General features: G+C 36.0%; 2 protein-coding genes and 1 long non-coding RNA gene across 3 annotated transcripts; 2 read left to right on the top strand and 1 right to left on the bottom strand.

The window, feature by feature from the left end:
• Window positions 1-14305: 14305 nt before the first annotated feature.
• LOC308559914 lies at window positions 14306-18667 on the bottom strand. The gene is made up of 3 exons (XR_013999216.1): window positions 18513-18667; window positions 15276-15512; window positions 14306-14560 (listed from the first exon to the last, which is right to left on the bottom strand). It is a non-coding gene; the product is annotated as an uncharacterized lncRNA (long non-coding RNA).
• Window positions 18668-19516: 849 nt separating this feature from the next.
• On the top strand, window positions 19517-95650 carry NCKAP1 (NCK associated protein 1). Its single transcript, XM_081142728.1, has 31 exons — window positions 19517-19942; window positions 27752-27862; window positions 43569-43661; window positions 43863-43919; window positions 44773-44915; window positions 44999-45089; window positions 47385-47522; window positions 48336-48384; window positions 52440-52596; window positions 54830-54886; window positions 57442-57538; window positions 57784-57890; window positions 58554-58686; window positions 61514-61595; window positions 64034-64092; window positions 67694-67839; window positions 69685-69817; window positions 73415-73534; window positions 74415-74554; window positions 75401-75532; window positions 78007-78225; window positions 78411-78541; window positions 78799-78896; window positions 83544-83637; window positions 88026-88108; window positions 88646-88726; window positions 90008-90101; window positions 91819-91935; window positions 92554-92663; window positions 93751-93840; window positions 94734-95650. The coding sequence occupies exons 1-31, from the start codon at window positions 19835-19837 to the stop codon at window positions 94848-94850; spliced, it is 3387 nt and encodes a 1128-aa protein (XP_080998854.1). The 5' UTR covers window positions 19517-19834; the 3' UTR covers window positions 94851-95650.
• Window positions 95651-100018: 4368 nt separating this feature from the next.
• On the top strand, window positions 100019-108363 carry CUZD1 (CUB and zona pellucida like domains 1; the record flags this gene model as incomplete). The annotated part of the gene is given in 7 exon segments (XM_081142874.1): window positions 100019-100051; window positions 100170-100238; window positions 107862-107951; window positions 107955-108127; window positions 108129-108256; window positions 108259-108322; window positions 108324-108363. Coding segments are annotated over 7 exon segments (597 nt in total).
• Window positions 108364-120556: the final 12193 nt, after the last annotated feature.

Genomic DNA, 120556 nt, shown 5'->3' on the forward strand with positions numbered 1-120556 from the left:
ACACTGAAAAGAAACGAACTTTTCTCATGATTATAGCACTGCTCCCGTGGGAACTGTTTAAAGACATTTTCAAAAAAAATTAGTTCAATTAAAGCAAATTTTCTTTATGAATACAGTGCCCTCATATGAATTTGTTACTGGAACATTTTGATTACACAATATTTTTTGCTTATTATATGCATGGCTATAGTAAAAACACACAAAAAGAAGCAATAAAAACAGAAGCACAAGCTTTCTCTATTTCCTTTCAAATATTAATTACTTGCATGTCTGTGGTGATAGTTAAGGATCTCACATGGCCCAAAACAAGTGAGATCTTTTCAAAGCCTGGAGAAAGAGAGCTTAGGGCATAATTCAGAAATTTAGAGTTCAATCCTTCATGATATACATTTTTAAAAATGAGCAGGCTCCACATATTTGTCTAATTTTTTCATCTTTTCTACCTCCCCTCAAGAAGCAAATCATTTTTGTTTTAATTTTTGAAATTAGTAATGTGCCAGATAAGTGGCTTACCTTTATTGCAGCCACTCTGGGGTTCAAACCCATATAACTAGGAAATAAATCAGCCAACAAGCATTTATGGAGTGTTGGCAATGAACATCCTCCACCAAAGGCCATAAAGCTATGTATAAATCCAAGATGGTATTTTATTGAATTTAAGGTTATAAGACACACCGTTATTTTATGTACCACCAAGAAAGAAGAAATACTGCCAATTAAATAATTACCGTGTTTAAGACATCATTTATTATAAGATGCATCTTGATTTCAAGGAAGTTAATAATATTGAAAAATGTGCATTTCAGAATGAAACACAATCCAACAACAACTAAAAATAGATTTCCAAGAGCTTACAGTTCCATTTAGGAGTGGGGAAAACCAACCAAGAAAAAGTAAATCAGAGAATAAGGAAAACAGTATTATTAGCAAAAACATAAAAGTAAAAAAAATAATTCATATCGTGGGGAAGTTTCTTAGCTGTAATGAAAGTACATATAGGGAATAAAATTTACACAGTACCGGAAGTCTAGGTTATAGAAGCTTCAAAAACCAGGAGGAGGTGTTTGGACTTGTAGTGTTTATGAGCAGGAGGGGTAAAGTGGTAACAAATATTATTTACAGGCTGAAGAAGATAACCGGAGGACCAGTTAGGAAGCTAAATTAATAATCCAGGTATAAGGGACATGAAAACTTGGATTATGTTGAAACCCATCAGAAGAACTGATGACTCAAAAGGCGCTTTTTAAAAATAAATAAAAGATATAAAAAGAATGAATATAAGGAATAAATAAAGAGACTCATCAAAGATGACTTGATATTTTGAAGCTAAGGAAACTTGGACACCAGTCTTAGGAGAGTTATGAGTTGTATTTTTATAGTGTTGAGAATTTTTTTACTACCTGACATATTATAAGCATTCAATAAATATTCATGGATGGATGAGTAAATAACTGAAGCCAGGACATCTGAGTTAAGTTGAGGTCTCTCATGTACTAGTAACGGTTGAATGAGAAAATATGAATTTTTCAAAGGAGCCAGTTTGGAAAAAGTCCAGTCAAGGAAAAAGCCCTTCGGGAAAAACTTTGGCGGCCTGAAAAGCAAGTGAAACATAAAAAGAAACCAGATAAAGATATGTTATAGAAACCAGTAGAAAACCTGGGCTATGTACTCAAAGGTTAAACAGAGTTTAAAAAAAAAAAAAAAGGTTGTCCAATGGTATAAAGTTACAGATTGGCCTGGATACAGAGCACCGAGAAAAGATAACTTGACATGATAAAATGAGATCAACTGGTGATTTTATATAGAACAGCTTCAAAAGAGTGGTGGGGATAAATGTCAAATTAGAGGGGGTAAAGGGAGTTGATGGATTGGAAGTGGAGGCAGTTGTAGGTCATGGTCAGAAAGTACTAGATTGTCAATGACAGAATATTCCCTTCCACAGTGTCATCTTCAAGGAATGTTGACCTCTTCACTTTCCACTAGGAATTTATCCACCTCTAAACTTCTTTAATAACATTAATTATAAAAATATATGTATATAAGCCCCAGTCAGGTAGCTTAGTTGGTTAGAATATCATCCTGATTGGCCGAAGTTGTGGGTTCAATCCCAGGTCAGGGCACATACAAGAATCAACCAATGAATGTGTAAATAAGTAGAACAACAAACTGATATTTCTCTCCCTCTCTCTCTCTCCCTCCCTAAAAAGTCAATTAAAAAATATATATATTATATATATTATATATATATATAATATGTGATATGTGATATTTTTATTTAAAATAGTAAAAAACTGAGAACTATGATCAAATTATTTAAAAGAATCAAGAGTGCCCGACCAGCGTGGCTCAGCGGTTGAGCACCTACCTATGATCCAGGAGATCCCGGTTCTATTCCCAGTCAGGGCACATGCCCTAGTTTCGGGCTCCATTCCCAGCAGGGGGTGTGCAGGAGGCAGCCAATCAATGATTCTCTTTCATCATTGATGTTTCTATCTTTCTCTCCATCTCCCTTACTCTCCTTGAAATCAATAAAAATATATTTTAAAAAATAAAATAATCAGGAGTAATATGGATACTGTTAACTATGTTAATAAAATTCTAGGATATTAAAATCCTAAGGAGTGTATTGTGAAATTTAAAAGAAGTAATTTTATGTCAACCAAAATGACATGGCAGGCAGTACAATTAATTGAATATGTTGTTTAAATTACTGGAATAAGAGAACAACAGAATGGTGAAGAAGTTTAGAAAATGTTTGGATCATTCATCAATTGATCCAGTTCATTAAGGAAACTATCTATATTTCTGGATTTTAGATGGATGAAAGCCATAGTGCTTTCTTTCAAAATGCATTTTAATGTCAACATTCAGCTGGATAACCAATTGGTCCAATGCAGTATGACATGTCTCCTATTTTTGTCTTCAATCCTCTCTCAATTGAGTCAGGAATTCCTAATAAATTTCTTCCCCTGGAAATATTTCTAAAGAGCTATATGTTTCTCTGAAAATATTCCTGTAGATAGTCTATAAGAAGAAATAGTAACAGGTAAAATCATTAGAGCTATGCAGATAAAAGAAAGCACTCATTCTTTTCAAACAATGATTACTTAAAACCTTATTAATTAATTTGGATGAGACTAAATAGAGTGAAAGGATTTTTGTATTCTCTGAGCAGTCTCATTCTATGGTAGTTAAATCTTTTACTTCCTGACATTTAGATTTAAAAGACCAGGAGTTAAAGACTAGATTTTTAAAGACTTGGACTTAATACAAATACATTGATAAATAAGTATTTGACAATAAAGACAGTAAGACATATTAGATTGAATTGGGGGGGAAAGCAAATTTCACAAATCTTTCAGTGTTAAAATTCTTGAAGGCAGTGTGCAAGACTAGTGAAGTAAAAGTCAGAGAATAAATGTTATATTTCCAGTTTTTTGTTGACCTTGGTTTTGGATTTTGTTCATTTTCAATTGAAGACTTTACCCAGCTCTAAAACTATGGTGCTTTAGTTTGGGAACAGCAACAAATATAGAGAAACTGTGCATGACTATTTTTTATGAAAAGACTGTGAAAGGCGATATGCTGTTGTATAGTTATACTTTTTCTGTACTCTAGCAATTACAGAGCATTTGTTCACTAATCAAATATGTTAAGATAGCTGTCTTGGGGAAAAAAGCAAAAGCATATATTTGTTTTATTTGATGTACATTTCTTAGGTTTCTATAAAACAAGTCAAGGTGCATGGCTTCCTTTCAATATACTTTTAAATACATATGCACTAATTAGTCTGAAAGAAAACTCTGGTGCATAAGAAAAGATTTCTTTTCACATAGGAAAAGAAAGACAAATGATGGTGTTTAATTTCAAAGGTAAATGTGGCCAAATCATTGGTGTATTAAGTTGCCTGAATGTTCAAGGAAGCATCACTATTATTATTCTAGTTCCAGTCATTATTACTTATGGTACTGAACTTAGTACCTCATACTGCACCTTACATACAATGAAACCTTGAAGTTTCCGAGAAATGTATAAGAAATCAAATTATGGAGAAAAAAGGTTTTATTATTGGTTAGTGTAATTATTTTTTTAAATCTTTATCATGATGCTTTGGATTTGATTTAAAATGATGGTGGAAGGAGGCTATAAATGTAACAGAATTAGCTTTACATTGATAAATATTGACGCTGAAGGATGGGTACATGAAAGAGGCCAACTTTACTATCCTTTCTCCTCTTGTTAGAAAATTTGAATATGTCCACCATTGAAAAGTGAACAAAAAAGTAAAATAAATAAAAACAAATTAACATCATCAAAATATATACCTTTGTGATCTCCTGAAAGTGGCCAGTCTCTTGGGAATTTAAGCATCTTAAAACGTTTATTTATTGAAGAAAAGAAAAAAAGCAAAGAAAGGAAAGGAAACAAGCAAACAAAAAAAGAAATTTCCTAGCTCAGTAGACTGAAAGGGGAAAGGAGGGAGAGATTAGCCAAACAACTATGCCCAGTGTTATTGAATACTTTGGGGAAAATAACTGAAGAATTTTTTGTAACATACTCTGGTTTTGTTTTCTTTTTTTACTTTCTTATTTTTATATTTCTACTTTAAAGAGCAGTGATGTCGAAGAAGTATGTTCTTGTCATTTATTTTACATGTTTAAGTATTAGTCTTTAAGCTTGATTTGGACTGCTTTACAGTGTTTTTAAAAAGTGTTTTTTATACCATTGTACGGTACTACATTTTTAAAATGTCTGGAGTTCTCAGGTCCTTCCACCATCAGAGATCAGCACTGCAAGGAGTTTTATTGTTTATATTTTACAAAAGGAAAAGAACAATATAACTTCAGTGTGGTGGACTCATGTTCATCTGGGTGTGCACATGGCTATTTATGTCTTGGTAGCATAAATGATTCTAACTCAAAAGCTGCAGAGTCACACAACACGTGCTCGTCTCCATGGTAACCATTTCCAAGATAAATGCACTTCTGAACAATGGTCCCAAAATAGTCTGTTACCCAGTTTTGTAGATTTCCATTGTAGCACCAAAAAATAAATTTGAAAAACCTCAATCCATATTTTAACTAACAAAATTAGAGATAACAAACATATATCCAAACCTGCAGAGAAACTATGGTTAAGTGTAATGAAAATTTCTTTAATAAACTGAAGATTTCATTTCATCTGATTTTTATCTTATGGATTATTTATACTTATTGCTTCTCCAGTAACTTTTTGGCTTTCCACATTTTGCCATTTATCCCTCCTAGATTTCTTGGCTATAAAATGAAGAGGAAGAAATAATCTCCCGGGTCTGTTTTAGCTCTAAAATTTTATGATTTTATGATCTCTCTACTCAACTTGAACCATTATGAGAACATGAGTTTGGGGAATTAAAAACAATTGAAACCTAAGTCAGGCAATCTTTCCCCTTACTGGGTTAGATAAAAGAGAGTTTTAAAGCTATTCAGCAATCATTGGATTGTCGTTCCTATAAATTCCAAATATTTTATTTATTTTTTATTTTTATTTTTATTGAAAAAAGTAATCAGACAAGAAAAAAATAAAATAAAACCACCTATAAGTTCACCAAAGAAATGTAAATAAGCCTGTTAAACATTTACAGGAATATCCATTTACACTTTTAAATACGTATGTTTATAAACAAGCATATGTTTACGTGTAACTATATATGGTTAAAAAACTACCTTTCTATTTTTTTTTAATGTTTCTTTATCTTTATTGTTGAGACCATTACAGATGCCCCCTTTTTAACCCCTCTGATCCCCTCCACCCAACATCCATCCCACCCCCAGGCCCTCCCCACACCAATGTCCACGACCATGGGCCAAGCCCATAAACATACAAGCTCCCTGATTACTCTCTCCCCACCCACACCCCCCTCCCCGCCTTCCCTCTGAGATCCCTCAAGTTTGTTCCAAGCTTCTATGTTACTGGATCCACTTTGTTCATCAGTTTATTTTGTTTATTATATTCCACATATAAGTGAGATCATTTGGTACTTGTTAATGTTGGCTACTAGCTTTTAGAACATCTTAATTTTCTAAAATGAGGACAAATTGAAAGAGGTTCTTACATTGGGGAAATCCTTTTTGTAGTTTTGAAGACGCTCATTCTGCACATTTCCTCTGTTGGAATTCCAATGTCAGAACCCTCCAAAGGATCGGGAAAATGTGACCCTCGGATGGGCTGGGCCAGAACATGTTTCAGTGGAGAGAACGGTAAAAAGCAGGGATGATGCTGCCCAACCCTTTTCAGTTCTTGGGAAATGCTTCGAAGGCTGATTCCTTGGATTTTAGCATCTTTACTACTCTCCCACCACAACAACCTCCAGGGCCATTAAATTCTCTATGGTCCAAGATTTAGGATTAAGAGCAGGTAGTTTCCCTAAATTTATTCAGAGCCGACTTAGGCTGGTTCGTGACATCATTCTTTTTTTTGAGAGCAAACCTTGCTTTAGATCCAAATCCTTTAAAATTTGTTTAAAATTATTTCCTGCCTTGGGAATGCATCTTCTCTCACAGCATACCTGAATGCTGACAAGTCCTTGAAACTTACTCTTTCTCTTGCCTGGGCATAGGTGCTCCTAACAGCTCGCCCTGCCCAGACCTCCAAGACTATCACTGTCATTGTTGTCCTAATCCCAGACTTACTCCCAAACATGCAACTACTCTTATGTCTTTCCCCTCAGTACAAGGCTGCCTACCAGCCTAATCCATGCTAACAAAAGAAAAGGAGACACTAGAGAAACTGCATCTACCTTTAGGATATAAATACATTTTGAAAGTGGTCATTTGCAGTCGTGCCATTGCATTTTTTTGGCTAAATTAAAGAATGTTGGGGACTTTAAAAGCATAGAGCAGCACCACAGAATGCCTGAAAACGGGATTGTTTTGGCAATGGCCTCTTCAATCCATGAAAGTGATAGTTTAGGCATTGGGCATTGTGGGTGCTGCAGAGAATACAAAGAACCCCAAGTGGAAACTTCATTTTGGTCCCCACAGGTTAGTGAATTTTGTACCTAAAAAGTCCAGCTCTATCAGTCATTGTCCTCAGGCCTAATGGGGCTTGAAGCTGCTGTGCCTGCCTTGTCCTGACCTCTTGTCAGGCCACCAAATTTCCAAGTACTCCTCTTTGAAGGTCCATCTTTCTGAATCACTTAACCTTGGGTTATGACTCTAGCACATTGGAAGGGGCCCGAGAGAGAGCTTAGTATTTCATCTACTTCCTCCCTTCTACTATAGACTCTGAGCTGAGGATGAGTAATACTATAATACTCTGAGTACCAAGAGATTATAGCACTACTCATATCACATCAAGCTGATGATCTACTTGTTTCATTATAGGGCCCACACTACCAATAAAGACATAACCTTTTAGTTCTAAAAGCTAATAGAGGACCAAGAACTTCTATCAAAAGCCCCAACAAACAGCAGATATACAACAGGTTTCAGTAAGTCCTAGATATCTGTGTTTTCTTTCATTGACATGGAATTGCTTAGACATTTCTCGGTGTGGGTGAACTGTAACTCCTATAACTATTCTCTACTGTGAGAATTTAGGTTGTATCTAATCCATTATTACAAATAGTATCTTTGTGTGCAATTATCATTTTTTGCTTAGAATTTTTTTTCTTAGAGAATATTTCCAGGATTTGAATATTCAAATGTATGAGTGTACATCCATATTTATAAGGTATGGATATTTTGAATGTTATTTGTACATGTGTCCAAATTGATCGCCAGATGGGTTACAGCACAGTATGAAAGTGCCCTTTTTACCACAAAAGCAATTTATTTTTAAACTTTATTTTTCTTGTTTTCCAAAGTATAGAATCGTGCCGCTCTAAATTTTAGAGACACCTTTTTCCCCTCACATTGTAAATTCATGAAGAAAACACAGTTTGGATTTTTTGTGTGTTATAGAAAGAAAAGGCATTTGACATCACAAACAATACAAAATTAGAAAAATTATTTTCTCTATTTTATTATAGCTCTTATTTTACAATGAATTTTAGGCTTAACCTAAAATTTACTAAACAAAAATTAAATGAAGAGTATATTAATCAAGCTTGTCTATATAATAAGTTAAATTTCCCAAAGCTACAGCTAAATATTGCCAACAAAACCACTCTTCTATAATTCTTTGGAAATAATAAAAAGAAAAAGAAGAAACTATTCTTAGACTGAATCAATCAAAATGATTTTGAAACTTTTCTTGCCAATTAGTGTAAATATCTAGCAAATGTTTAATAGTAACTGAAAAAGTTTTAGTCAATAAAATATTCCACTATGATTCCGAATATAATCTGATTTTAAAAATTGTCTTTCTGACCCATACCAGCCAGAGAGCTTTTTACATAATGAAATTCCCATAATCAAATTGTCTGAGATCATAACATATGTAGCAAGCACTGAGTGATATTATTGTAGACAGGACAGGTGGCACAGGCCTGGTGGTTTCATGCCTGCCAGTCCCCAAAGAATTGTGAATCACCTGGAAGAAAAAAATGTGATTGTTGAGTAGGTGATTTGTCTTTCTCACTTTCAACCCAGTGACTCAGCACAGCGAATGCACTGGGTGCATTCTTCAACTGCTTCTCCACGAAAACAAGATTTAGGAAGCACTGCCCACACAGTCGTGATATGTCACATGCTCTTAGCTTAGCTTCAGTTTGATAGAGAGATATGTATGTAACTGATCTTAATAAGATTACCCTTTGATTTGCTATTGCTAGCCATGTCACTTTGATATTTATTCTAACAGTCTCCTCTTTTAAAAATCTTGCTAAAAATTACCATTGAGAAATATGAAAATAAAATGAACCCCAGGTTAAAAACATTGTTTATAACTCTGAGGGAAGACTAAATAGTTATCTTTTTAAAGACAATTCAAAGTGATCCCTTTCAAGAGTTTCTAGTTATTTACATTATATTTATTCTAACCATTTATTATTTACAGCATAAGTAAATACTAGTTTAGATTACAGAAAATTAAAATCGTTTAGTTTGTTTGGGAAAATGTTAAATATCAAAGCTGGGTAATGGGTACATGGGAGATTATTATACCCTGTTCTCTACTCAATTTATGTTTGAAACAATTTTTAATAAAATGTTAATATTAAAAATAATCTTCCCATTAAAGGTAGAAATACTTCTTGTCATAAAAGAGACATAAGAAAAAAAGCTTTCACATAAATTAATCTGTCTCCCATGTAGGGAAGAAAAATAAAATCTCTTAATCCTAATATTTGATTATATTTTTATATGGCCTCATTCCATAAAGAATTTGAGGCAGCTTACCTAACTGATAATTGTAGTCAAGTCCATTGCTTTGTGTTAAAATGTTATTTAATGTTAAATGATGGTTGTGGTAGTGGTGGTATTTATATATACTTTTTCCCCTACCTGGAAAAGCAATAGCAGTGTGAAACATAGGGTCAATTGTGTGCTGGCAGAGTGGGAATTTGCCACCTGACCTAGAAGTCAAGAGATGGGTTATTTTACTAACAAGAGTGTATTGTCATCGTTCAAAGACATACTGTCTAAGTATTTGAAAACCTAACCAATACTGGATTTTCTATGATTTATTGCTTCTTCCATTTTTGTGATCCTTTCATATATCCTAAATCCCTTTCTTTCTCATGTTAAGTTAACTTATGAATAGAGAATGAGGGTGTTCCAGCAACAGATTTCCAAATGTGCTGTTTTTGTACATAGCAGCTTTGAAAGCTGAAAAGCTGGCTGGCTCTGCTTTAGCAGCAGGTTTCTGAGACTAAATTTACAATTTTTCTGCAATCATTCTGAGGCAGACTAACTGGCTTATGTAATGTGCAGAAGTCACAGGATCTCTTTAACGCACTCTGCATTTCATTAAGGAGGCAGCCAACCCTGTATTACTTATAGCAGCAACTTTCAACTGGTGTCGAATAAAAAAATGACAACAGCCAACACAATAGTCGTCCGGTGTGAATGAATCAAAATTATACCTATTTTTTTTGTCAGATCGGCAAAAAATATAATGTATTTTTTGTTGTGCCACAGAATTTTAGAAATTCGTTTATGTGTGCCATGAGATGAAAAAAAGTTGAAAATCGCTGGCATAGCAACGAGAAAGGGATATGTAGGCAAATGGTAGCTTGCACACAATTCAGAGGCTTAGTACTAAACATCAATTTCCATTTTTTCTCTTGCCCTGAATTATTTAATCAAGGTATTCAATTGAAAGTAAAAACAAAATAATTTTGAGTTCCTGCTTTCAGTTCTCCTTCCAACCTTCTGTTCGAGGTGCCAAAGGTCTGGAGGTGCCAGAGGATGCAGATAAAGAGAGAACTTGAGTAGTGGGTCTGCAGTGGGATACTTAGGCCTGATAAAATGTTGATTGCAAAGGCTATCCTATCACTTCTGTGAAAGATTACCTTAGAGCAGGTTGTAATGTGTTGAACTGATCAGGAAAGAGATACTTTTTACACCTTTGGATGATGGTCTAAAAAAATGTGTTTTTTAACAGTTATGTCAGGTTAAACCCCAGACACTTAGCACATGATTGCTTGGTTATGCAAGTGCTCCTGTTGTGCCTTTTTGGGTGGACTTATTACAGTTCAGAGTGATTCTGACCTTTGGGTTTGTGGAACTTAATAGAGGCTTTAGTGAGACCACAAACTCTTTAAAAGTATACTAAAAATTAGTATATTTTTATGGCTAGGATGCACAGCTTCATTAAGTTTATGTGGAGGTCCATGATCCAAAGCTAATTAGGAACTTTAGTTACAACCAGGAATTAATTTGGCCTCTAAAGACCAACATGTGAAAAAAAATGATTGCAGCTTTGTTTATATTTCTTCTTTGACTCCTTGGGGGGAAATGAGTTGTTCACTTCATTCTTTTCTTCTGATTCAATTCACGACCTTTAGGGCTATCGCATCCTCTCTGCAAACAAGAGAGTGAGTTATGCTGACTGTGTTATTGCCAGGATTGGCTGCACAACCAAGGTTCTCCTATAATGTTCGGAAGTTCTAGAGTTTTTAATCAATTGGTTGCATTTTTAGCTAATATATTAGATAACAGAACTATTAGCATTTTTTTTAGCTAATCTATTAGACAACATAACTATTTTCTATTTAAACTGACTTAATGAATATTTACTATTCAAGAACTATTCTATAATTAAAACCTGACACAAGAATGATTTATACATACATATGTATATGCTAAAGTTTGATTTAATATGCTCTTAAATTTTAAAATGTAGAATCTACTACTTTAAATGAGAATTTAAAACTAGAAAGCATGGCTTTTCTCTCTTCAAAAACTGAAAATTATTTGTTGATCCTACCATTTTAAATATAGTACAAATAAAGACCATCAGGAAAGAGAGAAATACAAAAAGTAATTTTAGAAAATTTGAATAAATTGTGATTCTAAAGTTTGGTTGTGAAAAGAATAATCAGTTGAAGTCATTAGAAATGAATGAAGACATGGTAAAGCTTTAACATGCAAACAGTCTAGGTGGGGTCCTTGTATATTCAGAGCTTTAAAGCAGAAATAAAGGATTTGACAGTAGCAGCTTAGTTGGTATGATAGTGGTTAAGTAACACTGGATTTGAATTTAAATGAGAATACAAAGTTGAAGTTAAGCATCAGTGAACACCTGACTTATTATAAACATTTGAACTTCAGTGATGTTTTAATGGGGGGAAATCATCTTATAATGAGTTTATAATATTTTAGCATAATGTAAGAAAAAATTTAATGTCCTTAACATTTGCACATAATCAACACTTAGAAGCTTAATTATTATGGTGTGTGTGTCTAACATAAATAGTGGAAAAAGTCATTTTCAGAAATTATTACTTTGAAATAGGAGTCTGTGAAGCAAAGCAATGTTAATACAATTAGGTAGGTTTTAAATATTTTTTGGTTGAATGCTAAAACACAATGAATTAGCTGTATTATCCCTAACCATTTCACTCAGTGCCTTTGTCACTCTCTCTTTCCATTGCACTATCTAAATAAGGAAAACTCCACAACCCTTCATGTTTTTGTGCCATGTACCAATGTGGAAAATCACACAACTGGGCAGAATATATAATAATAATAATGCCAACCAACATTTATACTCACTGCATTATGTAAGGTACAATGCTAAAGTTTGCCTCAAGCATTCCATTCCTCACAACAATCTAACGAGGGGGATACAATTATTCCCACTTAATGTAAAAAATTGAGGTTTAGAGAGCTTTAGTCACATGTCCAAGGTCACACTTTCATACCAACCGCTATCATATTAACTAAGCTGCTACTGTCAAATCCTTTATTTCTGCTTTAAAGCTCTGAATATACAAAGGCAAAGCCAGGATTCCAACTCTGTCATTCTGACCCCAGAGCTTAGGCTTTTTTCTTCTAACCATTTAAATACATGACACCAAACTCAAATGAACGTCTAACATTTTCTGGCACGTGACCTCCCTTTTAGGCTGATGAACTACTTCCATTTCATTGAGAACAGAGAAAATGGGAGAAAATGTTCTCTTCCCCAAATCAATCCTGCTGATCTGTATCAGTGTATGTATCAAGTGGTTAACAGCCTGTGCTCTGCCCCTTACCAATTATAATGATAGGCCCAACTTCCTCATCTGTTTAATAGGAATGATAGCAGGTACCTACTTCAAGAATTTGTTATGAAAATGAAACACGTTAATGCATGTAAAGCACTTGGAACAGACATAATACATTGCAAGCACTCAATAAATGTTAGCCAGTATCATTACCTTGTCCCTCCTCGCAACCCCCAATCAAAAATCAATCTGGCTATGTATCATCTGCTTGGCTTCTGCTCCTTTGATTATCCCTTCTCTCTGTGCTGAGTTATAAATCTCTCCCTCTCTACAGTACAGTCTGACAACTGCCACTGAAACGGAAAACCTCGCTTAACCCCTCCAGCTACTGTACCAGTCTCCAGCCCTCTTCACAATCCTGTTCAGTCTCATTTGCTGGCTCTATTTATTTTATTTCTTTCCTAAAAAATAGAGTTCCCTGGGGCTTTGAACTTGGTCCTTTTTAGAAATACTCTCTCCAAAAATGATCTCATCTATTCCCATAGCTTAAAATAACAACCATATTCTGATGATCCCAAATTTGTATCTCCAGGCTAGGCCTCTCCTTGGAGGTCCAGGTACTCAATATCCTTCCAAATTTTGAAAGACTGTTCACTTTTAGGGTAGACTAAATGTAAAAATGTAAATGGGCCTTATGTGTTTAGCTGGAACTTGAGTGTGATCATAGGCTTATCCTGTATTCTAACTCAAGTTGTGTTCTACCACTGATTTTGCCAATTTTCTATGTAGCATTCTGATATTTAAAAAAGACTTAAGAGCAAACCAAGATCAACCAATATTTGCATGCATGATAACATATTTCATCATCTACTATTTAAATATAAATCAAAGCAGAATAAATTTCTAAAACAAAACCAAAACACCCACACATCCTTTGTACTGTGCAAATGATGAAAAAAAATTAAAACCAATCAAAAACTGAAATTGTTCATTACATTAGTATTTTTCTGCAGACAAAACTGAAGTTCTTTGAGTGACTTTAAAAGGAAAGATAAACCTATCTTTAGTTTTGCAGAGCAGACGCAGATAAACATGTGAAATGCATTAGCAAAGACCTGGCGGTCTAACTGGACGTGAAGGGTCACGATCAAGACTGGAATTAATTTCTCATTGTTTTCTTTTTGAAGTTTTCAGGCCTGTTCTGTTTCTGGCACCTCTTCCGCTGACTACTGGGAGCATCTTGTTTCACTTAGGCCTGTCCTCGTTACTCCTTTGCAGTACCAAGTTGCAATCTCTGGCTAAGTCTTAACTCCTTACTTCATTTACCGCAGATACTGGGATGCTGTTGCTTCAGCTTTTCCCTATGGTCTTCCTTAATCATTTTTCAGTGGAGCACATTTTCATATCTGGCGGTCTTTGGATGTAGAAGGAGAGAACTTGAAGTACTGATTTAGCGTGTATGTTATTGCCTATCCTTTCTAGGACCACTGTTAAACAGTGAAATCTTTTATCGTCTGTTTCCATAGTTCACCCCAGTTGGTGCCTTTGTTTGCATTGTAGTCTAACTACATGCAGTCTTTAAAACAATTTTAAAAGTGACAGTTCCTTGCAAAACTTCCTTAACTTCTTATTTAAATACGCCTGACCCTTCCCACAGCCTGACCCACTTTTCTCTTCTTTCTGCACTTAATTTGTCAGAATGTAGCAGTTTCCCAAAGGAGAGGGAGAGGACAAACAAAAACGATGCTTGTCTGCTACATTATTTACAGTGTGTTTCTAAGAGAAATTTGGTCCTACGTAGCTAGCAGTACCTGGTTTGAAGCCTGATGGGAGAAAAAAATGTTGCAATTGTCTTTAAGGATAAGAGGAATGTTACCTTTGACAGGAGACATCCTAATCAAAGGGCTTTATCCTAAGAATCAGAGAAGATGCCTTCTCCAGTTTTTCTCTCTTCTTGCCTTACATAGGTAAGTAAGCAACAGCAGGCTGGGGCAGGTAAGTGATTAAAAAAACAAACGGGGAAAAATTTTCCTGATTAGCAAAAAGAATTGCAGAAGTAATTCTCATTCTAGTTTCTGGAGAAAGCAAAGGTAAAGAAAGCCACCTAAAGGAGCTGGTGTATAAGTCAGGGGAAATGATGGCAGAGTCCAGTTGTTAACTGAAGAAAGTTGAATGAAAGGGCTATTTATGAAGGTTTGGGCAGGGTTAAGGGACTCTAGAAGAAACTTGAGAAACATGTTCACTGAATGCGTAACAAATTTATGCCATCTGACTGGTCTTCAGTGACATCACAGTAATTAAGAGTAGGCATGAACTTTGGTGACAGACTGAAAAGGGATCCAGCATTACCACTTTCTATGGGTGTGATCTTTGGCAATTTAAAAAAAACCTATCTGCATTTCCTTTTCCTCACCTGTAAAATGAGTATGATACTATCTCAAAGATAGATGAGAAAATGTAACCTAAATAGTAGCACCTGACAGTGCCCAAACACTTGAGTGTTAAATTTAATTATCATTCCTTAATTTATTTTTAGTAGAGATATTATAATGTTGGTCACAAAACTATTATTATTTATAATCAAGTTTTGCTGTAACAAAACATTAAAAGAAGCTTAAGTAGAAGTTTCTCTTTCGTACAAAATCCAGATCTAGAGAGGCCGGGTTTGGTGTGGCAGTTCTGCTCTAAGAAGCCCACACACCTCCCATTTCCATTTTTGTCATCCTTAGTAATCGGTCCTTGTCCTCATGGTCCAAGATAGTGGTCATTGCATCCTTGTTACACGTGGCAGAATGAACTAAGCGGAGAAGAACTGGTAAAATGAGAGCAGCAGCAGTCTTCAAGGGAGGTTCTTGAAAGCTGGTATCCCACTGGTCAGAGCACTCGTCCTATGGCCACAGTAGGCTGCAAGGGAGGCTAGGAGATGCAGTGTTTATTTCTAGGAGAGAAAGAGACAATAGATGTCTAAGGATAATCCATACTGCAACCCCTGTCACAGTCAGGAACTGTTTCTAGTTATCTTCATTATCCTCAAGGGCCCTAAAGTCACCTTTTATGCCCCCATTTTTTCCTATATTTATTCTCCATTGAATCCTCCCCCCCCCCCCGCCTTAGTATTTATAAACTTCTGCTCCACTTCTCTTTTTTGGCTTTATTTCCCATTGTTTCTTTCCCGTATGCAATAAACATTCATATTATTTTCCTTCCTTTTTCTACTATTTTGCAATTACTATAGTTTACTGTCTAAGGTGTCGTTTTCTTACAAGTTTATAAGGCCAAGGCTTCTTATTCAAAGCCCAGATGTCAGTTACTCCAAAAGGGCTCTCAGAAACTCCAGGTTGCAACTGCTCTCTAGTCTTCTGGTGCAGACTTGGATCTCAGGCTGACTTACATTAGACTTCCTTATGTGTATTTCTATTCTCACTAGGCTGCGAGTTCAAGGAGGTCAAAATCTATATCTTATACAGCTTCATATTTCCTTCTAGAAAAATAGTACTTTGCACATTGTAAATATCTGATTGTTTAGCTCTGGATGGTGTGGTTCAGTGGTTAGAGTGTCGACCTGCACACTGAAGGGTCTCCAGTTCAATTTCCGGTTAAGGGCACATACCTGGGTTGCAGGTTCGATGCCTGGCCCTGGTCGGGGTGAGTGTGAGAGGTAACAGATCGATGTGAGAGAGACACATCAATGTTTCTCTCTCTCTCTTTCTCTCTCTTTCCCCCTCTCTCCAGCGCCCCCTTCCTTCCACTCTCTCTAAAAATCAATGGAAAAAATAACCTCAAGTGAGGATTAACAAAAAATAAAATACAAAAATCTGATTGTTTAATTGAAAAATATTCTTTTAAGTCCATCCAAGATTGTTACTATAAATGTTTGAATGTTTTATAATACATATATAAAAAACTATATGCCATAGATTTGTTTCTGAAATTTTATGAGTAAAATTTTTGTGTTGTTGTTAATCTTCACCCAAGGATATTTTTTCCATTGATTTTTTTAGAGAGAGTGGAAGGGAGGGGGAAAGATAGAGAGAAACATTGATGTGAGAGAGACACCTCCCCTACGGGCCCCATCTGGGGCCAGGGATCGAACCCGCAACCAAGGTACAAGGTACGTGCCCTTGACTGGAGTTGAACCTACTACCCTTTAGTCCGTGGGCTGATGCTCTAACCACTGAGTCAAACTGGCCAGAGCTATGAGTAAAGTTTTATAACTGAATTATTGTGAAATATATTGGGGGAGTACAAAATGTAATTATATTATGAATTCTTCTATGAAGCTACTCCTATTTAAATATTTTCCAGATTGGATTTTCAAATGCTTACTTTCCTTACAGTGAATACCATTATACTTGTCTCAATAAAAAAGAATTATTCAAACATAGATATATAACTTTTACTGTATGTAAATTATATCTCAATAAATCTGACTTTTAAAAAGTTATATATATATATATGTTCACACTTTTTGAGGCATACTGGTCTATACTAGTTAAATTACTAGTTAATTTTCTAACATTACTACAAATATGAAGCTATCATGTACTTTCTACATCTCTCTGAAGGCTTATTGTAATTTTAATAATCTCTGAATATATTCTAGGGACAAACTTCTTAACTGAAGTGAAACTATTTGAAAATCTTTAGTACCAAAGGGACTGTGAAGATTATCCTTATATGATGAGGGAAATAAAATCTTCAATTATGCTTCTTAAAACTTAGTTTCCTAATCATTTCAAAAATTTATGTTTTTCCAGAAAACTACACCAAGAAAAAAATCCACAACAGGAGCAATTTTTTATGATAACTGTATAGGATGATTCACATGGTATGATATATTTTCAAAGACTGAAAACCTGCAAGAAAATATAAAATGACATAGTAAAATTGCCATAAAATCATACATACATGGCAAAATATGATTATTGCTCACATATTATAAAGCACTCACAATACACTTTATGCTACACATAAAGGCAAACTTCAAAAGGGTTGGATCTTAATAACAAAATGCTTTTTGATGCAAAATGTAGAGAAGTTCGAAAATTGTGAATATTTCATCTACACTTAATCTCCTTTAAACTCAAGTAGACATATTCCAATCAGTGTAGGGCCAGTGTGTCTAAAAATTAATTACAATAGAAATTGTCGAATGAGACCACTATCTAGAGTGCTCTCCCCTCTATCGGGGACCGAGTAATAAGCAGCTAGAAGTCTTCAAGTTCACATGAAACCATGACGGTGGCCTTTCCTGCGGGCTAATAGTTGTTTTCAAGCTATAATGTGGTGGTATCATTTTCTTGTTTTCTCTATACAGCGCTTTTGAAAAACTAGAAAATGATACAACCTTTCATTGGTGGGACTCTAATTCTTCCTCTAGTTAAATTTTCGTTTGCTTGTTTAATATGCTTGTATTGATTTTAGATTGAGAGGAAGGGAGAGAAAAACACCGGCGACCTCCCCGGGGACCGCCTGGTGCATGGGACAGCACTCAGCCAACTGGACCACCGCCAGGGCTGAGTTGTCGCCCCCCCCACCCCCACCCCGGCACTCACACCCACCCCCCCGCACTCACACACCCCCCCGCACTCACCCCCCCCCCCCCCCCGCACTCACCCCCTCGCCTTTCTTGCCCGGCTGCCCCACTCCTCCTGCAGCCTGGCCTCTCCCGGTCTGGTCTCACCGAGCTCCAGGGGCTTCCTCTGAATTAAAGTCTTGACCCTCAGCTTGGAGAGTAACGGGACGAGTTAAATCCCCGACGCGTTACTCACTATGATGAGCTCCATAGGTGGTCTCTCTAGTGTGTATTGTAACAAAGAAACCTTTCGGCTCGAGCCTCCTGCCGGGTGAGGAGGGTCTGCAGAGAGGACTCCAGGGCAGCGCGGCACCCTCGGGGTGCCCCAAATCACACCTCAGCCCACTCCCTCCCTCTCCGCACCTCAGAATGGAGCTTTCCATAGGAGAAGTCCCTGCACCAGCTTTAGAAAAGTTTTCAGAACCACTCATCACCACTCCCGGCCCCTAAGAGCTCTGGCTCGGCCCGCTGGCCGCTCCTGCGCTCTCAGCGCCTTGCGGGAGGTGGCGGGGCCGGGGGCTCCCTCGGGGTCAGTGACCAGAGGCGAGCGCGGGGGTCCGCGCCCGCGGCACCGGCCGAGCCCGCTCGCGGGGTTCCCAGCGCCAGCCCCGTGCCCGGCCCCGCGTTGTTAGCTCCCGGGACCGGGGCTCCGCGCTGGACCCGAGGGAGGGCCTCCGGAGCGCGGCCGGGAGTAACCTGACGAGACCCCCGAGAGGGAAAACAGGAGAGTGTTTCCGGGAGGGGGTGCGGGTCGGGTGGCGGCCGGGACACAATGGGCGTCCCGCACCCGCGGAGCACGCGTCTCTGCAGCGCCCCCGCCCCCCTCGGCCGCGCCGCCCGCTCGGGGTCCGCGGGGTCCCGGGAACCCAGCTGCCTCGCGCCCCGTCCCGCGTCTCCGGCCGCCTGGGGGCGGGGATGGGGCTGCGGGGGGAGGCCCGCGGCGCCGAGCGCGGCGTCTGCTGGTCCCGCGGGGCGCCCGTCCAGCAGCGGCGGCCCCGGGCCCGCTCCCTGCCCCACCGCCCCGGTTCTGCCGGTTTCGGTTGCGGAAAGGCAACTTTTGAGAACTTAGGAGTGTGGGGCGCAGGGGGACGCGCGTAGACATGTTCCTCGTTCCCCGTGTAGGACGCCTCGCCGAGCACAGGCGCAGTGGACCGGGCCGGGCCGGACCGGGCCGGGCCGGCGCCCGGTTCGGAGCCGCGGCGGCCGCAGCCGGGCGGGGCGGGGCGGAGCGGGAGAGGGCCCCCGGGTGCAGTTCCCCGTCCGGCCTCGCGGGGGCGCCGGCGCGCGGGATCAGGTGACCGAGCGCCCGTCCGGGGCTGCGGGCGGAGGCCTCGTTCTCAGCCGGCGGAGCCGCCGCCTCCGCCGCCACACCTAGTGGAGGAGCCCGGGAAGGCGGCTCGGTGGGGGCTGGGGCGGAGCGCGCCGGGCGTGGGGGCGGAAGGGCGGCGGGCGGAAAGCAGGAGGCTGCCGGGGCGCGGGCTGCTGCGGGGGAAGGGGCCCGCAGGCGTCCGCGCGGCTCGCTCTGTCACCGGCGCGGATCGGGCGCCAGGGCCATGGGCGCGCTGCCCTGAGGCGGAGGTCGCGGGCGGGAGGGGAGGAGGCCGCGGAGCGGTTGCGGCGGCCGCGGGCCGGTGACCGGGCGCGAGGAGGCCGGCGGCGGCGGCGGCGGCACCACGACCAGCACCATGTCGCGCTCCGTGCTGCAGCCCAGTCAGCAGAAGCTGGCGGAGAAGCTCACCATCCTCAACGACCGGGGCGTCGGCATGCTCACGCGCCTCTACAACATCAAGAAGGTGCGCACGGGCCGGGAGGCCGCGGCGGGGGGCTGCGGCCCGGAGCGGGGAGGCCGCGGGGCGGGGGCAGCGGGCGGCGCCCGGGCCCGGAATCGCGGCGGCGGGCCGGCCCGGGGTCGCCGGGATGCGCCGCGGCCTAACGCGGAGTCCCGGGCGCCTCCCCGGCGCCTCGCTGGTCGGCCGGAGGCCGAGGGGAGCCATTTCCCGGCTCCCGGCGGCGGGATCCCGCCAGGCCGGCCCGGCCAGGGGCGCCCTCGCTTGGGGAGGGGAGGCCGGGGGTCGCGGTTGGGGTGCAGGGGGGAGAGCCTGGGTGTTCCGTGACGGAGGTTTGAATGGCAGGAGTCGGGCGGCGATGGGAGCAGCTCCTCTCTGGATTTTTCTGGTGCGGAAGTGTAGGAATGTGGGAAGGGAATGGCTCCTCAGGCCGAATTCGCATCCCCTTCCCGTGCCACTTTCTTTTAGATTGCTAGATAAAAGCCATGTGAGAGCGTGTTGACGACTTGCAGTTATTTCATTCTGAAGGTGGAGAGGAGGGGGAAGTGAGGGTGGAACCAGTTTTCTTCTGAAATACTGGGCTGTGAGTCACTGGAACAGGAATAACAACCTTCACTCCCTTCCCTCTTGACTCCTCCTCTTAGTTTTCCAGCCCTGTCTAAGAGTACCAAAGCACCATTCGTAAAGCCTGGCTTCTGTGCAGAGTAAGAACTGCAAATATGTTGCTGTTACCACTGATCTATAGCATATTCTGATCATTTCGGTAGCTATAGCTAATAGGCCCATCGAAAGTGTTTCCACAACTTCCTCAAGTTAAGGAATGTTAGCCTGAGTTGGAGTTAAGAAAAGCAGATGTAAAGATAGAACACAAATATATGTTACTTTATCTTAGGAGAAAACAACCAAAATCTTTTTCCATGTAAGATAAGGTTGGTAAGTTTAAAGAAGTTGATAAAGAGAAAATTAAATTTTTTTGGTAGAATATAGATCCTTAGAGTTTCCAGTGTGTATTTGATGTCATATCTTCCTAATTATTATTGTTGGCTTTTTAGTGTATCACGAATATTTCCTTTTGGTTTACTCATAGCAATAGGTTTCAATGCTTCTAAATTAGGGCTGCTGAAGTAGGAATATTTTTTTGAATTTCATATCATCTTGGGGTTCAAGTATAAAGCTGGTTTATTTCAACAATTTGATGTAGACACTGTAACGATAAAGGAGAATACTGTCCTGGCTTAAAGGTGATAAATTTTGCATAAGGATAGCTATGTTCCAGTTGCTCACCTGGATGACAGAGGGTTAATTGCCTCTAAATCCAGTGCAGTCTGGAGAGTAACTGTGCCTAACAGTTTGTTACATTTTATGTGGCAGGGGTGCAGTGTCATTACAAAGAAGCTCTCTGCATTTACCAAAGAGCCTTGGTTATAAATTTATGTAGGTTGGAAATAATTTAATTTTAGATAGTTTTACTTACAGGTTGCATTTACCTGAACTTTTTTGTGAGATTACATTCCTTAACAAACTTGGAAATTGGTTTCTGTATGAACTTTATCCAAAAAACCCAGCAAGTCAAACATTACTAAAAGTTACTAGGCTTGTGGTATTGTGGTTAAAGGAAATGGTTATGATGGTTTCCAGAAGAGGAAGTGAGAGTAACATCAAAAGTGATTTGGGTATTTGGGCAAAATACCGTTTTTTAAAACATTCATTATACATTTTTATAGTATGAATACACTCAAACGTATTTCACCTTCATAAATAAGATTAAACGAAAATGTAGGCATTTGAATTTTTATAATTCCAGTTCACTGCTTTTTCTCAAAAGTGTATTTTCTTTCACTTCCTGTTTTGAAAAGCTTCAGGATCTTGTATTATTGAACTAGTAAAATTTAAAATGAGTTGAATATAATCATTATATTCAAGTGTCAAATATTTTGAGTTACTGAAATGTTACATTTCAGCACTCAACACATATTTATAGTTTGTTGAAAAATATTTTGTCTACCTTGCCTGATTGTGAGTTGCCTCTGGGCAGGGACAGTGTTACTCATTTTTGAATTACTACTACTTTGGGCTTTATCTGGCCCATGAGGCCTTCAGCTAGGCTTTGTTGAAATGGATGAATACAGTATCTGTTTTATATATATATTTAACATATATATAAATGTGTGTGTGTATATATATATATATATATAATCTTGCTCTGGTTTTAATAATAATAGATTTGGGTTTGCTCTCCTTATATAATTTTGCATACAAATACATCCGATTTTGAATCTTTCAGCCTATGGAGAGGTGTCTGTAAGACTGACATATCTTCCCGGCTGGCTAGGGATTGAAACATTTGCTCAAAAATCTTGCCAAAAAGAGTGAGTAAGATCTGTTCACCATGTGTTTGTAAGGTTCATGCTGTCTGCATTTTTATGACAGTATAAACCACATAATCTTTTCAATCTCAGTCTCTTATAGTCCTCAAAAAAACCTTCCACCATATAATACATCTACCAATCAATTATATTTTTATTAATGCATGTGTGCATTAGATTGTCTATCAGATCTGATTACTTTGCTCTGTTTCATTTGGAAGTGTGCAGTGGAAATGTTTTAGTGAGCATACACAATGAAAAATACTTCAGTGACCTATAATCAAGAATATGCTTTAATGCTCCTTAGGGGGAATGTAACATGGTTACTAAGTAATGTTTCTCTCTCTTTTTTTTTTAATTTATCATTTGGAAAATTTTTGAGATCTTAATATGTACAGGTTATGGAAATTTTAAGGAACTTGTCTAATCAGGGATGTAGGAGCACTTTAAGGGAGGATTTTAGGGAAAAGACATGAAAGTGGTAGGTAGTTTTACATTGAAATTTATTTTTTCTGAATTCCTTAAAGTTTTATTTTTTATTAAAAATATGTCTTCCCTTTTCCACACCTCATAATACCACTCACTAGTGTAATGATTTTAAAATATTTTTCAGGCTACTTTTATATCTGTTAATGTGGCATGGCAGGCAGTGTGGTGGTGGTGGTGGTAAAGTGTACTGGAACAGAAGTTAGGAGACCTGCATTCTAATATTCAGTCTGTCACTGAGTCCTCTAACATTGAGTAGGCATCTTGACTTCCCTGAGCTTCATTTCTCCTCATCTGTGAAATGGGAGGAAAGTAACTGTGAAAGGAACACTAAACTCTATTCCTGCTCTGGTTATGTTTTCTTTACAAGTTCATTTTCAGGTAGCAGGGTAGAAGTTACGGCTCATTTTCGACAGTGAGCTCAGTTTAGTTTTCTGTAATAAGGGATGGTAATGCTCTACTTCGCTGGATTGTTTGTAAAGATAAAAGATAATAACAGTGTGAAAATTGTTTAATAAAACATCTGTGAATGTAAGATAGTATTTATTTAGGAGTCTCAGCAACCTTTTGGGCAACATGTTTTTTTCTGAAATTTTACTGTTGTTTAGCAAACACATTCCCAAATCCCAAAAGAAAACATTTTTGCTGAGTTTAAAAATATTTACTCTTTTTTTTTCTGTCTCTTTTCCTACATCATCATCAACGTGAACTTGATAACTCTGTACCATAAAGGTCTCAGTTAATATTTGCATACTTTTTCTCTTGTGAAATTATTACCTCAGCTCTAAAGGACAAGAAAAGACCCACCCAAACTTTTTCTTAAAATGAAATATTTTTGCAGATTTCAACACATTTACTTTTTCCCCCTTTGATTAGAGCAGTATTTTTCCTCCCACAGTCCTTTTCTCATGATTATGGATAAATTTATTTCATGAGGAAAAAAATCAATAGAATAGCAGTGTAAAAGTGAAAGTTCTCAGCTGGTGTATGCTTACCTAGTGGAGAACAAAAAAGATGCCCGTGAAGGGTGCAGTGCTAGGTAAAAGGAGGGGGCCGGCTTCAGTCCTCCCTTTCACTGTTATGTTTCTCTTCATTTAGGATGTTTTCTCTGTTGGTCAGTCAGGAGAACCGTGTTCTAAAGAAAGATTGGATTGTGGCATGTTCTAGACTCTTAAGTTATTAGTATAAGATTTTTTTCCCCCTCAGTGGGGTTTCATTAACCTTAAACATGTTAAGAATAAAACATTTCCATAAATCTGAATTTAAATTATATATATTATTTATTTAAACAACAAATCCTATTGTGTCTGTTTGTAACTTTATTTTTTAAGGAAGCTCCTTGTACAAATGAGGATTTGATAATTCTTGTTATGCTGGATGGTAGGCTAAGGAGATAAAGATCACGGAAAAATACGTAAGGAAAATATAGTTTTAGTTTTTGAAGTGGCAGCGATAGGTTATCTTGTGTCTTCCTTGTGGAATTGTTAAACAACTTAAATATTAAAAAATTTTTTTAAAAACATATCTTTATTGATTTCAGAGAGAGGAAAGAAGGGGGAGAGAGAGAGAAACATCAATGATGAGAGAGTCATTGATCGGCTGCCTAGCCCCCAACCCGGGCATGTGCCCTGACCGGGAATCGAACCCCGATCTCCTGGATCCTAGGTCGATGCTCAGCCGCTGAGCCACGCCCGGCCAAGCTTAAAATTTTTAATAACTGCAAAATAACACATTTATTATTGTCAAAAATGCAAACATAACAGAAATGTGTGACTTCAAAAATTTCCTGCCTATCTCCCTCCCACTTTTAAAAATAAGCCATAGATACTTATACCCTTTTCTATACAATAGCTAACATGCACATGAGTATTTTACTACATTATTAAATTAAGTTCTTTATAAAAATAAAATTAAAAAAGAAGAATGGTGCAGTTTACCTATAAATGAAATTGGGGCCCTAATCTCTTGCTTGTATACTTACATTTTAAGAAAATTAAAGGAATGGACATATTTAATTTGCTACATCCAGTATGTTAAAAATGAAGCCCAGATGAAAAAGTTTGTCAGTGTTTAAAGTTATTGTCCTTACTGGTTAGGGTGACTGAAAATCTTAATTCATAATCTTGTTTGATGATTTACTAGCAGTGTTAGTATTAAGTAAAATTCCAGTAATAATTTTGGGTCAGGTTTAGTAGATGTACATTTTGTATGTTACTAGAATTAAGTAGTTTCATCTCTTTATGTACAGTAAAAATAATGTGTAATAAAAGTAATGCCAGCTACCATTTATTGAGATCTTACTATATATACCAAGTATTTTGATTTTTAAAATTTGTCTTTATATCTGTGATGTCTCTATTTTATAGATAAAACAATTGAATTTGGAGCAGTTAAGTAATTTGCCCAATTCTTACTCTAGAAAATAAGAATTGGCACCTTTATTTCTTGGCCCCTGAATCTGAGCTCTTAATTATTTTTGCCATCAGATTTATAGTTACTAATGAAATTTTTGTGGGAGATATAATTAAATTTTGAAGACACCTTAACCTTAAAGAAATATGTAATTATATTACAGAAATAATTTTTCTCTTTACTATAGACTACATTTGTATGAACTTTGTATGGGTTTGTATGAAAAAAAAACCATTAAGTTTATGCTATCAGTATTCTAGAGTGATTATTTTATTGATTTTTAGAGAGAGGAAAGGAGGGTGGGAGGGAGAGAGAGACACAGAGAGAGAGACAGAAAAAGAGAAACATCAGTTTGTTCCACTTGTTGATGCATTCATTGGTTGATTCTTGTATGTGCCCTGACTGGAGATCAAACCCATTACCCCTGGTATGTGCCCTGACTGAGAATGGAACCTGTGACCTTTCGGTGTATGGGACAATGCTCCAACCAACTGAGCCACACTTTCCAGGGCTGGATAGCTGATTTTTTATATAATTAGAATGGGAAAAATAATACATGTCATTAAAAAAACAACATAATTTGGAATCACTTTAGGATTCTGCACTACTTCAGGTGTGTTTATGAAACTTGATTTTCATTATATCACTGATATAAGGGAATGCTAATAAACTGTAGCTATTTTTATTGGGACAAATTCTTAGTTATGTAGTTCTTAGTTATTTTTATTTTATAGTGTAATTTTTGGGAAGTGAATTAGATGATTATAAGAAATAAATATATTAAACAATGATAGTCTATTCTGAGGAAAAGTCAGATATATTTTAATATTTATGATGTTGAAATGGAATTTACATAGTAGCCTTGTGTCTTTCTGGTTAAAAATTACGAATTCTGAATTTCTTAAAGTTAATTTTGTTGTATCTAATTATGTGAGAATTAACGGAACTCTTACTGCATTCCTATTTCCATTTGGAAAATACCGGAATGTTTGCATTGATTTTTTTTATACTTTGGCTTTGAAGGAAGTTAGGTGATATTTGAAAATAGTTTCAATTTGAGCTGAAGTGCAAGTTATCCATAACAATTTATTCTTGTTCTTGGCTACCGTTTCTTTTTAAGGTATGTAAAATTTCACTCATGGTTTTGCTCCTATTTTTATAGTTGCATGTAGTCCTTATTTTTCCTTTTAGAATTATTTTAAGTTGATTTACAAAGCACCAAGAAAGTGACATGGTTGTACACAGTATTTAGATATACTGAGTAGTAGAAACTTTTTGAATCCATTGTATACGACAACTTGCTGCCTAGGATACCTTTAAAATTGTAGCACCATGTAGTTCTAATCTTGTTTTGGTATTCATAGTCTGCAGTGCATAAGTTCTCTACTGAAACGTATGTCATAGTTTGACAATCATTGTTTACACGTAATTTTCTCTCTTTTTATTACAATGCTTCCCCAGCAAGGACAAGTTTGGAAGGTTTGCAAAGCTTTTCACCTTCCCTCTGCCCGCTTGCCCGCTTTCAGATCAGTTTCATGTTTCATAACTTCTCTTTCTGCAATCCACAACATAGCTATGTAAACAATGAAAGAAACCATTAAATTGTAATACTGTATTTCCTCATGCATAGTAAAGTTATATAAATTTTCAAAGGACACATCCTTTTTAAAATGCAATAAAAAGAAGTTAAATAGGAATGTTATAGTTTTAGTAATTCCCTGAGAGATAATATCTCACTAGCAAGCAGTTAATTAAATGTCACATAATGAAACAGTAAAGCAGTATTGAAGATTATATTCTGTATTGCTAATAGTTCAGGTAAAAAGTTCTTTCTACTAATAACTTACATTTATGTAATACTTTACAGTTTACTAGAGAGAAGACTGTACTGCTGATGTGGTCAAAACGTAAACATTTCCATTTGTTCTGTGCTCATAAGATATATATAGAACAGATGTGGATTTATTGTTTGAAGTGCTGCTGGTATGATGGAAAACACTGCTGTCATTCAGATGTTCAGAGGAACAGGCAACACATTTTAGTACTGGAAAGACAATTTTAGCAGCTTCCGGTTCTTTTGAACTAGGGCTCTTGTATTAAAATGTTTAAAGTGAATGAGGAAAACATTTTGGAGAGACATTTAAACATAAGCTTTTATTTGATAACACTTAGAAAGAAACATTTCCAGTATTTTACTGAATATTTAATTTTGTAATATTTTATTAGCTTCAGATGAATACAATCCTACCTCAAACCAAGAACTTTTTTTCTTTTTCTTTTTCTTTTTTTTTAGGTTTGAGCTTTTTCCTTCACTGCTGTTCTGCGCTAACTGCTTTAAAACTTTCCATGCATTTTTTTCAGTAGAAGAACATCTCTGTACTGTCTCCCATTGCATATTTCAGCTGTGACAATCCCCGCACTTTGCCTATTCATTTTATCACCTGCTCACCAAAAACAATAAATATCTCTCTAAATTCTGATTACAGATTTGCTATTGTTCCTTGGTTTTAGAAGGATGCATTTCACTTTTTTTATTACTGTTGTCTTATAGGCATGTGGAGACCCCAAGGCAAAACCATCCTACCTGATTGACAAAAATCTGGAATCTGCTGTGAAATTCATAGTCAGAAAGTTCCCTGCTGTAGAAACCCGCAACAACAATGTAAGTCATCTAAATTTTTGTATTACTTGATTTAGCCATCAAGGGAAAGTAATGGTCAGTAGAACGCTTGAAGTAGCTCTTATTTATTTAATTCTTTATATTTTGTTACACAAATTATATACAAGGATTAAGGGTTTTTAGAGAATGTTCTTACCTCTGAAACTGGAAAAAATGACTCTGAACTACATTGCCTTTTCTTATACACAACATAAGGTCTTAATTTCTTATACACTTCTTCCCTTTCAAGTTGCAACAGAGAGTAAGGTAATAAATGTGTATATATTCCAAATATTTGCATGACCAGTTGGGGAGTTTTTTTCATATAGTTATAAACTTAACTTTATTTTGATGTTAGTCTCATTATAAAGCTTGTATTGTTTTTAGTAATTAGGTTTAGTTTTAAAATATATTTGTTTCTTTAGTATCTTTATAATTGAGAAACTCATTTTTGAAATTTAATAATATAACAAGGTGATAGTGTTATGATCTTTATTATCCCATATTACTTTTCTCAGATGAGGAAGTTTTTATTAGTATATTGAAATACAATCATATTCCGAGTCTTCCTGATATGTTTATATATCTTTTGATCATTATTATAATAACTTCTGTGAATAACTAACTTTAGAAAATTAGAGTTGTTTTTCACCTTACCATGATCTTTTCATGTAAATTTTATTGGCTTAGGATCTTTCTGCATGTCTTCTTGTTACTTTTAGTTTTTTCTTTGATAGTCTCATGTTATAATCTTTTCTGTCTTTTCTCTTTATGTATAAACTTAGTTTAGAAGTTCCCTCTTACATATGATCTCCCTACTTTTTTTTTTTAATCCTTACCTGAGAATATTTTTTCCATTGCTTTCCAAAGAGAATGAAAGGGAGGGAGAGAGAGAGAAAGAGGAACATCCGTGTGAGAGAGGGACATTGATTGGTTGCCTCCCACACAGGCCTGGACCTGGGATCGAACCTGCAACTGTGAAGTACATGTCCTTGGTCAAAATCGAACCCCAGACTCTTCAGTCCGAGGGTCAGTGCTCCAACCACTGAGAACTGGCTAGGGCTGATCTCCCTACTTTTAAGAAGCAGTGTTTAAAAAGTATTTTATTATCTTTTGATTTCCTCAAATCGTGTGCTCATTGAAGATTTGTGATTAGCCTGTTGACACCACTTTTGCTTTAAAACATTTTAATGGAGAGGGAAACATACTAGTCAGAATTAATAAAATAATCTGGTAAAGTGCTTTTTAAAGAATTTTATTAAAAGTCTGTGTTTTTTGTGAGTACAGGTTAATAAGGTCTCTGTTTCATAGAAGATTATGTTTTATCATTGTTATATCAGTGTATATCAGTTAGTTCCTGATTACAAATGGGTGATTCAGAGCACATACTTATTAAAAACACTGTTATTTTCGTGGAGAACTCTTAGTTATTGACATTAATTAGGTAATTTATCTGAGATTGTATACTCAGTCTGAATGACAAAGATTTTATAATGAAAATCTGTCTTACATTTAATTTCATATAGTACACCTCTTTCTCATGGCTCATAATATTTCTGTGAGCTCTTCAGAGAATCTTTTAAGATTCATTTATATATATGTATGTGTGTGTAAATTTCCATCAGAGAATAGGCATAGTTCATAAATATGAGGTCGTTTAGAAAATTGGTAAGATCTGTCATTAAACTTACTTTAATGACAGTAAAACTTTCGTTAAAGAGTAAATAAGGAATTTTTTCTCTTGATTTGCTGGGCAAGCTGTTAATAATAATGCTGTTGCTTTTTTCAGTAGTTTTCTCAACTTGCAGCACAGAATTGATTTTTTAAATAACGACTTTAGTGAGATACATATCATACAGTTCACCCATTTAAAGTGTATAATTCAGTGGTTTGTAGTGTATCCGCAGAGTTGTGCATCTATCACCACAATCAATTTTAGAACATTTTCATCACCCCAAAAAGAAACCCTGGACCCATTAGCAGTCACTCCTGCCAACCCCAAGCCCTAGGCAAACACTAATCAACTTTCTGTCTGAATGCCTATTCTGGAGCTTTCACATAAATAGAATCATAACGTGGTCTTTTTTTGACTGAATTCTTTCACTTAGCATAAGATTTTCAAGGTTTATTCAAGCTGTAGCATGTATCAGTTGTACTTCATTTCTTTTTATTGCCAAAAAATATTCCATTGTGTGGAATATTTTACTCATCCATTTATCCACATTTTATTTATCCATTAATCAGTCGATTGGTATTTGAGTTGTTCCTGTTTTTTTGACTATTATGAATAATACTGCTGTGAACATTTGTGTAAAAGTTGTGTGAACATGTTTTCATTTCCCTTGGATATACAGGGTTGACAAAAGTAGGTTTACAATTGTGAGTACGTGCAACAGTTTATTCTTGTATTGTTATTTATTATTGTATTATTTTACATACGAACAACTGTAAATCTACTTTTTCCCCACCCTCTATATACCTAGGAGTCGAATTGCTGGGTCCTATGATGATTCTATGCTTAACCTATAAAATCAGTTATACAATGTTGTTGAATGTTATGACTACTTACGGAATTTACTCTGGGTGCTTTGTTTGCAAACTCCGAGTTTTGTCACATGGTCTTCATAGCTATTCTGTGTAATGAATGCTATTCTGTTGTTGTTTTTATCTGCTTAAGTACTATGTAATGGGTATTCGTGAAGTTTTGTGATCTCAGTTTTGACCTGGGCCTGACAAAATTCTCTTGAGAAGTTCTTAGCCAGCTTGGGTTAGGAATTAATAAATGAGGAGTTCAGTTTTATTATTATTTTTTTTAAGACTCATAGACGTAGTTGTTTAAGGACTGGGAATAACAGTAACATCAGAAATTGATAGGAACTTGAAGCTTTCTGCCTACTAAGTGCACTAAAGAAATGGTATTGCTATCACAGTAGGTTTATTTCTTCTTATTCCTTGTTTTGAGTCATTGTATAAATATGTGCCACAGAGTATGCTTACTTTATCTCACGGGTCAGGGAGTTTTACTGGTTAACACTATTTCTGTTTTGATTCATGTCATACCAGCACTACTTGTCCCCAATTTCAGAAAAGTCATTCTTCATGAAAAGAGAGAGGTGGTTTGAGTGAAAAACCAGCAATATTTTTTTCTGAAGTTTCTAAAATAGATCCTTACAAAAAGGCTAATCTTATTTTGCAGCCAAAAATGGTTAATTCTTGATTGTTTCTTTGGTAACTGTTGCCACCCTCGTACTTTTCAATCCCTTTAGAAGCTGTGAGCACATAGATATCTGATATACAATAAAGGAGGGTACTGCTGACAGGTAGTAGGATTGGTCCCTAACATGGCTTCAACAGTGATGATGTTGGACTCTGTTGAGTCACTGTTACTGTCTTGTTCAGGCCCCTTTGTGACCAGTTATAAAGTTTTGTACCTAATTCTGGATTTAGGGAAAGTCTGGGCCAAGCAAGGTTTTGTTTTCTGGGTCATGATGTTGAACTAAATGCCTCATATGCTTCAAAGCAAATGAATTAAGCAAAAGTCAAATAAGTAAAACGTAGAAATTTTAGAATTATGACAGCCATGGTTGAGTGTCTAGTATGTGACAAGCTATGTATATTAATATAGTTAATAGATTTTCTCATTTAATTTCAGATTAAGCAAATCATTTTTCAGCTGATTGTCTAATTTATAACTTGCCTTCCATTATTTTGAAAGTGTAACTATCAAATGGATTTATAATTTGTTTCCCATAGTTTTTTTTTTTGTTTTGTTTTTTTTAACCCTCACCCAAGGATATGTTTTTATTGCTATCAGAAAGAAAGGAAGAGTGGAGAGAGAGAAAAAGAGCGATGTGAGAAACATTCATCAGTTGCCTCCTGTACACAACCCTCACCCTGTCTGGAAAACAAACCTGCAACCTTATAGTATACTGGACAATGCTCCAACCAACTGAGCCATACCGGCCAGGGCTCCCATATTTTCTTGTGAGCATATAGAGGGAAATCTGTTATGTCCCTGGATAGAGAAAATAGTAGAAACTCCTTATTTTATTAACAGCTAAAAATTGTTCTGCCCAAGAAATTTTAAAAGGCATTTGAAGCAAATATTGAGGTATATGTTAAAACTTTTTTTATGAAATTTTTTTCTAAAAATTTTAAACTTAATTTTCCCCCTTTTCCTATGTTGTATTTATATCTAAAAGCTTGTTTGTGGTTTTTGAAACAGAAAAAATATCTGGCACAAATAAAAAAAGCATCATTATGGAACTTGCCTATTTATTGTATATTTTAGTATAAAATTTTGGATATGATTCCCAAAGTAAAGGGAAAATGATATAAATTACTGTCCTATGTATGTTGAATCCTGTCTGAACTCCCGAAGAATGAACACACTGTTAGTGAGAAGAGTGCCCCAAGAGTAATTGAAAGATTCTGGACTGAGGTACAGGCCATTATTGAAATAATTTGAAAATTAAATTTTCAAATTTACAGGAATATTTTATGTTATAGATATTATTTATCTTCTCTCAAGGAACACAGTATTACAAGATACTATAATAAGTTACATTTTTATTTAAGTAGCTTACAAGGTCACTTAAGGAAAGATAAAATAAATCGACTCTAAAACTATCATGCTTGGCAAGGAAGATGCACTAAATAAATGTTTGATTAGTGAATGAACCAGCTTGATAGGCTTTAACTTAGCTAGCTTTCTTTTATTCAAACCTTGTCTTAAATCTATGTCAGGACCCAAACTTACACTTTTTAAAAACTTGATTATGTTATACGGTAAAAAATAACTGTACTTTGTAGTAGAGCTACACAAATACACCTCATTTAATGTTTTGTTAAAAGTAACCTGGAAAAAGAATAGGAGTCCCAGGTTCTTAGACACATAAATGTGTTTGAGGGTGGGGTGGTGGTATTGGGGATGGTTGTAGGGAAACCCTTTACACATGCACTGTAGATTAGTTAGGAGTTAGAAGGAAAGGGTAAGGAAACTAATCTGTTCTGAGTTAGTCTCTAAGGGGGCATTCTTTGTCTTATCATGGCTTCCATTATGATGGTTGTATACTGGTTAAGAGGATGGACTCTGAAGTCAGTGAAGCAGAATTTGAGTTCTGCTCTTTCCACTTAGCTGAATGATTTTAGGCAAATCATTTAACATCTTAAGGCCTCTTTGCTCTTATCTCTAAAATGGTGATAATACCAATCCCAAGAAGAAATTTAATATCTCCTAATGCACTTAGTAGATTTGCGTGACAAATTGCTTTTGAAAAATGGAAGCCATTTATTACCTCTCTGACTTTTTGGTCTACTTCCCTGCCTTTTCTTCTAGCTGCCCTTTAATTGTGGGTATTTCTACATGACCTTTGCCCCCCACAGTATATAGGTATGGAAACATTTACTTCCATGGCTTTAGTTAAGTAATACAGTATTGCCTATCTTCTGAGCTCTAGATCTGAATTCCAGCTACCCTTTGGATAGTTCCACATGCTAAATAGCAAACTTTGTGTCCAATATTAAATACATGATTATCCTTCATTATTTTGGGTTTTATTTTTGTGTGTTCTCAGCCTTGAGCCATCACTATCCACTTGGTTACCTACACTAGAACCTTTCGAAACCCCTTTGACTTTTTATAAAATGTCAAGGAGGTCATTTAGGGCTTGTCAGTTTTAATGTAATTTCCCTTGAATTTATTCCCTTCATCTCTATGTCTCCTGATGGGACAAATGTAGTTTTGTTTTGTTAATCCCAACTGCTTTTCATGCCTCCCAGTCTACCCTCCTGTTGTTCCTCCTCTTTTCCCTTCCCCTAGCCTCCACTAGGGGAAGCAGAACACAACAAAACTAATTTCTTTTTCTGTTATACTTCACATTTCTGTTTTCCTAGACCATGCCTCATCTTTGATTCCCTGTTGACTAGAATGTAGTAGGCCAGTAAATAATACTTTGGTTTTAAAAGGAATTATCTTGTAAAATAATCAAGTTTTGATGATGTACTTTGTTGAGTAAATATATATAGATGATGTGGGCAAAATTAGGTTTATAGTTGTTCATATAGAAAATAATACAATAATTCATAAATAATAATACAAGAATAAGTTTTATTTCATGTACTCACAACTGTAAACTTACTTTTGCCCACCCCTGTATACACACACACGCACACACTGAAAACAAAGAAATATTTGGTGTTAATCTATTAAACTTTGCCAAAATTCAAGAATTTTAATACAATGAGAACTAATGTGTTAGTACTCTTTGAAACAGAATCAACATTCAGTTAATATCTCTTCTACAAGTAATAATCTTTAATTCAAGCTTAAATAAACAGTATAAATAAAAGAATGACCCCCTCATTAGAAGATAGACGTGAGCTTTGCTTCAATATATTTAAAGACGTGAGCTTTGCTTCAATATATTTAAAGAGTATTTGAAACAGGTCAAGTGCTGGCAGGGAATTGCATCACCATTAATGACCTACCTAAACTGGTTTAAATTTTCTTCTTAATTTTTACCAGAATAACATGAATACATGGTAGTAAATAGTCAGAAGAATTTAGGATGCAAAGTGAATGTATCTCCCACCCGCTCTTCCCACCCTAGTCATATTCCTCAGAGGGAACTTCTGTTTTTAGTATTTCTAGAGGTTACCTCCAGAACTGTAAGGAATATGCTTATTCTTTTATATATTCACTTACTAACTTTAGGCAATGTCTATTCTTGGCTACAAAAGATAAGGATTTCACTCATTAAATTTCCTGTCCTGTCCTTACTTACCCTGTCCCTTCTTCCTGATGTTTGGTAGGTTTTTTTTGTTACTATTTTTTGAATCATTGGTTACTTCCTTTTTAAACTTTAAGTGATAAAGTTCTTTATTTTTATGCCTTTACCCTTGGTCATTTTTACTTTTTGTTGTCAAGATTGTTAATGATTTCTTTTGGTTTCGTAATTATAAAGGTTCTGAGAATTGAATTATATGCTGATTTTAAAAATGAAAAACTGGTAAAGACCTGAGTGCTCATTTGCATTGCTTCACTTCATTGTCATACTTTGGACTTTCTTATAAGTACAAATAATATAATATACTTATATATATTTATATATATAATATATTTAGCATTAAAATGAAACGAATTCTTCTAGAGTTATTTTGCAGTTAAATTTGTTTAATAGGTATTACATGACTTTCTGGAATTACAACAGGTCCTCCAATAACATCATTTCCTTCAATGTCATTTTGTTATAACAATATGAGATGCCGTAGGAACTTATCGATTAGCCTATGGTAAATTGGTTTTGTTATATGTTGATTCTGTTAAATAAGTCACAGAACCTGTTGACAGTGTTAAGTAAGGACTTACTGTCAGTTATGTGCCTTTAAAGAATTTTTTTGTTTTTAAATTTTATTATTGTTTAAAATATTACAGATGTCCCTTTTTCTTCCCAATGACCCGTTCCACCCCGTTCCTGCCCTCTTCTCAGTCCTTCTCCCCACCATTGTCCATGTCCTTGGGTTGTGTATATATGCACATAAATTCTTTGGTTACTCTCTCCCCCTCCACCCACCCTCCCTCCTCCATCCCTCTGACATGCATCAGTCTCATCTATGCTTCTATGTCATTGAATCTGTTCTGTTCATCAGTTTATTAAGTTCTTAAATTCCACGTATAAGCGAGATCATGTGATATTTGTCTTTCGCTGCCTGGCTTATTTCACTTAGCGTAATATTCTCCAGGTCCATCCATACTGTCCCAAAGGGTACGAGATTATTCTTCTTTACAGCTGCATTAAAGAATTCTTAAATTTATCCAGCCTAATAATCATATCCCCTTTGTATAAAGATTTCCTTTTTTTCTGGAGCCTACTGTCCTATAACCCTCTGTCTTCTAACTCTGCTCTGAACAGTTTGTGTAAGCCTGACCAGGAATCAAACCCCGATCGCCTGATCCTAGAGGTCGATGCTCAACCACTGAGCCACGCCCGGCCAGGCAAAAAAATTGTGTGATTTTAAAACAGGTGTGTTCGGGGATCCTAAGAACCAAAGAATGAGAATGACAAAAGCCAAAAAATACATTTATATATAAAGTCTGTACATAATTTCAGTGGATTCCCAAACTCTATGAAAACTCAAGTGTGAAAGCTCAAGTGAAAACCATTACACTCACGACAATAAAGAGAACTATGTCCCAGGATGAAAGCTAACTTGTCTTTCAGGTCTGTCCTTAGATATCACTATTTCAGGAAAGCTTCTAACCTTTTCAAATTAAGGGCTGCATGTGTACGTTTCCATAGTCCCCTCCTTTTACCATTCTGCTCCGGCTGGTTTAGCTCAGTGGTTAGAGTGTCAGCCCTCAGACTGAAGGGTCCTGGGTTTGATTCTGGCCCAGGGCACGTACCTCGGTTCCAGGCTCGATTCCCTGCCAGTTGGGACTCGTGCGGGAGGCAACCAGTCGATGTGTTTCTTTCACATCGATGTTTCTCTCTCTCTCTCCTTTCCACCTCTCTGAAAAACAATGGGGAAAAATATCCTTGGGTGAGGATTGGAAAAATAAAAGCTAGTGTAATAGTACTAGCATCAGTTATATTTCCATTTATAATAGAAATGGTGCAGTTGTATTTGGTTAACTGTATTATCGTTAATACAGTGTGATATCTTTTATACAAAGATGTTTACACCTGACCAAACTACACCATATTAAGACATATGATTAATAATTTTCTAATACTAATGATAAAATTAGTTTCATCACTTTGTGCTAATTTGACTGTCTTGTGACCAGAAATCTTAAACTTCCAAATTTTTCCTAATGCGAATTAATGAGCTCAGGTGGTAAAATAGAGGTTGTTTTAATTTGTATTACTGAATTTTATTTATTTTATCTATCTATCTGACTATCCTCACCCGAGGACATGTTTATTGATTTTAAAGAGAGAACGGGGGGATGAGGGGGGAGAGAGACATCAGTTGGTTGCTTCCTGTATGCACCTGGACCGGGGATTGAACCCGCAACCCAGGCATGCGTCCTGACCAGAATTGAACCCACACCCCTTTTGGTGCATGGGACAATGCTCCAAGCAACTGAGCCACCCGGCCAGGGCTGTATTACTGAATTTTCAATTAATCTTTATTTCAGTTACCTAGTGCTGTGTAACAGACTACCCAAAAACTCATTTGGCTTAAAAACAATTTATTTGTTACCATTTTGTGGGTTGACTGGGCAGTTCCTCTGCTGGTCTTACTAACCTTAGGTCACAGCTGCATTTAGTTGGTGGGTTGGCTGGGGATGGGCCCAGCTGGGATAGCAGGATGCTGAGCCTCTCTTTCCTTGTCATATGGTATCTCAGGCCTCTTCACTCGTGGCACTTTAGAGCAGTGTTCCAAAATGAGCAAAAACTGGAGATGTAAGGCCTCTGAAGTTTAGTGTCACTTCTGGTGCTTTCTACTGTTTAAAGCAAGTCACAAGGCCAGATGAGATTGAAAGGGTGGGAACATACTCAACTCTTGATGGAAGGATCGATGTAATAGCCCTATTACAAAGGGATGTGGATACAACCTTCCCTTTTTGCCTTTCTGTTCTTTAAAGTATAAAACCCTTCTGTTCTTCGCTTTCCTGAATTAAACAGGTGACTAGCATTGTAAACTTGAAAAAGAGCACTTCAATATATAAAATGAAGAGGTTGGATTCAAGGGGTTCTTAAAAGCTTCAGTCTGTGAGACTGATGAAGGTACAATTAAGTGCAAGTATTTCTTGAAAACAAAAGAGTTTAGTTTTGCTGTTCCCTCTAATTCTTTTGTGTTATGGCAACTCAAATGTTGAGGTGTATTGAAGAGGTGTTTTGAGCTTTGAAATATGTTGACCTGGATTAACAGTTTAGCCTTTTCTAGTCTGTTTCTGAATCTGAAAAATGAGGATAAAAATATGCCCTGATTGGGAAGATGAAAAAAGTCCTGGGAAAGGTGCGGGTGATGCTTACACAACAGCTGTGAACTGCACACTTAAAGACTGTTAAAATGGTAGACTTTATGTTAATGTATATTTTACCACAATAAAAAACGTATCTTGAAAATTAGTTATGAGGATTAAATTTAGTAACAGATTTTTTTTTTTTTAAATATATCTTTATTGATTTCAGAGAGAGGAAAGGAGAGGGAGAGAGAGAGATAGAAACATCAATGATGAGAAAGTCATTGATCAGCTGCAGCCCGCTACCCAGGCATGTGCCCTGACTGGGAATCGAACCCTGATCACCTGGACCCAACCCAGGCATGTGCCCTGACTGGGAATCGAACCCTGATCACCTGGACCCTAGGTCGATGCTCAACCGCTGAGCGACGCCGGTCCGGGCTAGTAACAGATCTTAAACATTCAGTAATGCTTATTTGCCAGGCAAGTGTTAGGATAACTTTTCCTAAAATGTATTACTATCCTTTGCTCAGAAAAATGCATTTCTGAAATATTGACTGCCAGTAGAATCATTTGTACATGATAAAAGGAAAGTCCCACAGAGTCCTATGAACCTTTTAAAAAATGATTAATCTTTCTGTTAATTTGGATTTTCAGGTAATCCTTGGAGATTTGCTTATATTTAATATGACTGTCATTCTCTATAGATGTTTCTCATTTTTTTCTTTCATGCTTTTCTATCCTGAATAACATAATAAAATATTTTGTCCAACTTTGGGGATTTATTTAAGGGATTAAATTAATACTTTGTGTTAGGATGCATTAATTCATTTGAGACATGATTTGATACATTTATTGCATTCATTTATAATCAGCGATGTAATTAAAAAATTGACTCCATGAGTATTATGTTGAGAAACTTGAGGATCATTTATTTATTTATTTATAGTGTATCACTGTGTGCCAGTATTCTAGATGCTGGAGATACAGCAGGAAGTAATACAAACCTCCTTGCCCCTGTGGAATTTAAATTCAAATTGGGATGTTAGACAGCAAGTAGCTAAAATGAATAAATACTTATTTTCATTTGGAGAGAAGTGATAGGAAGAAATAGGAAGCAGGATAAGGAGTTAGAGGGTAATGAGGGTGTAGAGATTATTTTAGATAAGAGTGATCCTAGATTAGAGTGCTTTACTGCAGCTTCTCTGAAGAGAAGTGAAGTGGAGGAGCAGTCTATGTGAAGAAGTGGAGAAGAGCCTCCCCGGACATGAAAGAGCAAGTGCAAAGGCTCTGGGGTGGATCCAAGCTTGGTGAATTTGATGAATGCTGAAGGAAGACCAGGATTGAGTGAGGCTGCAGGAGCGTGAAAGGAGATTAGGTGTTAGAAGCAGGGGTCCTCTTTTAGATTTTATTTTGGTAAGGACTTTGTGTTTTATTCTGTGTGTGATGGGAAACCATTGGAATAAAAAAAACCCCACACTTTTATTTTGAAATAATATTATACTAAGAAAATTTGCAAAAATAGTACAGAGTTGCCATAGTCTCTTCACTCAGTGTTAACATCTTACCTAACTATCACTGGAATCATTTTTTGAGCATAGTATATTGCTTTAAAATGCTCATTCTCCTGCTGCTATGTGGAGAAGACTGAAGAGGCAAGAGCAGAAGTATAGAGACCAGTTAGGAGGCTACTGTAGTAATCCAGATGAGAGTTGATGACTAGGGTGGTAGCTGGACATTGCCTTAAAAGAAGTCTCTTTTTTAAAAAAATATATCTTTATTGATTTCAGGGAGAGGAAAGGAGAGGGAGGGAGAGAGAGAGAGATAGAAACATCAATGATGAGAGAGTCATTGATAGGCTGCAGCCCGCAACCCGGGCATGTGCCCTGACCGGGAATCGAACCCTGATCGCCTGGATCCTAGGTCGACGCTTAACCACTGAGCCATGCCTGGCCGGGCGAAGTCTCTTGTTTTAAAAAATCTGGTTTAGAATATCATACTAAGAAATTGAACAAAATTTTCCCTCAAATCAAACTCTGTACTTGGTTGTTTTTTAAAAGGAGCAAACAGCTAGCATAATTTAGATCAGGAAAGTAATTTATTATGCATAAGCAGTTTGGATAATGAAAGAAGGTCATTAAAATGGATGAATAAAGAGCTAAAGCTGCATTTTTGTGTGTTGAAAATTAGTGAGTTGGCTCTCTTAGGCATTGATTCCTCATTGTAATTTGCCAGTACTTTATGTTTGAAAGAATAAATACACACTAAATTTTTATCAATTTTTTAGATACTTATTTTGGTGTGGAAAATGTTTTTTAATTGTATAAAGATTAATTACCAGGGTTTTTCCATACAAAGATATGATTATATTTTGCAGTTTTCATGGCTAATGTTTATCTTGTTTATTTTAAGTTTTTACACATTTTACTTGAATATTAATAATATTGATCTATAGTTAGAAATTTTAACAAAAACATTGTACATATATGTATTTTGCTAACATACTTAATCTGTGTATTCATGATACACTTTTAAAGCAAATAGTATCGATTCCTCTCAAAATTGTGCTTTTCTAATATTCTGTTCTGGACATCAAACAAGTTATTACTGATTTACTTTCTTAAACCATTTCCTACTCTTTATTTACTATAAAAAAATAAGATGATGAATTAAGGAAACCTTGTTCTGGATCTGGAACCTAAAGTTAAATACATTTTTTGTAGTTTTTACTGTCCTTCACTTTAAGAACTAAATTGTAGCTCTCCCCCCCCCCCGTTGAAGCCTAAGAGAGTTGAAGAGGCTTTCTTCTTTCTTGTTATAGTTGAGTTCTTTCATGCAAAGCTTTATGAAATTTATTTTCATTATATAGTGAACAGAATTGTACCTGTCTTGTAAGAGATGTTGAGAGGATTGTTTGAGATACTTCCAGAATATTTGGAACAATGCCTGGTAAAGAGTGCATGCTCAGTTACTATCAGCTCTTATTAGAAGTATTATGGATAGTATTGGGATTATTTAAAATAACTATTTTTGCTTATATTTTGAAGAAGTGATTTGTGAGCCCTATTTGATATTTACCTATTTAATGAGCAGCTTCTGGGTGCCAGGAACTGTTAGATGTCCTCATGTACATTATCTTGGATAACTGTACACATTAGCTCCCATTTTGGTGATGAGGGTGTAGGCTCTGAGAAGTTAAGTCATTTAACTGTGGTGACATAATAAGAGGTAGGCTTTCTAGCATCACCTACCAAAACATGTCATCTGACACTGACATATAAAGGTCTTCTAAATTTGTCCTGATTATTCATCTGATTGATGTTTATATTGGTTATTTCTTTATGTGCAGAGCTGTATGATAGGGGTTGTGGTGATTAAAAAATCGGATTTGATACACTGGCTTACATGTTGGAGATAGCTGGGATAGTAAGTGATACTATTAGAAATTATACACATTAAGAGGAGGAAGATGTTATTTACATTCAAGGGAAGAAGTTCGTTCAGTCAGGGTGGTTTTCTGGAAAATGAGGTTAACATTTAAGCTAAGTGGTTTAGGAGTAGTGGAATTCGAATGTATATATAAGTGGTGGAATTAGGGCACCTCAGTAGAGGAAACAGTAAAGAAAACATGAGATGTGTATAGAAAATACTGCATAGTTTTGGCCACTGTTTATATTGTGTTGAATGGGTGTAGGAGAAATTTAGATTGGAAAGGTAAATTAGGGCCAAATTGTAGGGCCTTGAAAACTTGACTAATTATTTTGAGTTCAGACATCTATTAGTTCAACAAATTATTTAGTCACTATAAAGGCTATTTACATATGGTTTGGGGGGAAATAAAGTTGAATGAGAAATTTAGAGCATAATGAGATTTGATTAATAAGGGAGGTGCTGGGCATGTAGAATGGTGGAAAGAATACTGTACTTTTTTAGGAGTAAGGAGATGAGATTGTCAATTCGGGCCCTGTAATTAAGTTGTTACAAACTTTGGGAAGGTTCTTTTAAGTTCTGTGGGCATTAAGCTCTGAGTATGTAAAATGAAGGTTTGTATAAAAGGTCATTAAGACCCATAATAAGTATATGGCGACTATCATTTTTGTCCAAACTAGAAATTGAAATTGAAAGGCACTATTAATAATTAAGCTCAGTAGCAACTAAATTATACTTTTGCTTCTTATCCTATTATGAGTTTACTTTCATCTGTTATATTTCAAAACTCAAATTTAAAGTACTGAAAAAGAGGAAAAAGGGCTAAGGCATCAGCCATAAATGTTAAGTGTTGGACAAGGTTAAGGTATTATAAGCTAATGAAATAGAATCATTTTAAAGTAAGTGTATTTGATGATGTGAGTGGTAGTGATTACAAATGTACATTTAAACAGTTGTTTTGAAACATATTCAAAATAAAGTCAACTACTCTCATAGGTAAAGCTAAAAATAGGTACACATCACTCTAAGTATATGCCTTCATTTGTTTGACATTTGGGGAATGAAATGAGATGCAGTATTTTATTTAGGCATGTTTTCCAGACAAAATTACTTCTTTAAATAGCTTTAAGGACTGCAATATTTAGGATAGTTTACCCTGTAATAGTTGGGTCTACTAGATGCTATACTTGCTGTTTTAAATAGTCTTTTTATAGTTTTTGAAGCTTCTCTTGAGGTTATGTGCACTGCTTTAAATATTCTTGCTTATATAATGGTTTAATGCAATTATATAGAGAGACACCTCTTACCCCAACTCCTGTGTGTAAGTATAACTATAACAAAGAACTGTAAGAGGGCCTCAAAATTGTGAGGGCTTTGATAGCAAGTTTGATATTTTGCATCCCTTTCCCATATTTTTTCATTTAATTTATGATTCTCAGACATTTAATGTGCATTCACATCACCTGGGTATCTTGTTAAAAGGTGGAGTCTGATTCAGTAGGTCTGAGGTTGGCCAGAGATCCTGCTTTTCTAACAAGCGCCTAAATGATGTGGAAGTTGCTATTCTGTAGACTGCACTCAGTATCAAGGTTCTAAATGTTTTATTGGAATTCTGACAGTCTTATGATATAGAGCATTAAATATGGCTGGATTCTTTCAGAAATTATATTAATAGTTGTTTTAAAAAGAAAACTTAGGACCTGTAAATTTAATAATACAGTTGATTGAAATAATACTTGTCTTTGTATTCACATTTCCCTCTTTCATATGTTTACCAGTGTCTTAGCTCTAGTTTTGCTTCTTTCTCATTTCTTTTTTGTTGTTGTGGTTTTTTGCTTTTGTTTAATGTATTATTGTGTTTTGTGGATCTGGTCAGGGAACCTTTACTGTATTTTATGTTTGTATCTACATTTTATTTTGCATGCGTAACGTGGCTTTGCCTGGATGTTCTTTTTGGTAAGTTACAAATTTATAACATTGTTTTTTGTAGTGTAAGTTATAATGTTTTTCACCTTCTTTTCTTCCACTTCTAGTAATGTGATCATGCTCATGAGTCAGTTTTTTGTTTTTTTTAAGTTTTTCATTTGATAATTATTTTTTCCTAATATTTTTCAATTTTCCTTAATAGTAGTGCAGTTCAGTACTAATCTGCTTTGATTTGTTTTGTAGCCTCACACTGTCAGTTGCTGATCACTATTAGCAGTTGCTGTCTCGAGTATTTCGGTTTTTTAAAAAAGCGTTAATCATCTAGAAATATTGCTCTAAAAGCTTGTGTTTTCATATAGCAATCATAAAAGAAGATAGTTTGTAGTAAAATTAAATATTTTTGTTCTCAGTGAACAGTGCATTCTAATTTTGTTTTTACAGCAACAGCTTGCACAGCTACAGAAAGAAAAATCAGAGATTCTGAAAAATCTGGCATTATATTACTTCACATTTGTAGATGTTATGGAATTTAAGGTATGTATTCTAATACATAAAACTTAACACTTCTAAGCTTGATTTGATATTTGTTAATTTTGCAAATCACTTTGTCACTTGCACATAATAAAATTAGAATTCTTCTAGAACTGTATTTTAAAGTACATTTTAATTGTGTGTGCTTTCTGAATTTAATAATATTTATATAGGTAAAAGATTAAAAGAAACTTTTATTTTCAGGACCATGTTTGTGAATTGCTCAATACTATTGATGTTTGTCAAGTCTTCTTTGATATTGTAAGTATTATTTTCAGAAAGTTTTCCAATTCTCTCTATTTCTAGTAGAACTAAGGGGACTGAATGGTTTTCTTTAGAGAAAATTTGTGACTTGCACAGGTGTTGGCAAAAGTAGGTTTACAGTTGTGAGTACAGGAAACAGTTTATTCTTGTATTATTATTTATTAATTAATTGTATTATTTTTATTACAATTGTAAACCTATTTTTGCCTGCCCCCATATATAAAGTTTTAGCATTGTTAATTTGTCTTGTTTTGTACAATTTTTTAAGGTAAGGAGTTACAGTGTATATCTTTTTACTTTATTTGATTGTCACTTAATATAAGTCTTGTACATATTGGGAAGTAGTTGTTAATTTTAGTATTTTACTTCAGTAGGTCCAATTAAAGTTAAGTGGATAATATTTTTCTCTGTAAAAGGCATATTTGATAGAATCTTTCTCAGTGAGATGGTTTATAAATATAGGAAGTCAAAGTGAAAAATGTCTCCATTGACTTAATGGTGAACCTTTTCATTTACTTTAATCATTTTTCTTGCTTAATGAGACTGGCTCCAGTGTTTCATATTCCTTTGGTATTAGTTATCCTTTTAAACTGGTATTAGTTTGAATAGGGTGATAACAAACTCTTTTTCATCCATAAAATTATGTCACAAACACAAAGCTGCATTTGTAACTCCTAAATTTTAGACATGTCTTTGGTTAAAGGAATTAGAATTTCAGAAATGGGGATAAAATAAGTAACTATAGAAAATTATTAGCTTTTAGTAGCTGCCATGAAGATTGGTGTATGTGTGTGTTTAAAAGTTTACAAAATAGGAATGAGTTGAACTTGATGTGTTTTTTTTTTTCCAGACTGTAAACTTTGATTTAACAAAGAACTACTTAGATTTGATCATAACCTATACAACACTAATGATATTGCTCTCTCGAATTGAAGAAAGGAAGGCAATAATTGGATTGTACAACTATGCTCATGAAATGACCCATGGAGCAAGGTAGACCTGCATTATAAAAATCTTTGTGAAATTCTCAGTTTGATGGCTTACAGCTCATTGAAATCTGATATGTCTGTTTTAAGTGACCGAGAGTATCCACGCCTTGGTCAGATGATTGTGGATTATGAAAACCCTTTAAAGAAGATGATGGAAGAATTTGTACCCCATAGTAAGGTAAGAGCTGGTTTTTAGATGTGCTTTAATTGGCATGTGATATAGGTTAAGTGTGGATAGTTAGATAAAGTGATAAACTTTTAGGAAAAAACTAATGAGATAAGAATAATAGCTGTGCATGATTTTATCTGTTGTGAACCAGAGAATTAATTAGTTAGATTTTTGAATAGTATACAGAAACTCAGGAATATGTTGATCCATTATAATTTTTAGGTTTAATATAGGGTGTAGAGGTAGTGAAGTTCGGTTTTTGATAATGTCTCCTATCATACTAGACTGCCTGCATGCTAATCACAACTCTGCCAATTACTAACTGCAATATTGGGCAAGTTACTTAACCGGCCTTACTATACATCAGTTTTCTTACCTGTAAAATGGAGTAATAATAGTACTTACTTCATATGATTATTATGATGATTAAATCAGTTACTTTATTAAAAGTATTTAGCCTGGCCGGGTATGGCTCAGCGGTTGAGCATCGACCTAGGATCCAGACGATCGGGGTTCAGTTCCTGGTCAGGGCACATGCCCAGGTCGTGGGCTTGATCCCCAGTCGGGGGCGTGCAGGAGGCAGCCAATCAATGACTCTCTCATCATTGATGTTTCTATCTCTCTCTCTCTCTCTCTCTTTTTCTCCCTCTCCTTTCCTCTTTCTGAAATCAATAAAGATATATATATATATTTTAAAGTATTTAGATATATAGTTTTTGATAAATTTTAGCTATATTACAGTATAGCCTCTTAGAAAAAATATTGTAGGAGTTTTGTGGAAATAATTTGGAAAGTCTGTCTTTTACGACATTAAAAAATAGTTCTTAATGAAATACTTTTGGTTCTAAGGAGTCTTACTATTAGGACTTCTCTGCAGTAGGGCTTATTCAAAGAACTGTAGTTCCTAAGCACATCAAGGAAATTTATAGTTAGCTCATACATCCTTATTATTTATAGATAAGGAAATTGAATGCTAGAGAAGTGACATGACAAGCCATTTGACAGAAATAGTGGCAAAACCAGAACTAAATCCCAGGGTATTAGTATCTCAGTTCATTGTTCTCTTTGGATGCTGAAAGAATTTTTAATAATAGGGTATTTTGTATGAATATGTGTGCTTTTTTTTGACATATAGTTAACACCAGGTTGGGTTCTATTCCCACTTAGGTGAGGGAAATGTCCTTAAAGGCTATTGGATCTCTTTTTAAGTTCTTCAGTCACTAGCATATACTAGCATATTCATAATTACTTGAGGAGAATTGACCATTTGAATTAGACCAGTTGTTTTCTAATCTTGATTTTTCTTTGATGCTCCATGATATCTCAGTATCATCTATTTGCTAGGATTTGTTGTAAATTAATTAATTTAATTTTCAAAACCTATTCCACATCACTTGGAGTTTAATAATACAGATTCCTGGGTTCTATTCCCAGAGGTTCTGGTTCACTAAATTTTAGGTGGAGCCCTGTATTCTGAACAGACTCCTCTAGCAATTTATGTGCAGCCAGATTAAAAAATCATTGTACAGAATTTTTAGGAAGTAGAGATGAATAGCAAAGGACAGTTAAAAGCAATCAAGAAGCAGATGAGATGAAACATTAAATACCTTGATGATAAAGCCATTAAATACCTCGATGATAAAGCTGTAGTTAACAGACCAAGTGGCAAATAGAAGTTAAGTAATTTCTTAAGATAGAGTACAGTAGATTATTTTTATAAGGCATTCTTAGAGAACTATGAAATATGTTGAGCTTTATTAACACTTAATCATATAACCCCAGTGTCTTCCTCTCAGTGAAAACTATCAGAGTATAAAATCATGCATAGAAGTATGACACTAGGCTCTCTACCCCTTTAAAATAAAGATCCTAAGGAATGCAGAATCTATGTAGCTTTCATGAAATAAAAATTTAAAAAAATCTAGCCCTGGCTCATGTGGATCAGTTGGTTGGAGCGTAGTCCTATATACCAAAAGGTTGAGGGTTCGATCTCTGGTTGGGTCATGTATGTAAGGCTCTCTAGCATTGATGTTTCTCTCTCTCTCTTTCTCTCTCACCCTTCCCCTCTGTCTGAAATCAATAAGCATATCCTCAGGTAAGGATGGGGGGAAAAATTAAAAAATAACAATGACAAACTAGAGGAGGGCTGCTGGGACCGACCTCAGATTAAAAAAGCATAGTTTAATTAAGCTCTGTTGTTTTAGGATGGTACAATTAGAAATGCACAGCAGCTGTAACTGGAATTTAAATGGAAAAGGAAAAACATTTTTATTCCTCAATATTATTCTTTTCTATTTTAATTAGTCTCTTTCAGATGCACTAATTTCTCTTCAGATGGTGTATCCTCGAAGGAATCTTTCAGCTGACCAGTGGAGAAATGCCCAATTATTGAGTCTCATCAGTGCACCCAGTACAATGCTTAATCCTGCACAGTCTGATACTGTAAGATTCTATTTTTCCCTTTTTGAATGAAAATAGTAAAATTGATTTTAAAAAATAACTTAGGCAGTGTTGTTCCAATATTTTAATTAGTACTAGCCAATAGTGAAGTTTATTGTAAAATGCTCAGTAGTTAAGTCATACTATTTAGTGTTTTTATTTCTAGATTCTGATGCTAAGTAATACAATTAATAGTATGAGTATTTTAAAGTTTAAAAGTTTGTTTTGTTCTATTGTGGTGGAAAATTTGGAAGGTGCAGAAATTTATAAAGATGAAAACAAATTTTTTCCAAATCTTACCTACTAGAGAAAATTGTTAAAATCCTGTTATATTTTTTTAAATCTTTTCTCTGTGTATATGAATATAGATGTTATGCATATGGAGAATGCACACACATAATTAATTTGGGTGAGACAGTGAGCATTCATATGCTTAAGTCTTTTTTGACTTGACTAAAATTTTATCCTTTGTAATACCACAAACTCGGAAATAGACTTGGGAAATCTGGAAGTTGTCATTTATCAGATTGAATGTGATTTAGCAACAGTACTTTTTAAAGAGAGGTTTTAAGGTTTATAAATGTGATGAAAGGAGCACAGCTCTCATTGTCCTTTATGGACTGCAATTTTAAATATAGGTTATAAAGCTTGTATCCAACTTTTAAAATTTGTTTTGATATTTGAGCCAAGAATTGGGCAGTGAGAATTCTCAGGAGTCAGAGGAGAGTGATTCAGTATGGGATTTTGGGGGTTTTGTTTGTTTGTTTGTTTTTAAGAATTTCTTTTAAACACAAATTTATATTTTTTCTTTTTAAGATGCCTTGTGAATATCTCTCTTTGGATGCAATGGAAAAATGGATTATCTGTAAGTAAAATTGAATAGTTTTGTGATTACCCCTCAGGTTTTAAGTTTTAGAGAAAAATAACAGGTAATTCAGTGATAAGCACTGTGCTAAGCCTTCTATGTGCATTACCTCATTCAGTCCTCATACTAACCCTGTCAGGTTAGATGGTCTGTTTTGTAAATGAGGAATCTATAACTTCTTAATCCACACAGCTAGTAAGGGACAATGACAAAATAAGAAACCAGGCTAACTCCAAGGCTCATGGTCTACATTGTATTGCCTCTCAACATAGCTGTCACAACTAAATTTTTATTTTTAATTTTTGTTTTATTTATTTTTTAAATTTATCTTAATTGAAAGTATTACAGTGTCCCTTTTTTCCCCCCATTGATCCCCTCCACCCCACCCCCAGGCCTTCCCCATACCAATGTCTGTCTCCATAGGTTATACATATAATTATATAAGTTCTCTGATTAATCTCTCCCCACCCACTCCCCCACCTCCACCTTCCCTCTGAGATTCATCAGTCTGTTCCATGCTTCTATGTCTCTGGATCTATTTTGTTCCTCAGTCTGTTTTGTTTATTGGATTCCACATATGAGTGAGACCATGTAACACTGAATCAGGAAGAATCAGAAAACCTGTGATGAAATTGAAGCAGTAACCAAAAAACTCCCAGCAAACAAAAGCCCTGGTCCGGATGATTTCACCAGGAGAGCTTTCTAATTCTTTAAGTTGTAGGGTTAGGTAGTTTATTAAAAATTTTTCTTGATTTTTGAGGTAGGCCTGTAGTGCTATGAACTTCCCTCTCAGGACTGCTTTTGCTGTGTCCCATAGATTTTGGATGGTTGTGTGTTCTTTGTTTTTAATGATTTTTAAAATACTGCATTTATTCAGTTAAGGTTTTTGGTTTACTTTACTTCAGAACATATAATAAACTATTCATATGTTTGGCAGCTTGTTAGAAGTAGTGGAAATAAAATTCCTACTAATTTCTTCCCCTAAGAAGTTCATAAACTATGGGGGAAGTTGATATAGAGACACATAGATATAATATAAAATAAGAGATGCTGTATTGAAATTCCTTCTACTACCCCAAGATCCACTGGCAGAGGGGAAAAATTTTGAGTAGTTTGTGGTTTTTAGTTCTTAAAATTCTTGTTTCTTGATTTATTGGCCTTTAGATATACTACTTTTTAATACAGTGTTTGTCTATAGTGAAACACCAGTTTTTCTTTTTTAATGATTTTTAGATTGATACTTTTATAAAATACAATAGAAATAAATTACTAGAATTATCAGAAATAATGCAATAAGCAAAGACACAAAATAAAAACCCATATTTTTAATTATTAGGTTTAATTTTATCTAACAATTAGATTATTAGATTTCTATTCATAAGTCACTGTCAAATTTTTATGAACATTTGTAAATACTCTCATTTTTCTGTTTAATCTCATGCACTGGCACATTGAGTAGCACTCTTATTAATATGAAAGGTGGAATTTAGCACAGACTTGCTACTCTTAGCCATTTTTAAAAAATTGTAATTTTTTATATTGATCAGGTTTGTGATATTTATATTTTCTTCTACAGTGATAAAGATTTTCATGCTTTGTTAGTTGATTCAAAAACACAGCTTTGAAGTATTTATTTTGCTCAAATGTGTGTAGTGATCCTTGTTTTATGTTTATGGATAGGATACTTGGCTAAAGAATGGGGGTAATTAGTAGACTTAGGTGGCATGGGTGACCTCTAGAGTTATTTAGCACTATTCCCCACAATCTTTACCTTAAGTGGGAATGCTGATTGTAGGGCTTTGTATGGTGAGCAGGGAGGTGGGTCAGAAGGAAGGCTACCCTAATGGAGGATATGTGGGCATGGAGAAGGCTGACAGATTTGAGATAACCACAGTTGCCAAAGTAAAGGAGGTTTACTCTGAGTTTTGCTGCTTTCATGTATTTGAACCTTGAGTAGAGTTAATATAAAGGTAAAGAGTTACTTTAAACTCTGCACTTTTCTTTTTGATCCCAGTTCCCACACTAGGACTTCTCTACAGAAGGTGGTCTACTTCCTTTAGAGCTTTGCTCTCGATTAATTCAAAGTGTGACGGTCCCTGGACCAGTAGCATCACATAGGAACTTCTTAAATATGCAGGATCTTGATCTCCACCCTAGACCTACTGAATCAGAAACTTGTAGATGGATCCCAGCTGTCTGATTTAATAAGCCTTTCTGGTAGTTTTAATCAAGCTAAAGTTTGAGGATCACTGGTCTAGTTTATAGCCAGGGGCCAAGTGTCATTGAAAGTCCAGAATGTTAAGGACCCAGATATTTGAAATGCAATTATAAAATAACTTACCCTGATGTTCTTTTCAGGGTTTATTCTTGCTCTGTTGGTTGGAATCAGAGGACTTGTAGGGAAAGATCTCTCCTTATCTCTGGAGATTTGGATTACCAATTCTTGTCTCTTTTTAAATTGATAGTCCAGTTTTATCTACTTTCTGTCTTCAAAGATTTCCTTTAACTTTTTTGTCTAGTTTTCATCTTCTGTTTTGTTCTCCAACATTTTTATGGCTTGAAAAGTAAAAACAAAAAATTTTTAATCCTTTCATTTGGACCTTGGTAGGAAAAGGAGTTTAATGCGTGGTTTAATTAATAAACCATCCTGTTAATCTTGGGCAGTTTTAAATTATTTTTTTATTCTGTCACAAACAAATGACTATGCTTTAATTCATAATGTAACCTATGTCTTAAGAAAATAAAATATATGATAATCCATAATATAACTGATAATATTTTCAGAGAAACCTTTTATCAGTAGCAATTTTGTGAAATCTAAGTATACAGCGAGATGTGAGACACTAAGTGAAATATCATTTTACTCAGGAGTTAAGAGTAAAAAGTCAGTACATTCAGTAAAAAAATATTTTATAAACAAAATTTCTCTTGAGGATTCTTTCAATTTCTGTACATGTATTCTGTTTTTTTGGTTGCATACAGATCAAATAATTGGCTTATATGTAGGGGCCCTGTTGTATGAAAAATATTTTTATATGTTTCAGGAAATTCAAGGACGTTAAATATACTTTTGTATGTATAGACTCCACAATAAAAGCCTGTTTAAAGAATTAGCTTGCTTGTGTAGTGGCACTTTTATAGGAGGGTTGAGCTAAGAATAAAAAGATAAATGGCAAGTTGTGTTAATGATTCAGGAGTTTAAAGAAGGGAGTGTCTTAAGAATTATGAGAAAATCTCAAAGGAAACAGGGTTGGTTTCTAACTGGCCAGTTGGCACTGAGTAAGTGTTGAATGAATGAAATAAGAAGGTTTATGGCCTATTATAGAGGGCTAGAGAAGGCATCTACAAACATATACAGGATTATACCTTTATGTAGGATTTCCAAATTAGATAACAAAAGGTGAAAGATAAGCAGCATAATATATTGAAAGAATTTTAAGGGTAAATACGTAAGGCTAAGTCTAGCTCTAATTTAATAGTAGAACTTCAGTCAAATCATTGACCCTTCATTTCTTCCAACTATAAAAGGATACTGACCTGCTCTATCTACTCCACAGGATCACATGAGATAATGTGTGAAAAATGTTATTTAATAAACTGTAAATTGCTTTGAAAATGCAAGATGCTGTTTCATTTATTCTGGTGATTTAGAAAAGTAGGTTAGCTTTATTTTTCATTAATTGCAACAACTGATGATTATGCTTTAATTAGCAACTTTGATCTCTGGCTTAAAATATTTTGTAAGTATTTCTGAAAATGTCTTTTAGTCATTCATTAAAAGGACTTTTCTTCACAACCCAGAAACAATGTTTCCCCCTCCTTTTTGTCAGTCTAGGTTCAAAGAATGCAGAAACTTTTGCAGAATACAGAAAAGTATTGGAAAAAAGCAATATTGTTGCCATCTTTTATGTATATGAATCATTACCTGTGACTTAAAAGCCTTAACTTAGTGATTGTGTTACTTTTCTATAATTTTGAAAAGCTATTTTGTAACTAAAAGAACTTAACTTTGGAAAATCTTTGTATTTGTATTTACTTTTCTTTTTTATTTAAAGTTGGCTTTATTTTGTGCCATGGGATTCTCAATACTGATGCAACAGCACTGAACCTTTGGAAGCTAGCTCTTCAAAGTAGCTCTTGCCTCTCTCTCTTTCGGGATGAAGTTTTCCACATTCACAAAGCTGCAGAAGACTTATTTGTAAACATACGAGGGTATGGCATTTTCAATTTTGGGGGGTCTTTTAGAGTTTTGAACATTTAAAAAAATTGTTTCCATCACCATTTATACCCTCTTCCACCTCCTCCCCCCACAATCACCACACTAGCATTTTGAACTTTTTAGAAGTACTATTTTGGATTACAGTGTATTTATAAAAATATATGAATCAATCAGAAATGTTTCATTAAATTATTTTTAATAATTACAGAAGTCAGACTGCTGCATATAGGAAATCATGTTTCCCTTTAATAGGGAGGTATTCCAAATGACTCATTTACATTCATTTTCTTTGAAGCAAATAACTTTCAGAAATTTGTTCCTTGAAATTTTTGGTACTTGCATTTCTTTCCACATGAGGTTCTATAGCCAATATAGAAAAGCCAAGTTGAGCTCAGACTTAGTAGCAATTATGAAATCTTTTGAAAGTAGGAGCATCTAAAATACCTTGGTATCCCCTGTACCTGGAAGTGTTAGACTGGGCTTGCTAGTTTCAGATAGAAATCAAATTTACTACATTTATTTCATATCCTATTTAGTAATGTCCTAATTAAATTGATATCAAGATAAAGCATCTATTATTAAAAAATAAAGATATGTTTAACACTCAAAAACAGTATGTCTCAAATTTTAGCGTGCATGAAAATTACCCTGGAATGTGAACTAAAGTCTAGGTTCCTGGGCATCATTCCTAACCTCTTGTCTCCTATAACTGTATCTTAGAGAGGTTAAAGGAGTCTGCACGCTTCCACCCCCCGTAATTTATTGAGGTAAAATTTACACACAGAAATGTCCAGATTTTAGATGTAAAGTTCATGACTTTGCATACGAATACTCTAGGTGACTCTCTAGATCAAGATATAGAACATTTCCATTATACCCAGAAAATTCTCTTGTGCTCCTTTCTAGTAGTATTGTCAACCTTGATCCCCCTCCTTTCTCATGTGACCACTGTTTTGATTTCTGTCACCATGGGTAATTCTGACAATCTCATGCAGATAGTTTCTCAGTCATGATGTGAGAAACAGTATCCTATGTACTTTTCAGGTCTTAATTTGGCTTTTATTTTAGATGGGGCAGTACCCAGAAATATCCATGTCATACAGGCTTTGTCATTTTCTCATTCGCTCAGATTGAAAATCATGAAACTTGTATGATGTCTTACCATATTGGTAAGCTCTGTGGAATCATATTTAAATATATATAAATATTTAGAACCAGGTAGTCTCTGTGTTGTGTGAGCTTTTGTTACATATGCAAGTAGGTTTAGTGACACCATGTAACAAGTTGTCCTTTTGCTATGCTTTTTTAAATGATAAGTTTACCATTTAAATACTTCTATTTAAAGTTGAGAAGTTTTCATTTTTATTAACTAGTGCATGATCAATCTAATTTAAAATGTGAATTATAGTAATTACAAGTCAGACTATAATTATAAAAGTTTATTAATAATTACGAAGGATAGTGATTACAGAATTAGTATATTTTGGACATGTACTCAAAGAACACATAAATCTTAGAATTCTTAATTTAGAAGTTGGAGTTCTTTCAGTCAAGTGGTTTTAACCAGGTTTTCAGAAAGGTAGGTAGGCTTTCTTTAGCATTTTAGAATTTGAGTTTTTGTACCTAGTATTCATGAAATTGACATATGTTTATTAGCATTTATATTTTAGATGGCACCTTTAAACTGTTTAATGTTGGAGGTGGTGTTTTGTTTAATCAAATGCTTTCCTTCCCCAGTTTTCTCTACCACAAAACCCCTACCCTAAATATTCATTAGTGTTGGTCATTAGTATATGTCCTTTAGAATTTTTTTAATGCTTAAAAAGATAGCATAAAAAGTCAGGTGATAAAAAGTCAAAGTAATCACTTTGTCACACTTTAAATTTTTGGAAATCACTGTTAATTATGTCAGAAGTATAATTTTAATGCCTCTATTGGGGCTTACGGAAGTATATTTAATAAAGTAAAAGTATACATTATGAACTTTATTGTTGGGTTTAATATATTATGAAATTTAATTTTCTAGGAAGCCTTGACTGGATATTTAAGGTGCTAGCTAGGAATGATGTGTGTAGACCCCTTCTATGCATTTCCAGTTTGAGGGCCAGTTTTTCTTGTTGATAACATGTCATTTTAATCAACTTTTAGTATTTGATTAACTTATTTTGACTGCTATTGCTCTAATTAAGATTAACATGGTTCCAATTTTTTTTTTTTTGCACATAGCTATAACAAACGTATTAATGACATAAGAGAATGTAAAGAGGCAGCTGTGTCACATGCGTAAGTAGTTCTATCTTATCTGTGGTACTTCTAATCAAGAAGAATTTATTTCTTAAAGCATTATTTTGTTGAAGTGTGTGCATATTGATGGTATGCAAAATGTGGTAATAGAAATAAGGGACTTTTAATCAACAGGAAATAAATATATAACCTCACTCTAGCAACCTTGGAATTAGTGCAGACAGATTTTAAATATTTTTGAAATGTTGATAAAAATACTCTAAGGAAGTACCATACAAATGACTTTTATTTTAGTATCATTCACGTCCCTTGCTGTCACTATGCTCCTGTGCCAGTACTTTGCAAGTTGCAATTTTTTTAAAGTATGTTAACCGCACACCTTTCCCAAATTTTAGTAAATATATTAGTAAATATATAGATAAATTAAAATTAGAAATTGGTGTATTTAAGATCCTTTCAATTTTCTGGTGAAATAACTATAAATAATTTGATAGTTCATTTTAATTGTTGTGTATATAATATACTTGTGTAGAATATTTTCTTCAAGAAGCCTGAGTAATATAGAGGTAGCATTATCTGATTCATCAGTATTTTTATAAGACAGAAAGATAAGCATCACTGCCATAGATGGAAAATATAAAACCACAGAAAGTTTCAGTATTTTAGGTTTAGGCTATAGGATGTATATTGGGAATTTAAACCATCTTTTTCCCTTGCTGTCTGGGCTGTATAATTTACTTATGTATGTTTTCCCCCCCACTTAAATGAAGTGCTTATATTATTTAAAAAATCATTCTTTACTACAATTAGTACTTTAGAGTGTGTTAGAATTATTTTCCTGACCTACAGAAGTACATATGATTGTCACTTTTTCATGGAATCGACCTTATATGTGTGGTGTCATGACTATCTTTTATAAAGATCTTTTAAATGTAAGACATTTTTATTTCCTTATATAAAGTAATCACAAATGTTATGCAGTGATAATTCCTATCACTCATTACCATGTGTCAGGTATAGTACTTTATAATTTTCTCTCAATGTTAATAACACCATAGACTCCTTGCAGCAACCCTGTGTGGTAAAATAGTCAAAATAACATTTGCCCACCTTAGAAATTACACCAGATTACTTATTATTGTCAGATAAAAAAGAGCTTGTTGTTGGAATTAAAATAACATTGTTAAATTACTATATTCGAGCATTATGAAAGATGTATCTTCTGAGGCAGGTGTCATCATTCCTATTTTATAGATGGCTGAGAGAGAGGTAGGACCTAAGGTCACCTAGGCAGAGGGTGGAATTTTTTTTTTTTTTTAATATATCTTTATTGATTTCAGAGAGAGGAAAGGACAGGGAGAGAGAGAGATAGAAACATCAATGATGAGAGAGTCATTGATCAGCTGCAGCCTGCAACCCAGGCATGTGCCCTTGACCAGGAATCGAACCCCGATCACCTGGATCCTAGGTCGATGCTCAACCGCTGAGCCACGCCCGGCCGGGCATGGAATTTCAATCTGTCTTCTCAAACTAATCTACTGTTTCACAGCTAAATTTCTGATATTGCATATTCCTGATACTTGGTTTTTTGGCATTACTTCATATGTGTTTGTGTGTGTCCATTAATTTTTTGCATCTATGTAAATTTTAAAATTTTCTTGGAGCAGTGTATATTTTGCTTAATATGAGGAGTTGAAATACTTAGAACATTTTATGATTTTCCTCATGTTAATATGTGAGAATAACTTTTTTCTACTTTGCATTTTATTATTAAAATACCTAGTATATGAATATTTATGATTATCCTTTTCTTTCCTTGTCTTTTTGTTTTTGAACAAGAGTACCAAATAGATCTCATCTCAATATAGCTCTTGTTTAGTTTTTATATTTAATAGGAATATACTTAGTAAATGAAGGTATGGAAAGTTCGATATTTATTGTTGTATATTGATTTCTATGTAGGGGTGACAAAAATGTATACAGTAGGACAGTGATTGCTTTCAAGGATTTTTAAATATATATATATATTTTTTATTGATTTCAGAGAGAGGAAGGGAAAGGGAGAGAGAGAGAGAAACAGTGATGAGAGAGAATCATCCATCGGCTGCCTCCTGCATGCCCTCCAACAGGGATTGAGCCCGCAACCTGGACATGTGCCCTGACCAGGAATTGAACCATGACCACCAGGTTCATAGGTCGATGGTCAGCCACTGTGCCATGCTGGCCCAGTCTTTCAAGAATTTCGTAGTTCTTTATAAAATGCTTAGGCTACATGGTACTAAAATTGCAGGAATTATTCAGAAATAGACATTTGGATATTGAGAAATGTTTCTCGTAGGACTGCTTTTGAAGTTTGGGTGTAGTATTTTGATAGGTGGAGAGTAACAGACTAACATGGTTACAAAGCAGCACAAGAAAGGCAAGGATAAATATAAGATTGGGAAGTCACTTAATAACAAACACATAGAAGATATTTTTAAGGGACTTCTGCTTCATAAAAAAAACTTTGGATGTTGACCCTAAAATGATAAGTTATTTAATTGCCAATAATTTTAGTAGAAACAGATAAAATATAATAGTGTCTTTTTCTGTAGTGGTTCAATGCACAGAGAAAGACGCAAGTTTTTAAGGTCTGCACTGAAAGAATTGGCTACGGTCCTCTCTGATCAACCTGGCTTGCTAGGTCCCAAGGTAATTGATTTAATTCTTATGTCAGCTACACCATTCTGCATTTTCCTTCTCGCTTATATGTATGATCCCCCTGACACACACTTTCAACTTCTCTTTGGTCATCTCATTTCTGTCGATGTCCTTTTGAACTCGATTTTATCAATTCTTGGCTATGACTTATCACTTAGAGAAAGATTGTGAATAGGTTTTGTTTTTAATCTTTGTGTGAGAGTAAGCAATGTTTTTTGTTTTGTTTTTTTAATTAGGCACTTTTTGTTTTTATGGCATTGTCCTTCGCCCGTGATGAAATTATCTGGCTACTTCGTCATGCAGATAACATGCCAAAGAAGAGTGCTGATGACTTTATAGATAAGTAAGTTAGCAACAACTTAAAAATTCTTTTTTGTATATTTTGATTTATAAACTGTGGGACTTGGCGCCTTTGAAGTAAAATTATTTTGAAAAACTTTTTAGGGCTTTTCATATTTGTCATAAATATTTGTAACAGTATTAGATGATATGAATTAGAATGCAGAATGAACTTGAGTTTAAAATTATGGCTTTTAACATTTCCTTTCCTAGTACCCTCGGTGGTCATAAAGTTCTTATTTTCTTGCAATACCCGGTAACTTTACTATGGAATTCATTTTTCAAAGTGACATACTACACAGAAATTTAAGAATCCTTAATGGAGTTGCAACCAAGTCTGTCATCTAAAATGTCTTTCATTTTTGTCAAGACCTTCAGTGAGGAGTTAGGTAAATGAAGAAGAGAAATAAGAGTATATAAAAAAATCGTATTTCGTCCCAGTCCTCTTTTTTTTTGCGATTTTTAAATGATTATGAGATGTCCTGATTTTATGTTCATCTTGGATTTTACTCTATTAGTTTTTTAGTCTTAGCTTTTCTTTTGCTTTCTGTGATTGTTTAACGTTGAGTTTTGTAAAAATAACTTCTTGTAATATCAAAAGCATTTCACATTTTCCTTGATAGCAATATTTATTTTTTGAAATATTTTTCTTGAATTTTATATAAAGGCACATTGCTGAATTAATATTTTACATGGAAGAGCTTAGAGCACATGTAAGGAAATATGGACCTGTGATGCAGAGGTATTATGTGCAGTACCTTTCTGGCTTTGATGCTGTTGTCCTCAATGAACTTGTACAGGTAAAAACTATTTCATATGATTCTCCCTTTTGTTTCTTCCCTTCTTTGTAGTAACTGATTTGTTTGTTCAACAAGCATTTTAAAACATATACTTATGCTATATGGTGGAGATACAAATGTAAATAAGTTATGGCCATGTCGTGGCAAGGGGATCATCATCTAGAGTGGAGAATGTGTTTAGTTGCTGTTCAATGTGATAGGCATTATGCTTAAGTGTGTACAAAGCTAAGAGTTAACACAATGCAGGGAATGATTCTTTTATCTTGCAGTAGAGGTCGTACAGTAACTAAATTGTATAGGGCTTTGCAAAAGAGAAAATTAGTTATAAATCAGATTTACTACTTACAAAGATCACCCTGGCTCAGTATGGATGATGGGTTTCTGGGGTCCAAGGGAGGAGGCAGAGAGATTAGGAGACAATTGCAGTAGACTGGATGAGAGCTGATGAGAACCTGAATTTGGACAGTGGCAATGGAGATAAAAAAGAGATAATGGAGACATATAATTAATAACTAAGTATTAGAGGAAAAGTAGATGATTAATCTTTCTGCATAGTGTGTTAGGATGGTTAGTAAAAAAAAATTTTATCTAGTTGTCCTAATTTAAATGTCCTAATTTTATTTTCAATTTGGATTTTCCTCTTGATTTTTGTCCTAGGTTTTTTGTTTGGTTGGCTTTTTAAAATTTCTTTATTTGGTCTTTTTTATCTTAATATAATTTCTTTTCTTTTTATTCCCAATAAATTGACTGTAGGGAATATAGTATTTTATTTTGCTTCATTATATAAAATCACATATCTAAAAACTACTGTAAGCTAACATAAATAGTATAAAGGAAGAATATATATTAAGACTAATATTAAAACTATATTAAGACTCAAACTACTTGTTTTCCAGAGAAATAACCATACTTTGAAATCCTATGTTTTTGAAACCTACATAAAAATGCAAATAAGAAAAATGTCGTGTAATTGTTTACCTTGAATTATATACAGCATTCCTAAACTGCTGTATTTCTTTTTTTATCCACTAGATGGAGCTCAGATGCTTCCTTTCGAGAATGTCCATTAAAAAAGAAAATAGAAAAGCTAATTTTATTCCTAGTGTGTTATTGTTTGCTGCAATTTTATTTGAATAGCTATTATCATATAAAGCAGAGGCTGTCATGATGTCACAGTCTAAAAAGTAAACCAGACTCCTGGCTTTGTGTCATTTTGAAATATGCTGCTGCTAGTTGGATACTTCTTAATAAATTTTACAGATTTATGTTATAACATTAAAATTTTTAAGTCGTTCCATATCTTTTGGTGTCTTTTAGGTCAACTATATGTTAACAGTCTGAGAAAATGAATATTTTATTTCTTGTATTATAGTCATAGTAGTAGTGTCAGCAATAATACTACTAATAATTGTCAAATTATTGTTAGTTTACTTATTACATCTGTAGAACAACTCTGTGAAGGAAGATTATTTGAAGAAAAGAGACCTTATGTAACTTTCTCAGTACTGCACAGTTCATAAGTAACAGAGCCAGTATTTGAAGTAGTGTCTTAACTTGACACCTGAGCTTTTACCACCTCTTCTTTTGTAAAGTTCAAGCATGGTTTTTTAACCATTTGCTGGAATTTAAATTTGAAGATTAACCTTAAAATAGTTCATTCTAATAGGTGTTAAATTATTTTTATTGTTAAATATACATAACATAAAATTTATCATTTTAACCGTTTTTATTTTTATTTTTTTATTATTATTATTATTTTAAAATATGTCTTTATTGGTTTTAGAGAGAGGAAAGGAGAGGGAGAGAGAGAGATAGGAACATCAATGATGAGTCATTGATCGGCTGCGTCCTGCACGCCCCGACTGGGGATGGAGCCCGCAACCTAGATATGTGCCCTGACCAGGAATCGAACCCCGATCGCCTGGATCCTAGGTCAATGCTCAACCGCTGAGCCACGCCGGGCCGGGCTTTAACCGTTTTTAAGTGTACAGTGTAGTGACATATATAGTTCACATTATTGTATAGGTCTTAATGTCTTGAAAATTATTTGGCTTGTGAGCTAAACATCTACTTTTTAAAAAAATTTTTATTTATTACCTATTTCAGATGCAGTTTATTAAATTTTCATTTTTTTAGCCAGTTTGAGAGGGATATTTTTGGTACTAATTTTGTTGAGGTAATAATTTACATTTAATAAAAATCACCAATTTTTAGTGTATGGTTTGAATGTATATACATTCATGTAACCACCATAACAGTCAAGATTTATAATGTTTCCAACATTTAAAAGTTTTCTTGTGCACCTCTGTAGTTGATTTCCTCTTAGGCCTGACAAACACTCATCTGCTTTTTATAACTTTCTGCCTTAAAAAAAAAAAAAAAAAAATCATATAAATGGAACCATATACTATATAACTTTAAAAAAAAAATGATTTTAAAGAGAGAAGGGAGAGGGGGAGAGAGAGAGAGAAACATCGATGTGAGAAACATCCATTGGTTGCCTCTCACATGTACCCCTACCAGGGATCGAACCCACAACCTGGATATGTGCTCTGACTGGGAATCGAACCCATGATCTTACTGTGTACGGGACGATGCTCCAACCAACTGAGACACATGGGCCAGGGCTTTTTGTTTTTGATTTCTTTCAATTAGCATAATTGTGATTCATCCTTATCATATGTATCAACATTTTGTTCCTGTTTATTGCTGAAAAATATTCCATAGTATGGATATACCAGTTTGTTTATCCATCCACCAGTTGATGCACCTATGAATCGTTTCTCAACTAGATTATTTTAACATTATTTTTTTTGTTTCTTTTCAGAATCTTTCTGTTTGCCCTGAAGATGAATCAATCATCATGTCCTCTTTTGTTAACACTATGACTTCCCTAAGTGTAAAGCAAGGTAAATAAGTCTTATAAATAAAAACATATTTTCTTCTAACTAGGTTTTCAAATTTGATTATTAAGGAAAAGATTTAACAGTTAATATTTAAAGAATCACTTATTTTTTGGACATACATTATTCCCATCCCCCCTTATCTGCAGAGGTTCTATTCCAAAACTCCCATTGGATGCATGAAACCATGGATAGTATTAAACCCTAAATATACAGTTGACCCTTGAACAATGCAGGGGTTAGGGGACCTGGCCCCCTGCACAGTTGAAACTTTTGACTTCATAAAAACTTAACTACTGATAGCCTACTGTTGAACAAAAGCCTTACCAATAACATAAATAGTTGAGTAACACATATTTTGTATGTTATATGTATTGTATACTATATTCTTAAAGGAAGCTAGAGAAGAAAATGTTATTAACAAAATTATACCCTGTCAATGTGACTCGGTTGGAGCATCATCCCATGTGCTGACAGGTCGTGAGTTGGATTCCTGGTCAGGGCACATGCCTAGGTTTCGGCTTCCGTCCCCTGTTGGGGTGCATATGGGAGACAATGGCTGGATGTTTCTCTCTCACATTGATGTTTCCCTCTCTCTTTCTCCCTCTTCCTTCCTCTCTCTCTCTCTCTCTAATCAATCAAAAAACATATCCTTGGGTAAGGATTAAAAAAAATCATATTTAAAAAGGAAATTGTAAGGAAGAGAAAATACATTTACATAAGTAGACCAATGCAGTTAAAACCAGTGTTGTTCAAGGATCAACTGTACTGTTTTTTTCTATACATACACATCAGTGATAAAGTTTAATTTATAAATTATGCACAGTAAGGGATTAACAACAACTAATATTAAAATAGAACAATTATAACAACATATTGTAATAAAAGTTTTGTGAATGTGGTCTGTCTCTCTAAATACCTTATGTTGCTATACTCACCTTTTCACGTAAAGGAAGTACTTACGGCTCTCTTTGGCATATCCAAATTGCCAGCATCACTCTTTTGCTTTTGGGGACATTATTAAGTAAAATAAGGGTTACTTGAACACAAGCACTTAGATACCAAGACAGTTGATCTGATAACTGAGACAGCTGATAAGTGACTAACAGGCAGGTACTGTATATAGTGTGGGTACCCTGAACAAAGGGATGATTCGTGTCTCTGGGAATTTTGAGTTCAGGTCTGTCAATCTTAAAATATGTCATATACTAGACTGCCTCTCCATTATTTGAATACTTTAATCCAATAGATTGATACAGTGTTTTATTTTTATAACCTTTAGGTAAAAGGTATCCGAAACCTTGATAATTTCTGAGTAATAAATACTTTTATTTTATTATACTTACCTAATGAAACTATTATAAGCTTACCTGGTGACATTTGGTCTATATATAGAGTTTTATTGTGGTACTTCAGTGTGCTATCCAAAGTTTCTGTTACTGGATTCCTCAAGCTTTATTCTAGCTCCTTCAAATTGCCATGTAAGCACCACTAAGAGTCAGAGTTTAGGAGAAAAGTCTATACTTTACACTTCTCTTAGCATAATTGTTTCCTTTAACATCTTTATAGGATTTGAGAATTATTTCACTGTCTTAGCTATTAAAGTATTTTCTTTATTTTTTTTAAAATATATTTTTATTGATTTCAGAGAGAAGAAGGGGGAGAGAGAGAGAGAGAAACATCAATGATGAGAGAGCCGTCTTTGATCGGCTGCCTCCTGCACGCCCCCAACTGGGGATCGTGCCTGCAACCTGGGCGTGTTCCCTGACCGGGAATCGAACCTCCATCTCCTGGATCCTAGGTCGATGCTCAACCGCTGAGCCATGCCCAGCTGGGCTATTTTTATTTTTTTAATTGTAAAATATAGCATGAAATTTATTCTCTTACTATTTTTAAGTATACAGTTTGGTAGTGTTAAGTATATTCATGTGGTTGTGCAACCAATTTCCAGAACTTTTTCATCTTGCAAAACTGAAACTCTGTAGCTATTACATAGCAACTCCCCATTTCCTCTTCTCCCAGCCCTTGGTGCCCACCATTCTTTCTGTTTCTATGAGTTTACTACTGTAGATACCTCATATAAGTGGAATCATACAGTATTTGTCTTTTTGTCACTGATTTATTTAACTAGCATAAGGTCTTCAAGGTTCAGCCACGTTGTAGCATGGGTCAGAATTTCCTTCCTTTTTTAAGGCCCAATAATGTTCTCCCTTTTTTTATCCATTTATTTATTGATGGATATAGGGTTGCTTCCGCTTTTTGGCTATTATAACTCATACTGCTATGAACATGAGTGTACAAAAATCTCTCTTCAAGATCCTGCTTTTGATTATTTTGTATATATACCCAGAAGTGGAATTGTCTTGGCTTTTAAAATTTGAAATGGGATTATGTATTTGTGAAAAAATTAATTTGCTTTGTAAACTTACTTTTTTAAATTATAGTTGAAGATGGGGAAGTGTTTGATTTCAGAGGAATGAGATTGGATTGGTTTAGATTACAGGTAAGAATAACTTAATAATTTTCATTACCATTCTGTTATTGAATACCTTAGTTAACATGAAAACGTTACTTAACAAGAAAAAAATATTCATGGCTGTATTCAAGACTTCTTTTGTATAACTAAAGTTGTCTTTACCTCATAGAAGAAACTTTTTTTATTGATATATAATCAAAACAACGTTACATTATTTTCAGGTTTACATAATGATTCAATATATGTAGATATTGGGAAATGATCACAGTAAATCTAGTTAACATCTATCAACACACATAGCTACCAATTTATTTTTCTTGTGATGATAACTTTTAAGATCTACTCTCGTAGCTACTTTCAAATGTATGACACAGTAGTCCCCCCCTTATCTGAAGGGGATATGTTTTAAGACTCCCAGTGGATGCTTGAAACCATGGATAGTACCATACCCTATATGTGCTGTTTTTTTCTATACATACAAACCTATAGTAAAGTTTATCTTATAAATTAGGCACAATAAGAGATTAACAACAATAATTATAAAATATAACAGTTCATATACTGTAAGAAAAGTTATGTGGATGTGGTCTCAGAATACTGTGTTGTACTGTACTCACCCTTTTTGTGATGATGAGAGATGATACAGTGCCTGTGTGATGAGATGAAGCGAGGTGAATGATGGAGGCACTGTGATGTAGCATCAGGCACTGCAGTACTGAGACAGTTGATCTGATAACTGCGTGACTAATGCAAGGGTAGCATTTTATGCAGTGTGGATGCACTAGACAAAGTGTTGATCCGCATCCCAAATGGGGTGGTGTGAGAATTCATCATGCTACTCAGAGTGGTTTGCAATTTAAAACTTGTAAATTGTTTAATTCTGGAATTTTCTATTTAATATATTCAGACTACAGTTGACCACTGGTAACTGTAGCCACAAAGAGTGAAATCATGGATAAGGGGGAGCCGCTATATAATGTTACTAACTGTGGTCATCGTACTGTACATTATATCCTCAGGACTTATTTAACTGGAAATTTGAACCTTTTGACCACCTTCACCCATTTCACCCAGTCCCAACTCCTCTCTGCCTCTGGCAGCCACCAATTGGTTGTCTTTATCTATGAGTTTATTTGGTTTTTTTGGTTGTTTTGTTATTTATTTATTTTTTGATGCCACATACAAGTGAGGCCATACAGCCTTTTTTTTTCTTTGTCTCACTTATTTCACTTAGCATAATGTATTAAAGGTCCATCCATGTTGCTGCAAGTGGCAGGATTTCCTTTTTATGGCTGAATAATATTTACTGTGTATACAAAGACACACACACACACATCTACATATACATAAACCCCCTGCCCCTCAACTTTATCCCTTCATTCATCAATGGACACTTAGGTTGTTACCTTATCTTGGCTATTGTAAATAATGCTGCATTGGGAACATGAGGGTATAGTTATCTTTTTGAGTTAATGTTTTCTTCTGGATAAATACCTGGAAGAGGAATTGCTGAATCATATGATAGTTCTGTTTTTAATTTTTTGAGAAACCTCCATTACTGTTCTCCTTGGTGGCTGAACCCATTTACATTCCCGCCAGTAATGCACCAGGTTTCCATTTCTCCACATCCTCACCAACCCTTAGCTCTTGTGTGGTTTTTTTACTAAAATTTTATTTTATTATTATTTTAAAATTTATCTTTATTGAAAATATTACAGATGTCCCCCTTCCCCCCCCTTTAACCCCCCTATTCCCCCCCCCAAGGCCTACTGCACTATTGTCTGTGTCCATGGGTTATGCATATATGCATATAAATTCTTTGGTTAATCTTTTCCAACCCCTCCTTCACTTCCCTCTGAGATTCGTCAGTCTGTTCCATTCTTCCATGTCTCTGGATCTATATCGTTCATCAGTTTATTTTGTTCATTATATTACACATACAAGTGAGTTCATGTGATATTTGTCTCACTGGCTTATTTTGCTTAGCATAATACTCTCCAGGTCCCTCCATGCTGTATTAAAAGGTAAGAGCTCTCTTACCTTTCGAGGCAGTATCTCTTGTGTTTTTGATAGTAGCCATTCTAACAGGTGTGAGGTATTAACTCATTATGATTTTGATTTGCATTTCCGTGGTGATTAGTAATGTTGACCATCTTTTTATGTACCTACTTACAAGGTAATAATTATTTAGTCCCTGACTATTTCATGGATACTTCCAGAAGACATGGGGTTCCTGGATCAGGGACAAAGGACTTAATTATTCACTGCAAGGCAGCAGCATATATGCATTATTTTTCCCTTGTTTCCATGTACCACGGGGGGGTGCCAGGGAACCTAGATGAATGCTCTGTATATAGTGGGTTTGTGTTTCAGCTAAAGAACACCGAGTTTGAAGACCCCTTCCTTTTATCATCAGCCGTAGCTTACTTGCTCTTTGTTCCAGAGGGAGACATTACCTCATTCTTCAAGTTTGGTAGCTGCAAGTACAACCTGAGAAATGGTCTGAGAACTGAATATTGAGTAGTCTAGGCCTTGCATTCTTGGCATATCCTGCAAGATGTTTAGGTACACATAAGATCCATGAAGGAGTGTCTCCCAAAAGCCGGAATCCTGACCATCATCCCGCAGGTTTTCTTTTGCCCACCATATCTAGTAATTACTCAGATTAAACTCTTGTAAATGACCACCACTCTAGACCAGATCTTCATAATCTTGCCTGGATCATTGCCTCTACTGCCTCCTAACATCTCTGTCTCCTGTTCCATTTTTGCCCACTCTTCTCCATTTCCCCCCTTCCTAAAGCATTCTTTCTGAAACAACAGTTGGCCATCACACAGAACCTTCAGTGGTTCACCACTGAATGTTTAAATTCTTTAACATGGTATACAGGATCTGCATGATCTGGTTGAAACTCTTCTTTCACCATTTTCCTTCTCTTCTTTGCATTCAAACTAGCCATAGTGAACAATATTTATTCTGTAGGTACCCCTCCTATCCTTGTTCTCTGCCCTTCTGGAATGCCCACTATCCCTGGAGAAGATTCTGGTCTCTGAATTGGTATCACTACAGTGGAATTTCTTTTCCTTAAATCTATCCTGATGGTTTTGGTTAAACCCTATCATCTTTTTGGTGAATGTAAACTAAATTTTACCATCTTCATTGCTTTTCCTAGGGTCTGTCAATTACTACAGTGTATTTTACTGTCCAGTTTTTAATCATTCAGTATATTCTAAAACCTTGCTGAATCAACATGCAATACTTCCTTTCATTTTACTGTTTCCTATGTGTGTTTTCTCTCAAATGAGACTGAAATTTTCTTTTGATAGGGTTAACATGACAATTGTTTTATACTTGTGATACTGTAACTTCCATTCCTTTAGGGTTCAAGATGAATTACCCATATATTAGATTCTGTTTTATGGGCAGTAGTATTTCAGTTTATTTAAAGAAATTCTTGATAGGAATGTCAAGTTTAGGTCATTATGGAGAACTATTAAAAGGTGGTGTTACTGATACAGTGTCACGATAAACTAAGTATTTTTCAATAGTGGGTGTGTTTTTTTCTAACTGTAGAATTACAAGGCTAAATTCATTGGTTCTGTACTTTAACTACTTTTGTTTTTTGCAGGCATATACTAGTGTCTCTAAGGCTTCGCTGAGTCTTGCAGATCACAGAGAACTTGGAAAGATGATGAATACAATAATTTTTCATACAAAAATGGTGGATTCCTTGGTGGAAATGTTGGTGGAAACATCAGATCTCTCCATATTTTGGTATGTTGTAATTATCTTTAAATCAGAATTTGAGATTTTTAGTATCCAAAGGTATCTTTCTTGATTTGTTTTTTACTATTAATACAGTCCTTAAGACAGGTCAGTAATAAACTCTTAAGAATAAAGGGAATAGTGGACAACTTGCTAACAAAAAGAAGTTCACCAATTTGGGATTTCATGTCTATTTTTAATTTTCTATTTAAAGAACAGCTCTTCTGGTGTGAATTTATTTTTTACACTTTTGTTTTGAGGAGGTGAAAACAGTTGTGTCGCTTCAAATTGGCTTAAGACCCTTCCTCTTTTGTCATTCGATTAAGCAAAAAAAAAAAAAAAGCTGTGGATTAGGGTTAAGTAGAGCAAATGTTGGAAATAAAATACCAACTAATTTCACTCTCTAATATTAAATTAGACATTAATATTATGATGGTGTGGTGACTACTCCCTTCATTGTGCTCCACTCTGCTTTGCTTCTATCATAGCCTCTTTAGTTATACTTAATCATTTATAAATTTTGCCCTTTCTTTTTTCCCTCATTATATAGTCCTTTGAAGGAGGATCATGTTTTCTTTCCTTAGTGTCTAACATAGTAGGTACGTAATGTTTGAATGAATGTATGAACTTGATCGTGAGGCCGGGATTCAAACTCAAGTATTCTGCTCCAGAGCTATACAGTGTCAACTATTTCTGCTTTTTGGCCTCTTTTCCTTTAGGAAAGCTGATTGGAATAGCCTAGTATGTCCATTTATTTCTAAAATGCTGTGATAATCCCAGTCGTTAATGATAGTAGTTCCTGTGTACTGAATAGCTGTCATTATGAAAAGCTTTTCGTTGCCTTTATTTTGGAAAATAACTCAGTTCACACTGATTTTGGCAGTTAGGGTGACTTTATTTAGCAGTATTGCAGAAGAAATCCAAACCACCAAGCAGGCTAGGCATCAGGTGTCTCTTAAAGTAACTCATAAAACACAATACATCACATATCAAATTTACAAGAATTTTTAAGGTTACTTGGAACTGTGTATTATTGTCTGTCCCAAAGGCTTCCTTGGAAAGAAAATGGAACACTTTATGTTTACATAAAAAAAAAATTTTTTTCTAATTTAAATTTTATTTTATTATTTAAATTATTTTATTTTTGTTTGAAATATTACTGATGTCCCTTTTTCTCCCCATGTTTACATATTTTTTGAGTTACAGAATGGTTCCTATTGTAAAATAAGGATATAGCAATTAGAAAGTTCTCTTCCCTTTCTTAGAAGTGAAGGCAATTGGAGTCATGTTTAAAATTTGTAATTTTCAGTCATTTAATTATTTTCTCAGAATCACATTCTTATTTTGTTTGTCACATCCAAAATAAAGATATCTTTACTGTTTCTGTTTGTCTTACTATTCCAAAATGTACTGTATTTTATCAACTTAGTCTTTTACACTTAACATCTCTTAAATCTAGAAGTAATTTAAAATTGGTGGTGTGCCATTGTTTAATTGGCAGTGTTTCTTTTTCTTAATGGTACATAAAATAATAGTGTTTCTTATACTTAATTGTGCCTTAACTTTGTTGAAATTTGATGATGTGAGATTTGAATGTCATATATTCATATACTATAGATACGGTTTATTTTTTAAGTTTTTAAAAAAATGTGTAATGTTATACAAGCAATATTTTTATTACTCTGGAACAATTATTGATATGTAAGAGATACTCTGGAAAAATATCTATTCTCTTACAGGAATAATGCTACCAATTGGTAACTTTCATTCACTCAAATCAAATTAAGCTACTAGATCATGAGAATTTTTAACTATTAAAATTGATTCTAATTTTCAATTTATTTTTTTATATAGTTTTTATAGTCGTGCTTTTGAGAAGATGTTTCAACAGTGTTTGGAGTTACCCTCTCAGTCAAGATACTCAATTGCATTTCCACTACTTTGCACTCATTTTATGAGTTGCACACATGAACTGTGTCCAGAAGAGGTAATTTCAGAGTACTACTGTGATTTATATGGAATGCAGAATAAACTAAACCAAGCATGTAGCTGACCAAATGCTCACAAAGTCATGATTGTCTAATCTAGCTTCCCATCTAATTCTAGCATCTGTATGTAGAATCAGAAGAATGCTTGAATAGGTATTTGATATAGATATAATAGATATAATATATATTTGGATAGATGAATAAGTATAAGAACATATCATAAGGTCACTTGAAATTACCTTTATTAAAGTAAGTGGTGGGTCAGGTATTAATATTTATGGTAAAGTTATATACAGTAATTGATTTTGTATGCTTACTTTTCTTCTTAAACTATCATTGAAAAGACTTGAAAATTGAATGCACAGATTAGTGACTAAACATAAACATGCCAAAGAGGAATTTTATTGACTTGCCAATACGATGAATATAGTAAAATCTAGACTTGCTGGCATTTGTAAGACATACGCTGACATGTAGGCACACAGAGTTATCAAATAATCTAATCAGTAGTTTTACTGATGCCAGTTATCTATCAGAAATGTACTTAGTATTCTAATGTTTAAGGAACAAATTTCACTGTATAAATATGGTATGAATATATATTAAAATTAAATAATGTATTTCTTTATAATCTAACTTAGTGTTGAGTCCCTTTACTTAAAACTATAGAACTTGTAGAAAAGAAACTTACAGATAGCATTAGCATTATTAATATTTTTAAGTATTAGGTAACAGCAGACTCTGAGAGAGAGATTAGCCTGCAGAAGTTTATTAGAGAGTGCTTTTAGGATTAATAACTATGAGGGTATTAACACCCAGTTTTAATAGATTTATAGAGTTTTTAGATTTAATAGATTTCATATTCCCCAAGCTTTATATACCTAAGATATACTATTAATTTTTTTCCTCACAATAATCTTTGTCCTTAAATTACCCATCAAATTCTCTTAATTTTATTTGTGTAGTATCATTTCTTGAATCCATCCTCTACTTTCCATTGCTTTTGTCACTGTTGTAGCTCAGATTTTCAATATTCTTTATATGTACTCCTGAATAATTTTCCTGCCTTTAAATCTATCTAGTACCATGCCACCAGAGTGCCTCTTTCCTTCTTAAAGACTCATCAGTGGTTCTCCATTGCATATGAAGAAAGTAAAAATTTCTCAGCCAGGCATTTAAAATTTGATCTTTACCCCATTCTTTTTCATTGTCCTTAAAATTTTTTGTGATTAAAAGAATACATATATATCTAACATAAAACTGTGCCATTTTAATTATTTTTAAATGTACAGTTCAGTGACATTAATGACCTTCACAGTGTTGTACAATCATCACCACGATCCATTTCCAAAACTTTCATTACCGCAAGCCAAAACTCTGGAACCATTAAGCAATAATTCCTCATCCCTCCTACCTTTGGTATCCCCTAGTCTACTGTCTGTCTCTATAAATCTGCCTATTTTAGGTCATTCATATAAGTGGAATAAGAATGTTTGTCCTTTTGTTTCTGGCTTAGTTCACTGAGCATAATGTTACAAGGCTTATCCATGTTATAGCATATATCAGAACTTTCTGTGGCTGAATTGGCTGAATAATAATCCATTGTATGTATATACCACATTTTGTTTATCCACTCATCTGTTGATGGGCTCTACCTTCATTCTTTTATACTTTCCACGAGCTATAACTAACCCACCTTATGCAAACCACACTGATTTACTTGTCTACATTTTAGCCTTTCATAGGTTTTTCCAGGTTTATAAAATTCATTTCATTGCATCTCTACCTGTTATACTCTTACCTTTTATTCAGTGGTCAGCTTAAATCCCACCTCTTCCAAAAAATTTCTAAAATTCCTCCTGTTAAAATTTGTCCCTCTTTAACATATTCTCATAGTAATTTATATCATTATAATATATATCATTATCTACTTATATCATTTATTTTAATGTTTCTTCCTCCCAGTTGGTAAGGTTATGATTTCTAAATAGGATAATCTTATTAAATAGTTATAACAATTAATTAATAATGTGTTTATATAGAAGCATAAAATTTGTACAGCATTCTCGTATCTTTTTTTGCATTTGATTGCTGTGAAAAAGTGACAACAGTACTTCTGATAATCATTCTTAGTTTACAGGTGAAGAAAGTCTCTGGTGGACTGATTATTTTCCCCCCCTCCCTATAGTCCTGTAGCTAGTAAGTGGCACTGTTCTGTTTTTCATTTAGTTAATTTGTTAAAGACTGTTATTTCCCAGCTGCCTGTTAAATCCTGTGATAAAAAGATGCAGAGACACAATCTCTATTGTTGACAAATCGATGATCTGATGATCAGTCCTATGGTAGAATATACATGAGGCACTCTGGGAGCATTGAGGGAATTCACCTCAGGGTGAGGATAGAGTGAGTTAGTGTGCATAGTTCTCAGTGCAATCTGGCTTTATATTTTAGTTTTAGCCATTGAGCTTATTTAGATCAGAGGCATTATAGAAAAAGCTTCCAGAACAACTGCTTAATGCTGAGGCCTCATTTTGAACTGGAGTACTTAAATTTGAGAAAGAATATCTTTGGAACTAAATTTGAAACTTACATTCTACTGGGTCAGTAGGATCCCTAGATGATAACATCCAGTACTAATGGAAAACTGGCAATTGTGTTGCTCTGTGTGTACTGTCCAGTATAGTAGTTTACTCATTTTTTCCAGTCTTATTACAAAAATCTTCCATATACTGTTGCTTCCCAAATTTGTATCTCCAGCCTAGCCCTTTCCCTTTAGCTGTAGATTTTTTTTTTCCTGCTGCAATTTAGGTATTTTTAGCTATATGAAATGTAACATGTACAGAAGAGAACTATTGATCTTCTACATGTTTCCTCACCCCCAGCCTTGGGGCATTTTCTGTCTTTGGCTCTATCTTTATATATATCCAAACTCCTACCTCTTCTCCCCCTGCACAAGCCACTTCATCTTTTGCCTGGGTTATTGTTATTGTCTGCTAAGTGATCCCTCTGCTGCTGTTATCCTAAAGCATGTTCTCAGCACTGCAGCTATAGGCAGAGGACAGATCATAGGGAGAATTGTGATATGTTAAGAAACCTTACTGAGTTTGTTTTCCAGTCTCAGTATTTCTCAGCCATTGTAGGGGAGTAGTAGAATCAGATCTGTATCTTAAATAAGTTATTCTAGTAAGTTTGAAGCAATGCTAGTTCAGTGTTCTTTTTTCAGGAAGAAGTAATAGCAAGAGATATATTTTATCTTTCAGGAGTCAGAATTTGCTTAAACAGAGTTCTAACTTTAATTTGAAATGTTTCCTTAAGTAAAGTGAACCAATACTTAATTGTATCTGGCTAGTACATCCCCTTTAAAATTTTTAAGGGCATTTTAAATAAAATACATCTTAAAGTGTCATGATAGATCTAGGAAAAGTTATTTTGCGTGTTTAAGTATTATATTCTTTTATTTTACATTTAGCACAAAAAGTAACATAATAATCTCTAACTCATTGTAGAATAGACTTTAACCTTATTTTCCATGTTTATTTAAAAAGTGTTTTGTTTCAAACTATGTTTTGGTGACCATTATTATTCTGCTTTAACAGCGGCATCATATTGGAGATCGCAGTCTTTCCTTATGTAATATGTTCCTGGATGAAATGGCTAAACAAGCTCGAAATCTTATCACTGATATTTGCACAGAACAGTGTACTCTCAGTGACCAGGTAATAATTTAAATGTTTTCTTACAGATAGGAAATTTGTGTATGAAGTCAAGGAAACTATTAGCCAGTTATTTTTTTATTTCCATTTTCTTATTCTCAGACTCTTAGTAAATCTCATTACCTCTCGTTGTGGAGCTCCATTATTAGATAGTTTCAAAAATATTTCCACTGACCTGGCCGGTTGTCGCTCAGCAGTTGAGCATCGACCTAGGATCCAGGAGATCACGGTTTGATTCCGGTCAGGGCACATGCCCTGGTTGCGGGCTCAATCCCCAGTCAGGGGTGTGCAGGAGGCAGCCGATCAATGACTCTCTCATCATTAATGTTTCTATCTCTCTCTCCCTCTCCTTTCCTCTCTCTGAAATCACTAAAGATATATATAAATAAATAACTAAAAATATTTCCACTGTCTTTAGGATTACTTCAGTGTAAAACCCACCCCCTAGGTTAGCATTGAAGTCCCTTCCTGATAGTTCAAACTTCTCTGTCCTACCTGCACTTATGCTTCATCACCTAGTGATTCTCACTAGATTCTGAACACATCATGTCCTAACATAGTTTTGTTCCTTTTAGCCATTTTCCTTCCAGGGAAATGTTTTTTCTCGTTTTTGATTGCCTAGTCTGTTATTACTTATCCTTTAAACTGCAGACTTGATATAACTGCCTCTATGAAGTGTTTCTTCATACAAGATTTACCTATTTCTGTTTTCCACTAAGCTTAGGCTCCCTATGCTAGGTAAACTATACTTTTTATTTATATTTCTGTTCTTAGTGCTAGCATGATATTTCCTACATAGTCTGGGTTCAGTTAAGGTTTACTTGAATAGGTAATGTTTTCAAAGTTGGTGTGTAATACAAGATTTCATTCTTTTTAAATTTAGTTGCTGCCCAAGCATTGTGCCAAAACCATTAGTCAAGCAGTGAATAAGAAGTCGAAAAAACAAACTGGGAAGAAAGGGGAACCCGAACGGGAAAAACCTGGAGTTGAGAGCATGCGGAAAAACAGGCTGGTAGTGACGAAGTAAGCCATTTACTTTTATTGTATATCTTTTTGTTATGGGTTTTTCCATTTTTTGTGTGGCATTAGTACTGAGGAAATGCTAGTAATTGTAAATTCTCCATTTCCTAGTCATTAATTTTATTTTTTTTAACTTTGTGAACTTGATCAACCATTTAGTGCTTATTATATCTCAAAATACAGATTTTGGGTTTTTGAAGAAAAGATATAAAATAGATGATGCTGTCTTGTCTTTCTTTAGAGAATACTGAAAGCCAGGAATCTGTCTAAAAATTTAGGGGTGCATTATAAGAAATCTTTTCAGTTTATTTAAGAGTCAGATATCTGAGACTTTATTTTGGTATGTTGTCATATATAGCTGATACCATTATTTTAAAATGGATATATCAGAGTAGATAGAATTTAGAGCTATTTGTTTACTTGGAGAGGAGGCATATGTGGGCAATAATGGGTGAATATTTTTTTGCTTAAAGTAAAATCTCCGACTTCCTTGCTTCCTAATTGTGCAAGCTATTTGCCATTTTGTAGACAACTTTTTCCCTCTACAACAGAAAGTACGGCAGGAGTTGGAAATGATTGTCTTTATGAATGTGGAATAACCTTTTTCTTGTGTATTAAGTCAATATAGTTATCATTGAAGATAGAAATAAATGAATATTGCTTATCTCTAGAAAATTGCTCTCATGTTAGGGATATCCTTAAAGATTTTGAACTTTTTCAGTTTAGGAGAGAGATGGAATTCTGTAATTATTGTCCTCAAACAAGATCTGGTATGTTTATAAAATTAATTTTGTATTGCTATGATAAAATGTTGAACATTTTGTTTACTGTTTATTAATATTTTTTCAGCCTTGATAAATTGCACACTGCACTTTCTGAGTTGTGTTTCTCTATAAATTATGTACCAAACATGGTGGTTTGGGAGCATACCTTCACCCCACGAGAATATTTGACTTCTCATCTGGAAATCCGCTTTACTAAGTAAGAAAGAACATAAACTATTTTTGTTTGTCCATTTAATGAGTTTTTTATATTTATTCTTCATATCTACACAGTGTTTCCTTTTATAAGGAAGAGCCTTAGTAGAATTGGTGTAATATAAAGAGTAATGACCTGGAAAGTATGAAAATAGTGTACTGGGAATTACTTAAATTAATCAGATTCTTGTCCCATACTCGTTATTAACTAGTTATAACACTGGACAAGCCAGTTAATTCCAGTAAGCCTAGCTTCCTTATAAGCAAAATGAGAAAATTAGTGTATTTCAGCTGGCAGGTGGCAATCCAGTGGGGTCACAAAATCAGATTTGAAGGTTGTAATAAACAGTTGAAGAAAGAAAGAAGAGGGAGGAAAGAAAGGAAAGAAGTAGAAAAAATTTAGTGCATTGAATGTAGTAAGTATAAATACTGTGTCATGACACTTCAGTTATATATGTACACATGTATACTGAGTTGTGATGCTGGATACATATCTTATAGGGGGGTCACATGGAAATGTTTAAAAATCTCAGGACTAGAACTCTTAAGTCTTTTCTGGATTCAAATGTGTACTATTAATGCCAGTAGAATTTTTTTTTTTTTTTTTTAATATCTTTTATTGATTTCAGATAGAAGAAAGGAGAAGGAGAGAGAGAGATAGAAACATCAATGATGAGAGAGTCACCGATCAGCAGCCTCCTGCAAGCCCCCGACTAGGGATCGGGCCCACAACCCGGGCATGTGCCCTGACCGGGAATTGAACCCTGATCGCCTGGATCCTAGGTCGATGCTCAACCACTGAGCCACGCCCGGCTGGGCAATGCCAGTAGAATTCTAGACTCTTGAGGCACTCAGTTCTAATTATAGTTTTATAAGTTATATATGTTTTTTGAAATGATGTTGCTTGTGATAAGTCAGAAACCTTTCAACTTTATAAATGTTTCTAATCCTTTTTGTAAAGTTACATTAACAAGTTTGTCTTGAAGGCCTTAGAGCAGCTTATAAAACAATATTTTGCCAAAGATTGTTCAAAGTTTTGTAGTCATTAATAAGTAGACTTTGTACCATATGCTTAACATTGTGTTAGTACTATGACTAGTAATGAAACGATATAAAGCTTAAAGTGATAGATGGTGAGAATTCTGCAATTACAGAATAAAGTAGGAGAATATATAAGTGGGCATTAAATTGAATGTTGTCATCAGTCTACTAGAGAAGAATCTGGTGTTGAACAAAGACTGTCTTTCGCTGTCCATTAGTAAGGCAGGCATCCTGACAGTAAAACTCAGAATGCTCTAGTATTTAGATCAAAGGGATATTATGCCCTCTCATATTTATTATTAACTAGGTGGGGGTGATAGAGTGGTGGGTAGAAGATAGGATTCAGTTTATAGCTCCCATGTTTTCCCTCTGTAAATATGTAGTCTAACCCATTAATCCATGGAGAAGTGGATATTCTTTTTACCAAACATCTATCTCCTTAGTGATCAGGATCAAGCCAAAGCTGTAAACTTATTTTTCTGGGAAAGGTTTTTGTGCCACCATGTATAGCTTGCATTGGTGGATTTTAGTTGATCACTGTAGCACAATCTTAGGAGTTAGGGGCTATATGCAAGGATAGTGTTTTTATCTTGAGTTGATCTTCTTGGACTGTTTTCTAGCAATGGGGTTTGTCTGTTTTTAAGTATTCGTCCTTACAAATACAAGTTTAAGAGCTTTACAAATCTAATACTTAGTTTTAACGAAGGTGAAATATGGGGGTGCCCCGTGTAGGAAAAGATCGTGTAGGAAAGTATTTTCAAAATTTGTGTTTCTTTTTTAGGCTTACCCAGTTTCTTGGGATATAAACTAAATAGAACTGTGTTTTATGTGCTATAATTGATTAAAGAGCAATAAAGTTTTCTGTTTGTTGCCTTGTTTTAACTGTAGTACATTTTGTTGAGAGGGAGCACTTAGGCAGATGTGGTGCCAAACCCTATACACACCAATTGCAAACAAAGTGACTTTGGTTAGTTTACTTGAGTTCTGAGCCTTAGTTGTTGTTTTTTAAATCTGTGAAATGGTAGTAAAAATAGCTATATAGTAGGGTGATTAAATATGAGAATTATATAATATATATAAAATCTAAAAAAACTACTGGCACACAACAGTGCCAAATGAATTCAAGCTATGAAAAATAGTCCATTGTACATGCTACAATGTATTATGTCAAAGGAATTTATCTTTAAATCATTTTTATTACTGATGTCTTTAGAATTTTTTAAATCACTTGCATTGCCATTTCATTGTAGCTTTTAGGTAGTTATTCTTGTTTTAGATTGTTTCTTTGGAAGATAAGGATAGTAATTTCTTGGTTTTGTAACACATTTTATTTAAAATTAATTTTATTGCTTATTTGATATTAAAGATTAGTAGGTTGAATGGCCTATTTATGTAAATGCAAAAGTCAGAATTCTTCTTACTCTTTTTTTGCCTCAGGTCAATTGTTGGAATGACTATGTATAATCAAGCCACACAAGAAATTGCAAAACCATCAGAGCTTCTAACAAGTGTAAGAGCGTACATGACTGTACTGCAGTCAATAGAAAACTATGTGCAAATTGATATTACAAGAGTATTTAATAATGTTCTTCTTCAACAAACACAACATTTAGACAGTCATGGAGAGCCAACCATCACAAGTCTATACACAAATTGGTAAGGAACACATTTGGAAATTTGGAGTAATGTAAAATTTCTAATAAATTACTTTGGAAAGTTATTTTTTTATGGATAAGTTCTCATTCGTCTTATCAGTCAACTTAATTATTTGCAGGAATGTATACCATAATAAATTTTGAATTTAAAGTTTCTCCTAGTTATAAATTTACCTTTCTCCTTAGGTATTTGGAAACTTTATTAAGACAAGTCAGCAATGGTCATATAGCTTATTTCCCTGCAATGAAAGCATTTGTCAACTTACCTACAGAAAATGAATTAACGTTCAATGCAGAGGAATATTCTGACATATCAGGTGAATAATACTATGGCATGTTTTAGAGGGTGAAGAAACCTTGATTCTTTTTACTTTTCATTCAGTCATATTCATAATCATACATTATATCATAACTTACCTTTGTATTTGTGTTACTTTTTTTTTTACTCTAGAAACTTCTCAGAATATTTGCATTAATAATTTGCTTCTGTAATACACTGTTTCAGTATGTTAATGTTCATTTTCTTAAAGTATTTGCCCTGTCAAAGTATAAAATTAATTACATTTTCTTTCAGAAATGAGGTCATTATCAGAACTGCTAGGCCCATATGGTATGAAGTTCCTAAGTGAAAGCCTTATGTGGCATATTTCATCACAAGTTGCTGAACTTAAGGTAATACAGTCTTTATTAATTTTAGCATATAAACATGAAATCCTGAAAAACATTTCAAGAAAATGAGCGGCAAACCTAGAATTTAATTACTTTAACCTGACATGAAAGTTCTCAGATACAAATGAAATTATAGCACTAGCATGGTCTTTTAATAGCATCTTTGTTTTGTTCTGTTCTACAAATAGTAATCTGATTTCCTGAAAAATTGAGCAAATATATAGGATAAATCAATTCTTGCAAGGTTAATAATATTTTGCTGAGTGAATGAAATAGATGGCAAGAGTCAGAATATCCTTCCTTGGCCACACTTTTTTAAATAACAAGCATCACTTTTTATTCTCTTTATCCAGCTTTATGTGTATCTTACTTGTAATCTCCCTTGGCATGTATTTGCTAATGCCACTCTCACTAGAGTAAAACTTTATTTAATTCTCTTAAAACCTTGATGCTAAATTAGTTTCAACACATTGTGTGGTTGGTAAATATTTGTTGGATGCATAAATAAAAATACCTATCTTTCTCGGCTTTTTACTTTGTTCCAAGACTTTTAGAAACTTTTAACATGTGTTATTAACTCCTTTAGGTCATTGAAACTGGAATTGTCCCTATTTTACAAATTAGGAAAGACCAAGAATGATTAAGTAACTTGTCCAGACTCACATGTTTAGTGGTGAAACTAAAGCTTGAACCTATATAGTCTGTCTAGTTCCAGAGCTGAGACTTGTGTGGTGCTATACTGTGTTTAGAAATGGAAGGGATCTAAGTAGTTATCTAACCCACCCTTATCTGATGCAGGAACATACATTCCATTTTCCTAGGTGAATAATCTCTAGTTATGTTGAACTCTAAATATGTAAATAGTAATTCTTAAAAAAAATTTAATTATTGATTTGAGAGAGAGAGAGAAACATTGATTTGTTGTTCCACTTATTTATGCATCCATTGGTTGATTCTTGTATGTGCCCTGACCAGGATTGAACCTGCAACCTTGACCTGTGGGGAGTGCGCTCTAAGCAACTGAGCTACCTGGCCAGAGCTAAATAGTAATTTTTGATTGGTCCTCATTCTTACATTAAGATGCAGAGACTGCCTTTGACAAGATCACAGTTCACATGTTTAAAAACTTTTGATGTCACACACACACACACACACACACACACACACACACACTCACCCACCCTCTCCCTCCCTCCCTCCCTTACTTGTGCCACTACTGCAGCTTCAGCACACACGTGCGGGGCCGAGATGCTGCAGGTCTTTCAGTTGTCTGGTGTGAGCTGTGCCACCCAGAGTTGTCTCTGTGGGAAGGTTATCCTCTGAACATTAGGACCATGCTGTAGATACTCTACTTCAGGCAATTCTGGGTTGTCTCCTGGCAAAATTGCTGAAGAGGGAGAGAGAGAGAACTCTCTGTATTTAACAGCACTTCCAACCTAGTTTACATACTTATTTGAGCATTTCTTTAGGAAGGTTTACTGAAAGTATATCAAAGGATATGAACATTGAAATTTTGTCTTATATTATCAAATATCCCTCTGAAGACATTGTAGCCCACATTTTACATTAGAGCATGATTATCTCTCTAATAGCATTTTAGTCTTTCTGAAATTAGTGAATAAAAGGTTTTTAGGGGGATTAAAAATGTTTTTTAAATTATTCTTTAACTTCTTAGTTTTTATTTTCTAAATTGATATAAACAAAATATTATGTGCCTACATCTTCATCTTAAGGATGGCTTTAATTGTTTTAGTTTCTTTTTTAGCTGAGGACCTTTTTGTCTCAAACAGTAAAGTTGTGTGCTAATATAAAAAGGAGAGCTTCTTTATATTTAATGGTTGTGAATAAATCATGTGTCAGACATAGTCAACACTATGCATGTGTACTTGTGGTAAAACATGTTTATTACTTTCTGGAGAAGAAAACAACCAGTCGTCTTTCCTACTAAAATTCTTGGGGTATTTTATTTGGGGTTGCGCCCGTTGAGTCAATTTATTCTTCCAGTCCTGCCAAAAGAATTGTTTTGGCATTTTACAGATTGGTTCTTTTAGTTCTTCACGGAGCCCTAGAAGATTTTTTTTTTTTTCAGATGGAGCAGGAAATTGAAATATGAATTGTGTCAAGACTTTTAACTTTGTTTTTAAGAGGAAACTTTTTTTAGTATTCTTGATTGGTTTCACGTGATTTGTCTCAGTTCGTTTTATTTTAGTATTACTTCCAGCTTTCAGTTCATTCATCAGTGATATTAATCAATGGCTTTAAAAGAAAAAAATTTAAATATACAAATTGTACTTTCAAGAGGAGACATAATTGATTTTTTTTTTTTTAAGAGTAATGTGTTAAGTGCTTTAGGTTAATGGTGGTGTGTGTGTTTTTTTAAGATTTTTTTTATTGATTTTTAGAGAGGAAGGGAAACGGGGAGAGAGGGAGAAACATCGATGTGAGAGCAAAACATCAGTTGGCTGCCTCCTGCATGCCTCCTTCTAAGAATCGAGTCTGCAACCCCAGGCATGTGCCCTGACGGGGAATTGAGCCAGCAACCTTTTGGTGCATGGGACGATGCCCAACCAACTGAGCCACACCAGCCAGGGCTAGGTTAATGGTTTTTAAAGAATTTTCCCCAGATCATCAGCAACACCATTACCTTGGAATTTGTTAAAAATGCACCATTTTTGGTTCTATCTCAGACCTGCTATATCAGAACATATGGGGCTGGGACTCAGCAATATGTGTTTTAGATAAATTCTCTAGATCATTCTGGTGTAGGGTTAAGATTGGGAACCATTTCTTAGGTATTAAGGGGATGGATTTTTTTATTTTTATTTTTTTGGTTAATCCTCACATGAGGGCATTTTTCCCATTGCTTTTCAGAGAGACTGTAAGGGAGGGAGGGAAGGAGTGGGGGGAGAGAGACACACACTTCAATGTTAGGGAGACACATTGACTGGTTGCCTCCCACACTGGCCCTTGACCAGGAATCGAACCTGAGACTCTGGTGGGCAGGCCAATGTTCCAACCACTGAGTCACACTCGCCCAGGGGTAGGGGGATGAATTTTTAAATCAGACATACCTATATTCAGATTCAGAATTTTGCTACTTAATATCTTTGCAACTTTGGTCAGGTTCTAACTTCTCTGAGCCTTAGGTTCTCGGTTGTAAAATTGGAATACCCTCTTCCTTATTTGGATCAGAGTAAATGGGGTTGTTTGTAAATTGCCTAGTACAGAAGCTTAAAAATGATTACAGTAGTCTTACTATCAAATACTATAATTTACTGATTCTAATACACATTTATCCTATATTTCTGAAATTGTGTCTTATAGTCAGATGATTAGAAAACATTTCAGTTTAATTGGCAGGGGTTTTTTTTCTTAATGGCACATGGGATAATGGTGTATTTAAAATTCATTGGTGTCTTTGACTGACACATGATATTCAAGGTGCATGAGCACTGTCAGGATTGGGCATGTAGTTTGAGCATATATTGGTTGAATCAAGTTTTAGAATGGGATAAGTATTGAATTGGCCCAGAGAGAACAGGCAGTCTAATCAGACTATACAAGTTGAATTTAGCAAATAAATGTGACTGAAGCAGAACATTTGGTTGGGAGCATAAAGAGAAATAATCTGAAGTAGTATCAAGTAACCTAAACCAAATTCTTGCTAGTATACGAAAAATGAGTTTTATAGATTTTCTGTACAGTTTTTTATGCTCCCCTTAAATCAGGTGTTATTAGCCTTTGGCTTATAACAAAACCACTATGTTACTTTAACAGTATGCTTACTATACCTTTGCAGCTAAACCTGCTAAATTGAAATATGCAGGGATGAAGCCTGGATATATGTGTTTAGAATTACATATATCCAAATCTAGGCTTTATCCCTGCATATTTCAAATATATATATCCAAGCTTTCCAAATACATATATTTATTATTTCTCCCAGATTAAAATCAGTTACGTTTGTCTTAGTAATTTTTAAACTAAATTACTTTTCCACTCTTTTAAGAAAAACATTGTTTAATGAGATATACTTTTCTTGAATAGTTACCCTTCACTCCCTTCCCTTATTTTATATCCCTTCTTTCTATTCTCTTTCCTTTTCTTGATGGTCCGTGAAACAGAAGGTACATAGTTGACACTTCCATTTGATAATTTGTGTTGGATAATACTACTTTATCATAAACCCTATGAAGTGGTACCATACCCTAACAAGTTATTCTCTTTCTGATTGTATATATCTAGCAATGAACTTGAGGCTATCTTTGGTCAGCTTTAACTTGAGCAAGTTTTTTGTTGTTGTTTTGGTGGAATTTATTGCTCTCTATATCCACTTCTGTGTCTGCTATTTATTATTGATACTGATCTGTGTGTCTAAGGATAAGAAAATCCTTTATCCTACTACTTATCTTTATTGCTTTTTTCTTGAACTCCTCGCTTCCTGAACTTGCAAACTGAAGAAAACATTAAGCCTCTGTAAATAATTTTAAGATTCCTTTATTAAAACAACAGCAGCAAAAATACATAGCATGGAGCATCTGGATTTCATGAATTGTATTTCCTACATGCTAGATTGTAATTTCCAAGCATCCTCTTATCACATTAACGCAAGGAGGTCTATTCTTGACCTGGATCTTTCTTTTTTTTTAGAAACTTGTGGTGGAGAATGTTGATGTGCTAACACAAATGAGGACCAGCTTTGACAAACCAGACCAGATGGCTGCACTCTTTAAAAGATTATCATGTGAGTAACTTACGATACTTTTTATAAGCATTAGCTTTTGCTCAAAATTTATAAACATAAAGATAGTAGTAAATTATGAATAGTACTCTTTAGCTTACGAAGAGAACTGGAAAATTTTTCAGTCAAAGGATCTTTAAATACCTGTTTCATAATTTTTTTAACCATACTCTTTGTACCATGTGTCAAGTATTTAATGAATATTATTATCCGTTAATCCATGAACCCATTAAATTTAATACAGTAAATTTATATTAATTTAGAGTAAAGGAGAAATAACTTTTGAGTCTATCACTTTCTGAAAATCAACTTGATTGAGGTATAATTTACATATAATAAAATGCACACATTTAAGTGAACTGTGTGGTGGATTTTGACAAATGTATGTATCTATATAAGTATTACCATAATTAAGATTTAGAGCAGTTTCATCACCTCAGAAAGTTTCCTCATGTCCCTCTATAGTCAGTTTCTCACCTCCAGGCCCCAAATCCAGACGACTTATCTGATTTCTATTACTATAGATTAAATTTGCTGTTCTAGAAGTTCATATAAATGAAATCATACTCTTTGTGTCTGACTTCTTTAGCATGTTTTTGAGGTTCACCTGTCTGTGTTAAGTGAATCAGTAATTTGTTCCTTTTTATTGCTAACTAGTATTCATTGCATGAAAACCTGAGCCTACAACTTTAAAAAATAAATCCTTTTTAATGTCTTTTTGACAGTCTTTATGGGAGGTATATTGTGAAATAACAGTGAATCTTAAATATTTAATAAAGTATGTTTAGCCAGGTAACTATTTTAGATGCACTTGAATTAATTTTATTTTCACTTTTTGTACTTGAACTCAATTATATTAAAAATTATTTTAAAGTCATATTTCTTATTGATTTATTTAAAAGCCTTCCAAATATTAAAAAGTTAGTGACATTCCAAATAAAATAGTTTTTGTATTTGAGAAAACCAGTAGATGTATTTTCCCAAAGAAAAATTTTCTTAATCTTTAAGAAAATTAAAGCCATTCATATGTTTTACATACTTTGCCTTTGATAGTTTTCTTTGAAATGTTTTACAATGTAAAAGTTTATAAAGCTATAAAATGATTTAGAAGGTCACTTTATTAAGCTATCTTATCTTGCTTTAAAAAATATGAACTTATTAAGTATAAATTAGCATAAAATTACACTACAGTTTGCCTTATAGAACAGATCAGTGGTTGCCAGGACTACAAACAGGAAGCAGTGAGTGAGTGTTTTGGGTTGATGAAACTGTTCACCACAGTGGTGATGGTGATAACCCAAATCTACACATATTTTTTTCCTAGAGCTATACACTAAAAGGGGGGAAAAAGTCAGGTTTACTGTATGGTACTTTAAAAAATGAAAAAGAGCCCGGCCGGCCATCGCTCAGTGGTTGAGCATCGACCTAGGATCCAGGCAATTGGGGTTTGATTCCTGGTCAGGGCACATGCCCGGGTTGTGGGCTTGATCAATGACTCTCTCTCATCATTGATGTTTCTATCTCTCTCTCTCCCTCAAATCAATAAAGATGTATTTAATAAAAAATAAAAAAAATAAATAAAAAATGAAAAAGAAAAGACTGACTTGGTAGCATTATAGGAAGAAAGAGGGTGAATAAATATTTAGCAGGAAATTATAAAAAATCTACTTGATCTCTTTTGTTCATTGCTTTACTATATGCTTGTATTTTCTAGTCTTTTTGTTCATTCTTAACATTTTTGTATTTTCATGTTTCTCCCATTTTTTAATATTTATTTGACCACCCAACTAGCCTTAACCCTAGTTAATGTTCTGTTAATAAACAGCATTTGATGGTATCATCTGGTTAGAACCAACTAAGCCACTGCACTGTTCAATGCCTGTCTACTACTGTTAGTTTAGCTCTCCTGTTTGTGGAATTGAAACAAAACAGAATTTGTTAAAATTTCAAGGAGAATTTTTAGGTTTTCAAAATAAAATTTATAATCCTTTATCTAGATTCTCTTTACTTGAATTTTGTGTATAATGATAGCGATTCATGACCTGTGAGATTGGCCAAAATTAAAAGGTAAATTGTCATCTTAATACCCATATATATCTAATTTGTCTCTAAATAGAATTTATTAACTCTTTTTTGTGATTTGGAAAAAAATACCTGCCCATAAGTGGTTTATTGAGGGAAACAGAGAACGGTCCTCTTTCAGTTGAACTGTTTTTCAGAATACTCTCTTTTGTCTCTGACCTCTCTCTTTGTGCTTCCTTTACCCCATATCTAGAAGTCAATGTACTTTTGGAACTGTTTTTCACAGTTAACAAACATATTTCTTTAAATACCCTTAAAAAGAAAATATTTATTTAAAAACAGCTCTGAATTGGGAGGCCATCTGCAATTAACTTTCAGTTTTAGGCTTCCTGACTCTGTGACCTGAGCAAATTTAATAATGTCCCTTCTTGCTTCCTGTTCTCTGACATTGTGTTTTGGGACTAAATTCATCACTGTACTGGTTTCACTATTCCAGACTTTTATTTTGTAGTTTTCCTGTAGTAACTTTTTCCTTTTTAAAATTAATTCCACTCACTTTTGCCCTAACCTTGCCACCATCTACAGACCTACAAGTTGCCTTTAAAGACCTTTACTTTGGCAATACTTTGGATGTTATTATCACCTGAAACTGTTGCACTGGTAAAATCTTTAATTTGAAACTACAGTCTCAGACCAAAGTCATGTCTTCTAGCTCTCCCATTCCTTCACTCCTATTAAACTTTTGGTTTTAGCTCATTGAAAATTTACTTACTTATTCATTCTTAACTATAAAATTTGGTTAGTGATTTTCATTGCTTTCTCCTCTGTACACTCATCCTCCCGACTTTCTGCTACATTCATCATCCTAAGCAATTTTCCTGGTCCCGAAAGTATTCTGCTTCCTGGAAGCCAGGTACTATGAGTGAAAAGACACTACTTATATCTGTTGTTAAGCCTGCCTTGGTGCCTCCTGTCACTCTTCGTGTTGCTAGCTCGTACTCATGGTTTCGTGTTCCCAGTTCCCTGCTCACAATGTACTGTGACACGGCTCCTTTCCCATTTGCAACATCTCCTTCCTCACTCTTATTCTACTTGATTTCTCTGAAGTGTTTCTCTTCTAATTTTTTTTAAAAAACAAAATTTTTTAATCCTTACCCAAGATATGTTTCTTTTGATTTTTAGACACACACACACACACACACACACACACACACACGTGTCGATCGGTTGCCTCCCGTACATGTGCCAACCGGGTATCAAACCCACAACCTTTTGGTGTACTGGAGGATGTGCCACCTGACTAAACGGCCCAGCCAGGGCTCTCTTGTTCTCTGTATTTATTTTTATTTTCTTCATTTGCCAGTACTTTTACCTCTACCTTTTTTTAAGCCATTGTTCTACAGTCCTATTGAGGAAATGTATCCAGTCTTATTTGTCACCGTGTCTTAAATATTCATCTTCAGCCTTGACTCTGATGAGCCAGATGTTTAACACCGAGCACTGGTTTGACCAGGGGTTCTCAGAGTGTGGTTTGTGAACCAGAAGCAAGCAACAGCATCACCTAGGAGCTTGTTAAGAATGTAAATTATTAGGTTCCACCACAGACCTACTGAATCACATTGCTAATTTGCACTAAAGTTTGAGAAACATTGTTAGACATCTTTAGGCTTATGGCCCACAGATACTTCACAACGTCTCTGGAATGGGGAGGATCTTCCTCTCATGGGAGGTGCAAGGGTGAGGAGAAAAAAAACTGGTATTCTTTCTGTATTGACCGTTTTCTTACCTCCCTTGCCATCCACATAGTGACTCACACAAGAAAATTAGAGTCTTTCCTGATTCTTCCTGTCATCACATTCAACATCTAATAGCTGTATCTTGCAGATCAGAGTTTGTAAAGGTGGGTCTTGTTTGGCCTTAAGCTGCATTAAATTAAAAAAAATTGGTTATTTTTTATTTATGTTTTTATTTATTTTTTTTAGAGGAAGGAAGAGGTATAGAGATAGAAACATTGATGAGAGACAAACATCATCGATCAGCAGCCTCCTGCACGCCCCCTACTGGGGATTGAGCCTGGCACCCGGGCATGTGCCCTGACTGGGAATCAAACCAGTGACCTCTTGGTTCATGGGTCGATGCTCAACCACTGAGCCACTCCAACTGGGCATTTGTTATTTTTTAAATGAGATATTTTGCATAAAAATCTAAACAGCTTTCAATACACTTGCCTTTTTAATCACTTGTTATAATTAAATTGCTATTAGTTGTACTTTTTATCCTGGGAATTTTATCACTGAAGTTTTCTCCAAGGTTAAGAAAGAATGCAATTCACATTCTTTTCCTCTCTTCTCCCCTCCCTGCACGTTTAGCTGTTGACAGTGTCTTGAAGAGGATGACAATAATTGGGGTGATTCTATCCTTCCGCTCATTGGCACAAGAAGCACTTAGAGATGTAAGAAACCACTATAAGTACATATCCTATATCAAGTAATCCCTTGTAATTTCCCAGAAATTAAAAGTTTAGTAGGCAGTGATAGAATTAAAATTCCAGTTTTCATAGTTATCTAAAATAAAGTACATAGAAATTAAAGGTACTTAAACTTATTTTTTGTTTTGGTATTGAAATTTAGGGGGTGTAACTTTAAAATTCCAGTTTTCATAGTTATCTAAAATAAAGTACATAGAAATTAAAGGTACTTAAACTTATTTTTTGTTTTGGTATTGAAATTTAGGGGGTGTAACTTGCCTGGATATTGAGCTGTTTTCAACTTTACTCTTCATTAAAGCATTTTCCATTTGCCTATATTCAGTTTGACATTGAATACATATATTTCATTTCTGTGTATCTTAGTACTTTAGAAAATTACATGACAGCATATAAAGTAAAATAATTTCTATGGAAACTGGAAGTAACCAGTGGTAGTAGTTCATAAATTTAGAGGTCAACATTTAATAATAATGCTGTGCTCTTTTTTGCTGTCCTGCCTAGGTCTTGTCCTACCACATTCCTTTCCTTGTAAGTTCAATTGAAGATTTCAAGGATCACATTCCAAGAGAAACTGATATGAAGGTAATAAAACTTTTGTTTGTATTATACAGTTTCTAAAATGAAATATTTAAGTTATATATGAAGTAAAATTTAATAAGTCCTAAATTACAGTAAAGTTTCTATTTTAGAGTGATTAGTTAGCATGCTTGCCTTTGAAAATGCACCTTTGTGAGCTCAGCACCAAAATACTAAGCAGGCATTTTGAAAGTTAATCTTCCTTGATCACCTGTAGCAATGTAAAATGGGTTGATACTGATCTTTTTTTCCTTAAACTGATAGCTGTTTATACATGGTCATGAGCAGAATGAGGAAGATGAGACAGTAAAATTAGAGTGTTTTGTTTTAAATAGAGATAAATTCATTCTGTTTTTTAAATTGATGTTTAAAAAAATCTCACTAAAGAATGTTAATTGTAGGCTATAAATTTTAATTTTTTAAATAGCCTGTTTTTAATTAATAAATATAAGATAGACAGTTGGTAGTCTTAAATGAGTTTGCAATTTTTGTTTTGAAAATTTATTGATCATAAAGTCCAACCACTGGTCTAATGCCAGTAATGATTAACCAGAGGTGACACATCTAGTAAGTGACATGTCAGCTCCTATCCATGCCTTTTAAGCTTTTATGTTTCTTGGAATCATTGCTTTCAGTTTCGCACATTTTGAAAAGCACTGACTGAAAAAAGTTGCCTAAACTCTTGTGTGACACTCAAGTCTTTTCCCAGATTTGAGGCTAGATATACCGCGTGTCCCATCCTTCTCTCGCTCTGTTCTCTTTCTTAACTCCACCTGTCTTCATGCGTATCCTGTGCGGTAACCAGATCTGTGCATTCTCACATGTATCTGTTTTGTCCGCTAATGTATTCTACCCGAAAATCCTGCTGTTTCTGCTTTTGAAATCCAGCTTATAATTTCTCACTCAACACATATGGGCATAAACATAAATCCAGCACTTTTGATTCACTTTTGTTCATTTATTCCTCTCTCTCGGCTTGATATTTTGCATCTATTCGTGCAAGGAAAATAATAACCTAAGAATGATTTTGCTGGAATTTGCCACATAAAGTATACAAGTTTTATTTGGCTACACTAGGAAGTTGCAACTAACGGCACATCACAAAGTACTGAATCATCTGTTCAGCATAGCTTAGTTGTGCTGTAGCTCCTGCTTCAGGCAGGTTTTCAAAATTCTCTTGTGTTCTTATAGGTAGACTCTAAACAACATATCTTTTCTTGCTAAAGCGAGATTTCTCAGAAACTTGTTAGAATATTTCTTACTCTAATTCTTATATATTTTTCTCAGGTTGCAATGAATGTGTATGAGTTATCATCAGCTGCTGGATTACCTTGCGAGATTGATCCCGCCCTGGTTGTAGCTCTCTCTTCACAAAAATCAGGTAAAATGCATTAGTAAATTTGTAATAGTCTTAGATAAAATTACCAGGACAACACAGATATAGATGTGATACTTATCTATTCAAATGCCTACTTCATGTCAAGCTTTTTCCTTTCTTTGGTAGGTAGACTAAGTCAGTGCAGAAAAGACAGCTTCCTGTATTCTGGAGCTTATGTTACAGCACAGTCATCATACAGATTAGGTCATTTAAGCCTTAAAACTGGATGAGATTACTAAATCCATTTAGTGTAGCAGATGCATAAGTGAAGCAGATAGGGTCTGAGCACTGGGACACTCTCAACTTTAAGAGCTCAGAGAAAAGAGGAGGAACTACTAAAAAAGACAGAGAAGGAAGAACCAGTGAAGGATAAGAAAAACCAGGAGACAGTAGCTTCCAGGAAAGTGGAAAAGGAACGATCAACTGTGTAGAATTAATGGACGATGCCGACAGGAGCAGTGTCAGTGGAGTTTCCAGGGCAGAGCACTGATGAGCAAGGGCCTAAGAGAGAATAGGAGAAAAGCATTCAAACTCTCAAAGAATTTTACTGTAAAAGAGAGCAAAGAAATAAAATTATAGTAGTTGGAGGCAGGAATAAAATCAAGAGAAAGATTTTTCGAGGTGGGAAGAATAAAGATTTATGCCTATATTTATTTGTATGCTGATGGAGATGGTCTAGATGATACCTAAACAAGGGTGTCCTTTTTTAATTGGGCTAGAGCTACTAACCATAGAGTCTGTGCATTATTTTATATACTATTAAACATTTAAAAGATTTTAAGGCCAGCCCTTTGAAATATAGTACCCAGAATGCTCTAGATCCCTAATTTCTAGGTTTATCTACAAAGTAAATAACATTTCATCTGTTTCTGGTACTAAAATCCCCTCCCCTAGCCCTTTGCATGTAGCACGGTGTTTGAGTTCATCAGGTTTTTTTTTTATTTAACATTGCTTTATGTTTCGTCATTCATGCACTATGCTAATTGTAGTCAACATGGATAATTATTACTGTTACTTAATTTGCTATAGCTATATTTTTCATAATCAACCAAATTTTAAAAATACATTCTGGCTCCTGTGTTCAGTTCTTAGTTATATGTGGTGGTGAATAGCAGGGTCAGTAGAAGCTCCCAGGTACTAGATAACCCACAATTTTAGTTCACATTACAATAAATATATTAGAAAGGGTTATATCTTAAAAGCTTTAGGGCAATGTTATTTTCATATATGACTGGTTCCTTCTGTCTTCTAAAGTGGAGAGGTTGGAAATCCAGTCCACTTTGCACATTTATATCTTTTAAATAGTAAGTTTCAAATTATATTCATATCTATTTTAGACCAAAAAGAAAAGATTTTATAAGATAATAAATTTTCTAAACTGTAGTAAATAGAATTGTCTTATAAAATAATTTTATCATTATTCAATAAGGAAATTTAGGGTTCCAATTATCCTAATTATATCTCTTGCTCTGTAATCTTACAGATTAAAAAAAGAAAAATATTAGAAGTCTTGAAATATGCCTGAGGAATTGATAATAGCCAATAGTAATGTATATTATTTATATTTATTCTGTATTTCTTGTAACAAAACCGTGATCAGTTGTGTAGAGGCAAAGTAAAGTACCTTATACAAAAATTAAAAATTGCCTTTTTTGGTTTAGATAATCATAACTAATCTGGAAGAAATACCTTGGTTTTATTTTTAATTTTTCTCCCTTAGAAAACATAAGTCCAGAAGAAGAATATAAAATTGCCTGCCTCCTCATGGTCTTTGTGGCAGTTTCTTTGCCAACACTGGCCAGTAATGTGATGTCCCAGTATAGCCCTGCTATAGAAGGTAATAGTGTTTTAAAATTATTTTGGCAATGGAAAAGTTATGAGTTTTGATATGATAAGTGCTTTTCAAGTAATTAATGTTCTTTCATAATAAAATGTGGGTTAAGTTCTGCCACTTACTAGCTGTGTAACCGTGAATAGTCCAGTTTTCTTTTTCTAAGTCCCAATTTCCTGATATAGGAAATGTGTTTATGTGAGCCTATGAGTGCTTGAATGTGTGTGTGGCAGGGGATGTGTGGTGAGGGAGTGGAGGGAGTATCCAACTCTTAGAATTCTTTTAAGCATTGGATAAGAAAATGTTTGTAAGCAGCTAAGCATTTCCTTTTTTTAAGTGTCTAAGACATTTTAAAACTGATGTGAGATTTCTTTTAGGGGTTTTTGAAAATTTGCTTGTTTAATATAGACAATCATTTGTTGCTCTCTCTTGCTACACTACTTTTAAAAGCACTAGTCCTTAATGAAAGTGAAAGAAGAGTAAAGCAGGTTATGCCCCAACCTGATTTTTATTCACGCCATTCTTTATGTAGATTGTGAAATCATTCAAGACCTGCCTTCTGTGTCTTACTTGATGTTTGGGGGGGTCACACAGAAACCACAAACCCTGTTTGCACTTTCTCAGGGCACTGCAACAACATTCATTGCTTGGCCAAAGCCATCAACCAGATCGCTGCAGCTTTGTTTACAATTCACAAAGGAAGCATTGAAGATCGTCTTAAAGAATTTCTGGCGGTATGTATAATAAGTGGCAAAACTCATGGCATTTTATAAAGAAAACTTAAAATAACTATGAGATGTAACAGAGTAAATTCTCTTAATTAATTTGGGGGGCAGGGAGGAGGAACAGGTAAGGCAGGGCATTAAAAATCAAGGAGTAGTTGGTTTAGCATTTTTTCCCTTTGACTTAGAAGTCTCTCATTTCTTGAGCTCTGCAGTATGACCTTTTTTCTAAGCTGATGTTTATAGGACCCTAGAATTTTGTCTAGGGTTTAAAAGAGGAAAAAAAACAAAGGAAAATTGAGGCAAAGAGTGGATGTTCTGTCTAAAAGGATATGTATTTATTTTCATTTATTTGGAGAAAGACTGTTAATGGTGACAAACTCAAAAATAAGAATACTACTTACTCTCAAAAGAGGGTAGTTGTGCTGACTTGAGCCTCATGAAATGTGGCTCTAGTTCCTGTGCTAACGTAGCTCTCTTTCCTTCATCAGTGTACCTTTTCCACATTTTACTTAAAGGAAAGATGCATCATGGTATAATGAACACTAGAATATTTGCTTCTTTTCAAGTTATAAATCCTGTTAGCTTTTTAGAAAAGTTTATTTTTAAAATATTTAAAGCAATTAGAGTACTAACTTGAGAAAATAACTTCTGTTTCAAAGAAAACAGTATTAAGATTTAAAATTTTTCTTTCCATTTCCTGTAGTTCCTAATCTCACAGTGTTCCCATTAATTCAAACTTGGTGTGAAATTTTTTTCTTATTTGGGAACTAAATATAGTTCATACAGATACTAGGAAGGTAAAAAAATTAAATCTTTAATTTTTAGAAAAAGACTTGTCCTGAAAAATATCAGTTTTAAAGACCAATAAGAATATTTGATTATATTTATCTTTGTGTCTGTTTATACCTTAATAGCTCTCTAAATTATTGTTTAAATTTAAAGAATGTAAGTTTATCTTATTTGTTATTTAATTGATCATTATATAAGCAACTGAGTGATTGAAATTTGCTGTAAGTTGAAGCATACTGAAAATAAACAAGTAACTGGTGAACATTTCATTCAAAAGACTTATTTAAAATGTATGTATACTTTTAAGCTTGCATCCTCCAGTCTACTGAAAATTGGCCAGGAGACAGATAAAACAACAACAAGAAATAGAGAATCTGTTTATTTACTGCTAGATATGGTAAGTCTCATTTTTATTTTTAGTAACAACAAAGAAGTTCCAGTCATTCCTGATTGTCTTTTTCTTGGCATTTTAGTGTCTAAATAACAGTAAGAGCTGAGGTGCTTTTTTGATCCCTTGTGCTCACTCCACCCAAACCCCACACACTTTCTAAAATGGCTGGAAAGAATGACAATCACCTGTATTTTACAATATGGTAATCATATCAGAAAACAACAGATTAGCATCACCTATTAGGTATTCTTTATAATTTTTCAACCTGTTGGGAAACACTTGGGCCTTGTGTTTTCCTAGTGTATTAGTTCCAGTTTTCTGTAGTCTGACTCCATTCTGCCCATCTAATACAGCTTCCTACAATTCTCTGTACTTCATTCCTTCTCTTCCGTGAACCAGTCATGCTTGTTTCTACCGTGCGACTTTTTCCTCACTTAGAATAATTTCCTTTACCTGTCTTAATGATTCAGCATACTCCATAGCTCAAATCTTTCTCCAGATAGACTTTCCTGATCACTATGGTCTACATTAATCTTTCTTCCCTTTTGAACTTTTCTAGAACTTACAGATTTTCACCATTAATTATAGTTGGTCTTATGTTTGATTTGGCTTTTTAGCTTAGTCTTGGGTCCCCAGTTAGATATGGCCATTTTAAATGTTTGTATTCTCTCTCATGTCTAATATGTTGTTGAAGGCAAAGAAAGTGCTCAGTATAGTCCTGTTGATGAATTGATTTTGGAGCTTTCACTGGGACACATTTACCTTTTAGATTGTAAAGTAAAAGGAAAATAAGTTGTGTCTATTTCTAATAAAAACAGTATAAAATTATGGTTTATTAGTTGTCATAAATGTTCTCATAATAAATAATTTGAATTCTGATGCATTTTGAAATTTTTCAGATTGTGCAGGAATCCCCATTCCTAACAATGGATCTTTTGGAATCTTGTTTTCCTTATGTCTTGCTGAGAAACGCATACCATGCTGTCTACAAGCAAAGTGTTACATCTTCTGCATAAAATATCTACTTACTGAAGACAAGCACGCATTTTTGTTGCCTGGGTTTTACCTGTAAACTGTGGAGCTGTTTTACCTTAAGGCCTGAAAAACAGTTTTGTGGAATATAAATTTCTCTCATATAGTTGTATTTTCTGATCATTGGTTTGTTAATATGGTTGTACTACAGTATACTTGGTTGATTTAGGTTGCACATTCACTAAATTCACAGAATTATTCCTATAATTTTAGAGTATCATTTGTTTGAAAAATATACATTATCTCTATGTTTTTGATATTTGATAATGAAAAAAACCTTTGCTTGTTTATTTCTGAAAAAGAATTGTATTTAGTGATTATTTTAGATAGTGGTATAGCCTTCATCTGTGTAAATTATTTCATATAGGAAAGAGTTCTGACTGTACCTATGGTTCTTACTGAAAACAAAACTGGATGTGCATTTCTGTGATGTTATGAATACATTTCTACTTTATTTTGAAACATTTGCCAAACTAAATACTATGACACTGTATAACATTAAAAATGTTAAAGGACTGCTTAGCATTAGAAGCAGACTATGTCCTGAAATTCTAAAACAGCAACATATGTTGTTGCTTGTATAAAGCCTAGTGATAATTTTTAGACTAACTTCAATGGTGCCCTATTGGCATTAGCACTACCATTGTACCCTGCTGTATAATAAACAATCTTAGACACTTATCAACTGTTGATACAAATGTTAGTCCCTAACCACTTTTTATATGTTTTAAATTTTTGAAAATCAAGTGTACCTGCCATAACATAAAATAAACACTAGACTATACCACATTTTGAATGATTTCTTTAATTTGGGATCCTCAGAAATTAAAAGGAGAGCTTCCTTTTTCTTTAGGCTCTTCTTTCTTCCTTTTATCCCTCCCTTTACTTTGTCCAACTTCTCTTAGTTTTCCCCGCCTTCTCTTTTCCATAGGTAATCATGGAACTTGGCACATGTTCTTCCATGACTACCCAGTCTCGATTCTCCTGTTGGTTATTTGTACTCTCGTAATCATTTTCTACCACTTTTCTATTCAGTCATCAGCAAAAATTTCAAGATGCCTGGATATAATGGTGAGCGAAGTAGAGAAGTTCCCCTTTTACAGTTGAGTTTGCATTGTAATGATGGCAGACAGAGGAGCGAAGTGCTGGTAATGATAGGGAATTACACAGGGTGGGGGCTGGGGATCGGGGGGAGACTGGCTTGGGACACTATAGAAAGTGTCACCAGGGAAGGCCTCTGTAAAAAGCATTTGGGCTGACACATGAAGGATAAGAAGGAACCAGAAATGGGCAGAGCGAGCAGTGAACATAAAGGCCCAGAAGGCAAGAAGAAACTTGGCATGTGTGAGAAGCAGAAGTATACCAGTTAGTGTTTCAGTCAGAAGGCGCATGAGCGTCATTCAGCAGCCAGCTCTTTTCTTTCTGTTCTGCCTGTTTTCTTCCTTTGTTCTTTGCTTAGAACATAGTTCACAAATCCAGTCTAAGGTAGGTCAGTTGTTAAGAAAGAAACGAACTAAATTTACTGATATGCTGTGGCATTAATCTGAGAATGGGTAGAGTCTATTACACACCATTAGGGCTTCTAAACCAAGCCCAGGTTCTGTCCAGCAGTGAACTGATAGATAATTTATGTATAACCATGCCCACCCTTCTTCTGTTACAATGACTTGCCTGTTGGAAGATTTTAGCTGTGTCGTCATGGAGTCTTGTGGGCGAATAATCCTTAAAGTAGTTCAACTCCTCACATGTGTCCATCTCTTGGTAGCCACATGAGTATGCTCCATCATTTCATTTGTTGGCCTTGGCTTGAATTTCCAAATAGACAATATGCCTTCAAAATAACAATTGCCATGACATCTGTCCTTGGGGAAAGAATTTGTTTGAATTTTTAAATGTTTTAATCCATAGTAAAAAATGAATTTTTGAGTTATTTGGTCCTGTTGAATTGACAGGAAAATTAAGTAATATTTATTGACTCTCCTTGAGTGTTATTTTCGGAGTGGAAAGTTGCATTAAGTATATTAAACTTTCATTCTTGTATGAACCAAACTTCCCATACACATTGCTGTCATTAGCATTCGAGATCAAGCATGCCTGAATCTGGACAATTGAATCTCAACCATTGCCCGTTGGAAGCCTCTGTGCCTTTCCTCGTGCTGTTGCTGCCTCCAGAATGGAGCGTTCTCATATTCCGGCTGGCAAACTCCTGGTCGTACCGTGAAGGGCAAGCTCAGACAGCACCTCCCTTTTTCTTACCACACTATCCCATTTCCTCTGAACCTTATAGCTGCCTTTATATCTTCGTCCTTACGGAACCATAATGTGATTGTTACATATCCGTGTCTCCTTTGGTTCAGGGAATGCCTTGAGGTCAGGGCCCATGTTTATTTCGTCTTTCCATTTAATCAAACTCCCAGCCCTGCAGAGCTCTCAGAAAACATGCTGTGAGGTGGAAAGGCTGCCGGCTAGACCGATGCTACAGACGGTGCGGATGCCTTTTGCTCCATGGCGCAAGCACAGGTGGTTCTTCTCTTTGCTCTTACAGAGGGACAGGGTCTTATGAGGTACAGGGATGGGCTCCCCAGCACCTGGAATGGAGGTGGCTCAGCAGTCACATGAAGGAGTGGTTTCCGATTTCTCCCAGTGATGCGGTTCACATGTCTCGAGTATTTGGGGGGGAACGTGCAGAATCTGAGCTTATATAAATAGGCATAAAGGCAGGAGCTTGGAGAGAGAAAAAGGTGTTCCATGTTACATAAAACTGACTTTTGCCCCCCTGGAAATGTAAGTGAAATACCAGGAGCAAAGAAGAGGGGCGGTCAGAGAAGTTACAGAGTGAGTGCTCAGGTGACTGTCCCGAAATAGAGGAAGGATCCTTTCAGGCTGGTGACTCACCTCTAACTGGAGTCAGTGCTTGGTGAAGAAGGCTGGAGCTTTGAGATGCTAACAGTGGTAACTTTATCCCTCCCTTTTGCAGAAGTACCTCGCCTACTCAGGCTGGTCTGCTGAGCTTCTTGTGTCACCGGGGCAGGATTAGTGGGCCTTGAAATGTTACCCTCTCGGTGTGACTTCTCATGTCTTCTCAGGATCGCCCTGGCAGCTTCCCTTGGCAGCTTATCACACAGTGAGGACCGGCAAGGCTCTCAGGCCTTCAGGACTGCAGAACACCCTTGGAGAAGAAAGGCCCCTGCTGCCGGGGGTCACAGCCCCCAGCAGGCGATTAGAGAAAGCAGCTGATGAGCTCTCCAGGGAGCTCTGCTGTTCCTGTCACATCTAAGCCCAAGGTTTGCTGGCAAGTGAACTAAAACCAAGGCTCCAGTCTGGAGGACAGATCACAGCTCAGCTATATACTCTCTTCAGCTGTAAGCCCCACGACCCTCTAGAAAGTGGTCTGAACATTGCAACGTATACAGAATTTACAGCTGGGAGAGAGGTGTGGTCTTTCAAGAGTAGCTTCCGACCCCCCCAAGCCACCCTGTGTGAAACCTATTGTAGGAGTTCTGCTTTGCTTCCTGTAGTCACCTTTTGTACCTTTCGAAGCAGAGGCTCCTAGACGGACGCACGGGGGTGAGCCCTCAGAATGAGCTTAGCTGTCTGTGAGCGGGAGGTCACCTTGAGAGCGTGTGCTACCTGCCACCTGTATTCCTTGAGGGGAACACCCAGGTTGAGGTGCTCGGGCAGCTGCCATGGTCGGATTCCGAGCTTCAGTGGCCACATCTGGTCTTGGTTTTATGGCCCTTTGCAAAATTTTATTTATTTGAAGGGAAGGGTGGGGGAAAGCTAGTAAATGCTCCCGTGGGCACTGGAGGGGCTCCTCCAGAAGAACAAAGGGAGAAATAATTACTTGCTCTCAACACAAAGCAAAGGGCATCTCTGCCAGCAGTTTCCATAACATCTGTCTAGCCGTCAGCCTTTTCCACCTCACGGCATATTTTTTGAGGGGAAATTTATTGCAGGGGCATTTGTTTCCTTACTTTTTCTATCTTAAAATTAACAGTAGAACCCTTCCTGCCCTTCCAAATAGCTTAAGTTCTAAAGAGAATCAGGAAAGAAGAGAATACAGTATTGTGACCCCTCGGAAACGTGCAGCGTCCTCAAGTTTGGTTTCAGAGGCGAGGGTTTCTGGGAAATGATACACTTAATACTCTGTTTCAGCTGTTTTCATTGATTTCCCAAAGATTGATTTTGTAAGCGTTTTCATTGGAAAAGCAATGCTTGAGTAGGAAAGTTAAAGAAACCATTTTCTAGTTTTGATTCCACCCATCCTGGAGTGTCATACAGGCCGACCTCAGAGGCGCTGCGGGTGTGGCCCGGGCCACCGCAGGGAAGGGGGTGGCGGTCTTTCTGCAGGTGGGAGGGCTTTGCCCTCAGTGTGGAAGCATCATGAAGTGAGGGTGCCCCTATCTTTCCAAAGTCCAGAACCTCAGCAGTGTCGCTTCCTCTCCCTCCACCTTCTTTCCCCATCCCACGTGATTAGAAAACTTACAAGAGTAATATATTATGGTACATTCTAGCATTGATTCAACAAATACTTTTAAATACCTACTATGTGCCAGGTACTGGGGCAGAATGATAAAACCAAACTCACGACTAAAAACAGTTTAACTAGATGCCTGTGCTTGCCTGCCCTATCCCCAGCTTCATCTTGGGGAGATCCTCCTAATGGGGCTCCCTCCTTCTGCTGTTACACACTCGGATCCTAGTAGATGGCTTCTTCTCCCTTGTTGCAGCTGAATAAATGAGGGAGGAAATTTAATCCGAGGAGAGTTAGTCCAATGACTTGAAAATGGTGGACTGTTTATTTTCTTGTGTTTTTTAACTGAATTTATTGGGTTGACCTTGGTTCACAAAACCATACAGGTTTCAAGTGTACAACTCAATAGAACATCATCTGCGCCTTGCATCACGTGCCCATCACCCCAAAGTCTCCGTCCATCCCGTTTCCCGCCCCCTTCCCCCCGGCTTTCACCACGGTGCAGTCTGTGTGTGTGATATGTATGTTTCCAACCGCCCTCCCCTCTGACAGCCGTTTATATCCCACTTTTCTCATGTAAGTTAGAACCAAGGCTGAAGGGCGCACTGGATACTTAAACCAACACTCATGGAGTCAGAACTGGGAGAGCCAGGTCAGGGCCTCCTGTACCCCCCGATCATGAGGGAGGAGAGGGCAAGGAAAGCTGCTCAGGTAAAGGGAATGGAGGGGTGCACAGGGACAGGCAAGAAAGCATCCAGACTCTTTTTGTATTTGAATTAATTTGGCCAGATTTCTATTTCTTACAGCCTAATTTCTATTTCTTGTGCAGAGAATGTCCTCGGTGAATATTTATTCATGGGGCATTGTGTCCCAATTACTTGGTGTGTACATGAAGCAGGTATCGTCCCTGACATCGCAGAGTCGACAGCATAGTGGAGGAGGCTGATTTTACACATCTGATGACACATGAGTGTCCACACCCATTATTTCAAGAGGCAGGGGGTGAAACAAATGACTACTCGGTGTCACAGTGTCAGAACTAAACAGGGGCTCGATGAAAATGTCATTGTTATTGATCATGGCCAATGGGTATATGAACATATCAGAAAATTAGTTTGATATCATTAGCAAATAAAATAAATCGCACTTAACAAGAATTCAACTTTGTCTGGCTTTTCCCTCCTTCCTTCCTTCCTCTCTCCTTTTTCTCTCTTTCTTTCCTTCTCTTTGAAATCTGGCTAGAATATTATGCTAGTGAACATATTTTAATAGAATAAGTGAAAAGCTATAAATGTTAGAACACATATATTGTTTGTTTCAGGGACTAAGGAACCCTAAGTCATTTTGTCAGGTTGCGCAGTAACATTCCATTTTTATCTCTTTTATAGGTAATCTGCCAGGCATTTGCAATCCTGAACTCTATAGAATGGGGGGAAAGTATATTAACTGATAACAATAGATCATGGAACGTGTTAAATATACCTTACCTAATTCATACCTTTTCTCTTTTGCTGAAAAAAATGCCTCTCTCAAGTCTATTATTTTTACAGGTCATTGGGAAAGAGTGCCGCACAACAGGATTATTATAATGTGCTAAAAGATGGCACTTGTATCTCCTTGGCATGTAGAGAGCTCATGTGAAACCTCTTTGATCTTTGCTGGCTTTTTAGCTGAAAGGATTTGGAAGTCTTCTTGGCACCGGCAAAGACAGCGCTCTGGTGGCTGTTTATAGTTGGTCAATTTTTAGCAATGGATAAGAAAGTCTTTGTTGAAGTCAGTTTATTAATACGTAATGGGCAACTTGTTGCCTTAAAGGCAAATGTATATTTTTCCTCATATCAAAAAAACTCCCCCCATTTTAATCAACATCCAAAGATATTTAAAAGAGGTCTGCATTTTCTTTTCCAGATGCCCGGTGCTGAGAAATAGTACTGCAAGCGCCTGAGCTCTAGCAGTGTTTCAGGTAAGAGGAATTTTTCATGATGTAATTGATATCGTAACCACTCAGCTGGACACAGGCTTTCAAGAGCTGAGTGCATTTGCTGATTTGTTTCCATTTCCTATTTGGACTAAAAGAATTCAAAGTCATGAAGAGTCTATTGTGAAAAAATGCATGCATGATGCAAAAGTCATTCTCAAGGGGCTCTCCCAGTGTACCAATGCAGTTACTGCTTTCTAACAAAATCATGAAAAACTTAAATTGAAAAAGGTATAACCATCCCAGATTTGTTGAGGCAGTTATAAAGGGGCCCATGAGGGAAGGTTTCCCCTGAAATATATTTTTTCAATAAAGTCTTTTTCTCTTCAACCTTATTGAGACACAGTTGACATTTCAAGTTATGTAAGTTTAAGGTGCACAATGTGTTGATTTGAAACAGTTATGTATTGCAAAATGATGACCACTGTGGCATTAGCTAGAATATCATATCACATCATTACCATTTCTTTTTAGTGGTGAAAACATTTAAGATCTCTCTTAGCAACTTTCAGGTATATAATACAGCATAATTTACTATATAAGCACTATGCTGTACATTAGAACCACAGAATTTATGAATCTTATAACTGGAAGTTTGAATCCTTTCACCAACATCTCTCCATTTCCATTCCCCGCCCTGATTCTCCTGGTAACCCCCTCTCTACGCTGTTCCTATGACTTTGGCTTTTTTAGATTCCACATGTAAGTGATACCCTGCAATCTTTTTCTTTGCCTGACATATTTCATTTAGCATAAGGCCCTTATGGTTCTCCATGTTTTCACAAATAGCAGAATTCCCTTCTCTCTTATGGCTAACTAATATTTCATTGTACATATATACCATATTTTATTTATTCATCTGTTTATGGACACTTGTTTCTCTATCTTGGTTATTGTAAATAATGCTGCAAAGAACAGAGGAGTGAAGATATCTCTTCCATGTCGTGTTTCCATTTCCTTTGTGTATATACCCAGGAGTGGGCTTGCTGGATTATATGACAGGTCTATTTCTAATTTTTTGAGGAACATCCATACCAGTTTCCATTGCTATACCCATTTTCATTCCCAGCAACAGCGTACAGGGTTCCCTTTCCCTCTACATCCTCACAACACTTATTTCTCACCTTTTTGACCATAGCCTTTCCAACAGGTATGAGGTGATGTGTTATTGTGATTTTGATTTGCATTTCCCTGATGATCAGTGATGTTGAGCACCATTTCATGTACTCATTGGCCATTTGTATGTCTTTTTTGAAAAAGTGTCTATTTAGTTATCTTGCCAGTTTTAAATTGGATTTTTTGCTTTGTTTTCCCTATTGACTTGCATGAGTTTTTAATTTATTTTGGATATTAACCTCTTATCAGACAGATATAAGATTAGAAAATATTTTTTCCCATTGTTTAGGTTGCTTTTATATTTTGTTGATTCTTTTGCTGTGCAGAAGCTTTTTAATTTGATGTGATCCAACTTATTAATTTTTGTTTTTTGTTGATTGTACTTTTGGTCTCATATCCAAAAAATCATTGTCAAGATCAATGTCAAGGATCTTTTTCCTTGTGTTTTTTCTTGGAGTTGCTTGGTGACAGGACTCCTGTTTAAGTCCTTAATCCATTTCGAGTTAACTTTTGTGAATGCTCTAGGATAGGGGTCCAATTCCATTTATCTGCATGTGGATATCCAACTTTCTCAACATTATCTTTGAAGAGACTGTCTTTTCTCCATAGAGTGTTCTGATTGCCTTGTCAAGTATTAGTTGGTCGTATATGTGAGGGTTTATTTCTGGGCTCTTGATTCTGTTCAGGAATTGCCTGAATTCCCCACTGCATTAAGTTTGGTGGGGCGTAAAGGCTACTCCCCACTCTAGAGACCCACTTTCATAGCTTCCTTGGTGCTTTTTGTGGGATAAATGACTCAAGCTCTTGTCTGATCAGATGCACCTACCCTGGATATGACTTGGGGCTAGTGATACAAGAAAATAAGGACACAAAGAGTCCTGCTGGCAGGGGGGAGGTGGTAGCCTCACCTGCTTTCTTGGGGCAGTAGAGGCAGCATTGTCAACAGTGGTGTTCAGAGTCCAGCTCTGGCAAGCTGTGTTGTCTAATGTTTGGGGAATGACAGTGGAATTCTCTCTGGATCGTTTCTATGGCTTGGTTTTGACTGCGTCTGGCTGCTCAGACACCAGGTCTGGGTTTCCAGCCTTCCTGGTTGCTCAGTGACACGCTGGCCAATATCTTTCACTAAATTCCCCTTTCACTAAATTCCCCTTTTACTTAATCAAAGTTGCTCTCTTTTTTGTTCTTGCATCCTTGAGGATTGTGACTGATAAATACATATGTTGGTAAAATTAGCTCTCTGCACATTTATAGTGCATGGGAATCTATGGTTCATTATATTGGACCCATTTGTATGAGTTAAGTGACTGCAAGGTCATAATTAACAAAGATGTGTACTTGCTGCAGTGGAGTAAATGGGAAGAGGTCCACAGCTGGGAAGCAGAAAGGGAAGTGATTGAACTCCAAATCCAGGCTTTCCAATGCACAGCATAAACTATACATAAAACTGTTCTGAACATGGTTAAAAATTACGCAAATATAATGAATGATGTTGGTACACTATTGTGTGAAAATAGCATTTATATACTGCTTAATTTACTGAACTTGGTGAGAAATGGGGTGGGATTGCCAGGGATGTCACAGAGAAAAATGTGTTTGAGGATGTATTACCTGTGAGGATACCGAGGATCCCTTCCCACAAAATGGGCCACATTCAGGGTTGCTCTTTTACACCCATTGCCTCATTTTAGGTACACAGCAGTTCAGTAAAGATGATGGGACAAGAATTATTCTGACCTTTTGGTGAGAATCCTGGGGTTCCCACCAAAAACTTAGTGCACATTAGACACATGACTATGTGGCACAATATGGATTCAAGCCCATCCTTCCGACTCAGCCCAGTCCTCAGGCCATCATGCAGGAACCCAGTAAACAAGTCTCACCAGGTGTCTTCACTTTAGAAATCTGAGGTCTTTTTCTGAGATATTGATTTATGTATCTATTTCCACTCAAACTACTCCCAAAATGTTTTCTGCTCACTGTTTAAAATTTCTCAAATTCTATGTTGTTTTGATATGATGGACAAAACCGAAGATGTTGACATTCCTAGGTTGCTGCAGAGCATAATCATAGCCTACACAACACCACCTACCTAGTTTCTGAATCCTGAATGGTCTGATTCTCCTAGATCCAAGATTATCCTTTGCAGCTCAACTGGAGTAAAGTACCTTCTCTGCCAAGGAAGCATAACCAAAATGTTCTCAAGGCTCCAAATGTTGTAGGTACATATGAGGACACAGCAATATCCATGCCCAAGTTACAATCACCATTTCTCCCATTTATCCAACCCTCTGAAAATATTCCCTCCCTCCTTCCCAAAGTACGTTGGTGCATTTACCTGGGTACAGACACAAATCTTTCTGGCTCTCTCACAAAAACTGCAGCTTGAGTGGGCTTCTCTGAGCTCCCTGCCCCTCCTCCAAAGCTGCAGACCTACACCAACCACCCCGATGAATGCCAGGACAGCTGGCCGGTCTGCTGTGTAATGAGGGGGAGAACGTCATCCTTCGTCTGGGTGATGCTCAGCAGGGATGGTGGTGGGGTGGCAAAGGTTGTCCTATAACATGGTTACCTGGACCCCAAAAATGTAGAGTTTAGTAAGGCAGCTCTCTGAGTTTGTATTCAGTGCTCTTTTGGCTTCCAGAGCACCTGTGGACCACCAGGGTAGTTGAATTTGAACCAATTAAAGTACTATCGACCACACCTCTGCAGAAACCATGCTTCCTCCCTAACTCTAGGCCCAGCAGCTCAACTCCTTAGAATCAACTTTCTCTTTGAGACTCTACAAATTTTCTCTTGCATTTCAGTCTTTACTGAATCCCTTCTTTAGTTCTACTCTTGTTCCAACAAACATGGCATGTGTCTGACCACCAAATGCAGCAGAATTTGTCATCTTTGCCTCGGAGGCTGTTTGGCTCTGATGTATAAGTCAGTGACTGGATGTGGGCCCCAGGGCAGGGCTTTTCTTAGGAGGACCCGAGAAGCTCATTTGAATCTCAGTTCAGGTTGTCTCCCAGCTCCATTCTGAGGACCACCATTCAAATTCACACTGGAGCTTAAAAAACTCTCTCTTTCTAGTCAAATTATTAATATTTTGATGCTTTGTGTACTAAATATGTTCTCAGGTAAATCTTGGCTTTAAAAGTTGTTTCTCACTTAAATAAAACAACACACAAGAAAAGCAGTAGATCCAAGTGTCCATCAACAGATAAATGCATAAACAAAATACAAAAACATAGAATGGTCTGAACATAAAAATTCCTAATAAAAGCAGGTCCTGTTGAATAGTCACATCCTGGACCTGTAACTTCCTTGACAAAGGTAAGTCTTTACCTTAAGTGATCCTACCTATTGTCTTTTTGAATCTAGGATAACACACCTTTGAAATGTCAGAGTAATCTCCTTTTCCAGACCCTCAGGGCACACCCACCACACCTGAGCCTGCTACCACAGAGCCCTTCGTTGTGACCTTGCTCCCCGAATTCCATTTCTATGTGCGGTAAATGTTCGTTGCTAACTATCCTGTGCCCACTGTGTAAGAGAAGCATGTGTCTCTTCATTTTACTCTTTATCCAGTCTTAGAGGTTTCTCCGCTTCGCTTTCTCCCACCTCCCTAATCTACCACCAGTGAGTTTCATGTAACCCTCCTTGCGTCGACCTAGGATCCAGGTGATCGGGGTTCGAGTCCCGATCAGGGCACATGCCCGGGTTGTGGGCTCGATCAATGACTCTCTCGTCATTGATGTTTCTATCTCTCTCTCTCCCTCTCCTTTCCTCTCTCTGAAATCAACAAAGATGTATTTTTAAAAATAATAATAAATTTAAAAAATAAAATAAGCTGCAAAATTGCCATTGTCTGGAGGATTTTCTCAATTCACTGAGATTTTGATTCCTGGCAACTGCCATCAGTTTGGCTCCAATATACTCATAAAAATTCTCTACAGGTTTGGAAATTTCTTACGTCAACACAAGGCACTGGGGAGAGGGAAAGAGGGATGAGATGGTAGAGCCTGAACACTTGCAAGTGTGATACGGAACTTTGAATTGATCTAGAATGAAGCCTTTTTTGCTCCTGAACTGCACATATTTGTATGCTCACTGGTGTCCTTGGGGGTGACAAATTAGCATAACTTCCCTCTCTCACAGTCAGGTCTTCCAGCCTCCCAGTGGGGTTTCTCTTTGAAATAAGAGTTGTGTGTGTGGAAAGGATTCAGGAGCAAGGCTTGGAAGCCAAGAAGAAAAGCAATCAGCCTATTTCCCATCCAAAGAGTAACCAAATACAGCTGTAAGTTTAGACTTAGATGCCTGGGAAATTATTTTTATTATTTTTTAAGAAGCAAGTGTATATTGCTAAGGAAAAGACCTGAAACATGGCTTAGGAAATCTAGCTTTGATGATCTAGAGTAATATATGATGTAAAGCTTAAAAAGTAGTTGGTTTTTTTCTTAGGAAAAGAAATTTTATAACTAATAATTTTTTAAAAGGACAAAATGATTAAGTATCACCTTAGAAATATAAACCAGGGATACCCAAACATCCAGAGGGTACAATATACTTACAGCCTATTCCTATTTCCTCCGTATTAGCTACCTTCAAGTTTGAGCGGTTATTAAGGGAAGTTAAAATTCTCTTGTGTTTCGCCTACCTGGAGGAGCTAAATAAGATCTCAGCTGAAACAGGAAATATACAGTAACTCTCCCCTTACGACTGGAAGTGAACATATTTTATGGTGCTTGCAATAGTCATGTAACTTTGTGGGGAAACAGTAAGTCAAATTTTAGATTATGTATTACTAAATAGTTGCTGCTGAATAATAACCTGTTTTGTGTATTTGCCACCGCTTTGTAATGGTAGCTTGTGTCTGCACTGTAGGTAGCACATAATCAACTGAATTGAAATGAAAAGACCCATTTGACATTGAGTTTGTGAAAGGTTACAAGTGATAGGATTTCCCATGAGCAAATTAGACCAACAATGAGAAGCTGTATTTTATTAATTTGAATAAGAAAAAGTTAGGTGGCTTAACCAGGAAATGGGGGGTGGGGGGTGTGAAAGTAGGCTTATAGTTGTTTGTATGGAAAAATAACACAATAAATAATCATAAAATAAACTCTGTGTTTCGTGTACTCATAACTGTAAACCTACTTTTGCCTCACCCTGTGGTTTAGTTTATTAATTATTGGTTTGTTGACTCAATATTTTTTTCAATGAGTCTAAGGAGAGGTATATGCAAGGATCCGAACCATGACCAAACCCTGTCTTTCCTTTAGCTCATTCAAGAGAAAGTCAACATAGTTATTCTTTAATTAGTGACCTTTTAAAAAAGAAAAAAAAGAAGAAACAATTTTATTTTTCTGAATCCAATTTATTTAAAAAGTATGTACCGGAGTCACCATATTATGTGGATTTGTACCAAATTTTTTGTTCAAGTCAGTCTACGCACCTAGGTCAGATTTGGTAGTGGGTCTCCATGCCTTAGGGCCCTCTCCAACCTATGACCTAAGCAAGAGTGGGTGGAATTGAGATGAGATGTGTAAGGTGTATCCCTTATCTGGACACCACAGAAGATTCCAGTTTCTTAGCTTTAAATTCTTGAGAATTCCTGCGTATCTCCAGTGCAGGGTTTTGATATGTGATAGTAGTGGTCATTGGTCCTGCTGCTACCAGGGCTGTGACTCTAGAAGGAAAAGAGACATTCCCTTATACAAATTCAGTCCTAGGACCCATTTGTCTGAAAACGGATAGAAGCACAAGTGGAAATTCAAGATTTCAGTCTAAAATACATGCGGAAGAAGCTCAGAATCGTTTCAACAGTCCGCCTCTATTTCATTCATGGCCCTTGCTCTGCATGCTGTGAAAGTGGCTACAATCATAGGGAGGCATTTTGTAAATCAGAACAGACTGGAAACACCAGAAGCTGCAGAATTCTTAACTAAAGGGTGTAGTCTTAAGTGAGAGACATTCCTCCTGAATGCTGAAGGAAATGCTACCGCATAGGTACATTATGAATTAATTAGGCAGAGATTCATAGAAGTGGGGAAAAACCCTACAAACCAGATTCAAGAAAATTAAAGAATAACAGAGAATCACCTTCCATGAGACCTTTATGCTGGGCCTTTAGTAGATATACATTTCTAATCTATGTGCTGCTTTCTAGAGTCTACTGCAGCTTAAAAATGAAAAGAAAAATGAATTCAGTAATTGTTCCTATATTTTTCATGTACAACATGTAGGCCTTCTGTCGTGTATCAGGTTGAACCCCAATCTTCTATAGCTGGAAAAAAACCATTTCCACATTTATTTCTTTAAAGCATTCTTATTAAAAGCCTGCGTTCTACAGAGAGGATATTATACCAGAAATATCTAACTCTAAGGTGATATTCCCTAGGGAGGTGACCACATTTCCTCTTTTGTTATTAAACTAGGAGGCAGCCCTAGATGGATAAAACAAGAAGGAATTGGACGCCAAAACAAATTTTCCTATTCCCTGTGCTCCCCGGCCATCAGTGCTCGGGTTGGGGGGTTGGCTCCCCTCTTGCTGGCCATATAAAGGTACAGTGTGGAATTAGGTTCACCTTCACTTCCCAAGTCTGAAGCTGTTTTCCAGATGAATTTAGGGTACATTAAAGCAACCATTAAATGCCTCTTTGTCAGGTTTCAGATGATGGGTGGCTCAGTGCCCTGGAGTCTGTGTGAAGTCAGATAGACCTCAGGAGGTCCTAGGAGATCAAAGGCTGCCAGTGCGATTGTTCCCTACCTGAAACCTGGGATGGCAGCTGTGACCTGGCCTCCATGTCATCAGGCCACATGGCACTGGAGAGCTAGCTCTGCTTGCAACAAAGCCCAAAGAGCATGAGACTGCATGGGTAGAACTGGGGCTTGAAAAGTGTAAATGCATAAAAATATGCGTAATAATTTTTTTTGTTTAGAGTGAATACGGTATAGTCTACGAATTGATTTATATTCTATTCTCTCCTAGTGTCACCCACTTAAATAATTTTTCCATATTATACAGTAATACTTATTGAAGGAGACATATTTATTGAAGAAAATCTGTGTTTATTCAGAAAAAATACAAACAAGCAAAAAGCACAAATGTTAAATCACCCCAATTCCATCTTTATTAACATTTTATCTAGATACAGACATATAGCTGTACATATACATATATAATATACACATTCTAGAACTATATATATTTCTATATCTACATTTACATCTGCAAATATATCTACATCTACACCATACACCTGTCTATTGATAGATTGATCTATTGATCTCAGTGCCTTTATCTATATATACTTACATGAAATCATGCAGTATGCACTATTTGATAACTTTCTGACACTGAACATATTATGAGCATTTTTCCATGCCATTTTCTTCTACTACTGTATAGTCTACAAAATTATTTTTAATAATTTAATGCAAATATTCCATATAGCATATTTTTGCCAGTCTCCTATTGTTTCTTAGGATAGACTCACAGAGGTGGAATTACAAGTCAAAATTGTAAGGCTTCTGTCTTCCAGATGGTCTGTTCTGTGCCTACTTGCAGCCACGGGCTTGAGAGGGCCTGCTTCCCTGCCTCATTACCAAACATTAAGCTTTCATAGGCTATTCTTTATCTGAACAGCTGAAAATGCCACACACACACCCACTTACCCGTGTCTTCCATATTGAGCAAGGGAATGAACAGGGTTGTTATGTTTGGTTTAGTGAAGAATATTCAATATTTGCCTGAAGTAGGAAACTAAGATTGGTCAAGCAAAGGCCAAGAATAGACTCCTGGTCAGCTGACTTCCCAGTTATGTTTCTTTTTTTTTAAACTATTTTGCCAAAATTTCACTTGACTACATTTTCAAAGAAATGCTATTTTAACTTAAAATGGCATGGTTCATTTTGTTATATTGTTCAAGATTTTCTTTAGTTCAGGATTTCAAAGCAAATCTAATATATAAGAGTTTAGTGCAGGGTAAATTCCTACCACCAGAACAAAATAGACTTTAAAGAGAAAGACCTGTAAGAAGAAACTAAAATAAATTCCTAGATATTAAAATATTCTTTAAATAGAATTGGTGATTCAAGTATAATTTAATTAAATACATATGGATTAAGTATTCTGACAATACTTATTGACTTAAGGGAATTGTAATGGTTGGAAAGTGCATTTGCTAAACACAAAGCACTTCAAAAGCAGCTTGAAGTTTTTGCGAAGTCCACAACATGTCAGAATTTACTCAGCCTTAATTCTTGTTACATTTCCAAATAATAACCTATGGTATTTACTAGCATCTTGACAAACTGTCCGCATTTAAGAGTCCTGGCTCTAAGGGGTTGCTGTGACACCAGTGCTGCACGCTTAAGGATAGGTCTCCTGTCAAATGCAACCATCTGCATGGCGCTGGTGCAGAATATCAGCGAAAGCACATGCAGATGCCATATGGGAAGAAGGGGTTAGTGACAGGGGTGGGCAGGTCTGGGCCGCGCAGGCGTCCCCGGAGTCGGCTGCCCTGAGCGGCACTTGCCATTCTTACCTTTGTGCTCAGCTCTAGTCACTCGACTGTCTCCCTTGACACACCTCTACGTTCCTTCTTTCATTTCCTCTTTTCTCTCTATTTCAGTCTTTTCTTGCTCTTTGATCTCTCCCTATATTTTAGGTTCATGGAGGTTTCCACAGCCTTGTCCTGTGGAAGAGAAAGAGGGACTCAACCTTTCACCAGTCGGTTTCTAACTGTGATTCCTTATAGTGACTCGCTTTACCTCCAGTGGGGCGTTGCTGTGTTTCTCTAAACAGGGGAACAAATCATGGAAAGGAACCATAGTACCATTTAAGTGGCAGCATCGTCCTTCAGCCTCAGGTGGTGAAAGGAGAATACTACTCCTGGAGTTGGTGGTGTTGAATGAAGTGGGTCAGGAGTCTGAAAGCCCTGGGTTCAAATCCAGTGACCATCTCTCTGCTGTTGGACTGACTTAAATCTCACAGTGTTTTAGTGAAGATCAAATAAGAGAATATATCTTAAGCATGAAGCACAGGGCTTGGCATACAGAAAAAATATATTTTAGGAAGCGGAACAGGCAATTGTTGGGACTTCATTATGTCCACTCCACTAGGTGTTACTGGGGATTATTTTGTCTCCCTCTGTAGGGGTCAAACACCATTTCACTAACTGCAGAAAATCCAGTGCCTTCCTGACAGATTTCCATGAATTCCTGCGGGGCTATGATCATGGTTACCTATGGCTCCAGTCTCCTGCTTCTGCCAAATTATTTGTTAAGGAATTGTCTCTCTATCCCATGAATTTGTCTGTTTTGTGGCACTTTGACCCTGACATGTCACTCAGAGATTTTCTTTACTTTTCAGACACACCCAAAAATCACTCACAAAAATTATTTGTATGTGGAAAACTTGACTGAAGGTGCAGGTAGACAGATGGATTTACATCACAGACACATTAATTTACGAATTAAATGTTGGATATTGTTGATTTTCAAAGTGCCTTGGATATTTCTGAAAAGTAGGCTCTGGTTTCTGTAAAGTGAAGATGCGTAACAATGCCTAAGTAATAGGGACGTCGCGAGGGTTCAGCGAGACAGAGCACGAAAAACACTTAGAGCCATGCCGGGCGGTGAGTGGTGAGCCGCTGCTTTTCCTCTTGCTGTTTTCTCAGAGCTGTCACCACCTGGCCCTCCTCTCCCTTCCCTGCCTCTTCTTTCTTCTATCATCAACGCTTCTGTTTGTTGTCTTGACAGCTGCTGAGGTGTGTTGTGTGGGATCCTAGGGTCTACTAAGGGTTTATTCAATATTCACTGCAGAGGGAGGAGGGCCTGGGAATGCAGGGGGATCAGGTCGCTCTCTAATCATGGCATTGATTCATGGGTTCCAAGGGCCACAGGGCCGGTGTCAAGTCTGATCTGTTCATAGGGGCCTAGAACAAAATAGATATTTCATACATATTTATTGAATGAACACATTTATTATTTTCATAAATAGATCACTTTCTGTTTTCCATAGTTCAGATTAAAAATGCTCTTCATCCAGCGTGCTTACTCAGGACTGTAAGGTCCTCAGCAAGGACTGAGCTCAGCGAGCTTTCTGGGAATCCCGAACCAGGGAGGGTAGGTGGGACCAGCTTGAGCTCCACCCGGATGGGGCTCAGGTCACAGATCTGCCTGCACTTCCCAGTCCAGGAGAAGCAAAGAGCAAAGACAGAGAATTTCCAACGTAGTTGTGCAAATGCCTCTACACACACTTTGTAGAAACCACGAAGGTGACCTCCTTAGTCAGGTAGGGTACTTTTGGGCCAGCTGCCTCACTCAAAGCCAGCAATTTCCTCATTGACAGGCACCAGAGCTATTATTATGTGGGAGAAAAATCGGAAGTTTAGTTCCCTGTGTTTCTAATAGAGATACGAGCTCTTACACAGAGGAGGGTGGGCGATTATAAATTACCTGTTGACTTGGATGAGAAAATACAGGCAGTGAGTTCTGAATGGGGCAGGTAGGGGGAATATCCAGGTTAGGTCTGGGCCGAGCAGATACCATGAAACCTGGAGATGCTTGAATAGGCAAAGTGCACACCTGACAAAGGGATGGAGGGAGGATTGGTAGGATGGGAAGAGAAGCTTTCAAGGACCCCCCCCCCAAAAAAAAAACATCCCTCCAACAACAAAAATAACCTTTATTAGGCCGTCTTACCTGCCAGGCACTATTCTGAGTGTTCACACGTATTATCTCATTCGATCTTTGCAACCACTTTAGAAGTCAAGTACTGTTCTCCTTCACTTTGTAGAGGAGCCAGGCGGAGAAGAATGAGGACCCTCGACCAAGGTTACGCAGAGAGCTGGTGGCCTTCTCCAGTGATGAGCAGGAGGGACGGAGCCCCGAGGCCAGAAGAATAAAAGGGGGGGCCTAAGACCCCAGCAGGCTCCTACTTCCCTTCCAGGAGTAACTGGGAGCCCTGACCTGGAGGCACGACTCTTAGCAGTTTGCTACTTTGTAACCTCCCCGTGTTGGCCACCTTTGTCCTTTGTCTCAATTCCCCCATCAAAACTCCCTTCATGATTTTAAGTGAAAAGAACTTGAGGGCTTATCTCTGGAGGCAGAAAAGAGAATTGAGGTTGGAGCCAGGAGACAGGTCAGGGATGGTGGCTAGGTCCCTGGGGTTTGAGGAAAAAAGGAAACCACATGGAACAGGCATGTAAAGAGGCCTTGGAGATGAGCAGATAATTCCAGAAAATGCAGGCTGTGTAAATTGTGGAAGTAGACTCAAGGCTTCACTGAGGAAGGCTGTGGAATATTCTTTTCTGAAGGAGTTTAGATTTTGGAAAGTCCAGGTTTTGTCTCTTAGATCTGTGTTTTTGTTATCATTAAAAGGTGGGTTTCCTGTCTTGCGGCCCCAGCACCTGATTCTCTGCCCACCCCATGAAAACCTCTCCAAACCCAGATACTTTGGCCTAAGAGAGGCAGCTGCTTCCCCTGCTTGCTCCTAATGTGTTGCTAAGAGTGCTTGAAGAGCCATAAACAAGCAATTTTTTTTAATTAAATTTTTTATTTGAAAAATAATGGAACTAGAGTAAGAAACCATTGATTCCATCTTTTTATTGTCATGACAAAGTAAATGGGTACATGCCCCTCGCTCTGCTTACACACACATTTATTTAATCCTGCCTCCAAGGGAAAATTTACCCTGTTACATTTTTTGCTTATCTCTTCCAACTTATTTTTATAGATTCATGGTGATATAAGCAGATATATGCAAGTATTTCTCACCAGAATATGAAGTTACAAACTATCCAGCAACAAATGTCTTTGTAAAAGTAGGGTTTAATTTAAAAGAATTTACCTTTTTCTATGGTTCTTACGGATGAGTTTTAGTTACGCAAAGCTATTGTTCCTGAAAAATGATAGAGAAAAAATTTAGGCTCTAATTAAAAAAGATAAACACTGTGATCGTTTTCATACATTTCAGTGTTCACTTCATGTCTTTGCAACCCAACAAAGACAAGAGGAAATAAATGAAATCCAGAACTTTTGGCATAGTTCATCTAAAATGCTTTTTGTTTCTTTGCTTTCTGAAAGTTTGGGACCATAACTCCTATGGACAAATGCAGCAACACTGACTGTCAAAAACTCTTTTAAAGAAGTTGAGATTTCTGGAACATTTTTAAAACATTACAGTAAGGCTCTGCCAGTGTGATTGAGTGTTGACTCACGCATCAAGAAGTCACCTGTCCAATTCCAGGTCGGGGCACATGCCTGGGGTTGCAGGCTCGATCCCCAGCAGGGGTGTGCAGGATATAGTCAATCAGTGTTGATGTTTCTCTCTCATCGATGTTTCTCTCTCTCTCCCTCTCCCTTTCTCTCCCTTCCTCTCTCTCTAAAATCAGTAAAAACATATTTTTTAAAAATTACAGTAAGGAACCTTTCATTGGTAGCAATAAGGTTTTGTTTAAGCTTAGCCATTTTATATTTCATGTTTGTCTGAAAAAACCTGCATAATAGGTGTATATTAAAGAGCATTAAATACACAAAATAAATTTGTAGTTCAGTGTGCCATCTTAAAACAAAATGGCAACATGGGAGAATTTTCAAATCAATGTAGCATTTTATAGGTTTTTGGGAAATATTTTATGTGACTAAATTATTATAGAGGCTTCGATTTTAAGTTAGTATATTAATCAAACTGTAATGGAAAGTCTAGCTCTTTAGTTTTCCTAATTAGTTTACTTTAAATCAAATGGATTTAAAAGTTGCTGCTGGATAGTCATAAAGGTTGAAGGGCTCTATAAATTAAACATTAAAAATCCAATTTCTAAACTTTTTTGTGTGTTTTTTTAATTGAATTTATTGGGGTGACATTGGTTAATAAATTTATATAGGCTTCAGGTGTACAGTACTATAACACACCATCTGCATATTGTGTGTGTGTTCAGCACCCCAAGCCAAGTCTCTTCCATCACCATCGATCCCCTTTTACCCCCTTCTACCCCCCCATCCCTCTTAATTTTAAAACTTTTATTTATTTTTAAAATTTATGTATAGTTGATATACAATATTATATTGGTTTCAGGTGTACTAAATATAGTGATTTAATATTTATATACCTTACATTGCTATCACCACACTAAATACAGTAATTATCTGTCACTGCAAACTTATCACTTGTCATTGACTATATTCCCCTTTGCTTTTTCACCCAGTCCCCCCACCCTTCTCCCCTCTGGCAACTATCAATCAGTCTGATCTCTGTTTCTATGGGTCTGTTTTTGTTTCGTTTTGTAAAAACTCTCTTTAGAATAGAATGGAATGCCCTTCTAAAGAGTCGTATTTTGCTCCTGTTTTAATCCAGTTTCAAAGCTCCCTGCCCCCTCTTCATGTCAAGCTGTGCTGCATAGACGGGGCTGTGGGCCGCCCTCAGCTACGGTTGATGGTGCTATTCACAAGTATAGACTGTCTTGTGTCTCCCAGGGGCTATAATAATGAAACACTGAATCTAATTCTAGCCTTGTGGCTCTACATTTGACAGACAGGGGCCATCTAATCAGAGCTGGAATGAGGGAAGAGGTGGTGTTGAGAAAGAGCTGGTGAAACTGGCGGGGAAGCTTCTTACACTGTGACTGCAAAGTGATTCCCCGCCGGAGGTTTCCCCTCGATGACCTGCTTTCCTCTCCTTCCTCTCTCTCACCTACATGACCTCCCTACATGAAGAATTAATATATATTACCAATCAAAAAGAGAGTGATTTAAGCTACATAAATTTGAGAGTTGGATTGTCATTGAAAATAGTTTTTAAAAGCCCTAACACCACCATAGACCAGAGAGATCAAAATTCAGTTATATCCAATCTGGCTTTTTGTTCTTAGTGACATTTGTTTGTTAATATATAGTTTCAATTATAGGGGTGAATAAATGTTTCGAAGTGCTTGAAACGTAGACATAACATTGATCTAAAAAGAAGTAGAGAACATAAAAAGAATAAAGTACATAGATATAAGTATATATGTGTACGTATCGTGAGAGAGAGCAAGGGAAGAGAGAGAGGGACAGACCGACTGACTGACTGACTGACTTCCCCAGCAAGGGAGTGGTGTCTGACGGTCATGAGGTGAAGGAGTTATGTGTCCTCTGGAATATTTGCAAATGTAAATAATTTTCAGACCATGTCTGCTCTCAAGCACAGAGATACATTTTGAAATTTTTACTTTCCCTCTCGCCTCTGCTCCTCTTGTATTTTCCGTTTTATTAGTTTGAAAGTTATTTGCTCTTTTGCTGTTTTTGTAGTGGTTACCTTAGATACTTTGAAGGTCACATTTAACCTAACACAGTCTCATGCTAATAATTAGAAAATCAAATAATCCTTCCAAACAATAAAGGATTTTAAAATACCTTAGTGCTAATCACCACTCCCTTGGAATTACATGCTATTGTCATCTAGTAAGTAGGTATCTGTGAGTGGACATTAAAAAAAAGAAATCGGGAGAGGTCAGTTAAGGATTCACCAAATGTACATTTTTAGAATCAATTTATAAAGTAATTGATAATAGAAATGTATAGGAATTTTCACCCCTCAGGCATCAATATTTTGTGACTATTCTATATCACCGGGGCCGTATTTCCATCCTGACTTGAATCTTGGTTCATGGGCCCACATGAGCAGGCTCAGAATTCATTACTTTTATCAGTGGGGAGCTGCAAATCCAACAAGCAGGAGTCCTAGTGACAGTAAAAATGATGAACCTGGTAGGATACATGCTGAATTTCAAGCAGATTCATATGGAAGCTCAGAGGTTTTCAGGGATTGTGCCTCAGAATCTTGTGCTACCTATGGCTGTAGCCACAGTATGGATCAGATGCCTGAACAGGACTCATATCATAAAAAAGTGTAACACAATTTTGGCCTTATGAAAACACAGTATTTCAAAAGCAACTTCAGTCTGGGGTTTTCTGCGGGGAAAAAAGTTATTCAGTACACAGTCTGTTCCATCTTATATTTATGTAGCTCTTAACCCTCCAGGGCATTTTTGTTTACAGATCGGCAAAGAACAGGCAATGACCCTCTCTCACTATTGATGTTTCTTTCTCTCCCTCTCCCTTCCTCTCTCTGAAATCAATAAAAAACAATTTAAAAAATCTTTTAAATTGAAGGAGAAATAAAGAATTTACCAGCCAAGAAAAAGCTAAAGAAGTTCATTACCACTAAACCAATATTATAAGAGATGTTAAAGGGACTTCTTTAAGAAGAAGAAGGGAAAAAAATAAACAAATATGAATAATAAAATGGCAATAACCACATACCTATCAATAATCACTTTAAATGTAAATGGATTAAATGCTTCAATAAAAAAACATAGGGTAGCTGAATGAATAAGAAAAAGACCCATAAATATGCTGTCCGCAAGACACACACAGACTAAAAGTAAAGGAGTGGAAATTATATTTCATGCTGCTTTTTTTTTGGTTAGATAATCTGCCTTTTCTTATTTTAGAATGTCCCCTTTGTCTTTGATGTTATTAAATTTTACTATAATGTGTCAAAAAAATTAAAAAATAAAAAGATATGACATTAAACAAAATCTCATCAGGTCCAGCAAGGAAGTGGAGGGAGTCTCACTTCTCCTTCATTGTAATAATGGACATGATCAGACTAACAGCCAATATTGAAGATCAAAACAAATATTATATATTATAAATTATAATTATGAATATTTTCTAAACAGTCTTGAAATTCCTTTCTTATGAAGGAAATAAGTAAAAAAAAATACTTATTTTCATATAGGAGGTATAATTCTCCCCTAGACTTATTCCAGAAACTGTGATGTATCATAATGTCATATTAATTAATGGGTTTTACCAGATGTTTTTCCTTTGGGTTCAAGAAATTATTTACTATTCTGTTTAGTTAATAATATTGCATTGATCACATATTGGTCAGACATTTAGGGTAGGATTTTGAAATTATTATCTTCCTGTCTTGCCTTACCATTTCTGAGAGGTTGCTTGAATAAGATAGGCTTTACAAGACAAATTTTCTAAGATAAAATCAGCCTTGGTGTTCAGGTTTTTACTAATTATTATCAGAATGGATTGAGATATTTAGGGAATGAATGGAATAGAACTCAGGGTCCAGAATAAGCCTTTACATTTATGTTCAATTGATTTTTTATGAGAGTGCCAAGATAATTAAATGGGAAAAGAATAACTCTTTTCCTCTGAGCAGTCCTGAGACAAGTGTGTAGCCACATGCAAAAGAATGAAGTAGGACCCCTTCCTTATACCATGTATAAAAAGTAACTAAAAATAGACCATAGACATAAATACAAGAGCTAAACTATAAAATTCTTAAAAGAAAACACAGGAATAAATCTTCATGACTTTAGGTTATTCAAAACCTTAGACATGACACTAAAAGCAGTGATTTTTAACCAGTGTGCCGCAAGAATGTTTAAAACATACAATACCAGACATCAGGGGCACTGACCTCTTTTCCCTTAGATGTCAAATAAAAAAAAATGACAACAGCCAACACAACAATAGCCATCAGTGTGAACTAATCAAAATTATACCTTTTTTTTTTTGGTCAGATTGGCAAAAAATATATTTTTGGTGTGCCACAGAACTTTAGTAATTAGTGTGTGTCATGAGATGGAAAGGGTTGAAAACTGCACAAGAGACAAAAAAAACTGTGACAAGGATGTGGGGAACTTGGAACCTTCATACGTTGCTGGTAGGAATGCAAAATGCTATGGCCACTTTGAAAATAGTTTGGTAGTTCCTCAAAAGGTTAAATATAGTTACCATGTAATCCAGCAAGTGCACTTGTAGCTATATACCCACAAGTAATGCAAACGTGTGTTCACACAAGAACCTGTACACAAATGTTCACAGCAGCATTATTCATAATAGCCCCGAACGTGGAAACAACCACAATGTCCATCAACTGATAAATTGATATGCAAAATGTGGTATATCCATACAATGGAATATATTCAGCAATAAAAATGAGGTATAACATAGATGAACCTAAAAACATTATGAAAGGAGAAAGAAACCAGTCAAAAGACCACATGTTGTATAATTCCATTTATATGAATAGGTTTGTGTATGTACAGAATAGACAAATCTATAGAAACAGAAAATAGACTAGTGGTTGTCTAGGGCCTGAGGAACTCGGGGGGAGATGGGGAATGACTGCTAATTAGTGTGGATTTCTTTTGGGGGGGGTGATGAAAATGTTCTAAATTTGATTGTTACCATGGTTGCACAACTCCCAAAAGAGTGAACTTCACGTAATTCATGCAAATTATATCTCAATACACATGTTATAAATAAAGATATCTGATGGATTGGCATGCAATTTCGTAGGTAGGGTAGTGATATTAAAACATACTAAACTGTTCCTAAGGGGCACCGTGACAAGATTGTAGGAGCAAGTTTTCATGCAGAGGCAATGTCGTACAAAGAGGAAGAACACAGGCCTTGCAGCTGGTTGTCTGGATTTGAATCCTGACATGACCTCTTAGTAAGTAGTGGGATCTTGTAAAAATTATTATTCTATGGCCTCAGCTTCCTCACTCATAAATGGGAATAAAAATGTTACTATGTTATATAGCTGTGATGACTGAGTTAAATGCTTTAATAGTGCTTGGCACATAGTAAATCATAATAAATGCTATGTAAGTATTTGTTATTATAGTCTCCAAAATTCAAAACATAACTGCTGCTGACTAAATTCCAACTCTTTCTGCTTTTAACTTAGTAAACACATGAAAAAAGAATCTGATGATTGAGGAAGGGAAAATAGATTTCTACAGGACATATTTCAGACAGATAACAAAATACAGAGGAAGAATACAACAACATCTGCACTTGCCTCCTCATATTGCTACGTTTAAGACATAATATGTTGTGTCTGTGAAATGTGATTAAATAGATTCCAAGAAAGAGGCAAGATGTCTGCATTTATCTTTTGGGAAATTCTCTAACTACCAACTCAACTATTGAATTACTAAGGTTGTTAGCAGTGAGTGGCTTCCACAGTCCTGGCCCGAGTTACGCTATAATGATCCAGATCTTTATGATGAAAGAATGGAGAGAAAGATGGAAAGAGTTTTAGCCAGAGGTGG

Source organism: Miniopterus schreibersii (genome assembly GCF_964146895.1).
Source record: "Miniopterus schreibersii genome assembly, chromosome: 7".
Taxonomy (NCBI): Eukaryota; Metazoa; Chordata; class Mammalia; order Chiroptera; family Miniopteridae; genus Miniopterus; species Miniopterus schreibersii.

Coding starts and splice junctions, on each gene's coding strand:
- NCKAP1 (XM_081142728.1), top strand. CDS start 19,835: ATGTCGCGCTCCGTGCTGCAGCCCAGTCAGCAGAAGCTGGCGGAGAAG. Junction 74,555..75,400: donor AACAGGCTGGTAGTGACGAA/GTAAGCCATTTA, acceptor ATATTTTTTCAG/CCTTGATAAATTGCACACTG. Junction 93,841..94,733: donor TTTATTTACTGCTAGATATG/GTAAGTCTCATT, acceptor GAAATTTTTCAG/ATTGTGCAGGAATCCCCATT.